General features: G+C 38.2%; 16 protein-coding genes across 20 annotated transcripts in view; 8 read left to right on the top strand and 8 right to left on the bottom strand.

The window, feature by feature from the left end:
- The first annotated feature begins 5,224 nt into the window (after positions 1-5,224).
- On the top strand, positions 5,225-8,858 carry LOC122057437. Its single transcript, XM_042619546.1, has 5 exons — positions 5,225-5,377; positions 5,544-5,616; positions 6,138-7,974; positions 8,103-8,221; positions 8,368-8,858. Exon 3 carries the CDS (start codon positions 6,154-6,156, stop codon positions 6,751-6,753), a length of 600 nt encoding a protein of 199 aa, XP_042475480.1. The 5' UTR covers positions 5,225-5,377; positions 5,544-5,616; positions 6,138-6,153; the 3' UTR covers positions 6,754-7,974; positions 8,103-8,221; positions 8,368-8,858.
- On the top strand, positions 6,783-7,871 carry LOC122063474. The gene has a single exon (XM_042627179.1). It carries the CDS (start codon positions 6,783-6,785, stop codon positions 7,869-7,871), a length of 1,089 nt encoding a protein of 362 aa, XP_042483113.1.
- A 3,193-nt stretch (positions 8,859-12,051) lies between the features above and the next one.
- Positions 12,052-18,801, top strand: LOC122072060 (DEAD-box ATP-dependent RNA helicase 24). Its single transcript, XM_042636600.1, has 5 exons — positions 12,052-12,943; positions 15,380-16,608; positions 17,683-17,725; positions 18,033-18,438; positions 18,531-18,801. Exons 1-5 carry the CDS (start codon positions 12,319-12,321, stop codon positions 18,580-18,582), a joined length of 2,355 nt encoding a protein of 784 aa, XP_042492534.1. The 5' UTR covers positions 12,052-12,318; the 3' UTR covers positions 18,583-18,801.
- Positions 18,802-22,231: 3,430 nt separating this feature from the next.
- On the bottom strand, positions 22,232-25,705 carry LOC122070103 (beta-carotene isomerase D27, chloroplastic). Its single transcript, XM_042634214.1, has 8 exons — positions 25,521-25,705; positions 25,335-25,427; positions 25,153-25,257; positions 24,855-24,954; positions 24,634-24,725; positions 24,436-24,516; positions 23,082-23,150; positions 22,232-22,651 (listed from the first exon to the last, which is right to left on the bottom strand). Exons 1-8 carry the CDS (start codon positions 25,623-25,625, stop codon positions 22,511-22,513), a joined length of 786 nt encoding a protein of 261 aa, XP_042490148.1. The 5' UTR covers positions 25,626-25,705; the 3' UTR covers positions 22,232-22,510.
- A 110-nt stretch (positions 25,706-25,815) lies between these two features.
- On the top strand, positions 25,816-28,856 carry LOC122070088 (pentatricopeptide repeat-containing protein At4g01990, mitochondrial-like). Its single transcript, XM_042634191.1, has 2 exons — positions 25,816-26,227; positions 27,159-28,856. Exons 1-2 carry the CDS (start codon positions 25,952-25,954, stop codon positions 28,395-28,397), a joined length of 1,515 nt encoding a protein of 504 aa, XP_042490125.1. The 5' UTR covers positions 25,816-25,951; the 3' UTR covers positions 28,398-28,856.
- An 854-nt stretch (positions 28,857-29,710) lies between these two features.
- On the top strand, positions 29,711-32,068 carry LOC122070095 (pentatricopeptide repeat-containing protein At1g60770-like). Its single transcript, XM_042634203.1, has 2 exons — positions 29,711-30,063; positions 30,641-32,068. Exons 1-2 carry the CDS (start codon positions 29,755-29,757, stop codon positions 31,745-31,747), a joined length of 1,416 nt encoding a protein of 471 aa, XP_042490137.1. The 5' UTR covers positions 29,711-29,754; the 3' UTR covers positions 31,748-32,068.
- A 4,853-nt stretch (positions 32,069-36,921) lies between these two features.
- Positions 36,922-45,331, bottom strand: LOC122070112 (peptidyl-prolyl cis-trans isomerase CYP21-4-like). 2 transcript variants are annotated; one of them, XM_042634225.1, is made up of 9 exons: positions 45,141-45,331; positions 43,200-43,273; positions 42,888-43,095; positions 42,399-42,441; positions 41,962-42,000; positions 40,347-40,432; positions 37,926-38,063; positions 37,683-37,833; positions 36,922-37,152 (listed from the first exon to the last, which is right to left on the bottom strand). In XM_042634225.1, exons 3-9 carry the CDS (start codon positions 43,037-43,039, stop codon positions 37,066-37,068), a joined length of 696 nt encoding a protein of 231 aa, XP_042490159.1. In that variant the 5' UTR covers positions 43,040-43,095; positions 43,200-43,273; positions 45,141-45,331; the 3' UTR covers positions 36,922-37,065. The 2 variants fall into 2 exon arrangements, with proteins under 2 accessions (XP_042490159.1, XP_042490166.1); XM_042634232.1 differs by lacking the exon at positions 45,141-45,331 and adding an exon at positions 44,924-44,992.
- An 826-nt stretch (positions 45,332-46,157) lies between these two features.
- LOC122060124 lies at positions 46,158-47,266 on the top strand. Its single transcript, XM_042623310.1, has 3 exons — positions 46,158-46,345; positions 46,521-46,565; positions 46,674-47,266. The coding sequence occupies exons 1-3, from the start codon at positions 46,247-46,249 to the stop codon at positions 47,172-47,174; spliced, it is 645 nt and encodes a 214-aa protein (XP_042479244.1). The 5' UTR covers positions 46,158-46,246; the 3' UTR covers positions 47,175-47,266.
- Positions 47,267-50,310: 3,044 nt separating this feature from the next.
- LOC122088180 (probable N-acetyltransferase HLS1-like) lies at positions 50,311-52,716 on the top strand. Its single transcript, XM_042657360.1, has 3 exons — positions 50,311-50,608; positions 50,830-50,963; positions 51,727-52,716. The coding sequence occupies exons 1-3, from the start codon at positions 50,417-50,419 to the stop codon at positions 52,601-52,603; spliced, it is 1,203 nt and encodes a 400-aa protein (XP_042513294.1). The 5' UTR covers positions 50,311-50,416; the 3' UTR covers positions 52,604-52,716.
- Positions 52,717-54,936: 2,220 nt separating this feature from the next.
- LOC122068472 (protein high chlorophyll fluorescent 107) lies at positions 54,937-59,099 on the bottom strand. Its single transcript, XM_042632345.1, has 8 exons — positions 58,332-59,099; positions 58,043-58,186; positions 57,345-57,650; positions 57,193-57,252; positions 56,717-56,962; positions 56,154-56,264; positions 55,891-56,067; positions 54,937-55,778 (listed from the first exon to the last, which is right to left on the bottom strand). Exons 1-8 carry the CDS (start codon positions 58,899-58,901, stop codon positions 55,395-55,397), a joined length of 1,998 nt encoding a protein of 665 aa, XP_042488279.1. The 5' UTR covers positions 58,902-59,099; the 3' UTR covers positions 54,937-55,394.
- Positions 59,100-60,420: 1,321 nt separating this feature from the next.
- On the bottom strand, positions 60,421-72,844 carry LOC122068470 (FIP1[III]-like protein). Its single transcript, XM_042632329.1, has 9 exons — positions 71,920-72,844; positions 70,987-71,189; positions 70,636-70,762; positions 70,270-70,332; positions 70,029-70,163; positions 69,778-69,879; positions 69,459-69,694; positions 65,758-67,558; positions 60,421-61,487 (listed from the first exon to the last, which is right to left on the bottom strand). The coding sequence occupies exons 1-9, from the start codon at positions 72,463-72,465 to the stop codon at positions 60,864-60,866; spliced, it is 3,837 nt and encodes a 1,278-aa protein (XP_042488263.1). The 5' UTR covers positions 72,466-72,844; the 3' UTR covers positions 60,421-60,863.
- A 4,766-nt stretch (positions 72,845-77,610) lies between these two features.
- LOC122090142 lies at positions 77,611-83,922 on the bottom strand. Its single transcript, XM_042659993.1, has 8 exons — positions 83,452-83,922; positions 83,280-83,347; positions 82,067-82,133; positions 81,811-81,965; positions 81,642-81,712; positions 79,214-79,282; positions 78,557-78,657; positions 77,611-77,984 (listed from the first exon to the last, which is right to left on the bottom strand). The coding sequence occupies exons 1-8, from the start codon at positions 83,881-83,883 to the stop codon at positions 77,691-77,693; spliced, it is 1,257 nt and encodes a 418-aa protein (XP_042515927.1). The 5' UTR covers positions 83,884-83,922; the 3' UTR covers positions 77,611-77,690.
- Positions 83,923-88,109: 4,187 nt separating this feature from the next.
- On the bottom strand, positions 88,110-91,717 carry LOC122089742 (receptor-like protein kinase ANXUR1). Its single transcript, XM_042659437.1, has one exon. It carries the CDS (start codon positions 91,148-91,150, stop codon positions 88,538-88,540), a length of 2,613 nt encoding a protein of 870 aa, XP_042515371.1. The 5' UTR covers positions 91,151-91,717; the 3' UTR covers positions 88,110-88,537.
- Positions 91,718-93,808: 2,091 nt separating this feature from the next.
- Positions 93,809-99,140, bottom strand: LOC122057221 (acyl-CoA-binding domain-containing protein 4-like). 2 transcript variants are annotated; one of them, XM_042619248.1, is made up of 10 exons: positions 98,949-99,140; positions 98,552-98,689; positions 96,599-97,126; positions 96,408-96,473; positions 96,148-96,314; positions 95,536-95,692; positions 95,356-95,446; positions 94,820-95,250; positions 94,600-94,704; positions 93,809-94,511 (listed from the first exon to the last, which is right to left on the bottom strand). In XM_042619248.1, exons 1-10 carry the CDS (start codon positions 99,114-99,116, stop codon positions 94,221-94,223), a joined length of 2,142 nt encoding a protein of 713 aa, XP_042475182.1. In that variant the 5' UTR covers positions 99,117-99,140; the 3' UTR covers positions 93,809-94,220. The 2 variants fall into 2 exon arrangements, with proteins under 2 accessions (XP_042475182.1, XP_042475191.1); XM_042619257.1 differs by lacking the exon at positions 98,949-99,140 and having other exon boundaries at positions 98,552-98,939.
- Positions 99,141-114,558: 15,418 nt separating this feature from the next.
- On the bottom strand, positions 114,559-128,247 carry LOC122066876 (solute carrier family 40 member 3, chloroplastic). Its single transcript, XM_042630702.1, has 13 exons — positions 127,757-128,247; positions 127,091-127,304; positions 126,940-127,003; positions 125,908-126,032; positions 125,682-125,771; positions 125,396-125,572; positions 125,222-125,296; positions 117,228-117,329; positions 117,003-117,120; positions 116,767-116,913; positions 116,211-116,317; positions 115,991-116,104; positions 114,559-115,307 (listed from the first exon to the last, which is right to left on the bottom strand). Exons 1-13 carry the CDS (start codon positions 127,903-127,905, stop codon positions 115,014-115,016), a joined length of 1,776 nt encoding a protein of 591 aa, XP_042486636.1. The 5' UTR covers positions 127,906-128,247; the 3' UTR covers positions 114,559-115,013.
- Positions 128,248-130,166: 1,919 nt separating this feature from the next.
- LOC122066884 (deoxyhypusine hydroxylase-B) overlaps positions 130,167-137,605 on the top strand; it is a 12,960-nt gene continuing 5,521 nt past the window's right edge. Inside the window, exons 1-5 of one of the 3 annotated variants that reach the window (XM_042630724.1) lie at positions 130,167-130,185; positions 130,772-130,961; positions 132,056-132,189; positions 132,297-132,532; positions 132,619-132,757. In XM_042630724.1, coding sequence (XP_042486658.1) covers positions 130,805-130,961; positions 132,056-132,189; positions 132,297-132,532; positions 132,619-132,757 — 666 coding nt within the window. In that variant the 5' untranslated portion in view covers positions 130,167-130,185; positions 130,772-130,804. Of the gene's footprint in view, positions 130,186-130,243; positions 130,570-130,771; positions 130,962-132,055; positions 132,190-132,296; positions 132,533-132,618; positions 132,758-137,605 lie in introns of those variants that run through there. The other 2 variants (XM_042630718.1, XM_042630711.1) reach the window with 2 other exon arrangements.

Below are 137,605 nucleotides of genomic sequence, written 5' to 3'. Positions count from 1 at the left end.
GGGTTTTTTTTTTTTTTTTTTTATTTTGGGCTTAGTAAATGAGAAGTTCAAATGGCCTATGGGTTATGAATAACTTTATAAATAAAGTTCGTGTATATGGTTGGGCTCTAAGTTAATATACTTATTAAGTCTATAATATAATGTAGCACATAGATGTGTAAACATGGAGGGTCCGTTGCCTTTACCCTCCCCGTTTAGCTAGGTGGGTAAGACCCAATGTGGGATTATTACATCTCAATAAAGTCATAAATCATAGGATCTCGGCTGCGTTTGGTAATGTTTTTGTTTCATAAATGATGTTTCATGTCAAAAACAAAAATTTCAATTTATGTGTCAAAATATCATTTTTTTTTTTAAATGAAACTGGAACGACATAACTACCTTTTGTAAAACACTAGAATCGTTTTTTTGGAATATTACCAAACGTAGCCCTAGTCTATGTATATTTTGATTCACAAACAATAAAATTAAAATAGGGAAACGCATACCGTTCACCATGGAATGGTCTTCGTGAACTATCACTCAATCACTTAAAATGCAAGTAAGACGTAAAATCTCAAGGTTTCTCTCTTTTCCTCATTTCAAATGTATCTTAATAATGAGAGCCATCCAGTAATACTACCATGAGATAGAGAGATGACCAAGAGCTCTCTATTTATTTGACAATCGAAGTAATCTTCCAATCAAGGAATGCAATCAAATTTGAGACTCTAATTTCCTCAATTAACTTAATTGTTATAACATAATTATCAATTATATAAGAATCCAAATTAGTATATAAAACCAAATCAAAACAATGAGATGTTCGATGGGTCACAAGTTATTTAATTGATCATGTGGGCCACACTAATGAGATAAAGTCCTTACACCCAGTGGGCCAGTACACTTATCCTACCTATTTTCATATAGGATGAGAAATCCTTGCCCTTCACCGATGGAGTTGATAGCCTAGTGGTGAAAATGCCCTCAATTCATCACCGTTCAAGTCGGTTGGTTGTGGGTTTGAGTTTTGGCGTGCCCACTATCGCCCATTGGTCTTGCAGAAGCGCTGCTTGCCGTACGGGGTTTTGTTGTTTTATGGTTGTCCTTGTTGGCAATCCGACCACTTGGCGATGATGACATGACCAATTTGAATGATGTGGATGAAAATGATAACATGACAGTGTCTAGTGTCACCGATGAGATAACATAACTGCTTGATATGCATGTAATGGTTTGATACATTCTTAGTATATGGTGCGGGTTTCTGGGTCAAAACTGGCAAAATTACCTATTTACGCTCGGGACTATTTTCGACAGCGAAAATGACATATTTGGAAGATCATTTATTCATGAAAAATATACATTGTAATTTATCTAGTCCATTGCATCTGATTTTATCGCATTCCGATACCGTATGAAGAAGTTACGACATATGTGGCAGTCGAGGGCAGTTTAGGCATTGAAGATGAATTTTTTAAAGGAAGTGTTCTCCGTGTAACAATATAAAAAAAATCCAATATTTCCAACTGTTCTGATTTCATCCCGTTCCGATTCCGTATGAGAAATGTGCATCATTGGAAAGGACTAGGGGCATTTTGGTCTTTTTACATGGCTGAGTTAGATGATTAAGTCTTATGGAAAGTCGTAGAGCGTCCAGTTATGATTCCAACGCACTTCATTTCATCTTGATTGGATATGGTATGAACAAATTATAAGTGTTTCCGTAAAGCTGGTTCGAAAATCCAAATTGAAAATTCATCAATATGCTCTCGATGGGGTGGATTTTTTGGATTTTAATTTTGAAATATGAAGGGCTTTAATGTAATTTTTATATTTTGAAGGTATTAGTTGATAAAGGGGTGTTTAGCATTGGAAATATGAATGCAGGGGCTTATGTGTATATAAGAGAATCAGAGGAATCCTTTATACACGGTTCAGATTGAGCCACGTCGGTCAGATTCATATATGATGTTTCATACAAGAGCTTGCATTGAAGATGCTTATCCGAGGCTTTTCATTGGTAAGTGTATTAAATATGATGGTATGGCGCTACACCATATTGCATTGACTATTGTGTGTCGCATGTGCATCATCACCGAAGCTTAGATTCCAATCCCTTAGATCTTGATCAAGTAGATCATATAAATCCAGATCTAATGGTCTTTAAATGATTCTCCTTATGGGTTAAGCCGACATAGATTCGGAATATACGCTGATATAGCCTATCCGTGGTCGACAACACTTCTGACAATGCCAGCGCCTACATCATGATGATGTCATCGAAATTCAAATCTAATGGTTTGGATCTATTATCTATTGGTATAATCGGATGGCTTGGATTATAAAATATTTTATATGAGATCTACGGTCAGATTTCGCCCCTGTTGTGCTCACCGTCGGCGTAGCCTACACCACTCCTACGAAGATTCTATTTCAGACTATCTCATTGCTCCAATTTCAAATGGTCATATCTCCCTCATTTTAACTCAGATTTGGGTGAACCAAATTGCAACTTTTTTGTTTTTTCAAGTCCTACACTATGAAAGTAAAAGAAAATTAGTTTTGAGTGAAAAAAGGCTACGATTTTGGTATTATAAATTTTTCTCTTGATTGGTGATCATTGAATGAGGTTTATTGCCTGATGGAATGTGTCTTTACTTCATTAAAGTGGGCTTGAGAAGGTACTTGAGTGTTCTTGACGTTTCATTGATCAAAAGCCAAGAGAAAAGGGAAAAGATATATTTGTGCTTTAAAGTGCAAGAAGGCAAGGGAGAAGACTTGTGAGATGCCATGGCCAGGTTGAGTTTACTTGAATATTCAAGTCTCCTACTCTAGAGGGGAGTTGAGGATTCCAGTGTGTAGAAACTATGCTCTGAGACAACTCTGCTAACAACAGACAAGGCCTGTGAGATTTTATAACCCTAGAATTTACATTATATGCATATATGATAATATGTTTGTATGATTAGTTGTTGATGAATGTTTACATGTTAGGTTAGTTATGGATGTATTTGCTAGGCAAAGCTTAACTGTAGGGTATTGATATAATCTCAAATTTACTGTATTATTTATTGAGTGCTTAGTAGGTACTAAGCACCGGGAGTGGGTGCTCCCGTACCTACATAGGTGCTACATATTATACCAGCACTACAAGTGCCATATCAGATTCGGCTTGAGAAAATTGGGTGTAGGTGCTCCCGACTGTTGGTGCAGTAAAAAATAGTGTGTTGAGTAGGTACAAAGCCTTTACATGCACTATTCCGGAGATGTAAGCAAATTACCGAACCACATAAAAACCCTATGTTGTGGGTGCTTGCTGTTTACATTTTATATTGAAAGTGCGTGGAATGTGGAATGAGTGTGTACTTGGAAGTGCCTAAGAGAGGTTGGGTGTGCATACGACTGTGTGCAAATAGGGACAGGTATATCAGGTTTTTCTTGGCCAGACATCGAACAGATTTTTAGGGATCATAATTGGACTCACTGATTCACCCCTCTTTCAGTGACTGTCGGGTTACAACAATGTCCTTGGGGCTATGATCACTACTTTGCCTAGTGGAGGGTAAGGTGGGTAAATGAAACTCGTTGCCAACCCTACAACAAAATCACATATACCGTTCACCATGGAATGATCTTAGTGAGCCATCTCTCAAATCATATACAAATGTAACATATGGAATCCCAAAGGTTTTTTTTTTTCTCTTTTCCTCACTTAAGAGTATCTTGGCTAGCAATGGGAGATATTTCTTGTTTTTTCACATTTATAAACAGAAAAAATATCTACATATTCGTTTAAATTATAATTTACTTGCAAAATATCTTAGTTGTCTATAAGATTACCATTATAAGATGTTAAAATAGTTATTGAGAGTAATTAATGGAATTTGGTATTCTGGTCACCATCTTGAGTTTAAGATTTTCTCCTTCTAAACTGAGAATTTTGTGTAGGGCTCTCCATTGGCCGAAAAATATGACATGGGTGATATATGCGTGCAAGAGAATGTTGAAAGGCTTCATCAAAGCCTTGTGGATGATGCTTAGACAAAAAGAGCAGAAATTGCTAGTCAAGAAAGCTCTGGCAAATTGGGTGAAGATGCTATCGATGCAGGAAGAGGTAAGTAATGCTTAGAGAAATTGCTTATGAACTATCTTACATTTGATATATTATGTTTGAGTACCTTAGTTTCGTATTTTTTAATCTGATCCATGCCATCACCTTTAGAAATTTGTTACCACTAATAGGGAGATAGTTTCAGGCAGGGAAAATATATAATAAGGTTTGAATTAATTTATTCTCATTTCTCCCTCTCTCTTAGCAACTGATCTGCCAAAGAAGGAGGAAAAAATATCACCATACATAATATCGATATATAAAATTGAAAATATAGAAAAACGAGGTACTTAAAACATACCATTCTTAAAATGTGATATACCTCGAACATAATGTATTATGAAACACAAGATACCCCAAACTTAATATATCTAGCGTGACGTACCCACATGTAATTTGAACTTTATAGGTGTAATTAAAAAAAAAAAAAGAAAAAACTGGGGCTTGGGGGGTTGGGGGTTTGATGATTAAGTAGAAATGGTTCTTATAATTGATCATCTTTCTTTATTTTTGCCTTGATTGTTTATAGTTTTATGGGTTGGTTTTAGGTTACGGGTATCGAGTGGATTAGAATTGGGATCGGGATCGGGATTGGTATCGGTAGGAATTGGTATAAAATCGGTCATATAAGACAATTTTGCCCTTAAAGATACCAATATTTGACTCTGTTTTGACAATTATACCATTGTCCGTACCGTTCATGATCCGACACCAGCATGGTATCATGGTGGAAGGACCGTGAGCTTGCTTGCTGTCTTGCAAAATCGGTTGTGGGGGATGGATGGGTAGGCTTAGATCAAAACCAATATCCCAAAACAAATCCAGGTCTGCCTCAACTCTCAAGAAACTCATGTTGCAGAGAATGGCTTTGAGTTTCAGGAGTCCCCTCATCGATACACTCCATGGTGGGTTTGGCTTCGTGCATTGGTTTTGTCTTTGAGATCCTTCCCTTTTAGAGCAGAACACTCCAGCGAGAGCAATTCAAGAAGGAATCAATGACTCCTATGTTCATGGGTTGTCTATAGTTGTAAAGGCGTCCGCCTTGCATTTCTGAGCGTCGCCCCGTGGGTGGATGCTATTTTGTACGCCGGCTATAAATAGAACAAGTGAGAAGCATTGGTTCATAAGCTGTAAGGGTTTTGGGGGGAAGGTTTTGGCGGGAAGGAGAAACAAAATCGAGAAATGAAGAGAAAGTGAGGAGAGAAATAAGTGGTTGTACCCTACCTCTGAACCTGAACTCCTCTGGTGCTAGCTTCCTCTTTCTGCGGCGACATCCTCTTTCCGGTAAGTATTTTTTTTTTTCTTCCTCCTCCTCTTCCTCTTCCTCTTCTCTGGTTATCCCCCTGGTATGCTTTAGTTTAGGAAAATTTGGAATGTAAATGGAGCTCTGGTGGATAAGCAAGAAGCTAATATTTCTGTGACTTTTTTTTTTTTTGGGTTCTGATATCAGGTTTCTGTTTTCTTTGTCTGATAAACTGGGTTGCTTCAGTTCTGGTTGCTAGCAGAATAAGGTATTTATTCAGGTAACTATTCTAACTTATATTTCAGTTTTCTTTGTCTGATATCAGAGAAAGATAATTGTTTCTATTTTCTTTGTCTGATGAATGGCTGCCTACTTATTGGCTTCTTGCAATTATTTTTCCTTTTTTTGGGGATACATTATTACATGTTGAAATTAATTGTTGTTAAATTTGGTTTAGTGGTTATTTGAATATGAAGTCCTAGAGGTGTATTCGGAAATCCCCCCCCCCCCCCTCTTTCCACTGGAATATTGGATATTTGGATGCATTGAATCATGTAACTATATTTCAGTCAACCTTTTGTGACTGAAATGTAATGAGCCATAGATATATAAAGGATTGCATTGATGTCTAATATGTCTATTAAACTAGAACTGGGTGGATGTAGTGCTGAAGTGCTTTTGGTGTATTCTTTATCATGTGCAAAACTGTTTACCCATATAGGTGTGCTTAGTTTTATGCTCCTTTGGGTATTCTATTATTCTGTATTGTTTTTCTAATTAGAAGTGTATGTGTTTGTGTAGTTTATGTAAGTATACAATGGATGCTAGTGTCAGTGGTCGTGCTGGCACAGCAGCGAATGATCCAAGCAAAGATCCAAGTAGGAAAGCCAAATCACAAGATCCTGGATGGAAGTATGGATACTGGCCTGATGTTGCAGACAGAAACTTAGTTCGATGTATGCTTTGTGGAAAGGACGTGAAGGGAGGAATTAAAAGGCTTAAGCAACACTTAGTTGGCGGATATGGTGATGTTACAAAGTGCCTAAAAACAACTGCAAAGATTGCTAGAGAGATGCATGAAGCTATAATACGCAATCAGAAGAGGAAGCCCGAGGTTTTTGATAATGACTATGATGTCGGTCACCCCCAAGGAGATTTACCGGCAGAGCTTGAAACTAGAGGGCAGATGCAGTCTGATGCCTATAGGCCCCCAAATAGAGAGTCCCAAGCTTCTTCAAGTCTTACCCTTCTCCCAAGCTATGGGACATCTGCTAAAAGAAATAAAGCTGTCATGGATGTACAAGTAAGGGGTCCCATGGATGCTTATGTTAAGCGAAATCTTGAAGAAGTGCTTGCTGAAGACAGAGAGTTTGTTCCTACATTGCAAAGTGCTTTTATGAATGTGGGATCCCATTAAATGTTGCAAAGACAAAGAGCTTTGAGGAGATGGTTGCAGCCATTGGGCAGTTTGGGCCTGGACTTGAGCCCCCTTCTTATCATGAATTGAGGGGGCTTTTTTTAAATGATGAAAAGGGTGGAATTAAAGAAATCAGGAAGAAATATGAAGAATATTGGAAGACATATGGGTGCACTATTATGTGTGATGGGTGGACTAATGAAAATGGAAGACACTTGATTAATTTCCTCGTCAACTGTCCACATGGGACTTATTTTATAGGTTCCATAGATGCATCTAATCATGTGCAAGATGCAAATATGTTGTTTCAGTTGCTTGATAGCAAGATTGAAGAAATTGGAGCGGACAATGTTGTACAAATAGTTACAGACAATGTAGCCAATTATGTAGCAGCTGGTAAATTGTTGATGAAGAAGAGAAGTAGATTGTATTGGACTCCTTGTGCAGCTCGTTGTTTGGACCTTATGTTGGAGGACATAGGTAATTTGGAAGCATATAGGGCTGTGATAGGGAAGGCAACAAGAATAACAAGCTTTATCTACATGCATACTTTCCTTCTTGAAGATATAAGGATCAGAACAAATGGGAAGGACCTAGTGAGGACTGGAGTAACTAGATTTACCACTTCATTCCTGACACTCCAAAGCTTGTTAAAGCATAATGGTGCCTTGATGCAATTATTTGTGTCTGATGATTGGAATAATTCTAAGTTGTCTAAGACAGAAGCAGGGAAGAAGGTGGAAGAGATAGTGCTTGCTAGAACATTCTGGGATGATGTGCGAGATTGCCTTAGAGCATCACATCCAATTCTTGTTGTCTTCAGGTTAATTGTTGCTGATAAGAAGCCTGCCATGCCTGAAATTTATATGGCAATGGAAGTGGCAAAAAAGAGGATAAAACAGAATTTTGTGAACCGAGAAAGGTCATGGAAAGAGGTGATAACAATTCTTGATAGGCGTTGGGAGTGTCAGATGGAGCAATCATTACATGCTGCAGCATTTTACCTCAATGCTGGTAAGTATTTTGAGTACATTGCTGATGAGACAGTTTCTTGTGACGAAGTGTGCAAGATAAATAATGCCTTTGTTGAAGTGATTACAAGACTAGTGCCTGATTAAACTTTACAAGACAAGATATTGCGTGAGGCTATTACGTACAAAAAATGTGAAGGTAGTTTTTCAAGGCAAGTGGCATTTAGGCAACGGACAACGATGAATCCCAGTAAGTTTTTTTTTTTTTTTTTTTTCCAGTTATTTTAACAAATATTTATTGTTTAGTTGTTTGTATGAGCAAAATATGTATCTGATTTTTTCTTGTATTTTTATAAATTATAATTTTAAATTTTATAGTCTTTTGGTGGGACATGCATGGAACTTCAGCCCCTACGCTTCAAGCAGTTGCAATACGTATACTAGGCCTTTGTTGCTCCATTTATAGTTGCGAGAGTAACTGGAGCACATTTGAGTTTGTAAGTACTAAGTATTTTGTTGTTTGCACATCTGTTTTTAAAATATTGGTTTTTACTTCTATTGCTTTGATGTTTCTTGTTTGCATAATTTTATGAAATCATAAAAGACTGACTTAAATAGGATATCATATTGGTTATGGATTCAGATTCACACAAAGAAGATGAATAGACTAGAACCTGAACATTTGAATGATCTGGTCTATGTTCAATATAATCTCCGTCTGCAAGCAAAATTCCAAGAAAGGCGTGATGAGGCAACAATCATGATCCGCTATTGCTCGATGAGCTGGATTGGAGTAGTGAGTGGATGATTGGCCAATCAGATGAAGTTTTAGTCCATCCTGGAGATGATCCCACATGGGGAGATGTTGAGTCAGAGTCGTCAGATGAAGAAGAATTTGAAGAAGATGATGTGAACGATGATGAAGATGTTGATGATGACTTTGGTCTATGGTCAACTGATTCTATGGGACTGCAAGAACAGCTAGATGCACATTTGTTTGATGATTATGATTGAACAAGAATAATTTATGTTTGGATTTATGAGCTTTTTTGATAGTCGATACTTCACTCGACTCTTGATGATTTATTTTACTGTTTTGAAGATTACTGAAATTAAACATTTTGGTTTGATTTTTATGTTTTTTTAAAATGAATTTAATCTCGCTATGTATAGTTTGAATCCACAACTTACTGGTTAACAGCGGAGCTCTACCACTGATCTACCGAGGAACATCAGGACTATAGTGTTACTTACACTATGTATTGATTGACAGGGGGTTGAAAATTGAAATATCATGCAGGGCTTGGAGGAACTTGTTTTGTCATCATAGATGTAAGAATAGTGTACTACATACGTATTTACGTGCTTTATGATTCTGCTTCTTAGTTATATATTTTTATTCCTTTTAGTTTGTTGCTTTGTTTTTCGATGAATAATGCTTCTTTCTATCCTATACTTTGTTCATTATTTGTTGATTTTTTCATTTTAGGTCATTACTAGCAATTTAGCATATTTATATCACTTTGCATTGATATGGCTTTCATGTTGTTTATTGTCTCTTGATGTGGCTTAAAGGATTGAATCTTGGTGTAGCATATAAGCATTCTAGCATAATTATATTCATTGCTGTAATAGATGTATAAAAAGAGGGTAAGAGATTGCTGCCTGGTCACGATAAGAATGCATGCGGGGCATCAACATGATGGGATTTTTTATTTCATGGGGGGTAATTTCATGCACTCCTCTGTCTGGGTGCAAATTCCAGGCAGCCTTCTTTCCCCATTAAAAGAATACTAGTGTGCATAGGCAACACTTAGGCTGGCTTCTTGTCGCCTAAGGGATTTGGTGGCCCTCCAACACCTTGGGTCACCTAGGCGCTGTGACAACTGTGGGTTGGCTAATCAGTTGCAGCACAATATGTCTGGTTTTGGTGATTTCATTGCATTGACTTGTTAGCTTTGATCATCAGCTGTTCTCTTCCTGCCACTTTTGGTTGTCTCACTGGATTTGTTCTTACCACAGTTAATGAGGACTGCATCTGCTACTCAAAATGGACCATACTTTAGAGTGAAAGCCAAAGGCTTTATCCATGCCCATGTCTTCCGCCCTCTGTTTTTCTTTATTTTTTTGGGGGAGGGGTGGGTGGGGGTGGTTCACTGAGATTTTGTTCCTGAAAGTGGCCTTTCAACCAAAGACATTGTGTTTTAGTATGCACTGCCTTGGTGTTGAAACATTTGGATGGACTAAGCCAGGCCATGAGCCTAGTGAACAAGAGAAAAAAGAAGCTGCTCTGATTTCTTGCATAAGTTACCACCTCTGATTCTGTTGGAGCCAATAATCAAATCAAGAAATTTGAAGGGAAGTAGATACTTTAAATTTGGTGCATTACTGAAGACCAATGTCCTTTGCTGCCAATTGAGAACATATTAACCACCCCTTGAGCTTAAGCATCCAGGTACCATATGTATATTCATTGCAATATCCCTCATGAACAGAGATACTAACAAAGGTTCCTCCATTAATTCATAATTTCCACTGAAGTTACCAATCAGAGATTTCCAGGCAGTAATTACTGGTCTTCCCTTCTTTCATGAATCCAAGATGATTAGAGTTCATTACAAATCAAGATTATGTGTATTGACAGCAATGGCATCAAGTGATGATTTGATGCCAGATTGTTTTTTTTTTTTCTCCCCACTCCCCTGTAATCAGAACTCTGAAGGAAGACATTTGTTCAATCATCTGAACTTAATTTCTCTTGTAATGATTTGATGCCATTATTGTTATCTATTCATCCATTACACCATCCACATTTCAGTTTCATGAAATTTCTTCATAGGTTGTTTCCTCATTGTTCAACTCTCAACTTTACACATTATTGGTCGTATTACTGTCCTATAACAATTTCCTATGAGTTTTAAAGGAATACATTGATCATGCAATAGTCTAGACGCACTCATCCATCTTATTCTAATTCGGTTGACAATACCATCATCTAAAAATATGGTGTAATCACTTTAGAAAATAAATATTAGAACAACCTCAAAATGCCCCTTAAAAGAAGGTAAATCTAACAATATGATGGGAAAAAATATTTTGGGAAAAGTCTCTGAAGTCTGAGCATTAGGTGTTTATTACACCTACACACATAACATTTTTTATTATTAATTTTTCTTTTCAGAAAATAATAATCATAATAATAATAATAAATAAATAAATAAATAAATAAAAATCTATGTATGTATGTGTATAAAATGTCTTCCCAGAAAAATTAGAGGGAAAAATAATTTTGTCTAAGAACATGGCCTATGCCCCACTCCCTATGTCTATCTCTCTCTTTCACTGAAAAGGGGTAGGGATGTCTTTTAACAAAAGAGGAGAGATACACATATGGAAGCACTTGGTGTAGGCTGCGCTTCTGACCGGATAACGAATTCCTAAATTAAAATATTAGAACAACCGCAAAATGCACCTTACTTATCATTGAAAATGGCTCATGAAACCTTACGTGCACAATGTCATATACATAATGTTTATACAATGCATTAAAGATGATCCAGCCAGATATTAATAGATTGTATATGATATTTCTCATATCTAGCTCAATTATTATTCTATTACATTATGGTCAGGTCAGATAAAACTATATCCAATTATGACTAAAATGACTGAAACCAAATATAGAGCGGGATATCCAAGTTTATTATACCTCTAAGAGTGTCAATTTAGAATCAGAATTAAAACGGAGTAGAATCCAAGAAAAAAAATATCATTTGATTTTGGTTCTGAAAAATGAAATCTTAATTGATTTGGTTTGGTTTAGTTTTAGATTTATTGTAAAATTGGTTTTAATTAAATCAAACGAGTAAAGTGTAATCTATATAACCCGAGCTTCAACCGAATCTAAACGACCCACAATCATGTATGTATATTTGTTAAGTTGTGTGAAAAGTTCCATTTTTTTTTTGTGTGTATGTAATTTTCTATTATTAAAAAGTATAAAATTTGACATTTTAAGACTATATCTTTAGGAGGCCATAGTTCTCTCTTGTCACTTTATTTATTTCAATAGGTTCTTTTCATTTAAACTAAACAAATTATTAAGAACATGAATGAACCAAACAAATCGAATAAAATCATTGATTTGATTCGATTTCGATTTTAAAATTATGAAAATTATTCACTTTGGTTCAATTTCAATTTTATTGTATGATGAATCGAATCAAAAAACCAGAACCAAATTGATTAATTTTGGAATCTTTTTTTTTGGTAGGAATTTTGCAATCAAAAGAAAGAAAAGGTTAAGTAACAATTGTTCAGATCTCTGCGGTATTTCTCGGTGCGGCAAAGAACGCAGCAGCCAATATCGCTTTCCGTGTGAATATAAATATGGCGGAGAAATCTCTCTTTTTTATCAGAGAACACAATAGAGAACGGATTGACGAAGTATTTGAAACTGGCTTTAAGTTTCTCCGTTCTTCTTCATCTCCTTAAACCCTAGGAGAAGTAAAGTATGCTCGAGGGAGAGGGCTAGGGATTGTCGAAGTGATCTGGTTGATGAACTAGGGTTTTGTTTATCTTTGTGAACTCAAATATGTCGAAGAGGAAATTTGGCTTCGAAGGTTTCGGAATCAACAGGCAAGCGACCTACAATTTCGAGCAACCCCAGGCTCCGCAGAGAATCTATGTTCCTCCGTCGTCACGTCCCAGTGGTCATGACAACTACGAAGATCATGACCTCGACAATATTGAATATGACGAGAGAGACGGGAGTAGGGAAGCTCTTGAGGATCAAAGTGGCAGTGGCGGTGGCGGTGGTGGTGGTGGTGGTGATGATGATGGAGAGATTGACCCTCTCGATGCATTCATGGAAGGAATCCAAGAGGAAATGAGGTCAGCTCCTCCTCCTAAAGCAAAAGATAAGCCAGAGAAGTATAGGGATGATGAAGATGACGATCCCATGGAGAGCTTCTTGAGGGCAAAGAAGGATGTTGGGTTGACTCTCGCTTCTGAGGTTCTTCATGCAGGTTATGATTCTGATGAGGAGGTTTATGCTGCAGCTAAGGCGGTTGATGCCGGGATGATTGAGTATGATTCAGATGATAATCCATTGCTTATCGATAAGAAGAAGATTGAGCCTATTCCGGCCTTGGATCATAGTTCTATTGATTACGAGCCATTTAACAAGGACTTTTACGAAGAGGGAGCTTCCATTTCAGGTCAGTTTCAAAATTCCTTCGCTTTCTAAGTGCTTCATATACTTTGAAGTTTGAACTTTGATGTACTTTCAGTTAATTCGCCCACTTTTTAGAACGATAACGGCTTGACAAATTGCAAAATTTTATTTTTGTCTAGACTTCATCCTTAGCTGCTTCGATGAATACAAATATAATTTGGGATGGAGTCTTACATATGCGTTTGCCTGTGTACCCACAAACTCTATAGTTTTTTTTTTTTTTTTTGGTGGGGGGGGGGGGATAAGAAACTTCTCTACGGATCATTCACAGGATTTTACTAGAAATAGAATGGTTGATCAAGGGTGTAATAATATATTTGATTCTTATATCAGAAACTTGGATCTGTTAAAAGTCAGGGCTATGTCATAAAACGGTAGAACTTTATTGTATTATGTGAGGCTTATGGGGGAACCTAAAGTGATGCCGGGCACAATGTACTGTGCACAAAGACGATGTCAAATTATAATTGTTGAAGAAAACATGGAGCCCTGCCTTGTGATCCTTTCAAGGTTATGAACTCTTTTTCTCAGACTAACAAAATAGGGTATTATGAAGTATTATTTTCTTTAAAGTTGTCATCTGCTTCTTTAGCAACGTTAGGTTATCAGTTCAGTTAGTTATTTGTTTGGTACAATGGTAGTTATAATTCTTCTCCCACCCTACCTCCCATTTCTTTTTTCTTTTCCCTCTCCGCTTATCTGTTTTCCAGTTTCCTGTCCAGATTTAATGTGGGAATCATCTTCAGTTATATTCTTATATTCCTTTCACAAGCTTATTCAAAGTTCTCCTTCGAATGGTCCCTGGGCATCAACCAGTTCAAAATTTCAAATATTCCGTACGAAGGAATGGCTGATGCCATTTAAGCGATCACTGCTTTGAGGGTACCTAGAGTTGGTCATTTGGGGTTCTTGGGATTCTGTCAAATCTCTCATTTCTTTTGGTCGTAGTGGTGGAGGTGCAACTTAAATTTTGGATAGGGCTCAGCACGAAACCCAGTCCAATTTAGTTAAAATTTCGGCCTGATCCTATCCAAGATTTTGGGTTTAACTTCAATTATTGAATCTCTATCTACGTTGCCACCACCCCCCCGCGTTGTGAATCCAGGTTTAAAATTGGAATTAGATCACTTATGGGCCCACCCAATCAACAAATAGTTTAAATCTAAGAATCGGTGGCAAAATCATAATGTATCAGAATTTTCAAAGGTTGTTAGGAATGTAAAGAAGATGGGACAACAAGGGGATTACTATTTATTGTTCGAGGACAAACTAGGAAGCAAAGTTAAAGCGAAGGCTAAGGGGTAATAGTAGGGTAAAGGACGGGTATTTTGAAAACTAGGGGTGAAGGAAGATCAGGAATTAAGGAATCATGGAGAGAAGAATTGTCGTCTTCCTTTTATCATTAACCCATGGCGGAAAACCTAGATTTATTGAAAGAGAGAAATCTCTATCAGTATTGTACCATCGACCTGAAAATTTGGGAGTGGATAGCTATCTTGATGCCCTATCAAACCCGACCAATGAGAACCTGATTTTACAACCAAATGGTGATCGAACTTGATGGGAAATAGACCCAGGCAGAAGTTGCAGAACCAGGTCTGCAACCCAAATTGTTTCTCTCTATGGGGAAGTTCTTCAGCCCTCAAAATCTGCAAGTTAGGTCGTCCTTCACTGTAGAATAGATTCTTAGAACTTGAGATTGATTTGGGTTGGGATAATGGAGTTCTATCCATTATCAATCTTGTACTATTGCCAGTACAGAAAAGGAAACATAAGTAATAAAGAAGGAAGGGAAAGAAGAAAGAGGAATAAGGGGGGAGAGAGAGAGAGAGAGAGAGAGAGAGAGAGAGAATCGCACGGGGGGGGGGGGAGACTGGTCACACGACCTTGCAATTACCCATCCAGCACTAAACAATTCAACTCAATCCATTCTCAAAACTGTCTGACAAATTAGGTCACATGCCTTTATATAATAAACTGAAATTAAAACTTTTCTAATTAAAATCTAAAACTGAAATCAAATGAAAATCTCATTATATCTCCTAAAACCTAGACTAAAATAGAAACACGATAAAATTCAAATATTTACCAAAATAAAATAACTTAGTCTTTCCCAAATTAAATAAATCCTAAAAGATCCTACTAGTTTTGATCCCAAATTGGATCTGGTTCATCTTCTTCTGGAAACCCATATGGGTATTGGATCGGTCCAAGGCTGTGTGTGCACTTGCATCACCCCCCTAAAATAAAATAAAAATAAAAATAAACTGTTTCAATGCAAGGGATGAGTGATCTATTCTACATATAGCTTTGTGTCATGATCATCATATCCTGTAATTCTTCAAATGCAGATTCTTTTAATTATATAGATTTAAATTTTGATGGCTAGCGCCAATTTTTCTATTTTTTTCCCCTCCAGGGATGAGTGAGCAGGATGTTGCTGATTATCGGAAAAGTTTGGCTATACGAGTTTCCGGGTTTGATGTACCAAGACCTGTTAAGACATTTGAAGATTGTGGATTTTCATCCCAGCTGATGAGTGCTATAATGAAGCAAGGGTACGAGAAGCCAACGCCAATACAGTGTCAGGCTTTTCCAATTGTGCTTTCCGGGAGAGATATCATTGGCATTGCAAAAACCGGTTCTGGAAAAACTGCTGCTTTTGTGCTTCCTATGATTGTGCACATCATGGACCAGCCTGAACTTGAGAAGGAAGAGGGTCCAATAGGAGTGATATGTGCACCTACCAGAGAATTAGCACATCAAATATATTTAGAGTCCAAAAAATTTGCAAAATCTCATGGGATACGAGTATCTGCTGTTTATGGTGGAATGTCAAAACTTGATCAATTTAAGGAACTTAAGGCAGGTTGTGAGATTGTTGTTGCTACTCCTGGGAGATTGATTGACATGCTGAAGATGAAAGCACTAACAATGTCGAGAGCAACTTACCTAGTTCTTGATGAGGCTGATCGGATGTTTGACCTTGGTTTTGAGCCACAGATAAGATCGATTGTTGGTCAGATTAGACCAGACCGTCAGACCTTACTCTTTTCAGCGACAATGCCGCGCAGAGTTGAAAAGTTAGCTAGGGAAATTCTCAGTGATCCTGTAAGGGTTACAGTAGGTGAGGTAGGAATGGCCAATGAAGATATCACACAAGTTGTCCAAGTAATTCCTTCTGATGCTGAGAAGATGCCTTGGCTTGTGGAGAAACTTCCTGCGATGATTGATAACGGGGATGTTCTAGTCTTTTCTTCAAAAAAGGCTACAGTTGATGGGGTTGAATCTCAATTAGTTGAGAAGGGTTTTAAAGTAGCAGCTCTCCATGGTGATAAAGATCAGGCTTCTAGAATGGACATTTTACAAAAATTTAAATCTGGGATATATCATGTATTGGTAGCAACTGATGTTGCTGCTCGTGGACTTGACATCAAGTCAATTAAGTCGGTTGTAAATTTTGATATTGCAAAAGATATGGACATGCATGTCCATCGTATTGGAAGAACTGGTCGTGCAGGAGAGAAGGATGGGACTGCATACACTCTTATCACACAGAAAGAGGCTCGCTTTGCTGGTGAGTTGGTAAACAGTTTGATTGCTGCTGGTCAGAATGTCCCTATGGAGTTGATGGATCTTGCTATGAAGGTGAGTTTCTTTTTTTTTCCATTTTCTTTCTTAGGGGGGAGGCTGTCATGTGCTTGTGTGGAAGTGTCCTTATCTTTCCAACCAATCCCATTTTTTGGTAGAGATTTTGCAATGAATATAAATTAATTATGCTGATGGTGTTCTTTAATAGTGAAGACTGAAGTTAAAACATTTATCGTCAAAGGCTCTAACCTCCCTATCGGATCACTTCTTTCCTGTTTTACAATTTCTAAGTGAAAGTGGTTGAATGATGGCCCCTGCTGAAGACGTCACTACCTTTACGGTCTCCCCCACCGCCACACACCCCCCCACCCAAAAAAAGAAAGAAAAGAAAACAGTGCGTGTCTTCTTTTTTCACACAATGTGACAGTGTGGATATGCATTGATATATGTGTTGTAGTCTTATCCCTGCCCAATGGGTACATTAGATTCATTTTCTTCACTCTGAAGAACTTAATGAGTTGGGATATCCATTTTGGTGTGCAAGCCTCCTTATTGTGAAACTGATGATGTTTTCCATTGCTCTTATTTATCTTATGCTTCAGTCTATTTTCCTTTTTTTCTGTGGGGGTTGGGGGTTGGAAGAGTGGATTTCTGGCACATACAAAGCTGAGTGTCAGTCTGGCATGGTTGCTGTGTTGAAATTTAGGTAGGGCTCAATTCTGTGGATGTGTTCTCTCAGACTATTCTGATTTCTCCATGTTGCAATATATTGCTTTGGAGGTTCTGTGAAAAGGACACATCTGTTTGGAACTGTTAAAAAAAGAGTGACCTTTGAAAAACAAGGGAAAGATCACACTTAAAAAATCAAAAAGAAAAGAAAAAGGGGAAAAATCCCATATGCTGTGGACCATATACTTCCAAGCTTACATGTGCTGGGGAGCTTTCTTCTCTCACTGCATCTCATTTTTCTTTTTATATATATATATATATATATATATTTTTGGGGTGTGTGTGTTATGAGCAGTTTGAAAAGGGTTTTTTTTTTGGGGGGGGGGGGGGAGATCAGTCCTTGTAGATTTGGATGTATAGGGACATTGTGCTTATTCTTTGGCATTTTTCTGTAATATTTAGGATGGAAGATTCAGGTCGAAACGCGATGCGAGGAAAGGATCTGGTATGAGTTATTCTATCCTTGCAACAATCTGTCCCCTATTGATTGTATAATGGGTATTACTTCTGTTGGGTTGTAGAAACCACTACCTCATGATCTTGTTTTCTTAAATTCTCTTTGGTTTCCATGGTTCTTGCCATATTTTTTTCCCTCCCCTTTTATGGGAAGAAGAAAACCCATGAAATACAAAATGGGAATGATAAAATTCTATGCAATATTTTAAAGATTTCGTTTGATGAAATATTTCTTTTTGCTAAAAGGGAATGAAATACATGATCATCTTTTTCAAGATATATATTTTCTTGGACAGGTGGGAAAAAGGCAGGAGGGAGGGGAAAGGGAGGTGGTGGCAGTGGGCGAGGGGTGCGTGGTGTGGATTTTGGCTTGGGTATTGGATATAGTCCAAATCCATCAAATCCATCTCCTCCATCAGTTCAAAGTCGATCTGCTGCTGTTAATTCGCTGAAAACAGGGATGATGGCGCAGTTCAGGAACAGCTTTGTAGCTGCATCGTCTGATTCTCTGAGCCAGGGAGCAAATAGTAATCCCAACGCATATGCTAACAAGAGGCCAGTGCTAACTGGTTTTGTTTCTGGTGGTTCAATTGGTGGGGACATAAATAAAACACAACCAACAAGTTCATTGAATCCTGCTCCAACGTTTGCAACCAGTTCTGCAAATTCCAGAGAAAATAGAAGTCAGAAAAATTCTGAAAGGTTAGCTTTCTGAATTCACTTTGGTGTCGTAACTTTTCATTCCACTGAATTTATTATGCTGAAAATTATTTTATTATTTCCAAAATTTGCAGCTCTAGAGATAGGCCTAGGGAAAGGCGAAGGCCATCAGGTTGGGATCGATAAATCTACATGGGAGATGAGAACTGCTTTCTTTCCATGATTGACTTGTTCTCTCCTGCAAGATTTTCAGACCACCCTTGTATGTATTAGTATTCTTACCTTGGCTCTTTTTTCCTTCTTAATAGAGCTTGAATGTAGGCCTTAAATTGATTGCATAATTTTTAATGTTTTTAGACCCTATAATTTATTTTTTTGGAAATTCCTTTTGAAAATTTTAGCTTACTCTTTTTTTGTTCCCCTTTTTACCTCTAATAAATTTCTCTGCAACATCCAAGTTCCTTATGGTTGACAGGTGGAATAGGTTGTGGCTTATCTAAAATACACATGCTTCCGTCACCCCTTCCATTCCCCTCCAATTTTTTCCCCCTTCTATATGCGTTTTCCATCCAGAAAGGGTCATTTGATCTCTCCCCAAACTCTCAATTCAGTATTTGCTGGTTTGCTGAAATTTGTTTCCGTTTGTTTGGTATGTACAAATTTGCTATCAATCATGTCTTGGTCAGAGTGAACGGAACTTTGACATTAACAGAAGCATGAAGATTTTGGTCTTCCTACACAATTTACTTTTGGCAGAATTTGTTTGTTTCTGATTTTAAAAATCCATTCTTAAACTTGGGGGAAGTTGCGTGTTATCTGTAGCGGTAGACTGGTAATGCAAATTTTTTTCTTATTTTTTAATTAATTAATTAATTAATTTTTTTAATGATTATTAGTTCCTAGTCCAGGTGTTCATGGCACAACAGAAGCATGTCGAGAATTTGTTTTTCTGATTTAAAAGTCCATTCTTAAACTTGGGGGAAGCTGTGTGTTATCCATGGTGGAAGTGCAAACATTTTAAAATTATTTTTTTAGAGTAATTTGTGAATTTCACACCTAAACTTGGTTGCAGATTCGGTTATCAAGTAAGCTTGCTCCTTGCAGTCGGTTATCCTTGTTTAGAGTTTGGACTAAGAAACCATGCCAAAGTTGCTGTTATTTTGATGCACCTTGCTCTGCCCCTAATGTTTCGGGTTTGTTTTTACCCCTAATCGTTTATGGGACTGAAACTTGGCTCAGTGGGATGAGTGTGGTCCTCTACTCCATGGCTGCCCTGCCAACCATTTGGTAGAGGCTTTTTGGGTGATTACATATACGTAGCAAATCTGAAATCTGGACGTACATACTAGGACTGAGTTTGTCTTAAGCCATGGGGTAGAGAAAGGAATTCTTGCACCAATGGCCATTATTGCACTTGGATAATTGGATTGGTGTCTGGGAACAGTGAAGGGTATTCGGACCTCAAAATATTGGGGGACGGGGAAACTTACTGGAGTACAGGGACTCTTTAGCCTGTTGAAGAACATCTGTTGTTCATTTAGTTAGATTTACCCAGTGGTGACAAATAATTTACTCCCACAAAGATCCTATATCAATTAGGGATGCTCGCGTTGTGTGAAGATTGGATCAGCAGTGAAACTGTTTTAGTCTGGTTGATACCTGAACAATCCGAACAATTTCCAAAGAAAAAATTAATGGAAAATATACTATGTAATTTTCTCTACCAGGTGGTGTTCAATCCAAGTGTCGGAATCATGGTTTGTTATTTTCTATGACCATGATATGGATTAGGACCGAGTTTCCTTTAGCGATTTGTGATCGTGATGGAGGAACCACGACGGTAAGAGGAGTCGAACTCAGAACCACATGCTTCTTGAGGCAAAACCCCTACCATCTGGGCTACGCCCTTGGTGTTACTCTCTTGTAGGTGCTTAGATAATTGCCACCGAAGAAAAACAAAACTTCTTTTCTTGGGATCCTTCCTTGCATCATTATGCCTAGTGAAGTATAATGTTACACTATTTGCTATTTGGTAATATATGAGATATAGTCAATACGATTGAGGACTCCATTCATTTCAATGACGAAATTTAAATTTTATATCTAATGGAAGTGAGGAAAGTTGCTTGAACTCTAATTCAAAATTTTAGTAAAATTATCAAATTGTTATCATATTGAGATGAATATAAAATGCAATTGACATCCACTTCTCTCATTTTAATTTGAAATTGTATTAATGACACACTCTTGCCTGGTACTCTGTCACATGGATTAACCCATGTGCTATCATGTGGTAAATAGTGACAATACCTTATTAGACAGAAATGAAAACCCAATTTTTTTAATGTCATAAAACTCTCTTCTAGTGGATTTCATTTGGGATTTTTTTCTTCTTGACAACTCGTTGTGACCTTTTAAGTCTTTGGGACAAATAGGCAAGGGTGCATATTGTTATAATAAAGTGGTGGGAAAAGGTTAATCATGCTGCTAGGGTGTCTAGTCTGTGTCACTTTCTCTCCTCCCTTTTGAAATGATCCTAATGTTCCTCTCATCGTAACTCTCTCATTGGTTGAACTGTTGCCCGACGTTAGTTTTATTGGTTTTGTGGTTTCCTAATTTTTTCGTTGGATAAAAAAAATCTGAAGTAACATGTTATGCCATTCTAAACTCTAAAAGCTGCCTTTGTCTTACATGCTTTTTTTTTTTAAATTTTAAAATACACATGTGAAATAATATAATTTTACTCATTGAAAAAAAAAAATGCATACAAAAAAGAGGCGGAAAGTAAGATTAAAATAAAAAATTTTAACGGGGATTCTTAGCATAGCTTACCACCCAAATACCTTTATTGCAGAAAAGTGTGACTTTCTTGTAATATATATATATATATATATTTTACTGTCATATATGCCTGAAGTGGGGTTTTTTTTTTTTTGGTCTTTATTATTACTTGTTACTTTATCTGGATCCACAAAAATGAAACTCTCTTCTCTACACGGACACCAGGTCTTGTCACCATCATTAAGGATATTGAGTTTGGAATTGTGAATGGAATCACTTGCAAAATTTCGGAAGTCCAAGTGATATCTAACCCAAATCCATATTGCACGGCTCCGATGATCACACAAAGCTTAAACTCTCTTATCAAAACAAATGTCATGGATAAGCAAAAGAATATGTTTGCATGGGTTTTAGCTTTTATTTTTCAAAAAAGAGACATCTCATGTGAAGCAAACTATGTAGACACGAAAAAATGGTGAGGCTGAGGCGCTAGGTTTTCTAAAGGGGTAGCAAGGGCAAGGATCAACAAGTGGTCGATCAATGCAGTATAGAGTGACGTAGACATTCTCAAAAAGTTTTTTTGACAAAGAATTTGACAAACTGTTAACTTTATGGCGAAGAACCCTAATTATTCTAAACTATGAGATGGACAATTATCATATTTACCCTATGTTTGGTTTGCTAAAGACTAATAGTATCTTAAAAAACTTGAAATCTATGGCTTATGAAGCATTATTTAGTAGGAAGCGAATATTTAGGACAGACATGGCATGTATATAAATTATGCTATCTAATGCTTTTATCTTTTGTTTGGCTGAAAAAAAAAATATTACATGGAGTAAAAGAAACATGTAAAATCCCATTTGCAGAAAGATATCACAATGAAGCAAACAGGTCTGAAGTGGGTTCGCTGGATGCATGGATCAATTTTCCAAACAAGCCTTCTAAATTAGGGTTTTACTTTTCTTGTTTCTATTCCTAGAACTCAAGTTGTACACATCTCGTTTTCTTGGCATCTGCCTTTTCATGGATATTTTGTGGCTGACGCAAACAATAAAACTGCAATAACCTGGAGTAACTATTATGGGCCGAACCCCTCAGTCAATATATTCTTAAACTCATTCTCTACCCAACCTCAGTAAAATTATGATACATTGATTTGGAATCATCCAAAAGGGTGGAGAGAGAGAGAGAGAGAGAGAGAGAGAAAGAAGTAATGTGTTGGAGTGCATGCCCGGGTCCTCCAACTGCTGAATGCTGTGCTAGGCACGTTGGAGAAGATCTTTACACCATAACTAGGGCTATACAATGTCCATGGGAAAAGAGGACAGATTCAGTTTGCCTTTGGGCATTGTGCTTCATCTCTGAGAACTCCTCTGCCTTGATGCTGAAAAGCATTTGGGCACATTTCCAAGCAAGGCTCCTTGAGGGTCTTATCCTCTGCATGCTGAGGAGGAAGAACACCAAATTGGAACTGCCAAACACAATTTAAACCCACGTGTCCATAAGTGGCGAATTCTAGACTATAAATGAGGTTAAACAAATAACACAAGCTTCAACAAACAGGTTGTAAATTCAATTCTCAAATATTCATGAGCTGGACAAATGAAGTTCTCTTGTTCACTACTATCATCTGAAAACTGTTTATGAAACTGGACTTTATACTAATAGGTATGCAAGAAAGTTTATACATAAGATATGGTCAAGTCAGTTTTAGTACTTGCTGCAACATCAGAAAATAAAACACATTAGCCTATTGTCTTAACAGTAGACTGAATTACAAAATGATTGATATAGTACAGCTACCTACATAAATGTGTCAAATACTAGATGCTGCAAATTGAAACAGAACATCAAACACTACAAATCTAAACCTTAATAACTGACCCAGCGAACCATTTTACCTGACAGCTATAGTCACTGAAGTTAGGTTCCATCAGTAAAGGAACACCCATGTAGTCCTTGAAGAAAGTCTGGAGGGACAAACACGTGTAAACAATTCGAAGGAATCAAATATAAGAAGGGCACCCCTTACACATAAATATAAAAGGTAAAATTTGTCCGCTTTTTATGCATAAAAAGTAAACTTCCATCTCCTTTCTAAGCATATAGAAAGTAAAAAATTTGCATTTTGGCGGTTAAAAAAACACACTTTTTAGGGGATGTCTAGAATTTATTCCACCCTCTCCCCATGAGATATGATTTTTCATAGTTACAATATTTATAAAGGGGTGTACCTTCTTGTCACCAAGGTAGTGAAGCGAGAAGTTATAACCTTCTTTTGATTGTCCCTTGTATTATTATCAAAAGTCATTTAAATCGGGATAAAAAAGGATTTTCAAAATAAGTTGAAAGTGACTTATCCTTATGTCATTTTCAAGACTTGTAAAATGACAAGATTTACCCTTGTTGAAAGAAAAAAAGTGACTATAATAAAGGGAAAAAAAAAAAAAAAGGTCAGAAGTTAGAACCTTTTCACCAACCTTAATTACAATAAGATTTTCCCTTTATATAAAAATCCAGCTACAAGCCTTCTCTATCATAAGATACAATGGATTTTCGTAAAGGAACAAGACTTTCATTTCAATTGTTTTGTTTTTGATATTGTTGATCCTGGATCCATGTTGTCAAATATTAAACTTTCAGGTAGCCCGTACTTGGGATGCCTACCAATGTGATTGCCAGACCAGCTAAGGACTTAAGTGGCCTAAAATTGCATTGATACTACAGTATGACTTTGAAGAATGGGAACCATTTCTTAAGCCAATATAACAAATTTGCGTCTGCGAATAATTAATTACTGGGAACCGATTCTCCATGAATTCTTGAAAGAAACTTCTGCAATCCTTTTCATGTCCTCTTTTTTCATTCAGCATAAATGAACATCTAACATGCATTATGTGTTCAGACTCTTCCTAATAAAACTATGTGTTAATCCCAAAACTTCTGCATTTATATATTCATTTCCTAAATTTATATAAATAATACAATTCTTATGATATGTTTAAGAATAAAACTTCTTTGCGTGAATTCCCAATCTACATATTCAGCAATTGACCTTGCCAGGTTAGCTTCCCAACAAGATATGATTTGTACTTCCATATCCATATTGGTCTGAGAAGTGACTTTGCAAATGGGAATCCCCTTGTTCAGTAATAAATAAACTAAATGCGAAGATCATAAACAATAGTAGAATATTTAAACTGTGAACTAGAGTGCTATCTACATTCTCTACATAGTTACTTTATCAGCACTAACCTGTGTTGGCAGCTTACATGTATTTAAACAAATTGCCACACATTTGCTTTCTTCCAAATATTTGCATCTTTCTACCAACACCTACATCATTAATCCCATTGACAGCAAAGGTAAGTTTCACTGAAGGAAGAGCCAAATAATACAAAATAAATAGACCCCAATTCAATTAGATAAAATGCTGGAACTGCTAATTAGTACCCCGCTTCTACAAGATGATCCATTAGGAAGATCAATGGTGTTAATCTTGCAATTACCCATGAGCCACTGGCAAGAGAGTGCAGTTACCCTTGCTTCAAAACACAAATTTTGGTGATCACTACACTTAAGATGATAAAAGAACCAATTGAGCAATTACCTCATCTGAAATATACAGATAATCAAAAAAAAAAAAAAAAAAAAGGTAGGAAAAATTAACTCACCAACCATCATGGCAGCAACTTTTCCACTCCCTAAAGGTGCTATTAGCATTTTAAAAAGTTCTAGTAGAAAAGGAGGAAACAGTGATCTCAATATTCGTACCTGCAATCATTCACAGGCATAGTTGGAAACAAGAAATAGATATATGACCAAGAATGTTTTGAACCTCAGTAAACATATCTATGCTTAGTATTTCAGTCTTTCAAGATTATTATGTTATTCAACTCGGGCAAACTTTGGTTGCTCTGTTCATCACAGTACTACCTAAAGTTGGAAACAAGTAATTGGTAACTTAGATACCGCTGCTTCCTGAGTTTCAGAATTAGTTTGGCCTTTCATCATAAGACAGTTCACCACTTCAATGAGTCCATCATATCCAGGTTTCTCGGAATCCCATCCAATCTCCTGCATTTTAAATCACAGGTTATTCCAAACTACGATTCATAGGGTTAATAATAATATTCGAGATGATATCAACGCACCTCCACCATCTTTTTCCGGAACAAAGTTAGAAGCAAGTCATCGATAATGCCTGGCTTGTATTCAGCTTTCGAAGATGCGATTGTGACCTTACCCTAGAAAGCGAGGAAGAAACCAAATTTAATCGAGAAACGAGTAACCGATTGAAATAATGTAGAGACATAACAAAAGATATGGAGAATTCGTACCGATTCGGATCCAATTGAAGAGCATGACACGCGAAATTTGCGTTGAAGGGAAAACTGTGGAGGAGAACAGAAGCTGGGGGGATGAGAAAGAGCGAGAAGCTTCATTAGAGAAGAAGAAGAAGAAGAAGCTCTGCTTCACTTCTCTTCCTCAACTGTGGTGACTGGTGATTGAATCCAAATCTCCCAAGTCCACATTTTTATCGATATATGGATTCCAAAAAACGCAACTCACATGTGCGACTTTAGTTAATTTATAAATTAAAATCGAACTTATAGACAGTCTGGTAGACTCGTACCATATCTTGAGACACTGCGAATTCATTGCCTTCTTTCGAAAGTCCAAAACCCTAGCTAAACCCTAGAATAGCTGAGAAGTCAGAAGGGTTGAAAGCCGGAACCGGACCACATCCGAGAGAGAGAGAGAGAGAGATATGGAGAAGGGGAAGAAAGCTTGCAGCATCATTTTATGGAGAGGAACAGCGTCGTTGAGAAGGTTATCGACGGCGACAGTGGCGGCGACATCGTCGGCGGCGAAAGACAAAGAGACTTCTCTCTACCGTCGATTGTCTGCCTTAGGCGGTAGTGATCTGAAAGTGGCTGATACTCTTAACGAATGGGTGAGCGAGGGCAAACCTGTTCGGAGATTCGAGGCTATTGGCTACATCAATCAGCTCCGCAAGTACAAGAAATACGAGCACGCTATCCAGGTAATATATTGAGTTTAACATTCATCTTTCATTTGTTTTCTACGTTCATTGCATTCTACATACAAATGCTTGTGCACATCGAGTCATGATCACATTAATAATATTAAGCATTTCTTGATGATGAATATCCCTAGTGTTTGTTTGGTTAGTTTTAAATGGAGTCTCTTAATTCATATAACATAGTTTTGGCCATTTCTTTTATAATTTACTTGTGGGATCACTCAACATTTCAGGGTGTCTCATTGTTAGATTATCTATGAACATGGGTATGGTCTCTGTTAAGGATTTCACTGGGTACTAGGAATGCTTCAGAGTTTGTAGAACCAGAGAACGTGACTTATGAACTGGCTTTCGTGGCAAGATCTGAGCAGGGCATAGTATTTTTTCTTGGTAGGTAGTAGGGTATACTGGATATGGGTTTTTTATATCCTGAAGTTTAAAGAAATTAATTCGTCTCTCATAAGGAAAAAAAGGGAAATATTAATTGGAATTTCTCAATTTAAACTTTTTATTTATGAGTGAAGAATGAATAATATTCTTAATAAAAGAATAGAAGTAAAAATGTTAGTGTGTACATGATAGCATGAGTTCAAGAATGTCTATATATATATATATATATATATATATCTGTTAAAGTGTTCAATATATTGCTAATTTTAAGATCAGATAGAGCTAAACATTGAGTGTATTGTGAATATCAACGCACAGCATTTGGTTGAATCCAGGGTGTCACCTCTCAACAATAAAATTAATTTTGTGTCTAAAACTAACGGATTACGGTATATGTGGACTAATCAGCAAGCCTTGAGAAAGTTAATACTGATATGATCTGATGTTTTGCTAAAGATTCTTTTGAATTGCAGTTATAGTAATGACTATTGCAGCTTCAATCTTTGGAACTTCTCTAATATACCTTTTTTCCGATACACAGCTGTTGGAATGGATAGAGAACAGGGGTAGGAAGTTTACTCATGGGGATCATGCAATACGTATAGATCTTCTATCAAAAGTCAAGGGAGTAGCTGCAGCTGAACAATATTTCAACGGTCTTAGGGAATCTGCAAAAACCAAGGAAACCTATGGAGCACTCCTTAACTGTTTCTGCCAAGAGAAAATGACAGATAAGGCGATGGCCCTATTTAAGGAGATGGAAAGACTGAAGTTTGCTTCTACTTTAGCCTACAAAAATCTCATGTGCTTACGCATGAGTTTGGGTGAGCACAAGAAGGTCCAACAACTAGCACAAGAAATGAAGCAGAAGAATATACCACAAGATGTTTTTGTGTATAATATATTGATGAACAGCTATGCCTCTTTAAAAGACATTGAAGGAGTGGAGAGAGTTATGGAGGAGATGAAAGCAGCAGATGGGATCCAAATTGACTGGGCCACCTATGCTAACCTAGCAACAATATATGTCAAGGCAGGACAAATTGACAAGGCCAATACAGCTCTTACAGAGCTTGAGAAAATGGATAACCTTCGAGATCGTGATGCGTTCCTTACTCTCATTAGCTTATATGCACAGACTTCTAATTCATTGGGTGTCAATCGGGTTTGGAAGTCTCTGAAGTCAGCCTTCCCAAAGACCATCAACAGCAGTTATCTGGTCATGCTTCGAGCTCTCTCCAGATTGGGAGATATGGATGCCCTTAGCAAGTGCTGTGAGGAATGGGAATCTGCTTGCTCGATCTATGACGTCCGGTTAGCAAATGTCCTTATAGATGCTTACCTCAATCGCGGTATGATTAAAGATGCTGAGTTGGTTGGTGAAAGGATCAAGAAAAGGGGTGCCAAGCCTGACTTTAGGACATTAGAGATGTTCATGACTTACTATTTGAAAAACAAGCAGCTGGATTTGGCGCTAAAATATGTGGACATGGCTGCTTCTAAAGTGAAAGCTGAAAAGAGTGAGTGGAAGTTGAACCAAGAAACTTTAAATTTGTTTCTGAAGTATTTTGAAGAGAAGAAGGATGTCGATGGTGTAGAGAAGTTCTACGACAGCTTGAAGCAAGCTGACCGTGTTAGTACAAAAGTCTATGAATCTCTGCTTCGGACTTATATTGCTGCTGGTAGAATTGAATCCCAGATGCGTAAGAGGATAAAAGATGATGGGATTGAGATGAGTTCTGAGACAAAGAAGTTGCTTGAGAGGGTCTGCCCATCGTAAGGTTATAGTGCCAGTTAAAGAGTACCTTAAAGTAAAACCCAAATGATTGTGGCTTAATGGTTCTCTGCAAATTCCATGATCTCAGTGGTTGAGTTTTTTATGACTCTCTGATTGAAACTGTTTTGACACAGATTCTCGCTCAATTGCAGTCGTCTTTTTATCAAGCAGTCTAAAAGCTGTGGAGTAAAAAATTAAGCTACCCAGTTTTGGTTATGATCAAATAAATTTGTTCTCAAGATACCTAATTGTGCTTTTAAACAGACGATGTTTATGAAATATGCATTTGAGCTTTGGTTTTAACTTGTAATCTGTAAACTATTTTGGTGTATGCACAAGAATTTGTTACCAGGTTTTTCCAGGAAGCTTGGTAACACTTTTTCTCTTGAACTTTCACAAGCTTGTGTATTTTGTTGTCTTGATCAAGTTGAACTGTGGAACCTCCAATCTTTGATTCTTTCAGGTCATGTAATTTCCAAATGTAAATTGATGATTTTTGTTCAGTTGAACTGTCTCTGGTAAGAGTAAGAGACTGAATTTCATCTTCCCTCTTTCTCCACGAGTCAAGGAAAACTTGATTTTTTTTTTTGGCCCGCTGTGGATTGTATGGCCCTCCGTGTAGACTCTGCATAAGTGGTGAAGACCAACTCTAGCCCTTTGTGCAGGGAAGAAGAAGAGTCGAACTCTGAGAGGTTTTATAAACCAGGAATGGATATCAGGATCAGTCCCGGCTGAATCAATCTGGATTGGATTAGAATTGGTGAAATAGGCAAAAACTCCCGGCTGAATCAATCTGGATTGGATTAGAATTGGTGAAATAGGCAAAAAAAACCCCTAAGAGATTGGTATTGAGGTTTGAAAAAAAAAAAATACAAAACTAAGGTTTTTTGGTGTAAAGAAACAATGGTTAATAAATCATAATATAACTTCATTTCAAGTCACATGAAATCTCTTTTGTAAGCAACGTGGGGTTCAGCCCCATATGGTTTGTTGTTGATGCAAGGTGATCTCTCTTTTCTCTCTCTCTCTCTAAGGGGGTGGGTGAACCGGTGGAAGTTTTATTTTTCAAATGCAGAAGGCTTGAACCTTGGCAGGATTATGGTTCTAAATCTCGGGTTAAACGAAATTTAGATCAAAATTTTTCTAGATCTCGAGTTGAATGAAATTTAGATAAAAAATTTTAAAACTTGGTCGAAATCAGGTATTTTTTTTTTTCTAGGTTATTTCTAAAATTTTGACCAATTACCCAAAGCTTTGTTATCACACATCAGAGAACTGGCCCGATTCAAAATGAACCAAGACGCTTATAAAAGTTTCCCATTTCATGTAGAGTTCAGAGAGAGAGAGAGAGAGAGAGATAATGCAAAGGAACCCTAGGCCGGCGTTACTGTGGGTTAAGGAGGTGACGACGAGAAGACTGTGTACGGTAACAGTAAGGCCTCCGAGTCGGACTAAGCCGTCGTCGTCACTCGGGGCTAACATTCTGAGGGGATCGAAAGAGGCTTCTTCTCTTTATCACCGAATCACAGCTTTGGGCACCAACAGTGAAGGCGTTATCCGCACACTGGACCAGTGGGTGGACGTTGAACGCAAGACCTTGTGTACTTACGACATCACCTGTTTCATCAATCAGCTTCGCAGATACAAGCAATTCAACCACGCACTCCAGGTATCTCTCTCTCTCTCTCGATTTAGGATAGTTAGCTTTCATGAAAATTTCTGCAGCCAGTTCTCAATTTTGGATACAGTTACGTGATCAGTATTGATTGTTTCGATTTTTCTGCGTGATCCTATCTTATTGGGCTGTAGGTTTCGTTGATGCGTTTAGATTTCGTGGATTTTTTTTTAGCTAAAATGATCCTTCTTCATTTCCTGCCAAAACAGCAAAAAAAAATTTGATTTTGTTCCTCATTTTCATCTCCCCCTTTTTTCCCTTTGCAAAATACCTTGTTTACTTCAAAACAGATACCCAATTTGGGGGAAAATGTTTCTCTTTTTCACTTCTTTGCTAATGAAAATTTTAATGCATTTCACTTCCAACCAAATGGAGCTAATTTTGATATTCTTGTACTATTTTTTTTGATAGTTGAAGAACCAGTTCCCGGTCTATCAAAACTAAGAATTACTTACTACACCCCCTCCCAAAAAGAAAGAAGAACTCTTTGAGTTACTTCTAGATATAATTGTTATCAACAAGCCTTCCAAAGAGTCAACGAGTCATGATAGTCCATGTTTCTATTGTGCAGCTATTGGAATGGTTAGAAAAGAAAGGTGTTCCCTTATCACACAGTCACCATGCGAAGAAGATAGATCTCCTATACAGATCCAAGGGTGTTATGTCATCGGAGAAATATTTTATGGAGCTTCCTAGCCCTACAAAGAATGACTACCTATATGGGGTACTTCTGAATTGTTATTGTCGAGAGAAAATGGTTGATAAGGCAATGGAACTAGTCAAGAAAATGAAGGAACTGAACTTTGATGCAACTACTTTTGCATATAACAGTCTAATGACCCTATACGTGAAGTTGGGTGAGCCTGAGAAGGTTCCCCTTCTAGCACAAGAGATGAAGGAGAGACGAGTACTGCCAGATCTTTGTAGCTATCATTTGTTGATGAGCAGTTATGCTTCTTTAAAAGATATTGAAGGAATGGAGAGAATTGTGGAGGAAATGAATGCAGGGGGAAGGATTGAACCTAAGTGGTCTGTGTATGCCAATCTGGCTTCTCTTTACATTGCATCCAACCTCTTTGAGAAGGCTGAGTTGGCTCTTAAAGAGATTGAGAAAAGAAAAAAAAGTATGGATCGATTGGCCTTTCATTTCCTCCTTAGCATGTATGCTAGTATTGGCAAAGCAAGTGAGGTTAGTCGTGTGTGGCAAACTTTAAAATCTGCATTTCCAAGGACTACCAACTTGAGCTATCTCACTATGCTTCAAACCCTTGCGAGACTGAATGATATGGATGGACTCAGAAATTGCTTTGAGGAATGGGAGTCAAATTTCTTGACCTATGACATAAGGTTGGTCAATGTTGTCATACTTGCTTACCTTAAGCAGGACATGATTGAGGAAGCTAAGCTGATTTTTGAAGGTGCCATAAATAGAGGATCGAAGCCCAACTCTGCAACCTTCATGATGTTTGTGGATTTCTATATGAAAAACAAACGTACAAATTTGGCACTGAAGTTTTTGGAGAAAGCCATTCTAGATGTGAAGGAGCATGAACGGGAGCTGTACGAAGAAAGAGCACAACAGCTTAAGAAGCAATTTGAGAAAGAAAATGATGTTGGTAGCACTGAGGAGCTCCAGAAGATCTTGAAGCAGGCTAAGCTTTCTCAGGGAGAACTTTAATTTTTCTGATGGGAAGGCTCAGCCTAAGATTTGCCAGTAGAGGAAAGCAGATTGCAATGGTTGTCTCTGAGGCAAGCTGTTTGTGTTCCTTAATGGATCGATCATCTTTCGAGCCTTTACTCACTGTTGATGGGTGAAAACCAAGCATGAGAAGTTGAAAACCACTTTCATGAAGAAATGCATTTCAACTCAATTCCCAAATAAGAAAAATGCCAGTGATGCAAGTTCCATTGATACTGTGAAATTTTGAAGTTTGTCAGTGTAAGAAATATTTTACTCATGATTTGATGACCATGAATGGAAATTGCCATTTTTTAACTATGTTATTCTTACAGAATTTTCAAATTCACTGAAGCAGCGAGCAATGGTTTGTCTAATCTCTTTTTTAGATATTGAACTTGTATCTCTTGATGAACAAGAAGATGACCAGAAAGGGGGCATCCATTTGCCACTAACCCCTTTCCTGGTCAGGAGCAAGGGGGAGGGGAGGGGTCTTTCTGTTAATTAAGATTATATGTATTGCACAAGCTGTTTGTTTTTCCTAATGAAGTAGGAGAAAGAAGAAAGCAATCTTTTTGCCCTAAGGTGCTGACCCAGAACCATCCCATTTAGTTAGTGGGACAAACTTAGGTCTTGGTCCTGATTATTAATGGGGCCTGACGGTATCGGTTCCTAAACGGTTTTGGACAACTAGAACAGGGAGAAGAACTTTAATATCAGGCCCAAGTTTGAAGAGTTTGTTTAACGCCACAAGAGGAGCATTCGTCAAAATTTGAGCTCTAACAGAGACTCCCACGGCCAACCGTAGGCTTCCTCCTATTTCAGCGACATTCGAACTTTGGTTCTAAATCTGATTTCAGATTTGAATCTGTGTGATCCTCACTGGGGTTGGGTAGTTGCTACCTAGCCTTACATCAGACTGGTACACGTTGAGAGGGAAAGTGTGAGGGATATGGGTGCTGCAACTTGGATTCCAAAGATGTTTTCCGATAAGCAGTGACGAGTTTGGGGACTGGAGATTAATGTTCGCGGTGGTCCTTAAAGTCGCAGGACTTGGTTTGTTCTCAGTTTTCTTCTCCTTTTCGTCCTTTTTTCACCTCTTCCTTCTCCTCCTATTCCTTTTATAGTTAGCAAAACACGACTACATGCATACATAGTAAGCAATAAACAAGAACCATAAATATTTTTAAGTAATGAAATGAATTATGGACAATAAAACTGCAACTATGATCAGATTTCAGCAACAGAAAAGTTAAAAATTAAGAAGATGAAAAAAAACTGATCTATAAGGTGTTATAATCAGCGTAGAAATTTCCTCCCAATTTCAAAGCAGATGAACGCATCCCTTTAGGGGTGTCAATCGGTCGGTCCGGCTCGGTTTCGGTCTGGGTTGAGTCGGTTTTAGTGTGGGAAAGTTGAAACCGAAATCGAACCAATAAGGAAATTCTGGTTTCGGTTTGTCTTCGATTTCTTAAATCGATTTGTAACCGGGTTGGTTTTGGTTTTTGGTCTTGGTTTGGATTTAACTTTCCATACAAATGTATACAAAACTATGCAAATTTTGATTTTTTTAATGAATTTTGGAGTGTTTCGGTTTCTTACCAGTTTGGTTTCGGTTTCGGTCTGCCTTTTGAGCCGGTTTTGGTTTGGTTTTGGGTTCTTCCGGTTTCCGGTGTTGTTCGATTTGGTTTTGGGGTTGCAATACTTGAAACCGAACCGAACCGAACCAATAAGGCTTCGGTTTGATTCGATCCGTGTTGTTATTGGTTCGATCCGGCCGATTTTTCCGGTTCAGTTTAGGAATTGACACCCCTACATCCCTTACGACCTAAAATACCTAATTATTGTTGACTCTAACTCTACTCCACAGAGCGGGTTTGGTCGAGGATAGACTGTTATGATACTAAATAGGAAAGAAATAAAAAAACTAGTCTCCTACAATAACTTAACTACATAAAATAAAAAAAGTTACTCTCCCTGTCACGAACATGCCACACTAATGGTAGTATGTAAAATATGGTATCATAGTAAACAAGACAGAACTAACATAGCAAGCAACAAGGTAGAACCACACTATTTTTAAGTAATAATGATATAGATACCCATCATGGGATCCATTATCGAAGGAGGAAGAAGAAGACCAGCCTTGAAGCTACAGCCAGCCCATGAAGTGCAGCTACCGCCCAACCCTTATGCTATTATTTTAGTTCCCTTAAATTAGTAGTATAATTAGCTACTATTTTGTTTCCTAATTAGAAGATAGGAGAAGTTTCTATTTCTGCATTAGTTTCTATTTTGTGTCAAGCTTATATTTTGTAATTTCAGACTTTTATATAAGGAGGGTCTGTTGTAAACACAAATCACAATTGAATTAATGAAATTGCTACAATTTTTGTTTGTTCCAATTTTAAAGCAGGGGAATGCCTCTTTTGGAACCTGAGATACCTAATTTTTATCCATATATTGATTGATATGGGATCCCAACGTATCACACTTATGAACTTAACGTCCACGGGTTTGGTCGAGTATAGGTTGCTCTGATATCAAATGGGAAAGAAAAAAACTGGTTTCTATACAATAACTTAACTGCACAAAACAAAAGAAGAGATGTTTACCCTTTTTGCAACACGAACGCCACACTTATTGTAGTGTAGAGAATGATAGTATCATAGTAAGCAAGACACGACTACATGCATACATAATAAAAAACAAGCAACAACCACAATATTTTCAAGTAATAAAATGAATTCTGCATAATGAAACTGCGACAATGATCAGATTTCAACAATAGAAAAGTTAATATTTAAAAAAATAAAAACTATCTAATCTAGATGGTGCTTTAATTAGCATAGGTGTCTTCTCTCAATTCTAAAACAGAGAAACACCTCCCTTACAGCTTGAGATACCTGGTTCTTGTCCAGAAGTTGACTGATATGAGATAATAACATATCACACTTATGAATTCGGCATCCACAGCAGCTCATTCTGGACTAAGTGGCCCTTTCAAAGTGAGTCTCACTCTGCTTCAAAGAGAAGGTTTGGTCGAGGATCAACTACTCTGATATCAAATGAGAAAGAAAATAGAAGACATTTACTCCACTCAATCGATGTATAATTCTAAAATAGGGGTGATGTTTATTAAACTATTTCTTATAATCACTTAATTACATTAAAAAAAAAAAAAAAAAAAAAAAAAAAGAAGAAGAAAAGAAAAGAAAAGATGTTTGCCCTCTCTACCACGTGCACGCCATGCCAATGGTAGTATAGAGAATGATGGTATCATTCACATGAGGCCCCACTTGTGTTAAAATATGCGAGAGTATTAGTGTTGGTTTTTGCTTCCCATCCCATGGGAGCTTATTACTTCGCTGATGCTGGGGAAGGCTAACATTCAGAACCTTCTGATATAACTTTCTAAGGCTAGTCATTTTTAAATTCTTCGAACGATATTTGTCAAAAGCTAATCCAGGCATCTTTGAAACTTCAACTCAAACTCTTTATGGAATCTTGATGCATTGTTCTCGAATCCAACACCTACAAACGTGTATTCGGAGCTTTCAAAAAAATTCATAGATGAGACTAGGGGTGTCAATTCGTGGCCCGACCTGACTAAATCGACCAAGACCAACCGTTTATAGACCAGCCTGGCTCAGACCGTTATTAAACCTATCAGGCTTGAGCCTGGCCCATTTACAAACGGTCGGTCTCGGTTTTGCTACTTGGACCGTCGAGCGCCCTATCGAGACTGACCAAATAACACTCGATTGAGATCGGCCTATTATGCACCGACCTGGCCCGGCCCTTTAATGATTGTAGAATACCTATTTTACCGCCCAAATTAAAGAGTAAAAAACTAAAAAGTAAAGACATGTTCACATTTTAAATAATGGTTATACTTGGTATCATTTTATTGATTTATTGTCATTTTTTTGGGCTTGCATTAGTGGGCTGGAATATAAGAGCACATTTTAAAAAGGCCCGTTTAAAAACCGGTTAAAGCCCGTTTAACATTAAACATGTCCGTAGCCCTGTTAAGGCCCAACAAAAGTCCGATCAAGGTAGCCTGATTATAGCTCGAAGCCAACCGATCGAATATAAAGTGTACCATGCCCTCAATAACTAAGCCCAATTAGTTAAATGGGCTGACACGGTGCAGCCTTTGAAAGTCTTCAAGGCCAATTAAGCTCGACAGAAACCGGATCGGCCCGACCGGTTGACACCCCCAGACGAGACAACGATCACCAACACAAAGTTGAACTGTGAAAATTCCTGCATTGTTTATGTACTTCTTCAAATCCAATTCGATGATTAATCGATCGAGATGTTCTAATGTTCGTTCTCGACTTTCCTTATCCTTTTATTTATTATCGCATCAGTAGACGTCCTTGTTATACTACCCGACATCCACTACGGCTCACTACGGATTAGGTAACCCTTTCTAAACAACTCTTCACTCTATTCTAAAAAATGGGTTTGGTCAAGGAGCGGCTGCTCTGATACCGAATCGGAAAGAAAAAAAAAAAATTTACTCCACTAAATTGATGTATAATTCTAACAAACCATTTATGTAGTCAAGTGATTATAAGAAACAATTATAAGAGGTGGAGGATTAGTCGTGTGCTTATTTTCCCTCTCTCTCTCAGAAGTCATTTATAATCGGTATAACTATAAGCTTATGTCAGGGGGCACTTGAGAGATCGAGTCTTTATACTATCAACAGGAAAGGTGTGTACTCCAAGGGCAGCCTTCCTTGAAAGCTATTGTTAATAGTCCATCCACATTTATAACCTTGGTGAACACCTTTCAACGTCATTGTTGCTATCATAGTTCAAATTCATCAGCTTATTAAGCTCTTCATATAAGACCAACGAATCGGTAAAATGGCGTAAACTTGACCATGTGTCGATGTAATGTTTCAGTTGAATTTCTAATTCAACCAAAAATAGAAGAGGGAGCCTTCAGCAATTCATAGCAGCCATTCATGGCGCGAGGCATAACAAGTCATTAAATTGGAGAGAAGCTTGTCACTGTTCCAACGATTGAAAGTCACGAGAATAGACATAGTAGTTACAAAAGTGAACAATGGCCATTAACTACTAAAAATCTTACAAAAACCAACATATTTTGACCATGTTCATTCTACCTCATTTCAGCATCCCCCACCCCCACCCCTCCCCCCCAAAAAAAAAAAAAAAACCTCTCTACTAAAATCTTTGCTCAACTATCCCCAACAGGAGAGAGAAAAAATGGGCTTGGTGGAAAATGATTCCTCAAGGGCACCACGATGATAACAGAAATTTATACACATGACAAAGACTTCAAATCTCTCTCTTCAAAGTAACACTGATGATCCCTATTGGGGACTTTGGTTGGTAGTGTTCATCAGTATCCACCTCTTCAATTTCCTGAGTAATATAGCAGAAAGGAATTCCATTCACCATTAGTATGGTTTCAGAAAATTAAACTCCTCATGTAGAGAATTACAAAAGATAACAATAGATGAACAGAAAGAGCCAGACAACCCTAGCTAAAATAGAATTCAACAAATTCAATATTATTTGTATTGTTGATGAAATTTCTACGAGAAGATTAGAGCCTCACAAAATTTCCATATGAACTGTCATAAAATCTGGATCAGCAAATCCATAACAAGGACCAGCCACGACTAAGTAAAATTTCCACACCAAAAGCATATAGCTATTTTAAGAACTTGTTTGAGATTTCAATTTATCTAACTAAAAATTTTTGACAGGAGAGAAGACAAAATAACCTGTGAAAACAATTATCCTGAAGATCAAACCAAGTTAAAAGAAAGTAAACAAAGGTGGCACTAGGAAGAGGGACATGCATGCCACTTTAGAGAAGTGACAGGAAAATAGCAAGGAACACACAAACAGATACCAGTAATAAATAAGAAAGAAAAATTGTTTAGTACCTGAACAACATCCTCTCCTTTGATCACCCGCCCAAACACCATAAGCTTATCATTTAAATCCAGAATTGGTGCAGTCGTAATAAAAAGCTCAAATCCTTTGCTATCCTGTTTAGTCTTTGAAGTTCCAAGCATAAATGCCTCATGCCTGGGGCTGGGGGTTAAAAACACAAAATGCACTTGTCAGAATGAGAAGATGATACTACCACTAAGAAAATAATAGAAGATGAGATTGAACTAGAAAACCTTATTGTAAGTTGATTGCCAGGTTTTCCTTTCGATGTCCAATCTTCTGCAGCTCCTAGTCTTTGATAGTCTCCCCCTTGAATCACATAGTTCTTTATTACACGATGGAAAGGCATCCCCTTGAAGTGCCCCTTTTGACTGCACAAACATTTTGTTTGTTATGTTCCTTAAGAATATGAGGAAAAAAAAAAAGCAAAGCTAAATCGAGCACACAAAAAAAAACGAATGATACTGGCCATACAAGACTACAAAAAATACACATCCAGATTTTGCCACATTTCTTCAATGGTTCCAGCTCTTTCAAGGTTCAATGAATCCCCCAGTAATCAATCCTCATTCTAGATTTTGATTGAAGTTTTCCTTTAATCTAACATCAACCTTTAGGAGCTCTTCTCTAATAGCATGAGTCTCTGTTGAGTTCTTGTTTTGAATATAACTAAAACTAGAAATTAGCTCATATAGGATCTTGATCAAAATTTTCAGGCATCTGAGAATGAATTGGGTTGTAATTCTTAGGGTAGATCTATTAGCACTTAGTCCTTAGTCACTTACTAATGCTGATTAGTAAGAGGATGGTATGCTTCAGGTTTGCAACACCCTTTTACCCAGACAACATCACATTACCAGCTAACATTACATGGAATTATATTTCACAACACTTATTTTAACCATCAGCCGCCGGCGCTCTCCTTACTTCCCCCCTCCATTTCTACAATCCACCAATTTAATTGTGTTTGCTGTTTAAATATGAGCTCCTCGGTTTGCTGGAGGTCTTCTAGACAGTCAAAGACAAGGCTGAAAATAATACATCTCAAGAGATTAGAGAAGTGCCCACATATTGTGATCAGTTCCGGTGCTGCCAAAAGAATTCCAGGTTCAGATTGTATTTAATCCGGAAAGGTGTAGTAATTTGCAGATGATCATAGCCTCTGGTAAAGCTTTCCCAAAGCTTAAAACCTCACCTTTGGTCACAAAACTAACGGGGCTTGCCTTTCCAATGTCAGCTACTGTCTTCATTGTACCACTTCGAGATTTTCAGGCAGTGCTCAATACACAAATGTTCTCGTTCTTCTGGCAGACATTGCTTGTGGGTGCATTATTTAGGGTCTGAAGTGAATTGTTTCCCCTGATTATTTTGGTTTTTTCTTCTTTCTTGCGGTCCAAAGGGCTTTCTCTTTAGTTGCATCATGGACATTTGCTTGTCTTTAAGTTCGGATAAGGCTTTTTATGTTTTATTACTCCATAAGCAAAACTAGGTGGATAACGATGCTCTGCCCCCTGCATCATTTCACTAGGTAATACAGAGCCATCTTTTCCCCTCCGTCATTATAATGGGAGAGCATTGCCCCCAGTGAAAGATCTAAAGCCTTTGTGTTCAAAATGAATGGTCTGCCTGCTAAACGGGGGCAGCCAATACCGAAGGCTCGGTCAAGTACTCTTTGTTACTGATTCATTCAAGATATAGACTCCTCACTTCTTTGTCCTATTAGCGTAGGTGTTCGTCAGTGATGAAATCCGCTCTGATTCCCACTTTAAAATGCACAAAACATGCTTGACACTTGACAGGGTTAAAAAAGAGAGGCTACAACAAATGTTTGTAACAAAGTCGGTTACAAGCAAACAACATACCTAAAAAGGTTAAGTTGAACAAATTTTATTGGTGTTTGTAATCCTATACACAGTAGGACATATCTGCTTGTAAATATAGTATTAATTTATGCTGGAGTACAAAATTAAGACCAATGTACAGAAAGCTTAACAATAAGACAGTATCAGCAAGCTGAACTGATAAATGATCCAATAATTGATCAAGCCTGAGAAAAAAGGATCAAATAAATCATAATTAGAAATTTTCAGGTTTTGTGCCGAGGTTGGTTCTTACTTCTTAAAGAATCATCTTTAACTGTTTTCCACTGTTGAAAGTTGTTTAGAATTGAAGCAATTCCAAGATTGTCCGACATTGTAGTGCAATCAAGATACATAGGCTGAAAGGGGAAGAATCAATATCCAAAAACATGGATCCAATGAACTCCATAGCTGGAACGTGGTGGAAAACTAATCCTTCCTTTCCTCTTTGTATTAGTCAACAAAAAACTAAGATCAACAATAGTCTTTGACAATAAGAAACTCTATTTCCATTGATAAAGAGCAATAGCTGGATGTATTATTTGTGAAAATAAGACCGGCCTTGGTGAAATTTCAAAAAATCCAATTGGATGAAATGAACAATGTAATATAAGAATCCATGTAAACAAAAAAACTTAGGTTTTCCCCCCTTCTTGGATGCATAAAGTCAGTCAGTTGTTTGGTATCAGTTCAATTTGTGACTTTGTGTAACACCATCAACAAACATCAGCTATAAATAATTTTGCAAATAGCTTGCAAACTATGACTTAGTTACAATGTTAAATTAAAACTCACCACAAATCAAGAAATTTATCCACAATCTCAGGAGATCCATTCTTGAAAAGCTCCACCGTAATCGAACCTTTTGAGGTATTTATAATCTAATATGAAAATTAAGGCAAAATAAGCATAATGATCTTGACAGGTCTAAGAGCAAAGAAAACCAAAGATGAACTGAAACAGCTAAGGAACAAAGCATAGGATCAAGCATAGAAATAAAATTTCTAAATCACTAAAGAGCAAGCATGTCAAGAAAAAGGGTTGAGCACTTAAAGATGAGCATTTAGGAAAGTAGACACCAATTTGGGTGATTACTTGTACAACCTTACGTAGATATTTCCTTCATGGTAAGTGTATCAATCAATCAATTTATGAAGCCCTATGCCAACTATTCTGGGATTGGCTATATAACAGGTCCAGAACCCAAGATCAGGTATAGAAATGCATAGAAGGCCAAATTGATACTTAGTGTCTCATCATAAAACAACAAAGTTTCAAATTCTGGTTTTGAGCAGGATTTTGACCATGGACGAAACCAAAATATACCATTGAAATATGCAAAATGGGCTCGAAATTTGGTCCATTTCTCCAATTCACAGTTCAACTGAAATTGGCCATTTTGGTGGCCAACTGATGGAATTTTGTCCCAAAACTTCTCGTAGAGCCTATTCAAGCATATGTTTGAATCATCAAATAGGGGAAAAAAATGGAAAGCATTAAACAGTTACAACCATTTCAAGTGAAATGCGGAATTTTATTAAAGACATTGTACTGTTTCTCTCATTCATTTTGGTCATTTCACCAAAATTTGGACTGAAACCTTGTAAACCTGTTAATTCATTAGTGGTTTCATTTCAACCGAGATAGTCGAAATTTCAGTATTTCAACCGATATTTCGAACTGTGATTAAAAATACAATTGCTCGTACAGATATATGTCATAGTATGCTACTCAGTTTTTGCAGAAGCATTGAGAATACAACATCTGACTGTGCGGAGATGGTTTAATCTCATGAATTTTGTACCTACTTAAGAAAAAAGAATGAAAATTTGATCTGTAACAAGGTTTATGGGGATAATAAATAGATACTGAGTCTGGTTTACTTCCGAATTGATAAGAATAGTCATTAATAGTATCAATTGTTTGTCAGATACTTCACTAAATCAAGGAAAAAACATGTTTCCCAGGCTGTTGACTTCTTGTTCAGTTTCTATATATGAGGCAGTTTGGTATTGCCAGAGAAGTCCCTTGCAGCCCTCCCCATATTATGGAGGAGATACACGTGTAAGTGTCAGTATACTTCTCCTGCTTTTTGTTATAAACCTCTGTCCATTCCCCCCAAACACCCTCCCCCCCCCCAAAAAAAAAAAGAAGCTATGAATGCTCAAGAAAAATACAGGGTGGACATATGTACTTCATGTCTTTTTTCCAATCAATTACTTACCTATACATTTCCTTTTGGGAAACTTAATGACTTGGGGTTATGGTCACTCACTCCCACTTGATAAGAGCAGAGATATCTAGGTTAAGAAAATGAAGAAACAGTAATAACTACTAACTCACTCTGGAAAATATAGTCGCTGAACCATGAACAAAAGTTTGTTACAGCAAAGCAAGGGGAGAAACTTACAGCGTAACCAGGGAGATCAAATTTCTTTGCATCCACATCCTATAACACAGGAACAGATAATCAAAATAAAAACTAATCCTTGATATAAAAAATTTTAATAAAATAATCTAACCTAAAAAGTTAAATGAAAAAAGAAACTAATAACCTATGCATGAATTAGCAATTTAGCCATTAGTCTGAGTATCTAAAGTCACAGTCGATGTAACATGAGGCATTACAGGCAAATACGCAGGTATTCACAGGAAAATAAGCTGGCATAAAGACTACGCATCATCTTGCAAGATTTTCTGGGTCCACAGGCTGTTTTTCAATGTAGTCTTATAGTACTTTCACTGCAAGGGCAATATTAAAGACCCAATATAGATCCATCTCAGTTATTACATGGCAAAGCTGTTGATGAAATGACGTAGCAGAAAAACAGTCCAAAGCAAAGATACCAGAAGATTTGGCAAGCCATGCTCTTCTTGTTGGTTCCTGGACCTACAAACAAGTTGGCCAATTTAGGTACAACAGTACAAATTGTAAAGATATTAACCAAAGTATGATTAAGCACTTCCATATATAAGTTCAATCTGTACCATGTCATCAAAATAACAGGTATCAACATATAACGGGTGCATGGTGAAAAGAGAAGCTGTAACCTTCTTTTGGTTGTCCCTTGTCTTATTCCCAAAAGTAATCTAATGTAGGGGTAAAAAAAGCTTTCAAAATAATTTGAAAGTGACATATCATTATGTCATTATTTAAAACTGCATATTTTCCGAGTAGGCATGTGAAATGACAGGATTTACCGTCATTGAAAATAAAGTGTGCTATATATACTAAAGGGGGGGGGGGAGGGGGTGTAACATAAACGACTTCTTTTTTTCCACCAAACTGAGTGACAACAAGATTTTCCCATATATAAAAGAGGGAAAAAATCTGACCTCTGAGACCAATGCCTATAGGTAGCAAATAAGCACAGCACGATCAATACTACAATTAAGTTGCAAGTAATGATAGTAGTGAGACTGATGCGAGTAGGGCCCTTCTTCTTTTTGCTTTGAAGTAGCAATGTTTGAGGTTTGATCCTTGCCATCAGGTGAAAGGTTCAACTATAAACATATATATATTTTTTTGTCTTACTTGGAAAGCCTGCAGTTTTAAGAATACAACCAAGCATTCATGCCAAGCAACTATAATTCACAAAGTTTTAATTCTAAAAATCAAGACAAAGAAATGGAAAATGAAGATAATACCTCTACTTTTCTTCCAATCAAAGCAAAGCTTGAGAACTCGTCCACCCTATACAAACCTCACCCGTGGCCTCAAACTATGACAGAAGCACATGACACCAGAATTGCAAAATCAGCAGGTAGTCCAAAAACAGTTAAAGTTTAAATAAAAGTACAATATTCTCCAGATCAAAATTTTAATGGCCTAGCTCAAAAAGGAAATGAGGAAAAGAAATTTATAGCTGGAAATGTCCATGAACAATATACTGACAGAACAAAAATCATACTTCTGCAAATAGGATTAGAACTTTCTCCCACACTCAAACCACACTCAAAAGATTGCATTAAAATGCAAAAAGGAACATTCAATAATAATAAAAACGACTCCAACTCATTCCTATGAAATTAAGGAATTGCTACGGATCTGGCTCGTCTCCAACGACTGACGCTCAAACTAGTGTCCAACGATTTTCTTGATGATCGACACGTGGATTCCGATAAATCCGACGGTTCGTCTGACTTTTTCTCTCCTCTCCTCTTCTTCTCTGAAAGCTGCTATCCAAGGAAAGGTTTTCTTGTCTCCTTTTCCCCTGCTACCTTCCATGGCTTTCCGAGGAGACCCATTTGAGAAATTTCTTGTTCCGATTAGACGAGCAGCTTGTAGGGTGTTTCTCGGATGAACCCCACCTGAAAAATTTCTGGGATTTACTCTTCTACTGAAACGAGAGGTGCTCCGATGAAGAACAGTTGAGAAATTAATGGGTATACGCACCGGGAGAGTTTCTATGGTTCGGTCACAGCACAAACAAGATAGGCTCCTAAATAGTGACCTGGGATCCGTTTGAGAACATTTGAGAACAATTGGGTTTTCATGCTCTGAAAGTGGAAGAAACCCATTTGAGAACAATTGGGTTTTCATGCTCTGAAAGTGTTGAGAACATTTGGATTGGGATGAAAGCCTAAAACCCCCGTCGGATTAAACCAGAGTTTCTGTTTAACAGTGTGAAAACAGCCGCCGATCGTCCCTTTATGCCCACCTTCTTCAAGAAGCTTATATTCCCAAATCCTTCCCCACAATACCAATTCCCCTCCTTCACTACAGTTGAAGATGAGATTCTATAAAGATTAGAGAAACCCCTTAATCGAACTTAAATTTTCCTTTCCTTTCCTCACTCAACTTTTTTATTCCTCCCTCTCCTCCTCTTCTTCTACATCTGATTTCAGTGATGGAGTTGATTCCCTGTCCTCCCGATGAGATCGCTCGCGAGTGTTTAATTCGAGTTCCGCAGACGTATTCCTGGAAGGACCTCGAACCAACGACTGACGCTCCGACGGCTGAAGAACACAGAAGGAAGAAGTCGACGAACCGTCGGATTAATCAGAATCCACGTGTCGATCATCAAGAAAATCGTTGGACGCTCGTTGGAGACGAGCCGGATCCAATTGCTACAGGGTTTCAACCACAGTCATAACAGGGTACAAGGCTCAATAACCATGGCATCAAATATTCCTTCAGAAAACCTTAAGACAAAACTGTAAGAAGCAGATGAAGCATTGAAGATGCCGTCCTTAAATACATCAATCTCTATAAAATTCAAAAATCCATTCCCAATTTCATCTAAGCGATGCAAAAAACCACACCTTACATAGTTTAGCCGCAAACGATAACTCAATCAAACTATATGAACTAAATCAGATCGAAGACGAAAAAACGTATCACAAAATAATGATAAAGAAATTCGACTAACCGCTTCGTATTCGGATCAGAAATGTTCACAAACTGCAGGAAATCTAATTGCGGAAGCAGGAGTGCAGAGAAATAAACAGATAAATTAAAATGCACCGAAAGCTTTTCATCAAAAAGAGAAAATTCAAAATTCAAAATTCAAATTTCAAATTTCAAATTTCAAAATTATGAAACAAAGAGCAGAGGCTTTCATATTCGATTAAAAATGAACTCCGTACCGTCAAGAGAATTGACTGAGATTGATCGAATCGACACTTCTTCACCCTCACTATAGTGTTTGTGATGAACCTCTTCTCTGATTCTGCTACGATTGAGATGAAGGAAACACTTTCTAAGTTTTAAGACAGAATCACAGATTAGAGCCTACAGGTGTCCACTCAGCCCTCCTTCGTTTGTGATTTGTTCTTTGTATCTCTTCTCTTTTTACTCCTACTTTACGGGGAAAGGCGGTGTTTTAAAAATAATAAAATATTCTGAACAGGTCGGACCGGCCGAAACCAACAGACAGTCTAGACCGAACCAAATTTTATCCTTATCGTTCGGTTCTAAGTTGGGGTTTATGGAACCGGTAGAAAATGAAACCAGACTCAATAAAAATACTGAGATCTGACCAATAGTAACCCTAAAAGAAACCAAAAACCTAGGATTTTCACATTAGTTTCCTAATGTATACTTATAAACCTGGACTGAACCAAACCTAGCCTAATGGTTCAACACCAAAACTAAAAACTTCCTTAATGGCTTGGTTTTGGATTGGTCCACTAAAAGAATGAAACAAATTTAATCTAACCGAAGTTGAACCAAACTAACGGATTGACACCCATATCAAAAGGCCTCACTATTCTCCTATGTATGAAATCATTCTACTGCATTTTATTCCCAAGTTTTTCTATACTTGTTATTCAGAAAATCCATCAGTTTACACTTTTAGATGGTTATTTCATAGGTTTGCAACTAGTGATTGAATGGAAGTCATGGGCTATGCTGTGGCAATTTCCTGCCTGGCCAACCTAGACGCCCTAGACCACCCTGATTTAATGCAAATGTAGTGGGCTGATGTTGGTAAGGGTGTGAATTTTGAACCAAAATCGAGTTGAACCATTTAAATTGGAACTTATGAACTGACTCATAATCCGTTGGTTCTGGTTTTTTGAAACTGAATAACGATCGTTCTCGGTTCAATTTTGGTTTAGACCCATTACATCTCGAGTCAAACTGACTAACACAGAGATGTTGGGTTCCGTTAGTCTCATTTAGGAAAAGAGAAACAGCAACCACAGCGGGGAAGAGAGAGAGAGAGAGAGAGATAGAGAGAGAGAGAGAGATGACGAGAGCTAAGCAGCGGACGATTGATCTCGAAACCTACGAGGGTTTCCTTCAGAACCCCCATTACCAATACCCCACCATCAACCAGCTCAACCAGGTCTCTCTCTCTCTCTCTTTCGTAGCAGTTGTGTCTCTGTTTGGTTTCCCGTGTTCTACTAGATTACATTTTCGTTATCTTTCTGTTCTACATATTCTTTAGATTATTCATTATCTTCTCCCTTTTAGATTGAACTCCCATTTCTGATTTTCTTTATTTGCTGCTGCTCTTTTAGATAATCCATATGCACGGATTCACCAAACTGCACAGGCGTCCCAAGGTATGGTTGATTCATGCTCGCTTTGTTCTGTTTTTTCCTTCTTAGATTTCGTCTCTTTCATTGGAACAAACCCTAAATCCTTCATTCATTCTCTGATGAATGTTATAGAGGGTTCTGATTGACGCCCTAAGCATGATGGATCTACTGATCCCGCTACGGTCGACGTTGAAAGAAAGAGTGTCGTCGTCCTACGCTTCTTTACCTATCGAGCAAGTGAAGGAAGATCTGGACATTCTGGAATGGCAGGAATGCCCCGTTCGATCAGTTGAAACAGTGAAACAGCCACAGCAGGAAGTTCAACGCCGGTACCAGAAACTCGCCGGTGGGAATCTCTTACCCACCCGCCTTGGCCATACCAAGCGGGTGTCGGAGATGGCAATGGGGTTCGGCAACACAACGAAAAAGCCTAGATCGAAGAGAAAGAGAGGAAGCCTATTGAAAGCAGGTTGTGTTACCAGCAAAACTGATGCCAATCTATCCGCCATTGCTGCTGCTTCTATGCCTTCTCCTCCAGTTTTTGCCAATCTTGGCTTCTCAATCCCATCCATGGATGGCGCATGGTATCGACTAGAAACTATTAGAACGCAGAGAACTTTGGGGTTCCACTGAATAAATTAGCCTATTTCGTTCAGATTGATCTGTGTGCTTCCAGGGATTGTTTTTGCTCTGTTCATACAAATCCGTCTTTCTATCCTCTTTCTTCTGAGTTTTCTTGTGGGAGTGTGGACTTCTGAACTAGGGTTTCCTCCTCCTTCGCTTCAAGGGGAGCTTCTCCATTGATAATGACAAATGGATCTAGAGAGAGAAAATGAAAAGTTCAATAGGTTCCCTAGGCAGGGGAGGAGATTACAGGATTGGGATCCTCTCCAACACGGACGGTCCATCCAAAGGCTGAGAAGGCTTGGACATACATTCTCAGGTGTTGGGATGTGTGACCAAACCCTCCAAAGACCCCCAAGTCTTTGGATAGTGCAGTTGTTGGAAAGGAGCCTGATCCAGTGAGTCTACTAACCATGGTTTGAAGAATGGATTTGAATCGGTCGCGATTCAGAAACACTTCTTGTGGCCAGATATCAAACGCACTATTATTCAACTAAAGTGCTTCAAAAATACTTTCGATCTGGAAACACTTCTTGTGCAGTTATGAAACATTCGACTCCCTAGGCTTGGCTGAACCCAACAGACTCTCAGGCTAAGAAATATATCAGCCTGACCTAGGGTTGGATTGAGCTTGGGCAAAGTTAAGGTAAAAAAGGTGTACCTGGATTACGCAGTTTTACCTATGTACTCTGTGTGGCTGATGACCCTATTCATGTGGAATATCTGGAAAAAGAACTCCAAACACAATAGTTTCCACAAAACACAAGAGTGACATTAAATCAATAATTTTATCAAAAAATAATCGAAAATGAATCATTTCTGCAAAGAAGAAAAGAAAAAGATTTATTGATGGATATAAAACAACAACATTCAAAACCTTATCTCAACTTAATAAGATCGACTAAATAGAGATTCCAAACAAATATGAGCTCGAGAATCCATATAAAAGATTGACGGATTATGACTAATTATAATAAGTGTTGATTGTCAACATGATATGCCATTGATGGGCATCCAATCAATTATTTTTCTTTTTATCTTCCTTCCTTCATGAGTTATTTCCACTGTTTATCCAAAAAAAAATTGACTATTTATTATCCCACTCCTCTTTACTACAATTTGTAAAATGCACACTAAGACGGGATAGTGGTTAGAGGTACTACTTATTAATGGGCATCTAGGGAATCTCCACGTACATGAAGTGATTGAAGTCCATTATTTATGTGACATGGTCGGAGGTACTACTTATTAATGGGAGTCTAAGGAATCTCCACGTACATGAAGTGATTGAAGTCCATTATTTATGTGACATGGTCAGAGGTATTACTTATTAATGGGAGTCTAAGGAATCTCCACGTACATGAAGTGATTGAAGTCCATTATTTATGTGACATGATCAGAGGTATTACTTATTAATGGGAGTCTAAGGAATCTCCACGTACATGAAGTGATTTAAGTTCATTATTTATGTGACATGTTAAGAGGATGTGGGTTCCACTATTAGTATTTTTTATTTTTATTCATCACCCTACACATGTCATGTGAACAACGTAAGTGAAGTGAATACACTTCCCGCACATAAAGATTCTCCTCATTTGGTGACGTGGGCTCCTCGTATAGTTGATACTAAGATAAGTGAGTTGGTGACAAGATGAGGATGATGAGAAATTAAATCATTCACAAAAACATGGAGATCATATGAGCATGCAAATTAAACCAGTACATAGAGATGGGTGTTTAGGCATTCCTTGATCCATGGTAGGAAAATACTGTACACATTAATGCTCTACTGTCGGTGACGGATTTTTGTCTTGTCTACCCTTTTCTCTTTCCGAACTCTAGGGTTGTTTTGTCATGCATTTAATATGTCAATGCTGACAATATATAGAAATGAGAACAAGGACCAACCCTATAAGAAAACAAAGATGTCCTTCCCATTAAAGGGAGTTAGAATCATGTCCATACATATACATGGATATTCATATTAATTTAGGCGTGTCAAGTTAAGCATGATAACCCAATATGTGATCACTTCCCAGTATTGGACTTAACAGACTTATCCCAACAATAATCAACACTTCACTAACCTAGTTTTGCAAACCAAAACAAGAGCTATGCTAGCCTGCCAAAAAGGAAACCTTAGAGAGTTCCAAACAAACCAATAGTGCATGCTTCTGATGATCTATAGTGAATAGTGGGGCTACTCGTCCAGTATCTAGACCCTGGGGAGGAAAGGGAGGGTGCGTATGTTAATGTCTGTAGTGAGAATGAATGAGGAGAGAGAAGAGAGAACTGAGACGAAGACTTATTATCATGAGGAAGACTTAGGCAAATAAACTGTACTGGACTAAGTATATATGAATGATTGATATTGCAGGCTGGGCCAACCTCTTCACATGGTCTTTCTAACTTTTAGATGATATCTGAGAAAGAACACAAACCATGTGAAATAATTTAGTTTTTGATCTCTTGAGAGATCTGGACCTGCTCTTATACCATGTTAGATTTCTATCTCAAAAGACCAGTCTATTAAGTGGAGGTACTGTCAGGTATATGAACGGAATGAGGATTTCACTCACATCCAATGTGGGATCCAACACGATCACATTCTAAACATTTTGTATATTTGCATTACTGAACTATTCTCTCAAATTAAGAATGGAGTAACTTAGTGAAGTTGTTCTAATTAAGCCTTAGCTACATTGTTGCTTTTGGGGTATGTCAGTACTTGTATAACTTGCTGAAAGTTGAACTTTGGGTAATATTTTGGACCGAGTTCAAGTCAATCCGTATACAATAACAATAACAATAACAACATCCAAAACATTATCTCAACTTAATGGGGTCGGCTACATGGAGATTCCAAGTAAGGACAAGCGCGAGGATCCATGCTAAAAGATTGACAAGGAATGCAAATGATATTAAAGATTCTTTGTTTTTCCTGGTAACTTTCAATATAAACTTCATTCCCAACTACATAAGAATTGCCAAAACTATCCCAGTTGGTGGGGATAAATTTGATAATCCTACAGTAAATATATTGTACTATTTACATTTCTTGTCACCCACTACAAGGATTTATGCCTCTGCAGATGGTAATGCAGGAAGAAAGCAAACAAGGAACCATGAAGAATAAGATCAGTAATTGGAGCCATGTCTTGAAAGCTCTCTCTTTCAAGGGAACCCATATTCATTTTATATCCCTGCATGTTTCACTTTAAAGTTGAGCTCTCCTTGTTCTTTTTTAAACTATGAAAGAAATTTGCATCCACATAGAGAACAAAGTTCTGATTAGGGAATTCAACAAAAATAGAGACATCGAAGAGGTAGAGAAACTTGAGAGGAGTTGTGAAGTTGGATATAGAAAGGGGATCTCCATTTCTACTAACTTCATGGGAGACCCATTATGTAGAATTAGGCTCTATCCAACTCATGTTATGCTGGTAAGGACTAGGCGATACCCTTTCTTCATTTCTTTTAGCCCTTGACATCTATGAACATGCTTGTTAAATTTCTCCTATCACAGTTACAATATTGTTATGCTTTGTACTTTAAGTTACATTTCTACTTTTGCATAAACTTGTTCCCTACCCTGTCTTCAAATAGAGAAGATGAAGATATTTTATTATTGAAACAGTATAAGATGTTTATAAATGGCCTACAGATTGCTGAGCTGGTTGGAAATGGGGAACTTGTCGGAGTAATTCGCGGATGCTTGAAGCATGTGGGGACTAGCCACGGTAAAACACATATGAACATAGGTTGCATCCTAGGCCTTAGAGTCTCTCCCAAGCACAGGTAGCTTCTAATCTCTTTATTGTTCCATTTCATAAATTAATGTTCCAGTAAAAGTTCCACTGGATGAAACTTCCATTCTCTGGCAGTGTTAATTACTCAAGATTGGTATCCTTTCCAAGGTTTTCCTTTTTTTCCTTTTAAGAACTGAAAGCATGAGAAGCAAGCTGCAGCAATACCAAGTTTGGTGATTTGGTAACAAAGGTTAACCTTATCTGACTTGTCTTAAACAAATTAAGTTGGGGTAAGTTAACATCAACAAAGTATATAAAGAAAGTAAGAACTTTGATTTACCAAGAACTGCGGAATGAGTTTTCATCATAAGTTTGTTTATAGTAACAAAGTCTTTGACTACATTGTGCACTTGCTTGTTGTTATTGGTGAAGCCTGATCTCAGTTTAATCTAGGAAGTTCTGTTCTGTTTTGTTATTGTCGTCTTTGGAGACATTTATACTGGGGCATTTTTGTACTTCTGGGGAATTAGGTATTCTCTATTGCAATTAAAATGCTCTACATAGGGTGTGATCTAGCAAGGAGAGGGTGCGAGGGTTTGTAATTTTCTTCATCAGAACAGTGGAAACTCAGGGTTATCGCTCTGCTATGGATGTAGCCCATCTTTGGTGAACCACATAAAATCGTTGTGTTCTGTGTGTGTGTGTGTGTGTGTGCATGTGTGATTTCTTTTTGTTTTTTTGTTTTTTTTGTTTTTTTTTATCACTGTTTTGCTGTGTTGTTAATTCCTAACACTTGACTGATTTTGATGTAGGCGTCTGGGAATTGGGTTGAAACTTGTGGAATCAATGGAAGGTTGGGCAATAAAAAATGGAGCTGAATACATTTGCTTGGCAATAGAAGCAAACAATGTGGCCTCTACCAACCTCTTTGTCCTGAAGTGCAATTATATAAAGCTAAGCTCTCTGGTGATACTGGTTCAACCCATTAGCTCCCGAGTCAGGCATCCTCCTCAAGAGGTCAGGATTGAGAAGTTGAGCTCAGACCAGGCAATCTCATTGTATAAGAGTATCCTTGAAGGTAAAGGCTTATGTCCAGTAGACATTGATATGATATTGAAAGAAAACCTGAGCCTTGGCACTTGGGTTTCATTCTTTGGTAAAGAGGAATGGATAGGTTTACATGGCAAAGAGAAGAATAGTGAGGACTTCATACTTAGAACTCCAAGCTCTTGGGCCATGATGAGTGTATGGAACACTTGTGCAACTTACAAGCTTCAGATTATAAGGAGGTCTTATCCATGCATGTGTTTTTATGCTACACTAAGCCATGCCAGAGCTAAAGTCTTCCCTTGCCTTAAAATAGCAACTTGTGACCTACTTGACAAGCCCTTTGGGTTTTTGTTCTTATATGGTCTTCATGGAGAGGGTCAGAGGATTGGAGAACTCATGAAATCTCTGTGGTGCTTTGCCTGTAACTTGGCTGGAAATGTTAAAGACTGCAAGGCCATCATCACTGAGCTAGAGGTATCTGATCCTCTTAGAGGGTTTCTTCCACAAGGGACATCCATGTCTTGTATAGAGGATATTTGGTACTTGAAGAGGGTGAGAGGCTCCAGCAGCAATGAGGATGATCGATGGACAACAATGCCAGAGGGAGAACATCTGTTTGTTGATCCTAGAGATTTTTAGGGTTTCTTAATTAAGTGTCATCCGCTATTAACTAGCATGCCACATTCAAGATGAGGTAGAAAGCATGTATGGGTGTTTATGTTAATTATTTACTCTCTAGGATGACATTGATCACTTGTATACCCTTTGATTTTTTTTGGGGTTTTTTTTTTTTTTTTTTTTTTTCTAGCATCACTAGAATTTTTATAGAGAAGCAATATTATGACTCTAGTACCAACCATGATTTTAAAAATTTGGATTGAAATCAGCGAAATCAATCATCCTGATTCGATTTATACCCGATCCTTATAACCTTATTTTGGATTGGTCATGAATGCACACATATCTTTCTTTTTGTCCATTTTCTCCTACTTTTGTAGTCACTAAAAATGCAGAAGAACAATGCAATTTACCTCTTCTACCTAGATATAGGAAGATCTGACTACCTTACACACTGTTTGAACAGAGAACCTGGACCACTAGAGACTCATGAAGTAGGAAGTATCTTTATCCATAATTGAGTCATTGGTTCTTTAGTTTTTGCCTGAGATGAAATTCTCATCTGTGATTCTGACCTGAGTGACTGCACTTGCCACATGTAGCTCATCTAATGCTCAAATTTGGGACACAAATATCCCCACAAGTTTCTATTTCTCTATACTTGAGATAAAAATAATAAAAAAGTGGAGTGGGAATCTTAGTAGATAAATATTTTAAAAGATGATGTTGTTTATGCTAAAGAAATGGTGATAAGATAATATCATTAAACTTGTGTTGGAGACAGAATTAATTAACATAAGTAATGCTTATGCACCCATAACTCGGATTAGATAATAATATTAAGAATTTTGAGAACACATGGATAGATTATTCAAGGAATCAGTCAAGCAGAAAAGATCATTATAGGGGGAGTTATAAATGGATAGTAAAACTTATGAAAGAGTTTATGGAGGATATGATTTTGGAGATGGGGAATGAGGAGGGGACTTTAGCTTTAGAATTTATTGTAACTTATGATTTATTAATAGTAAACATATGCTTTGAAAAAAGAGAAGAAAATTTTATAACCTTCAAAAGTGCGCAAAGTATCCAAATAGATTTCTTTCTAATAGAAGAGTTGGTACGTTATTATGTAAAGATTGTAAGGTTACACCAAGGGAGAGTTTACTCACACAACATAAATTAATAGTCATAGAGATATGTTTGCACACTATTGAAGGTTATACCAAGGGAGAGTTTACTCACACAACATAGATATTGAATCGTAGGAAATGTGAGACTATTTATCCTAGGGTAATACGGTGAAACTTAAAAGGAAAAAAACTTGAAGAAAATTTCTTATAAATTAGTAGCATAGAGAAGGTGTGACTTCATTGAAGATACTAATATGATGTGGAACAAAATGGTACTTGTATTAAACTTCTCTATTCCTTCTTAATGTTTTTTCCTTGTTTTCTACGATAAAAAAAAAAAATGGTACCTATATTAACATTGTAGTTGCAGATACTCTAGGTGAATCTAAAGGAAAATGGCATTCATCTAGGGAAACTTGATGGTGGAATGATGAAGTTCAAGGAGCCACTAAGACCAAGTAATCTAGTTTTAAAACTTGATATGGGACAAGAATGAGAACGATTAATAAAGTATAAATATGTTGGAAATGTACTAAGAAGATAGTAATGGGGCTTTTTGAGTGCTCCAGTGCAAACTACAAAGGAATGATATGATTTATATATCTATGGAGCTAAAATTGTCAAGGGTAATCCTAAAATGACTCTAGGAGAAGTGCAGAGAGAATAAATGAATAGCTTAAGACTTATAAGTATGGATTTGAACAGAGTTGATTGGAGAAAAATGATCCATGTACCTCATTCAATTGGGAGAAGACTGAGTTGAGTATACAGTACAACCACCCCCCCCCCACCCCTCCCAATCCCATGATATACTCAGCCTTGTCCCAACTTAATGGGATTGGCTACATGGATTTGTGAAAAAACAAATAGTACATGTGAGAAGAAGAAAAAAAAAGCACACCACCGGCAAGTTGGGACAAATTCAGCTAAATGGGGTCAGTACATGAATCCTTGCCCTCCAAATGGCTCATATCTCAGGTCGGCTATATTGACAATGACATATAAACATCTCAAAATAAGCCATTTTACATATGTATGCGGTGGGAAGAGAAAAGGGTGAAAAGAAACAGAAGCTTAGTCATCTTTCAAAAGCTATACTCTCTTAAACAGAGTTACCAATTTGACCCGGCCCAGCTTATCCCATCCCATTCCAGCCAACAATTTTTTTGTTTCACTATTTGTATTATTGCATGATCAGAAAACATAGTTGAGGAGACACAGTTTGAGTCTGAAACGTAAATTAGAAACTATTTATCATGTTGATGCTTATACATAGGATTACAATCTGTTGCTGACACAGTCCATCATTACATCATCTTGTCAGCATCTGAGATGCATTCAAAACAAGCAGTTACAAGTCCAGAAGTGTACTCACCAAGTCTTTTCTCTCATCTCTATGCACTGGAAATTCCTCCATTTTTTTTCCAGTCAAGAATCACATATAAGGATTTGACCTCTGCAGTTGAGCTAACAATGCGTGTTGATTTCAGGCTCAGGCCTGACAATGCATGACAAGCAAATTAATGCAGCCTCGGAGAAGCATGAATTTGAAGCTCTGCTAGTTTAGCAATTATCAACACCAGTGATAATGCTTGGACAATGACATGACTTTTCTGCTCGCTTTTAGAGTTTCTCTTCATACCAATAGAAAGTTAGCAACTACTCAATAAACCGTCTAGTCAGGAAGATCTGTTTTCTGATCTAAATACCTTCCTGGAAGATCTAACATTCTTAGACTCAGATATTGCTGATGATTCCATCTGACTATCCAGTTTTGATGCATCAAGAAGCAATTTCTCCCTAATAAAAGTATCCAAATCAAAACTGCTTGAAGTAAGACCCTGCTCTTCTTCTCCAGTTTCCCCATTATTACGATTAGAGGAACGGTCTATTGACCCTTCGTCGACACTATCTCTGTTAGTTCGTGTAATGTCTTTCAAAGAATTTTTCCCCTTAAAATATGAGTTCTCCAAATTCAATAGTTTTTTAATGCTGTCGAGAGCTGGATCAATGATGTCTAGGAACCCCATAACCCATGAAGCATCATCAACAACTTCTATACGCTGTGCATGCAAGGAGTGTTAGTTACATAGAAGGCTTTCAATATGGAGAGATTGCATAGAAGCATAATCATCTTGTTATGATCCATTTCTGTGGATCAAGTATATCACTGACCTGTTGGAAATAAAGGTTCCGAATTTCCTCAGCACGCACAAAATTTCCTTGCTCCTCCTCCAGAGATGCACATGTCATCCATGTTACATAACTCTGAGAATTAATGTTGAGTGAGGACCTAAATAATCTCCGGGCTGCTGCTAGATTACCAATTCTCTGTTCTAGAACACCCCATGCCTGCAAAAAAGGACAATGGCTACCAGAAGGCTAACAAGAAACTAACTATTATCGATTATTCAGTTTAACGAGATGATGATCCATACGTGAAGGCAACGGGCGGCACTTTCACTTGTTGAGTTAATTGACAATGCTCTTTGGTATAGGTCCCTTGCTGTGCCTAGGTTTCCTTCCTTCCACTCCATCCACCCCCAAGCCTGAAGAAACTCAACTTTTATGGTGGATGCACAATAATAATAATGAAAATAGAAACCAAACAAGCTCCAGCCCCTACCAAAATTTGGTATAGAAATATAAGTTATATATAGACAGGGTTCCTAATGCTTTTATTTGGGATATGGTTCTCCCCATTCATGAGAACAAGGGAAATATTTAGTTGAGTCAATATATCCTGAGATCAATTAGGAAAGTCCACTGTTGCAGTAGTGTTACAACACATGCGCACCAATGATATATAACTATCAGGTGCCATGACACTGAAGCTGCACATAACGGCTCTCTACAAAGGCCAATCCCAGTTAAAACAGATGCATGGTACAGTTTTCGTTCACAACTAAGCCAAGAATCTACATGAAACTAATCCAAAATTTCTCAAATGATTTGTTAGGTAAGTGGACCAAAAATTGTAAAATGGGTGGAAATTTCTTACTATCCACACTGGTTGATGTGTTGGATCCAGTTCAGATGCTCTCCTGAACAATACTCGAGCAAGATTTGCAGATGAGTGCTTGTACTCCAATAAAGCAAGAGATTGAAGAAGAACAGGATCTCTTGGATTCAGTGCATGGCCTATCTGTAGAAGTTTCCTTCCTTTGTCAATGTTGCCCAGATTAGCCTCAAAAACTCCCCATACATGCCAGGCAAACCTGTTTTTGGGACTAGCCTGGACAGCTTCCTGCACAATGAAACCACTGACACAAAATATTAGTAATATGAAAGAAATGAAAAGCTGACCATTATTTTTTCTTTTTTTTTGGGTGGGGGGGGGGGGGGGGGGGAGGGGGAGAAGACGTCCTTTGGCATAATAGCTGAGGGAAGGTCAAGAATAAATTCTTCTCATGTCTCTGTTCCTGTATTAAAAACCAGTGCTTATGGAAATGCAGGATCCAGGAAGAAAATTATCACCTGAAATAGTTTTCTAGCAACAAGGTCATTCTCCTGCTGCATCTCTAATTGTGCCCATGCCTGAATCAAGAAGCAAAAAAATGGTTCAAACCAAATCATCCAGACAGAGAAGCAGACTTACAAAGCTCAGGAGAATGTTCCCTAACACTTACAAGCCAACTGGCACAGCTTTTGGGATTACACCTAGTGGCCTGCCTGAATAAGTACCGAGCCTGCTCGATCCGATTAGCTTTAGCTTCAAGTAACGCAAGAGTCTGGTATATGTACTCATTTCCACCACAGTATTTAAGACCTTTACCAAGAAGATGCCTAGCTTTCTTGATATTTCCTTCCTTTAGCTCCAGAACTGCCCATCCATGCCAGGCTGCAACATGTCTCTTATCGGCAACAGTAGCAGCATCAAATAACTCTCTCGCTTTCCTTATGTTTCCCATTTTATTTTCCAGAACAGCCCAACACTATTCAAAGAAAAATATTTGTTTGTGAAGTTCTGTTGCAATTAAACACACACACACTCTCTCTCTCTCTTCTCTCTGTGTGTTTGGTGTTAAGCACGGGATATCCTCAGTGGAAAATATCAGATAAAAGGTTCATATATCAAACAATGGCATCCAGATTTACAAAAATAGTAGTAACCTTCCTGTTTTGTGTGGTGGATTCTCACTAGAAAATGAAATATGGTTCATAATTTGGCACACACACTGCACTGTTGCCAAAAAATCCTCAGATGGATGCCATACAATCTCAAACTTGTGACAAAAAACAATCCTATTTGTGCAAAAATCGACTTCTTCAATACTCACAAGAAGCTAAATTCAGATGTAATCACGCTTCTGGACATTGTACTAACCTGCCAGATGTATGGATTTTCTCCTTGGGTAGCCTGACAACCTCTTTCATAAGTTTTTCTAGCTTCAGCATATCTCGATTGCTTAGTTAAAACCTTCCCTAGGGCTACATACGGCCGTCCATCTTCTGGCCAGAACGTTATACACTGGACAACGATAACTGTTAAATCAGTAACACAAATAAACTTGCAGAAGGTGATCAATGACAACCAGATTCTCGAGCATGAGACTAATCAGTAAATAATTCGACCTGCTTCCACACAGAATCATGATCTGCATAACCTAACGCACCTGCCTGAGGATTCTCTCTGCTTCTTCAAACTGAAATTTCCTAGCCAAAACCTTCGCTCTGTACAGTGCCAGCTCCAAATTCACACCAAGTGGCTTCACCTTAGTACTCAATTCAACACTCTTTGGCTCAAACATTGGAAGCTTCTTTGCTAATTCAGAAAGTGGAGCATCAATAGGTGAGGAAGATAATCTTTCCTCTTCCTCTCCCTCTGCCTCTGCCTCTGCCTCTGCCTCTGCGTCTGCCTCAGCTCCCTTAACAGCCCCACTCGAATAAGCATCGGTTTCTTCTCCAGAGGACTCCACAGTAGGCCTACGAATTACAAGTAACCCCTCCGGAGATTCTTTGGCGGATCTCGTACTCCGTCTTTCGCTATCTTTATTGGTTTCTTCGTCGTCTGGTGATTCAGCATTCAGGCGCTTTTCTTCGAGAGCTGGAGCCGACTCCCTTGAATAACGAATAGATCGGACGTTTTTTATTGGAATCCTGCAGTTGAATTTGGAGGATTCAGAGCTCGGAGATGGAGAAAAGAGAAGGAACTGAGATTTAGGGCAAGAGGAGAAGATCTGCATCTCTCTCTCTCTCTCTCTCTCTCTCTCTAAGCACACAGAGAGCTCACCACCCACCAGCTGCGTTTAACGGATAAAACTGTACGTTACTTCATGAAAGTGGAGCATACTTTTGAGTGAGAGTCTGAATGAATTGAAATTACCTACATACCCATGCTCATAAGTTTAATGACGCGAACCAGTGAAGGTAGTAAGAACACACTTGTGGACTGACTTGTCACTTGTGCGTGGTTACTGCCAGTTGTGAAGTCGGGAAGGACATAACATAGATATGGGGGCATTTCAGTAATTGAAAGAACTGCATATATTTGTGATTGAGGAGCGGCCACGTTGCCATCTCTTATGGGTGGTGGCTACTGGATACTTCCAAGACCTCTAATTTGGAATATGAAATCTAATGAAACCATCTGAGATCTGTTCATTGACTGAGCAAAATTTTTAAAGGACCAGTTTCTCTTCACCCATGGATCTGACCGTTGATTGACGGGGACAGTTTTTTTCCACTAGTAAAGGTTGGAGTGGGAGTAAATGGTAGACAGAGACTCCAATTATATTGTGGCATCACTAATAGTGAAGATGTTACAATGGGTGTAAGAAAAAACTTAAATCTATTCCTTAGATTGGAAAAACTTTGAATGGATTAAACAAAGAAAAAGAACCCAACCATGAGGATGACTAGCACGGGAAATGATATTTTTAACCTCCATATTAGAGATGAGAGTGAGAGTTAATGATGACATAAGAGTTCAATTGCAAGGTCACAACACCAATGTAGAGGAGATTGAATCTTCTCCATGGGAGAGCTTCAAACAGATTAGATGGAATGACATTGACTGTGTCTAGTTTCTGTTCGCCCATGGTGAAAAAATAATCTCCTCAACAAGATCTCAATCCTTTGATTAGCATGGGAAAGATAATATTTTACCCTGCACAACAGGAGTGATAATTAATGACAACACATGAGTCCAATCACAAGGATACAACACTGGTGGAGGGTGACGGAAAACATAATCACCACTTCAGGAAGTAGGTCTCATGGGCTCAAACCAGAAACATCCCATCAGAGTCCTTCCCCTGATAATAAGGATCGTATTGAGACCATTTGAGTATGTCCATCAGCCCCTTAGATAATTCTGTATGAAGCTCCCCATGTTTGAGCCATTTCCTGCCCACAGAGTATTGACTAAGATTTTCCAATTGCATTTTACATCTTAAGCCATCAAGCTTCCCTGCATCATAAGTCCAATCAATGCCTCACAACAGTCCATTAGTAAAAGAATTCAGAATCAAAGGCAGGGCTCATCGGTAGATCCTAGTGAGAAACGCAAGTTCATCAAATTTAATATCTGGAAATTAAAAAGGTTTCCAATGAATGAAGATAAGAAGCATAGAATAACTGCAACTCATGTCAAAGGCAAGCTCCTTCAATTAAAGATTCTCTCTCTCTACTGGTAAAGAAAGGTAACAAATATAAAGGAGGGACCAAAATAAGGGGAAATAGAAGAGGTAATGAAAACCACAATTATCCAATCTAAAAATACAATACAATCTCTGGATTTTTCAGTTTACATTTCAGTTTACAAATGTCCAGAAACAAAACTTTGAATTTTCACCCAGTTTGGTGGTTGTATAGCTTAGGACTAGTAAAAAGTATGTCTTTAAAAAGAGCTGATTGGAGAAGAGGACCCATTTAGTTGCAATAAGGATGCATGAGTTCAGAACTTCAGTAGTGGCAACTTATTGATTACACACAGAATTGAATGGATCTTGTAAGAGTAAAGGCTTGCCTGACAAATTGCTCTCAAAAGTAGTCTCATTGACCTGCACTACATCAATTTCTGATCCTGGTTGCTGCGCTGTATCGAGGCTGCAATGATAACAAGAAAGCTATTACACAATCAGGATGACCAAAAGCCCAGGCTCTTATGGTAAAAATCTGACAAGTAATTAGATCCTTGAGCATCCTTAACTTCCAGCCCAGCGTCTCTTCCGCAGTGGCCTTTGCTGCTTAATTTCAACTGTAACAACCGTTGAAGCAAGTTCAGGCACAGATTCAAGTTCAGGCTGAGGGTTCTTACTAGGCTCCTTCAGAGGGATTGGGTCCTTAAAACGCTCCCTCCGCTTTTCCATTTTCATGCGTGTCTCAAGAATTCGACGGTTGTCATACATCCCAAAACCCTTTTCCTCTTTTCCAAAATCTTCGATTTTCACCCTCCCTCCCTTCGCAACACCAGTTCCTGTTGTATGGCCAGAAACACATTTCTGTTCAATGGCACCAATCTCTTTCTTTTCAGGTTCTTCTGCTAGCTGACCCTCCTCAAGATCAGAAGATTCATGGTACTGTGTAATTGGATACTTGTCGAGCCATTTCTCATCATTAGTAGAAGGATTCAACTTGCATTGTCTTACTTCAATCTTTGACCTGCTTCTATGACTTGCGACTTTTGATCTGTAGGATAGGGTTGTGTCCCTTGTATGTGCTTCATCAGAATGCTTGAAGACCATCTGCTCATTATCAACCATCTGGTCCATGTGGTTGTCCCCACCATCGCCTCTAACATCCTCAGCTTTGGAGCCTCTCCCGGAGGACTGCAGTGAGATATTCTTGTAAGGCACAGTCATAAATTTCAGGAATCAAATACAGTTTTGCAAAACAAATGATTTTCAATGATAGAATCCTCAAGTTAAAGAAACAGACAGAATTTGTACATATGTCAGAGATTGAGCAACAAGCTACAGGGAATAAATATCCTAAATGCTACTTATACTGAGTATGGCTAAAAATGAAATAAATATAAAATAAAGTATGGAAACAGATGAAAAGACGAAAGAGAAATACAAAACTTCCCGCTAGTCCAACCTTTTTAACTTATTCCATCAAGACTAGATTACCAAGGAATTGTCAATGTACAATCAAAAGGAAAGAGTCAAGACAATGTGAACATGATAGTCCCAATTGCTCAATGAAAGTATATCTTCTTTCAAAAATTCTAGCTGTGGAGCAGAATATTAGTACCCTCAGTTTGTCAGGTAATGCCCACACAAGAGGTACCACACCAACCAAATGTTCGCAAAAGGTTTGCTCACTCCATTAACATCTAAAATATGGATGACTTTAAGTTCTTATTGACTGGTTCTTGGAACATCCCACCATAAAAAGTTCCTGGATGTGTCAGGAATGTACCAGGAACCATCCCAAACCAACCCTATATAACAAGTACAAGGTAAACAAGCATTTGGAACCAACTCCTGAAGACTCTATTATTTACAACAGTCCTGAACCGTTCATCATCTCCTCCCTATTTTTTGGACTGATTACCTTGTTAAGTCAAAATGCTGCATAACAACCAGTTATCATTCAACCACATAAATGACTATAGGTGTTTTAAGCCCTATTCCCTATTCCACATTCCCATCTTAAACCTGGTCCTTTCCACTCATCTAATTAAATTTCTCTTCCAAGTTGGGCTCAAAAAACTACCCCATCAATCTTTCATTTACAAGCATGTGATAGTCAAGCAAAATATTTTCTTTATTTTTTCCTTACTCATATCAAAGTAAAAGAATGCTTTAAAGTTGCCATGCCACATGCTCCCTTCAAAATCACTAAAACACTATACTGTGCCCAAAATTTCTTTGGTACAATGCACCGCACTTATATGCACACCTCCAAATTCTAACTCTAGGATTTAGGAAATTGTAGAACTGCTGGATAGCACATAAGAGAGAAATTGGAGTGCACTTTTGTGCAATAATGGGAGAAACAGAACTGAAGAGAATAGAAAGAAAAACAGTAGCAGAAAAAACAAAACAACCTGAGAACTGAAGCTAATGGTCTGAGGAGAAAAATCTGGAACATTCAAATCCAATCTGTAAGTCCAAAAAATCAGAAAGTGGTCCTGTGGGGCCCCTCTACTTCGCAGTTTAACAGGACTTGATTTCTCAGTTCTCCTGACAACCATGGCCAGACCAGATGGTGTTCTGGTCTGATTTTCTGGTTCCAGAAACACGGTATAATAATAGCAGTGAAGTAATTTTAAAGGAGAATGTCAAACAGATTTTGGTGGTGAAAGATTCAATGTATAAAACAGAAATAGAAATTTCTAGGTGAACAAAAGGTAACAGCAGAATCAAATAGCATAAAAAACAAAGTACCAAAAAAAATCAGCATATAAATTGGAAAAGAGTGGAAGAATTGAAGTGAAGTGAAGTGAAGAATTTATTGCCTGGATATTGATATTCTGAGATCAAATAGAGATGGAACCAAAACAGAACAAGAAATCAAGGAATCCACCTAAAATAATACCAAGTTGCAGAGAAACCAGAAACTTTGTTGCTGATATTCATGGCCAATAAAGGGCCTCAAAAACTTTTATTTCCAGGGGTGAATCAGCCACTCAAATCCCCTAATCACTATTGCTAGTTGGAATCTTAATTAAAATAGGAACAGAAAAAACAAATAAAAATCTAGGATTCCTAATTAGATTATTAGAATAGGACTTCTGAATAGAAACAAAAACAAATTAAGGTGAACTATCATGAGAACAGAATCTCCCAATTCTCCACTGCTTGGACTGGAAAGGGTTCTAGAAACCCATGGGTAATGTTTCTAGCCCATTTTCTTCCTTCTCTTGGCTGCTACATAACACTCCCACTCTGAAATCTTGATTCAACAGGATGGGAGATTCCCTACCCCTTTCTTTCAGTTTTCAATCATACTAATTATGAATCTTGTCAGGTTTAGGAAAGTTAATGTCTACTATGACTCTTCATTTTGGTTGCTTTTATATACATGTACTCCCCCCCCCCCCCCCCCCCGTCATGGAAAATATTACATTAAAAAAAAAAAAAAAAAACTGTGTGGCATGTGAGCCTCTCTCCTTTCCTTCTCCCCTTCTAATTGATCTTCCTATTCTCCTCTCTTCTTTATCCTAAGATTTCTCTACTTATCCCTAATCTCTTCCTCTGAAAAAAATGACTCCCACATGAGACAACACATCCATCATTAGAAAAAAAAAAAGGAGCAACCCAGTGCACGAGGCTCCCGCTACTGCAGGGTCTTGCAGGGCAAGTGTACATAAATCGAAATTGAACAGCTAAGCAATCACATGACATTTCACAGCATTTAGTTTTACCAATGCTCCAATGGCAACCTCTTAACACTTTATGACTTCATCAAAATCCTATGAAACACGAAAGGTATAACATTAACGAATAAAACCAGACAAAGTGGCATATATATGCAAAAAGGTGGCAATGTGTTCTCTAACAATGTCTAGAATACAAAAAGCATTTGAAGATGTATTAAAAATGCAAGCATGTTCGAAACACAGCGAGTAAGTGTTAATTAAGGGCTTAAATGACGCATAGAAGAAAAAACTATGGACTCACAAAATTTCTCGGTTGAAAAGAGATCATCAGTTACAAGAATCATCTGCAGCATCACAAAACAACCCTCCAAACAAGTTCAAACGCATATCTTTTAAGCAAGAGAAATTACGCCCTTAACCCACTAATTCTAAAAACCTTCCATGCACTTGATATTTCGGAAGATCTAAGGTGCGAGATAACAACTTGAATGACTTAACAGTTTCAATCATGTCAGGAATCCTCTCCATATATGCCGCAATAAAAAAAAAAAAAAAAAAAAAAAAGGTGTTTCATACATGGCCTGTCAAGGTAAGGCTCCCTACACAGCCCCAAAAAAACTGTGATGTGGGAGCTTAGATGGGAGCAAATTTTAAGGACATCTCGACACTCTTTGCATCTAGTAAATCTCTGCCACATGGCAGTATAAAGCTTTGGAAAATGGTAGAGAGTTCAATTTTGGAAACTTTAGTCCACAGATGAAAATAAAAGGGTCTGAGATGGGATCCCAAACTTCATATGTGGCTAATCCAAGCGGCTTACCACCCATGTAAGTTCCAATGGTCAGCTTGAGAAGATCAGCTTTCCACAAGGTTCAAAATGGTGGGCAGTGAAAGAATTCATCAGGGCACCAAGAGGAGATATCCATAAAACATAGAACTGAATAATAAATTATAAATCAATTAGCACACAGACCACCTTTTCAACAACCAATGTTCAAGTAGAAGTCACAAAAGATTAACTTCGTGGATACCAATGAATTTTGTTTTTCAGTTCCACGGTAATTGTCGACTCAGTAAGTTCCACCGCAACAAATGGCGAGAGCGATCTGGATCCAAAGTATATAAATTGGCAGGTCTGAACATCAGAGGGCCCAGTTTGGACAACTGTCACAAGGATCAGTAAAATGGCCCCCATAGGATATTAACATCTAGTTGACCTACTTGAATATAGAAAAGAAATTAACATATGTATGAATGTGAAGTATCCCCATCAAAAACTTCCACCAGACACATGGTGCATGCTTCAAAATTCAACCCCCAAAAAATTAACAGCTGTAACAATAAAAAGATCGTGCATAAAATGGTTGTAGATTTTGACGAGAAATAAACTATCACTTAACAAATGAATATATCCTTCATAAATTCCAAAAAGAAAATGCTTGAGACATTTCATTAGCAGCCAAGATTGGTCTATTTCCCCCCCATCCACATGCTTCAGGTATTATACCCGATACACCATCTTCCTTCGCCTCCATGGCCATCCTTGGCAATGCAACACATGAAGGAATGGTCGAAATGGAAAAATCTTTATCAAGCAGATTACATGAAAAAAATAAAAATATCATAGCAGGTATAAAGGGCTCTACCAAAGAAATGCACAAGGATAGCTTCAACAAAAATGAAAAAGAGCCACTGAACATGTCAAAGGCGCCACTCATATATACAAGTACAATGATACAAGGTGTCAACCTTGGTTTCCCCAACTTTACCTTTCCTTCCCAACCACACAGAGCTGAATCCCTGCTTCTAAGGGCTGCTTGCTCATGCTTAACCCTACAAATAATATTGATACCAGAGTTACGGTGGTTACTAATTTCCGATATTCTGATTTCTTCCCTTATAATTTTGCTTCCAATCTGCTCGTTCAGAATGAAACCATGATGTGTTGGTTCACGTTCAACACGAATACGCTCATGCTTCTTATTTCTTTTGAAGGAAGAAGGTGCCTCCTTGGCATACATTTCATCTTCATCTTGATGCCTAGAACATAATGTGCCCTCATCCCAATGGAATGCTTCAGATCGCCGACTAAAGCGTCTTCCCCTTTTACAAATTTCAGCCTCAGGATAAATGGTCCTATCTTCAGCATGATAATCATCATCACACATAGGATCAAGCCAATGACTATCCCTATGTTTTATTGGTTTCCAATGATCAAAACATCTTTCATCAAATCTCCTAGAATCATTTCTTGGTGAAGTGATATCTTGCCACCGTCTTTCTTTTACAATTTCAAATTCTCTGCAAGTATCAACTTCTATACACTGATGATCAGGATATCTCCAGAATTCATCATCATCATATCCACTGGGGCTCCATGAAGTGTCCAAATCGGCACGGGGACTGTGGCAATATCTGTTTCTTTTACCAGACCTTTCTATTTCTCTTCCAATATATGGTATATGTCTATCATACTTCTCTTTGAATGGTTCTCTGTCAATGAATGGTACATGTCTTCCATATGTTTCTTGAAGTTCCTCTATACATCTATATTCTGACTGTACATCATCAGGAGTTCTTCTAAATTGTGATTCATCATCCCTCTTCCTTCTTTGCCAAGGATTCCTTGCATCCTCTGTGAAAAGAGAGGAATGCCCTGAAAGCAACCGGGATTTCTTGTAAGAAAAAGAATTTATTCTACCTTTTGTATGTCCTCTTTCATGAAGATAATCTTCTCTTTTTCTGGACTCTGCGGTAATTCCCTCATCAAGAAAATAATCGTTTTCATGCCAATGCCTTGTGGGAAATGGATCCATATCATCAACAACATGACGAGGAATCCCATGAAATTTTTCAGTGCAACCATTCCTGGCCTTCCTGTCCACATGCCTATCACCATGATGACCAGTTGACACTTCAGTACCTCTATAATATGACAAATCTTCTCCATCATAAACACCATTATTACGCCTCCATCGTTTATGTGTATCAGGTTTAACTTTTGAGTGATCACCGCCATACCGGTGCTTCCTATCAGACATTAGAGCAGCCTCATCATCATCTCTGTGATCCTTCAGTTCAGCTACACTGTGCACTTGCATTCTACTGCAGCAGTTCTGCTTCACATGGTTGGGACATTGGTCTTCAGAACCACATTTGCATTCTCCTAATTCCATATCACTTTCATTGTTTGCAGAGTCTTTAGAGTTATCACTGTCAGATGCCATTGACTCCCATAATTCAGGAGCAGAAATCGATGATGGCCTTTCTGAAGGCTTTAAATCTCTATCTAGACCAATATCCATCTCATCATTGGGTGCTTTAGAACGACCATCAGGACAGGCTTCAGAATTTGATTCTCCTTCCAACATACGTGATTCTGCCTTGGAAGGTATCCTGTTAACAACCTTTTCCTTGGTTTTTTCTAGTGTCACCATCGTTTTCTCATCCTTAAAACCACGCCTTTTCGCCTTCTGATGATGATGCCTAGCTTCATCACACAGGTGTTCATTGACTTGACCATCAGGATCCAGAGTCATTTCATTTGATGTAGCTGTTGATTGAGAGCACCTAATCACATAAAGTAAATATATGAATGTAATCAGCAACTTGCAGGCAAGACAGAAGACTAACAATAAAGTTCTTAATAGCAACGTAACATCCATTACCATCTGAGAGCTGAGACAGTGGAACTAGATAATTAATGATAAGTCGCTGATTGATAACAAAGAATTTATTGAAGAAAACAAATGCATACGCAAGGCAACCAACTCACAAAAACAGTGCATAAAACAGAAAGACTGTACCAGAGGGTGAGAATACCACTGCATGAAGTATGTTCCAGAAACCCTAATCTACTAATTTTTCAAAAGCACCAACAGATTTGCACTTCCAAAGCAACATAGGATTAAATTCCAGGTGCCCATTGTATAAGTGGACAAAAGAGGAAAACCAACCCAGTGTTTCACATTTTTAGAGCTCCATGCCTCCCAGAAAAAAGGGAAAAAAGGTTCTTATCCACGTCATTGATTTGACAGTAACAATGATTTACACTCCTAATATGACTCAGAAAAGAAACAAGAAAATTAAACAGATTTAACAATTGCAATTCAAAGGTTATTTCCTGAAATTAACAAATCCAACTAACAAAAAGCATAAAATTGGATTAGTTTCAAATGTTATCATTAAGCTTTTCATACTAAAATAAAGATTTACCAAAATGAAAATTACAATTTACAAAATCCATAAAAATCGTAATTACCAAAATAGCAAGAAAAAATAATTTACTAATTATAGTAAATTGGACCATAGTTGGAAAACTAGGTTTTGACTCAGGGCAGTCGTCTGAGTCAACTTATAAAATAGCAAACCTGGTCAAGAGTCACATAGACTCAGCCAGTATAAAAAATGACAAGACTCGGTAATGAGTTTTGTCCAAGTCAGAAGTGACTCAGCTTTTATGCTCGAGTCAACCCCTTGCCCTCTTTCTTCTACTCTTGTAAACAGTGGGATTAGACAACCAGAGAAGAAGAGGGGCCCTTGAAACTGTCTTCAGTGGAGAGACCCCTCCTCAGAGTGATGGATGGCAAGGCTTTACTCTCCACCAACACCGAAACCTGCATTGGCACCACTAAAACCTATAAATTTTACGTAAGCTCACTAATTTCTCTAGGAATTCCTCAGAGTGACTAGCAAATGGGAACTAAAAGTGAGTAGAGTTACAGACTTGAGTCTAAGCGAAATATTAGTCCGTTGAGAAGAGAGATTGTAGAAGAAGGGAACATTAGAGAATACACTACCAAGAATTGAAGGTTTGACCTTGCCCAAGACATGCGCAATGTCCAAAAGAAAAGGAAGAAGTAGATGAAAGGGAGTAGAAAATGACAACATGGAAAAAGTAAAGTTGCAGAAGTGCCATGAACGAATGGGAGGGAAGAGAGAGAGAGAAAAGATGAATTCTTGAAATCATGCCATTTTATTGCATTTTAAGTGTTATCTATATGGATATTTAAAAAATTAAAAAAATACATGACCCCCCCCTTTGAGCTCAAGCAATCAGATTTTATCAAAGGCAAGTCCAGTCCAAACACCTGGTTTTCCAACTATGAATTGGACAACCCTAATAACCTCACAATGGACAACAATTACAAATTAATTTCAACAAGCAGAAATACAACCTTCCACCATGTTTAGACATGGAAAACACCCAAAAGTATGCCCACAACTATTCTTCGCTGGCCTTGTTCCATGTTGTTGTTCTCATATTCATTTATGCATCAATGGCATCAGCATTTATACCAGACAATTGTGCAGGTATACATCCTTTATACAAGATTAGCAATATGAACCATTTAATAATTAAATAAATGTGTTCCAAATATAGACCTTTTTTTGGGTGGGGGTCAAAATATGGCTCTTATTGCATATTATGTCAAAGAAACCAACAGGAAATAGTGGCTAAGAATTCAACCTTGTCAGACGGCGTGCTCCATAGTATTTAATGTCAGATATGCCAAATTTGTTGCTATACTTATTCACAGGCTTTATAGACTGTGTGTCCTTGTGCACACCGCCAGAGTCATGCATATCACTGTTATCATCTGTTCCAGACTCTTTACTCTTAGATATTTCCAGGACAGCATGATCTACATGGTCTACTTGCTCACTTGAACCAGTGGAATCCCCTGAGGAATCATGAACAGTAATCTGCACCCAACCATCCACAAGTGATGTTATTAGTTAAAGGAAAATGAAACAGATGCAAAAGAAATTTGAAAAAGCAACCACACCTGTATTACAACATCAGAATCCCGATTCCGTGGCCGTCTCACATCCATAGACGGTTGTCGTTCGCCAATGCCACCTTCAACCTGAATTGCTCTTCCTTTCAGCTGGAACCACAACAAGAATTAAGTAGGATGATGTCCAGTTAATAATATCATGATTCAGAAAGTGTTAGAAGATGTTTGGTTATGCAGAAGTATTTTAACAGGGGACTGGGGAAGACTGGAGACAAATAGAAAACGGGATTTATATGTACCACTTCCAGCCGCTTCCCTCCTCTATCAGCATTTTTCAAGGACAAAGAAACTTTTTTGGTATCATCAATTTGGCCACTTTCCCCAGCTACAGCTTCTGGATCAACTGTCTCATGCTCAAACTCAACCCCATAAGCCTATTAACCAAACTTAGAATGTCAAAAATTCGTTAAGAACAACAAGAATCCAAAAAGATGCTTCCTAAATAACCCAAAAACATGAGCCTTGATGGGAAAAACCAACCTGATTAAGCCTTAAAGACCTGGGGGTCTTGGCCAGCATGTTGGCTTGTTGACGAAATTGTTCCTGATAAACATCTTAGTATCAAATTCTATATTTATGCGACAAAATGGAAGAAAAATGTTCATGTGATAATGCAGGCACACAGTTGGCTTTAAATGTCATATAATCCAGTTTGGTGTGGGCACAGATCGAATAGGTGAGTTCCATCAAAATGTGGCTGAAATGCTGAAATTACCAGCAATGCACTATATCTACTGGATACCACTAGTATACCGTTGGCAGCTCTCAGTTTCTATTTAGTGGGGAGACCAGATTTAATCTATACTAAAGTGGTTTCAGAACTTATAAAAAAGTAACTTCTAGTACCAGGCGGTTGCAATACTCTTTCCAACTTTCCTCATCCAGGTCAAAGTTGAAAAAATCTGTTATATCTGCTCCAGGATGCCTCCAGGGCTTCCGCTCAAATGTATCAATATTTACGTCTAATATTTTCCTGTAACAAAAATTACAAAAAATAAATAAAAGAAAACTCTTACATTAAAATTCATCAGTACGACATAAATGATGTTGTTCCAGAAGCACAAATGAAAAAGTGCATGTTTAAGAACACAATCGAAACAAAAGCAAACTATCAGATAGTGGCCATCCATAGGTTTAAATTGTAAAAACCAACTTCAGATGAGACCAGAATAATGAGAACATTAAAACACTTCTCACCTATAGCGGGGAAGGGAGAATTCATATCCTCTTTGAGCAACAAAAGGAAAAACTGTACTAGAGGATGAAGCAACGTGGGGCATGCTTGACACCATCTGCCGATTGCTCCCATTTACATCCCAATCACCTTTACCTGACAATGGAGAAGACAGAGGAACTGCTGCTCCAGATCCGCTGCCTTTCGAATTGGCCGATCTTATGTACTGCACATCCATGTGAAATTTAGAGTCCAAACTCAAATACAACTATCAAAAACTCTTTGGAACAAGAATAATAGTGAGTTAGTGACATACAAAAATGAAACAAGGGATCATATAGAAAGGAATTTTATATGTGTAGTGTTAAAGGGACAAATGGACAATCAAATATATCTGCTACAAAAAAATAGGTAAAAATTCCATCTACAATCAACAGCTAAAACGAATTCTGGACCAATCAAACATACTACTAATTTTTAATGAGGAGAAGAGGATGCTACCAATCAAGGAAGAGACGAGCATTAAACATAGACAGTAGGCAGTTTTTCTTGCAGAATTTCAGATAAAGCAATGGAAGCAGAAGGGTTATCTCAAGATGCACCCAAAGGATAAGGATATGGAAAAACAGATTCTAAGATGAAAATTTCAACGTTTTCTTCACTTTCACTTTCATTCACAATAATTCAATTTAGAATTTCCAAGATAACATTTTCCTTATTTATACTTCCTCCCATAAAATATTAGATATTCATCTGGGACTTCTTCTGACAAGAAAAATATATGAAAATAGATAGCTAACTAGAACTATAAACTATACAAAGTCCAAGAAGCACTGGTTCATTGTCAGTGCATATTAACTGTGTTTAACCTAAACGGACAATAAAACTTCACAAAGTGTACTACGGCATGAACTTTCTAAAGCCAGATAGAAGAAAGGAAGAGCATAACGCCCGACCTTGTATTGGGAGTACTGCGAAAGATGACTACCCTTCATCCCATTTCCTTTTTCAGCACCAGAACACAAAGCAGACTGCTCCAATCCATCACTCGACGACTGTAACTGATCCAACAAGTTCCTATCTTTGCTTGGACGATTAGCATCGGTAACAATCACAAAGTCATCATCCTCGTCCTCACTTCCCTCAGTCAATCTACGATTACCCGTAATTGCATTGCGTGGAACCGGGTGCATACAACAGTCGTCTTCATTCAAAACAATATGCAAATCATCCTCGCTATCACTTCCACTATCCACAATTAGCTCACTATCCACAATTAGCTCTTCTTCCCCATTAGCTTCCAAATCCAGGGCTTCCGTGACATTCTCAATCAATTCCCCGTCCTCCTTGTTTGCCGCATCATCAACACCATTACTCTCGTTCTTATTATCATCTTCTATATACAACTGGTTGAACCCTGAGACTGAATTAATGGTAGAACTTACTTGGAGCTCTACGTCTGCGTAGAGATCGCCAAAATCATCATCCACCTCTCCCATCATCAAGAAACTCTAGCTGGTGTTACTGACTGAAGTGATTAGAGTTTTTTTCTTTCAACATCGAAGAACGTATCAGTAATAATGTCATGAATTCCAAGACCATCGAGGACGAACTGATGAACACTGAAAATATTGTTGAACTCGGAAGGAGATTGAAGCTTATGGTTTGGAACAAGAGAGTTCGGATTCAGGGTTTTTGAGGTTTTCGGAATGAAGCATTAGCTAAGGCAGCAGCCAACATGGCAAAAACCCTAACCCTAAACCCTCCGTATGTAATCCATCTATCGCATCGGCGGAGCCATTTCTGGCTTCGAAGATCTTTTGCTTCCCCTGGTCCCCTGGAGAAGCTTATTTAAAAGAGGGCTGTGAACCAAAAAGCACCTCTTCCTCCATCTATTTACACTTGAGCTCTGTCATGTCACAAATCATAATATCTAACACACAGTAGGTTTTTTTTTTTTTTTTTTTTTTTTTTTTTTTTTTATAGATATCTCACAACTTAGGGATTAAAAACCCGGAATCCGGATCCAAATCCATTCTTAGAATTAGTTTGGAAAATAATTAGGTAAAACAAGAATGACAAAAAAATTTGATCCACACAATGCGTTTAAAATGACCCGAAATTTAAATAAGATGGTAAAAGAAATATGGGAAAATGTTGGGTATGCCACCGATATCAAGTATGCTAGCACCCATTGTGTCTATCTCTCTCTTCCCTTTTTTTGAAATGACCCTCATATCCTTCCTGAATGATACTCCATCATGTGTTCCTATTGATGCTATCCGCTAGCATACTTGATATCGGCGGCATACCTATTCCTTTTCCCAAAAAATATACAGATGTCAAATAGTTGGATAGCAGTTAAAAAAAAAAAATGATACGGATTATAAACGTTTAAATTGTGGTCTAAAGCTGCATTTGGTAATGTTTTCGAAAAACGTTTATGAAGTTTTTTGTTTTATGTGAAAAAAAAAAACGGAATAAAGCGTTTGATGCATTTATGGTGTGTTTCTTTCTTTTGGAACAAAAAGTAAAAACAAAAAACAAAAAAAAAAGGATAAAAACGAAGATTGACTGAACGACAAAAGGTAGTTTCATTGTTCCAGTTTCGTTCAAAAAAGAAAAAAAGGCATTTTGACACAGCAACTAAAATTTTTCGTTTTTTACACGAAACGTCATTTTTTTAACAGAAATGTTACCAAACGTAGCCTAAGAAACATCTTATTTTTTAACAACATATTGGTATTTGATGCATAGGTCATAAGATTTTATAATATTATTTAAATGCAGTTTTTTCACTTAAAAAATCGACAAATGCAATTTAACTACTATGTGGTCTAAATCAGGAGGGAACATCCCCAAATTGCCCTTAACCCTAGCTTTTGGATAAGGACCAGCCAAGCTGGATTGGCCGGGTCCGATTTTGATCTAGATTGATTGATCCGGCCATCCGATCTCGATTTTTAAAATCATGTATATCAGGCTCAATTTCTTCGTATTTTAAGACTAACTACAAAAATTAATAAGCTTCTTATCCTTGTCAAAACTACATGTGATGTTTCCAAAGTCTTCGACCAAATAAATAAAAAAGTTGTTTCCAAAATCACAAGACAAATATGAACCTTACACTTTTGGTGCTAGTAAAACCATTGTCTCTTTCCATTCCAAGAGAATACACATTCTGGTTGATCGAGCTTATTTCTATTTGTTTCGTAATTGTTTCGTTCCGAAGATATTCATTGGACCTGTTCATCCTATTTAGATATTCATGATCAAGAGGTATTGGATTCTCTTTTGAGTGTTATCATATATTTTTGTATCAGCTAAGTTTATGAGCTAGAGAGAAGGGGACTCAAACCGTTGACATCTACCATAGGATAAACTACCGCCTCTTACGCCTCCCCAACTGATTCTACCATAGAGGCCAACAATAGACATACCACCCCCCTCCCGGTTTACAGAGAGATTTTGCTCAGCATGTTCTATTGATACGGATAAGAGAAGAACCCAACTAGGTATTGTTAAAAAAAGAGAGGAAGCATAACTAAGTCAAGATGTTATGGATCAACCCCTTCTATATGATTGTACCAGCTACAAGAAAAGACCTCATTATAATCAATATGGGTCCTCACCATCCATCAATGCATGGTGTTCTTCAACTCATCTTATCAGATGGTGATGTGTTATTGACTATGAACCCATATTGGGTTATTTACACTGAGGGATGGAAAAATTTGCAAAAAACCTAACAGTTATATAATATCTGCCCTATGTAACACATTGGGATCTTTACCAACTTTGCTAATTGGCACCTTCGATAAACAACATCTATACGTAAGTCATGAAGGATAGTCAAACCATTGATAGAGGATTTTTTCTTGATTTTCTTCCTTCTCCCCAAAACACTCCCCCCCCCTCTTTTCCTTTATCAAAACTAAGCCATGTTTGTTTGACGGATAAAAAGGGATGGGAAACTTGTAAGGATAGATCTACATATTGTGGGTTGGATAGACAAAGAAAGTGAAAGAAAGGAAATTCATGGAATATGTGAATTTTTATAGGATGGAATTTGGTGATAAACATTGGAAATGGAAGTGGGATTTTATAGAGAAAATAGGAGGAGAGAGTTAGATACAAAAGCAACTTTTTATGAATAGTATCAAAGTTTTACCAGTGGAAAGTGAGTGCGGTGGGATAAAATTGAGTACCACATCATCACACAACAATAATTGCATTCAGGCTTAGTTTGGTTGTTAAGAAATGAATAAAAAAGAAAAGAGAACTTTTAGAAAAATGGTTGGAAAATTATTTGGTACCAACCCTAAAATTGAAAATAACTTCAAGTAACATCCAAAAATGAAAATAATATCCAATAGACCCCTCACTTTCTTAAAACTATATCTAAAAAACCTATTCCATTAGGTTTAAGGCGTTAAGTGATGATGTCATTAGTTAATTTTTTGCTAAATGGCCAATCTACCCTTATGGGTATGTTAAGTTACGATATTGACCTTCGTCCCCAATTAGTAAAGGAAAGAGACTTGAAATACTTTCCCAAAATCGACAGCTATTGCTCCAACATCCCTAACCTCTGATCGCCGATGCGCTGCTCTGCTCTGCTCCGTTCACCTGCGAAGACTACACGAAGGAGGAAACACCTCCATACGATGAAGCTGAGCACCTGGTGACCTCCGTTAACCTCTGCTTTGACTTCTTCTACTCTGTTCACCTGTGAAGACTACAAGGAGGACGACGAAGGCGATGAAGCTTCTACATGAGGCCGACGAATTTCTGCTTCGTTTACCTATGAGGTGAAAGCCTTAAACTCTATGTGTTTGCAAAGTGGATGTTTTCTCTAAAATCCCTCTATCTCTCTGTATTTGTGTTTTGCTATTGTCTCTGAGATGGCGTTGAAACTTTCAAGCCTTGTGAAGATTTCCAATGGATGCCCATTTAGTGGTCAATCGTTTTCGTCATATTATTTGCAAAGTATTACTAGAGAGAGCATTATAATTTTCGTAATCATTATTTACATTTTTGGTCTCTCTGTTAATAGTTTATGTATAAAAGAAAGAATCTTTGATTTTCCTTTTAGTTTTCAACACTGCTTTGGTTCGCTTTAAGAAGAAGAAGAAGAACAATAAAGGGAATCATTATAGAGGAGGTGAAGTAATGGAACCACCCATTAAGATTCTATGCGTCGATGATGATTTGCAGAAGATTCTTCAAGCAAACATGGATGAAGTGCACGCTAGACATCATGCTCGTGGGGCTTTTAAGGAGATTCAACTTGGAATCGATCATTGCTTGTTTAAGGTGTTCTTATCAGTAACCAGTCTTTAATGTTTTGTTTTTCGATTGACTTCTAAATCGATGATTAATTAATTAAAGATGCTTTCTTCTTCTTTTTTTGCTTTTTGAATTTGATCATTCTCCTTGATTTTGAATGACCCTTTTGTTTTTTTTTTTATGTAATTAGAGAGAGCATGTAATGGTTTGAAAGAAAATGAGTTCTTTTTTTGAGTTTAAGTATAAGGGTAAAAGGAACATTTCTCACTTTCAGTTAACAGTATTACAAATTAAGGTTGCAGTAGACATTATTTTCATTTTTGGATGTTACTCCAAGTTAGTTTCAATTTTAGGGGTGGTACCAAATAATTTCCCAAAAACTTATTATGCAATGATGCAATGATTGGCTTATGTACATATCTCTATTGAAATTCAAATTTTTTTTGAATTTTTCCTTTTTCATTTCTATTCATTTCTTGACAACCAAACTAAGCTGAAGAATTTGCCTGGTAATTACTTCCAAAATAATTTTCCACTTTACTTATCCAAACACTCATGATTGTGATAGTTTGTGAGAAATAAATACAACTTTCATATGCCTTTTTACCTTTTCCACTTTGTCCGTCAAACAAATAGGCCCAAGGAAACTAGCAACGCCATCTTTTCGGGCGAAGCAATTGGTAGATCATAGATCCTGCTATTCTGATTCTATAGACATTTACTTTGACGCCCATCTTGTGAAGATTTGGGTTTGTCCTCTCGCTCATTGATGTCCCTGTCTCTGGCCCTATCTAAGATGTTGAATAGTATTGCAAAAGTATGGGAGAAAATAGTAAAAACAAGGAAGTGAAGGTTCAATCTAAATGTCTTAAGAGTTAAGAGATCTTTTTAAGGAAAAATTCTTAGATGGGTTGCCATGAGAGAGAGAGAGAGAGAGAGAGAGAGAGAGAGAGAGAGAGAGAGACAAGACTCATGCATTGAGTCCACTGATTAATGCATCCCCAAATCTAAGCCTTACCTGCCAAGTTCCAGCTCAGTAGGCAATCCTTCTCTAGTAACTCCCTCCCCCTCTTAGATACAATTTGACAAACTTAATGAAAACTGTCAATTGAGGCCAACTTTGAACATTAATCGGAACTACAGCCTATGTTGAGTTCATAAATTTGAGGCATAAAATCTTATTACTCAAAAACTTCAACCAATCTTCAATCAAATGCATGTGTAAACTTCAATGGGTTATCTTCAGCAATTCAATATAAGAGCTTTTAAATACACTGACATTCTACATTGGAATAACATGGAAATTAAAGTAAATCTGATCCAAACACAAAATCAATGATATCAATGAAGAAACAAAATGAAGAAAAAGAGAATCAATTTACCAGCCTAAGAAACAGAATCCCAAATAATGATACAAAACCATGCCCATATCAACATATCAAAGGTGTTCCATTGGCGTGAAGGGTATAGACGACTTTGATTTGGAAACCCAATACCCCACAAAAACAGACAGGCAGAAGGACACTACAGATAGAAGAAGGGAGAAGGCACCAGACACATCCCAAGACCTTGATTCCACCTTGGTACCAAGAGGACTACCTGAGTTGATATCCAATAGTAGCCAATCACAACTGATAGAGTAATGTCCAGACCCATGCCATGGATTCCCATCAACAGGATACCAGAAAGCCACTGACAACTTGCTTGACTGCCCAATAGTGAATTGAAAATCCTGCATGTACAGCCAATAAGGAAAAACACAGATCATTATGGTATCCATGTCATCTGAGTGGGATGGGGCTCAAAATTACAGCAATGAACTCTCCTAATTTTCCACTCTTAAAATGAAAGGGAATCATTTGGAAAATGTGCTTGAGTTGGACAACTGGGACAATTCCTTGGCCTGATCATAGGCTATGATACACCAAAAACACCCCCCCCAAAAAAAAAAAAAAATGTGACCTAACATTTTGTATAATCAGGTTCACAGAATATATGAGCCACACCCACATGATGGCAGCTGCATTACTCAGGCTCCTCCATTAAGTGACCTTCCAACCACTCTGTCCAACACCATGGCATAACCAACCAGAAGTGCAATATGTATGCTAGCAAGCTAACTGTGGAGTCATTACCCAAAGATGGATAGGAAGTTAATCATGGACCATGGATCCATTTTGTTTTTGACAAGAATATCCAAATATAAATATGGAAATATAAGAGATATTAAAGCAGGCCTCCAGATACTAGTTCTTTGACATTATTTCCCATACAAGCCTGAAACACAAGTTGTAGAGCATTAACCTGCTGTAGACGATCCATGGTTCTTAAAGGCCTTGAAAACTCAAAATAGTATGTGCCCTTTTGACTGCCAGATGCATATGGGCTGTCTTCCTCCACGAAACCTGTCAAAGATGACTCACAAATCTTAGCCTTTAAGAACTAAAAGTTACAAGTACATAACCAATAACTAAAAGATTAGTGGAGAATAGTGTTCTGGTGGGAACAGATACGATTAGTCAATGTGTAATCCGTCAAATTCAGTAGTAAACATCAGACACCATTGATTGACTACATTTAAAAATAAAATTATAAAAGAAAAAAGGAGAAGGAGAAGAAGAAAGAGGACACCATTGATAGCCAAAAGAAAGAAAATAGTAAAATCTAAAAAATTATAACAGGGCCATTCAGCTCATGTGTCACATGTAGGTTCAAGATCCTTCCACAAAATATTAAACATAGGTTTCTGGCCACAGATTCCTTTTTCTTCAACAGGATGATTAAAATTTCCAGTAAGTACGACTTCCCTACTACCAAGCAGATTTTCTTGCATTTGTTGTCATTTCTCTCCCATCAAAGGATTTTGTTACCAGCTGTTTAAGCAGGCAGATTCAAATATTACTTTTGGTCGAAAAATATCATGTGCAGTTTTGGTAGAGATAATAAGAGAGATAAGGCTACTTGAGTGAATGGTAAGGGTATCATGCCACCACGCTCCTTTCCAATCATTCTGTGCACTAGAATCATTTCCTGAAAAAGAAAAGTAAAACCATTTTCATCTGGATGTCAAGAATAATATTACATCTAAATGGTATACGAAAATCACAGAAATATGAAACAGCAGTGAAACATTCAGATGATATATTTCACCATGCAGAGTAGATAAACAGGACATCAAGTTGCTACACAGAAGGGAATCAAATAACAAACACAGTTTTCAAATATTTAGATAGAAAGACCATTTGCAAGGTGTTTGACTGATTTTCAGCTGTCAAAAGTATTAGCTCCTCGTCAATAGGTAAAATTATGGATCTGTATGTGAAAGAGGCTTAGTGGGCAAGCCTGTGGCACAACGGTTAAGTTGCACTACTACAACATGTTGGTCACAGGTTCAAAACTTGGAAACGGCCTCTTCTGCGAAGCAGGGGGTAAGGCTGCGTACACTTGCCCCCCCCCCCACAAGACCCTGCAGTAGCGGAAGCCCGTAAGAGGCTTCAGACAGTTCCCTTGGCAGTTGCCCTGCGGTTGGATATGTTTACATGGGAAGGAATAAGAGTGGTTTGGTTCTAGTATATTAAAATTTACGTTGAAGTACTCTAGATGTAGAAGGAATTCACAAACTCAGATTTACAAGCTGTTTAAGTAAATAGGAACATTAAGCTGCAGTAGAAGGAAATCATAAAACAAACTCAGACTCCAGGCATTCAGATGCAAAGACTATTTGCAAGCTGCATGACTGGTTCTCAGCTAGTCAGCTGTCAGAAGGTCTTGCTCCTCATCTAAAGGAAAGATTTATGGATCTATATGTGAAAAGAGGATTCAGACAGTGCCCTTGGCAGTTGTCCTGCAGTTGGATATGCATTAATGGGAAGGAATATGAACGGGTTAGTTCTACTATATAAAAACTCACATTCAACCATATTAGATATATGAATATGATATGGGTAATCCCATTAATGGTATGGACTACACTAGCCTAAGGATAGCTGCACATACAGATTGATTGAAATAAGATAATGAGAATAAAGGAAGATTCTGAAAGCAATGGAATACAAGAATTTCTTATGGCAAATCATCCTCAGATATAGCTATGATACAGAGAAAAATATTGGAATCTGTCATGTTTAGGGGTGGCAAAATTTTTGACTGATCCTGTGGACAATAATAATATCTTTCCGAATCTGGCAGTAATAATTTGCTCAAATTGAAAACCAGGTCGGGTCTGGATTGGGCACTTGAAAACAGAACATTGGCATAGTTGGTAAGAGTTTTATCGATAAGGTTTTGAGTTCAAATCTTGTAAATATCAATTTTTTTTACTGTAATATACTTTGCAAAAACAGTAGGTGGAGGTTAAAAAATGCCGTAAATATAATACGTTGGAAGTACCAGGATAAACACAGAGAAATCAGATTGCAGGCTTGCAACCAAATCGGACATGAACATGTTTCTTTATGAAAAATCTGGATTCAAATGGTTCCAGACTGGCAAATAGCTAGACAGACATGCCACGCTGTCTGTGACCCTGACCCTGACCCTGATTTGTCCGGATTTGTGCAACCCGACCAACCTTTCAAAGGGCAGCATTCAACCACCTTTCACAGCTGATTGGACAGAAAATGTTCCAGCTTCAAATTTCTTCTCCAAACCATTGCCCCACATGTCTTTTAACAAACCCAAGATTTTACCCTTCATTGTTCCAGGAATGGTTGTAAACAGAAATGTAGGGTTTCATATCTGTCGTTTTGGTCAGGCTGATCTAGGCCCTTAGCACATATTGGGCCATTGAGCCAGACCGAAACTGACCAACAAGCTAATTGCTCCTTAAAATCAAAACCAAGACCAATTAACTATAGATCAGTCGGTCAGTCGGTTTTGGGTCCCATACGGTTTTGGTTGTCAGTCGGTTCTCAGTTATCGATATATAGAAATCAACATAAATTAATATATAAACTTCATTTAGCACCTTAAATTGAGTTCCTATAGGACTAAATACAACATATATCTCGATGGTTTTTATCAGTTTCGGTCCATTCAGACAGTCTTATTAGTCCAATTATTCCAGACCGAAACTGCCTCATATTAGGATTTTTTGGAAAATCAAAACCGAAACCAGACCAATAAGGAATTTAGACGGTCCAATTTCAGTTTTTCACTCTGGCTTTCAGTTAAGCCTCCAAATTCGACATTCCTAGAGAAATCTGTGGAAATTTCAGTGTATTACAGCACCCAAGAAGCAGCCTACTTTTGGAATTCACTGAAGACATGAGAAAACTGTAAAGCAATTTTTTTTTTTTAATTGTCTACTAGTATATGCAATTGTATAGATATCATCTTTTTGAAAGTCAAAGGTGTAAAGAGCCGGGGGGTGCTTTGAACCATGGATTACCTGAAGGACTAAGCCCATCAAGGTACCGACAGTGTGGATTCCAAGCATACAGATCAACCAGATGGCCAAACCTATTCAACATAATTTTAAAGAAATTAAAAGAACAGTCAACTCACAGACCTCAAATGCTAGAGATTATAATTAAGATAAAGGAGTTCCACTATAATACCTGTCACCTCCATTTCCTTCCCCGTTATCTATTGGATTGCCACCATAGAGTCGTCCTGGAATAGCATTGCCAATTGAGAAGTGCATCATATCCACTTCATGGCCTCGACAAGTCTTACTAGTGCATGAATCTGGTGATTCTGCACACCCACCCATCTAGTACAATAAATATCTCCCTCAGTTATTATACCAATTGAGAAAAAGAAATAACATGGAAACTAAGCAACTTAAATAACCAAGGCCCTAGAAAGACTTACTCTATGATAAGAGGCATTCTTGCCAACTTGAAACATTAGAGCAACAGATGGGCATTTGTTATTGTCTCTGTATCACATAAAACATAACAAATTCAATAAGTCATGTTAGAATTTTGCATGCACATCAAATCCATCCATCCCATTCCCAACTTACAGAGGACCAAAAAGAATGTAAGTATTTAGTGACTTTACCCAGTCAGTTGGCCTCAATAATCTCAATTTTCAACCGTTGAAAAGGAAATTTCTCTGTGTATTAAAATGTTCATGTTATAGTTGATTAGTTTCATCATGAATGCTACAAGCCTACAATATGATGCATCAATGAACCTAAGGAAACCACATAGCACTGGCCAAATGAGGAGAAAGACTATAAGGGACCACCACATGAGGAGAAAAACAATAAGGGACAATTGGCAGCATCATTATTAAGTGTGTAATAAACTGAATAAAATAGCATCCACATCAAATTAATTCAAATTCCAGTTCCAACTTACTTTCAGTTACATCACTTTTAGAACCACATTAGTGATTTTTTTAATTTTATACTTCGAGATAAATATTCTAAATAAAATTATGGCAGAAGGTTTTCTGGTTTGGCAGTTGACATATCCAAGACATAGTCGGGTGCCTATTCCTGCCATGTGGCACATCAGAATGGGCTGAAATTTTGTAGACATGTAAACCCCAAGGTCCCTTGCTCATATGTTAAGTATCAGCAGCCCAATGGAGTTGGCCAAGTGGTGAAAAGATCATTGAAAAATCAAGGAATTTGACATGGGTGCATGGGCATAAAGGGGAGGGTATGGCATTACATGGGGTTATATGATTGAATTAGGATATGAAATTTGACATGTAGTCTATCCAGAACATCTCTTACGCATCCATCCGTTAGATTTACCATTTGATCATTCTACTCCTCGGTGGAATTAGGTGTCCTGACCAGGGATCACTTTACCTGGTCAGTCAAACTTTTTGACTTTTTGTATGCATCCCCCCCCCCCCCACCCCTTTTTAGGGAGAGTTTCTTCCACTTAAACTGCAAAAGAAATTAGACAGAGACTAAGGAAATGTTCAAAATTCCTAACTAATCTTGCAAGTTTCCCACCCCTCTCCAAGAGGGTTGGGAAGTACAAAAGTAGTAATCAATCAATTAAAACTGGACACTTAGAAGACACAATCAAATGAACCAAATCAAAACGAAAGGTTTCCTCACCCTTTAGAGTAAGCATAGTCCCCATCAACTTGCAGCATGAAGAAGACATCATTTCCATCGTGCAAAGCCTAAAACACCATTAGAAATAAATAAAAAACAATTAAAAATGAATTGCCTTTACGATTAAGAAAACGACTGAGAACTCAGATAATCTCCAAAATAAAAAACATACCTTAACAGTCATCTTCCCGCCTGTATACTCTTTGTCTTGATCTGGGTCCAAAGCAGGGAGGAGAGAAAATTCAAAACCATCGACGCCCGCCCAATCATCTGAGTGACCATCAAGGGTAATGATTCCAGGCCTGTAATCAGCCTGGATTCGAGTCTCAAGGTTCGAATCACAGCTCCAAGGACCTGTTTCTTTGTGCGAGCTCACGAATGTAGTGGAAAAGGAGATAATGATTGCGAGCACCAACAGGTATCGCCTCATGGTTGAAGACGCTACAGTGATCCCAAGTCGCGAGAGATTGAAGATTGGGTTTGTTCGGTCATTGGGTTCCTTATACGAATCGAGCCGCCATGGGGACGACGACCCAGAGCAAAGCTTGGAACCTTCAGATTTGATTTTATTAATATTCAGTCTATAGTTTGAATATAATGACATATTTACCCTTGAATCTCTTTTTTAAATTCTAAAGTTGAGGTTCTCAGTCTTTTAGGACTTGGGAGAGAGAAGAAAGTTCACAAGGGGTTTATAAGTCATAATATGACTATTGCGGTGAGGTCACGAGAGTTGAAATTTCACCAGCGGAGTCAGTCTCAGACCAGACGGTCGTAACCACTGTTTCATAAATTGGAATCGGATTTTGACCGATTCGAGATAGTCGATTCCAGGGTTTTGGTCATTGGATTGCTGATTTTTTAGATCCGATTGTTGATTCTAGGATTTTTGAGATCGATTCCGATTGATTCAGATCTGGATAAGAACCGATTCAACTCTGATTCTGATTTTAATAAAATATTTTTTTTCCTTTTGCTTTTTGGGTAAGATTTTGTAGAATAATCCAAAATATCTATTACATGGCAAATTGGATGATAGAGAAGGTCCTTATCCACATATCAACTATCAGCATAGATGAGATTTTCCTAAGTGGTAAAATAAAAACTTCGAAGATTAAAAAATTTTACATAGACGTATGGATATACATGGAAGGATATTTAATTGAATTTGACAAGTGGCTAATTCATACGATTTAGAGCTAATCCAATGGTCAATTGGTCAAATCGAATTGTCACATCTCATAGTTGTAGACCATTTCCATAAACTTATTAGAGTAGGATTGTGAAAATGAAAATCTTCCGTTTACTTAAAGTGATAGAATTAAAAGAAGGTCAAATTTCACACTCAAATAGAAACAAAATATCTCCATATATGTTCATGCATTACTCCAATAGCTGGTATGTAATCTCCCATGATCTTTGAGTTTTTTTAATCTTTGCTTTACCACTTGGCAATCACTATTTAGGTTGAAACTTGTCATATGAGAAAAAATCTTGAGGTTTATATGCAAAATTTGGGTCACATTTAATCCGCTACATGGCAGTTTTTTCTAAGCAATTTAGGGATGATTTTCAAAATGAGCTATATAGAAAACTGCCTTCTTACAAGCGTTGGAGAGTCCGACCCAAAAACCTTAAGTGAACATATTTCATTAAGTATACAGGGACATTAAGGGCTTGAAAAAAGCGACGTGGGACTAAAAATACCATTAGGGTCTATTTAGGGGAAATCTTCATAGAAACAATCTATTAGAATCACGAAAGCAAAAGCTTCAATAATGAATCATGGGCCTCATATTAACACTCTCTCTCTCCTAATACACCAAGTGGGCTCTCTAACCAAATGAAACTGCATATGGTGCCATGGTGGTGTATTGTGAAAGATTCCGCCCAGGCAATTCGCTGCTTGTGTGCCTTCACATAGGATTCCAATGGATGGACATTGTGTCTCTCTCACATACTAATTAAGTAATAACATTGATGCTCACAAAAATGGAGTGTGGATCAGGTTTTTGTACTAGAACCATTTTCATACGATGTGATCCACACAAATGGAATCCACCATAGGTTTTTCCTTGGGTGGATTCCATCTATGTAGATCAGTTCCATATGAGAATGATTCTCATGCAAGAATCTGATTCGCTCTCCGGAATATGCTAAGCTATCTCAAATATTAGAAACTCTCTCTCTCGCTCTCTTTCTCTCTCTAACAGAAATAAACTCCCAACTCTTTTAAGGTCTGAGATGTTGAGGAATAAGTTCTAAATGAGGGAAACCGTTTAATATTTGTCCTTGTCATGAAACAGAGACTTCTAACTGTTTTTCTTGACACCCCCATCTATACAGAATTGGTTTATCTCCTCCCTTCTTAATTAAGGCTCTTTGTCTCATAGCCCATACTCTCATTCCTACTTTCACAGTTCTGTTTTAACTTCAAAACCACATTCTCTCACCAGTTGTCACTCGCTATCTCAATTTCTGAAGCTCCAGTTTTTTACACATGACCTCAACAGTTAAGGAAAGGCCAGAGAAATGCATGCATGGGCATTCTAAAGCATATAAATAGTAAAGTTCCTACATCCTCACTCACTCCCTACAATTTCCTTGACGTGTCACCATTGCCACTCTGACATACTATTTTGAATTTTGACAACTAGGCTTCAAGGCCTTTCTCTGTTTTTCAGGACTCATTTGGTCCCAATAGTGAAGCTAAGTGAAAGAGAATCTGTCATTTGGAGGATCTAATTCAAAAACCTTAAGAAATTAAGTAGAGACAATTCTTCAAGTATATAAAAGTGTCAATGACCTGAACAAATCGACGTGGGATATATAATTGACACTTATAACTCCAAAGAATTTAAAGACAATAAAAAAATCTGGATTTGATATACCACATTGGATCCCACTCCTATGTCGTAATAGGGTGGCAGCACATCCAACGGCCTGAGTACCCAGGCACTGACCCCATCGCATGGCCGCACACCTCAAGACATTCTAGACCTTCAGATGTGTTGCCACCTCTGTTGCACCACAGAGAAGCATTAAGTGGAGATAATTCCTCAAAATATATAAAGCACCAAGGACCGTAATAAGCCTATAACCCCAACATCTAAACACTATCTGCTCACATGACCCTTATACTTCATTTTTGCTTCCAAATCATACATGCATCCCCTTGGATCTAGGACTCTTAAGGTGTAGACTTTTAGATGGGAGAGGTGTGGGAGAAATTAGAGTAGATAGAGAGAACTAGAATGAATTAATTAAGTTGTGCAAAATCACAAGAGTCCCAACCCAAATGCACCAGAGAAGTAAGAGAAGAAGTCTTATTTGATCAGATCAAGATGCCAAGATTCTCAAGTGAGCAGATTGCTTTGGTTGCAGTAGCTGCATTTTATTCTGTCTCTTCTACTACCACTCACCTTTTATCTGCAACAAAACCATCCTTTTTCAATACCTTCATTAATGGAGCCAAGAGCAGCAATAACAAATGATCAAAACAATACTCCCTGGAGCTCTTCGCCTTCTCGGCGTCTCCGCAACCTTCTCCATAGGGAAGCAACAGCAAAAACAGTGGAACAAAAGCGTATATGGGGAGATGAGAAGTGCACAAAATACTTAGATGATTAAGCCATTTCTATCCCAGTTTGTTTTTGTTTAGTTAATATCCTTAATCTGATGAAATGATCAAGAATGTTTGGTCAATTTTTAAAAAGCTGATGGATATATATGTCTTTTTACTTTTTTTGGTAAAAGAATGACTATTCCTTATGACAATCAAACCTGGTAGATGTAGGTTTACAAGATTCCGTCAAACCTGGTAGATGTAGGTTTACAAGATTCCGTCAATCATAGAGTGAAATTTAACCAAACTATCCTACTAGAGACACACAGGGCTTCATTTTCTTTTTGGTTTGGATCCGCAAGGAGAGGGAGAGATGATCTGAGAATCAGAGACTGTTTACCAAAGAAAGACTGATAAGGGATCAAATAATAAGACAAACAGTTATGAATTTAATAAAATTTTATGGGAAAAGATATTTTGCAAACTAACATGTTTTGATATGAAGCTTTTTTGGAAACTATTTTAGATAGAACGCAAGAAAATAGAAGAAAAAGTTTTCCTTCTCCATGGAATAGGGAAACATGTATTGACAAATTAATGGTCCTACTTTATTTGTTCGAGGTCCAAAATTCTATCTAGTATTCCCTGACACTCATATCCGAGGACAATGATGGCCATCAGTGAAGGTAAATAAAAACTAAGTCTAAGAAAAAATAAGTTGAAAAAATAAGAAAATTTTACGACGAAACAAACAAGGCCTAAATATAATTTAAGTTTACTTACTGAGAAACCCAAACATGGAATAATATAATGGTACGAAAAATAGAATTATAAACGGCAAATGATTATTATCACAAAGGTCTTATTTTTTCAAGTGTCACAAAGCATTTAATCTGCCATGGAGACAGATAATATGCCTAGTACGATCGTTGGATAGAAAGAATATGGTCTAAATTAGCCATTTGTCAAATTTCATAATCTAATTTAATCAAATATCCTATTTTATGGTGGTATTGATCTTGTATATGTTCATGCTTGTGTACTGATACTCTAGAATTATTGTGCATTCTCCTAACTCTTAGATTTGTCGATCTTGTGATTTCTGAAAAAAAAATCAACTTCCATTTGTTACATGGATGACTACCCTAAATAAAAACATTAAAAAATAGGAAAAAAAAAAAAAAAAAAAGAACTCACTTGAGGTACACAACATGATTATATGAAAATAGGAATCTTACATGGAAAACTTTTAGTTCTCAAAAAGATTGAGAAAAATTAAGAATCTATAAAACACAAAAAATGATTGGGTACTAGAAGTTCCAAAACCTTTCTTCTAGAGAAACAATGGGTATTTTTTTTTGTTAAATTATGCAAATAAACAAATTAAATGTTCTACAGACAATACATTTTGTAATATGAGATTACAGACATTAGAAATTGCAGACAAGGGTAGGTTATATAAGCCATAGTACTAATTTTGATTAAGTTGCCATATCTAGAGTGATTAACTCGGTAAGGACTGTCAACTTAAAGCACAGAAGAACAAGAGAAAACAAATACATGGTACTATCATACTCCGGGGTGACCCAAAATTTTTTTTTTGCAGGAATCATGGATACCCATATTAGCTTCATCATCGTCGTCCCTATCTCATTCTAGTAGCACAGAAAACATCAATGGAGGATAGTCCTTCTTACCGTCCCTGTGGATGTATGAGCTGTGAGAACACCACACTTGAGTTTTCCTCTGTACCATCATTCAAGTTGGTTTCCTGGATACCCATATCAGTCTGGCTTGGTTTATGTGTCTCCTTCTCATCACTGTAAGCCACTCCATCAGGGTTCTCCTGCAATTGAAGTGCGAACTCAAGATTCCACAGAACATCTCCCATGGAAGGACGATCAATCCCTTGGTCAGACAAGCATTTCTCTGCTGCATCTGCAAATTTCTTTAAGCATTCTGGGTTGATCTTTCCCTTGAGATGAGGATCGATTATGTCTTCCAGAATTCCCTTTTTCTGGCAGTGTAAAGCCCAATCTGCAAGACTTACTTGTTCCTTAGCAAGGGTAGGATTGAGGGCTGGCCTTGCACATAAGACCTCAAACAGAACAACCCCAAATGAGTAGACATCAGATTTCTCTGTCAATTGCTGTCGCCGGAAGTACTCAGGATCCAAGTATCCAAAGCTACCTTTCACCACTGTACTAACATGTGTTTGATTCAGGTTTGGACCAGTTTTGGAAAGCCCAAAATCTGAAACCTTTGCTACCCAATGTTCATCCAAGAGAATGTTTGTGGTTTTCACATCTCTGTGGATGATTGTGTATTTAGCACCAGTGTGAAGGTAGTGAAGCCCTCTGGCTGCACCAATACAGATCTCCAACCTCTGCTTCCATGAAAGAATAGTTTTGTTACCCTTATACAGATGCTCCCTGAGAGTTCCATGAGCCATGTGATCATACACCAAGATCATCTCATCGTCCTCTTCGCAATACCCAATCAAGGAAACCAAATGTCTGTGTCTTAGCTTAGAAAGCATCTCGATTTCAGTCTGGAACTCATGAATTCCTTGTTCTGAAGATGGGTTTGCTCTTTTAATGGCTACCTTGGTTGTTCCTCCATCAATAACCCCTTTATAGACCTTCCCGAAACCTCCAACACCTATAATTTGAGACTCATCAAAGTTCTTGGTAGCTTTTTTTATCTCTGCGAAGGAGAAATGCCGGCAAAGGGAAACGGCCAAGGAAGAAATATGGCTACTCGTGCAGCTTTTCCCAGAGATTGTGGATTTAGTAGTACTACTGGTGTGGGAGTTTCCATACAGAGGCAACCAACCAGAAGTACTAGTAGAACGTTCAACTCCAATATCTCTTTTTTTCCTTTGGTAGATGGCAATGCAAACAGCAGCGACGACAACAGCAGCGGCGCCGCCCGCAGCGCCACCGATCACATTAGCTTTCTGGTTAGATGAGCTCGATGGAGCAAAACTCCTTTCGGGTTCAGCCTCAGCCTTGACCATCATATCCGAAAGCTCAGGATTTGGCCCAGCCAAGTCCCCTTTAGTTCCATTCATCTTGAAGATCTCCATTCCATTAAGGATAGCATCGTAGAACTCAGGCTTCAATTGCACGGCGGGACGCAACGCCACCCAGAGCTCCTCGTCTTCCACCTTCGTGTCTTGTACGTACACAGCGAAATCTTTATACACCGGCACTCCTTTGGAACCTGCCCACACTATCACATCAGCTGCATCATCAGCCGTCTGATTATTGATGAAAATCTCAAAGGATCTCTGATTGATCTTTGTCATGGAGAGCTCACAGAAGTGTAATCTAACGACGTAAGTGAAATTTGCATCCACTTGGAAAACCCAAGTTAGATTGTAATTCTGATTGACCTTTCCATCGGGGCCCATCGTCCTTGATGTACTGTATACATCCAATGGCGCTACGTATTCTCGTGTCTCTTTGGAGTAGTGGATCGAAACGTTCTTATCAGCTTCTCCTGTAATTCCGACGCCGGCGCCGAACACGTAAGGAGAATCGTCAAACCATGTCCGGCTAAGACCACCAGAATCGTTGGTAGGGGGAATGAAACTCCCACCAACGTTAAGCCTAAACATCGTCTGCAAAGGTGCGATTCCAAGGTCAATGGATTGGTCGGAGTACCCAACCATGTCGGAGAAACCAACCATTATCGCCGATGAGAACAAATCCGGAGAAGGAATTACTTCGATTCCATTGATGAAAGCATAAGAACCTTTGTACAGGGGAGAGGGTGAGAAAGTGATTTTAATTTTACCGTCTGTGGACACCGGGAGGGAGAATTCTCTGAGAATGTAAGCCTGAGACAGAGCTTTTGCAGTAATGGAGGCACTGAAATTTTTTAGGACCGTAATCCCGTTAGCGATTACTGCAAAATATGCATCAGAGGAGTTCAGACTGCTGTAATCCGATGGGTAGAAGTGGAGCCTGATATAGTGACGATGCTTTGGTGAAACCTTGAAGACGTAAGAGGATTCGTTTGTGAAAATTCTTGCAGACATGTAAGGGACTGTGGAAGGCAGAGATGGGTCTTGGATTTCGGCCTTGGCAGAGATGGAATCGTCTGCGGCGGATGAAAGGTACTTGGTATCTGAATCCCATTTACGGCCATCCGCATCTTTTTGTCCATTATTTTCAGCACCACAGTTCAGGATAAACGATATTGAATTGGACTTGGCGTCATTGGAAGCACAGATGGAATTACAGATCAAAGAGAAGAGAACAAGAGAAAATAAGAGATGGGTTGTCTTGATTCTTCTCATGGTTTTGGGGTCCGTGAGAGATCTGAGAATTGGGAGAAAGGTGATTTTGTGGCGTACAGGAAAAATTATTCCCTTTTCCTGTACCGCCAGAAAACAGGGGAAACGAATTCTGGGCTTTCTTCTTATCTTATTCAATCAATCTATACCATCTTTCCCCATCTCGAGATCGAACCAGGGAGAAGGGAGAAGACAACGAAGAACAACAACAATGATCTAATATTCCAGATTATTTTTTTTTTCCTTCTTCTTTTTTTCCATTGTTTCCGTTCCATTGAACATTGATTGAGGAGAAGCGTCAGTTGGAAATGAACGAAGGAGAATGTAAACCGAAATCCGGTAGCATTGATTGGTCATAAAACCAGAGATGAACGGATTCTCCATTAAAAGCGGTAGGCAGAACTGAAAATGGCGAAGAGCGTCTTCAATCTTCCTATACTTTTCCTTTCTATAGGTTCCATCCTTAATAGTATAGTTCAGCCCAGCCTTGGCCATTCGAGCCCAGTTCTGACAAAGGTTCTAGCAGGCTTGGCCGGAACAGGAGACCTTGGCCAGGCTGGGCTGGAGGCCCAGTAAGCATCCGTTCGTTGGGACGATCAGGGTATGTATCTTATCACATAGGGATGCCATCCCCAATGTCCCCTTAATCATCGGATGCGCACTTGGGACCATAGAGTGATCTCACAACTGGGGTAGACCTTGAGATACATGCTCGAGTCCTCCCAGCTGTGAGATCACTCTCTCATTCTTGGGCTCTATGGAGAGGAGTCGGATCCTTTAGAAATATAAAAATTATTGTTTATTTCATTACGAACAAATTTAATGTCTTTTGCTAAACATTAAATAACTTCACTTTGTGATTCTTATTTTTTCATGTGATCAACCTTGTTCTGCATGAAAGTTGAAATGTTTTCAATACACTTTATTAGTCTCCATCAAAATCGATACTCATATGGATAGGCCATATCAGGTCGTATTCAATACATTTGCCCCTAAAGATATTGATATGAGATTTTTCTTTTACTATCTTTCCCTGTCCCAGTTTTGACATCACCGATACAATTTTTTTTTTCTTGCCCTTCTCTATTTCGATAACACTAATATAATATGAACAAGTATCATTATCAGTATTGGTATTGGCCAATGCCAATACCAATGGATAGGATTTCTCTTCATAAAGCCCAAGAAACAGAGAATGATCCCACAGTTGGGGTGATCTCAGGACACGTACCCAGGTCTTCCCAATAGTAAGATCACTCTCTAATCCTGAGCTCCATGGAGAAAAACCGGGCCCAATACTAATACAAGCAATTCGATCTCGATACCTAAAAGGCTTTAACCTTTAGTGAGTGATAGACACTATCTAGCTTCTCTCTCTCTCTCTCCCCCTTCCTCGTATATATCCAAACATGGACCTAGTGTTCTTTTCTTCTCTTCCCTTCCCATACTGTGGCAAACAAACACACCCTTAATTGTGGTTTCCTCCAAATAAAAAGCAACGTGGCATAACAGAAAGAGTGAACCAGCACAGAATCAGAGAATGGATGGACAAACGTGGGGGACTCTATCCCATATCATATCAAATCCTCTTTAAAATCAAATCTGGGCCAGTACGAAATTCACACGCACCTCATCCAAAGCTCGGCCAACTTTTGGTCTGCCAGAGAGTAAGATTGGACAACAACGAGCCCACAAACACACACAACGTACGACCTGTGGGGACCACCACGGAAAAAGAAAATTAGGTATCCATCCATCCATCCACCTGAAGAGAAAAAATAAACAAAAGACAGGTGGTCAGGTCCGACTTGTACACGTGGATGACTTGATTGACGTATGAAGAGACGTCTTATCAGATACGACGGGACATGAGTTATAGAGAGAGAGTGATACAGATCAGAGTGGGGCCGAAAGCGACCCCTCTCCCCACCCTCTCTGTTCTTACACAGCAACGCGCGGGAAGCGCGGGAGCTTTTCCCCCTTTCACCCCCTGCGTCCAATGTCAGTCGACTCACACCCACCAAATCTTTTTCAGTCCTTTATGTGGGACCCACACAATTCACAAAACTAAAACCTCAGACCAACCGACACAACCTTCCGAAAGCAAGGATACAGGAATCTGTGGTTTCGGATCCCATTGGATTCCTTATACCCGATGTCCGATATTGGATTTGATGATTCGATATGAATATATCAATTGAAGGATAAAAACGTTTGCTCTGCATTTGCTACGTTTTATAAGGAGTTTTTTCGTTCTATGATTACGGAAGGAGTTTTTTCGTTCTATGGTAACGGAAGAATGCGTTTGATACATTTAGGATGTGTCTTGTTTTTTCTTTCTAACAAAATGTGAAAAAAAAAAAAACCAAAAAATATATATTTTACATAAAAATTAAAATTTCTGTTTTTGACACGAAACATTTCCACAAATCTTACCTAACGCAACCTTAATACAATCAATTAGCCCTAAGAAGGAGGTATCAATCAAGAGACTAAAACTCGAGACCTCCCAGTAAGTGTACCCACATCTTCACCAAATCGACCAATTCAAATCAGAGTTGGTCAAGACCGATCCTAATTCATACAAGCTTATTATGGTTGCAAAATGTTCTTGCACACTTCCACTATAAAGAAACTGACGAAAAACAAGGAGATCTCATATCAAGCATAATGCTAATTGACTAATCATAAGCAACCGATTAGTAAACTTATTGAAGGAAATGCTCAAAGCAACAGTCCAACCTCAGTGGGATTACATATACAGTAGAACCATTACATGTGTGTCAGAGATTTTGGCTTATACAACCTTCACCTTCTCACTTTCAAGAACAGACATTTGAGATCATAACTCTCAATGATCAAGCATGTAATAGAAGAAAGTGTTGGAGATCCAGAAAAATCTCAAGTGCAGCTGATCTGAAAACTAACTTTGCTATACCCTGGATCCTCAATCCTCAAACCTCAAACCTCAAATCTGAAATTCTATCTTCTTGTCAAACTACTCCAGTTACAAAACATGAAATTTTGGTCATACATTGATATTCACTAACTTGGGGTGATTCCAAATAACTAGCTAAGTTCCACCATGACCACTTCCAGGTCCTCCAAGTGTTAAAACTACCCCTTGAAGATCACTACTATGTTTCAAAGCTTTGCTCATAGATGGGGTAACCCTAACTGGAGATGGTTGGGTTTGTCTGATTTGATGACCAGATTCTGGCTTAGCAAATGTCAGTGGCTGCTTTCGGACACAAGCTGGACCTGTGAAATTTGAATTCAGATGTGGTTGTGAGAGAGTGAGTGGACTAGTTAGAGATGATGGATTCTGGGGATGGATTGATCCTCTTGAGACTATCCCAGGTCCCTGCAATGATGGTGCAGAGCAAGTTAGCCAAACACAGAAGTTCAGTTTTCTCCAAGAAACTAAGACAAGATTTGGTGTAAAAGCCTACAGGTGCAAATAAGACCCCTCTAAGGATCATCCCATTGACATTCACAGTCATTAGGTATCCTGAATCAAAAGCTCCATCTACTTTCCCTCGGATCTCAGCACCAATCTGCGAAGGAAAATTGAGCAATAAGCGTGATTGATAAAACAAAATCAGAATTCAACAACTGAAGGTGGTGGACTTGGCAATGTTTAATTGCAAAAGAAACCAGGGGGTGGCCTACCAAGGTATGCATCGTCTCCAAGGGCTTCTGTTCTGCTGCCTGACAATGCACTCCTTCCCTGCCACTGTGGACCAAGTGAAGAAACTGTCCAGGAGCTTCTGGTTTTGGTTGTCTTTGATGTTCTCCTCCCATGAAATGAAGACCTTGGGGACCTCTTTTGATATAATTTGTCTGATCCACTTGGTTATTTGCAATATTACTACACTGACAATTGCTTGTGTTTTGATTACGCTGCTTAAACAATCCAAAGGAATGTGGGACCAGGACAGCGTCAGGAGCAGAGATCGAGAGTTTTTGAACTGGGTTTTGCTCTTGATCAGATTGGGATGGTGATGAGTTCTGGGAGAGTGAAAGAGAATGCTCTTCTTGTTCTGATTCACTCTCCCTGGTCTTTGAGTCCCCCGTCCTCCTCCTCTTTGGATGCACATTGTCTGAAGAGAGATATTTATGGCAGTAACTCTTTTAAGTATTATTTTTCTAAGTCTGCATGTGGATATAACAAAACCAAACAACCAATAAACCATTCTACAACCAACCTAAATTAGATAGAAGAGAGTTCTTTGGTTCAGATTCTGCTTCTGGAGGACTCCGGTTTAGTTCCGCCTTATCCATAACAATCATGTTTTTCTGCAACAAAGTAAATGATGATAAGTTTTAATTTATTTTCATTAATTGAACTAATCATCAACAGAAGTCCATGTTTCCGAATTTCTTACCCACTTATTCTCAGTTCCCCTTGTAAACCTCTTCTTTTCCTGGTTCCACTGATTACCGAATATCTTGCACAAGGAAATGTTGTAACGGCCATAAGGATGCTCACCTCCAAGCTGCAATATGATTAACTCATTGAGAGGACGCTCATCCTCTCCACACCTGCAAAATTACAACCAGAAATAAACAGAACATTTATGAATCAAGCCCTTCAAGAGAAGAATACACTCGGGAAGCTGGAGGATGCAACCTACGTTCTCTATCTCGGTAAATGAAATGCAGTTCATGGTCCTACTAAGGAAACCTCATTTTCCAAAACCACCAAAATCAGATGACATGGACAAATACTGTATTTTTACTTTGAACAGCAAAGTAAACAAAAAGCGCTATAAAAACATAGTGGTGGTGATTATATTTGTCCGAGGGGATGAAACTTCTGAACTAAAAGGTATATTTCGAGAACCCATCAGATAGCCACATGTGAGAAATGGGGAGGATAGTTTACTTCTCCACAATCCACATACATGGTACACTCAGTAAGAAGAGATGCTGTACCTCTAATAGAAAAATGCAAAATTGCCTATGAGAACTCCGATAGAAATGCTAACCCAACTTACCCTCCATAGATGGCAATGTCTGAGTTCGTAACCACTGCAGTATGGGAGAACCTCCCCTGGGGTTTCTGGCCCCCTACGTCAAGCTGACTCCATGAACAAGTACTAACATCAAGGACCCAAACATCGTTATAGTAATGCTTATCTCCAACACCACCGATGACATAAACCTGCAAATCATGGAAGAGATTGTGAGGCATTATCCCTATGCCAGAGTTTCAGTTCATAACTCTTTGTTAATATTTGTTTGAGATGTAACTTGCCTTAGTCCCGAAATTTACAGATGCATGACCCGCTCTAACTCCGGGTGAAGATCCCTGAACTACCAACTATAACAAATTGAATATCAGTAAGATACAAGAGAGGGGGCCACACATTGGGAAGAGAGGTTTTCTCTGTAAAGAAAGTTGATGATTTAACTTGAAACAAAGTGAGCAAAGGTGTAGGGGCTTACCTTTGACCAAGTCAGTGTATCCATATTGAGAACATCAACATCTCCATGATACCGATCACCACAGTCCCCGCCATAAACAAGAAGTTTGTTGTTAATTCCAACAGCCGTATGACTGTCCCTTGGGGCTGGAAGATCACCATTCACCTTGGGATAAGCCCATCTCATGACATTGAGATCTAGAATATGCAAGTCATTCAGGTAATTCCCTTCCCCTTCCCCGCTGCCCCCAAATATCACTAGTTTATCATCATCAATGATTGTCGCAGTATGACTTTCACGGGGGGAAGGTGGGACCCCTTCACATTTGGGTCTAGTCCACTCTTTTGTCCTAAGATCCAATATATGAAGGTCATTCACCTTCCTAGAACCATTTGTACCCCCAAACACTATCATCCTGTGTCCCACAAGAACTGCACTGTGGCTATCTCTTGTTCCAGGCTGTTGGCCTGTGGTGACAAGGGTGTTCCAAGCCATGGTTCCAAGGTCAAGCATTAGTACATCACTGAAATGCAACCCGCCGCAACATCCCTGAAATAGGAAGTGGAAAATGCTAATTTAAACTTACTATGGGAATAGAGACTGCTTACTTCTAGAGAGGGAGATCCAAGGTTTATCCTAAGGTGGCACCTAAAAAAGATCTCACACATAAAATTTGGCCAAATTAAGAATCAGTGGCCATCCTGTCCATAGACATCATTTGAAGCTATTTACTTTGAAACAAATCTCACCTTATACCACTATCCCCAACATCAAAAGAACACAAATATATTAAATGGTTAAAGCCATAGGTCAGGGAGAATGGTTCAGATTTTCTTGACTGTAAGCCACATTGTTAAGATGTTACCAAATAAATTCTCTGCTATTACAAAAGCAGCTTAGATATACTATTTTCAAAGTGAGTTCAAAGAAGTAAGAATCTCTCTCTCTCTCTCTCTGGCTCTGTGTATGGGCTGTGTGTGTGTGTGTGTGTGTTTTTTTTTTTTTTTTTTTGGGGGGGGGTGGGTGGAACTAAAGTGAAAGGAATTAAACTACTCATTTCACCCTCCAAAAAAAAAAATATATATATATATATATAAATAAATAAAAGAGAACAATGATAATAATAATCGGCACCAGACAACTAAGATCAAAGGAAGCTGCACAAAACGATGAAGAGTTTGGGTTTAATAAAACAAACCAAAATCTTAGGTTAAAAACAAAACAGAAAATAAAAAAATGCATACAACTAAAAATCTCCATCAAGTGCAATTATCTTCTGAAAATCATTCAATTTTGCTAGAAAAGAAAAGCTTTAGAACAGGTCCTAATAGATAAAAACCCTGAAGACAGAGATAAATTAGCTGCTATAAATAATAAAAATAAAAAATAAAAGCAACTCTCTGCTTCTTACCCAAGAAGCCTCTATCACACTTGAACGGGGGTAAAGATAGGAAAGGGGAGGTTGTCTTGTTCCTATTTAACATCAAGGACAAAACAATATATCAAAGAAATTAAAATCTACGTAAATTGAAGAAGATGGCAAAGGAAAAAAGGAAAGGAAGAAGAGAAAACATAGAGATTTAATTGGAGATGAACAGAAACAGAAGAATTAACACAAGTGGAAACTTGTATCGCCATCACAAACTACCAATCGACTATTTTTGTTATATAAAGAGTAAAGACATACTCCAAGGGTCTTATTCAAGAACACTGGTGAACAAAGAAAAAAGAAAAAAAACAGAAAGGGACTAAGCCTGGTAAAAATTATAATCCATTACTCAGATATAACCCATCTTCCAGACAATAATAGCATAAGAAATTATCAAAGCAAAGAGAAACACAGAGAGACCCAGAAACAAAAATAAATAAATTTACCATGTTCCAAATGAAATCAAAGTACCCTAATAAGCAAATCGAAAAGAAAGGGAAGGAAAGAAAATTCAAGTTCATGGGTTTCTCAATAACTATACATACCCCAAAAACATAAACAACCCCATTAGAATAACAAGCTGAATGCCCCCATCTCTCTGAAGGATTGAAGCCCAAAACCTTTGGATACAACCACATTGCCTTCTTCACGGCTTCACCTCCTAAGGAACCCATCATCCTTTTCTGCAACCACAGCTTTTTAATTCAATTCCTACACCCTATTTGATGAGGAAAAGCAAGTAATAAGGGGTGAATGAAGGAAGAAATGGTCAAAAGAACATGAACAAGCCAAGTGAGATATCAGAAATCAGTGTCTACAGACAAGAAAAGATGGGCGCTTTCAAGTCGAAACTACTGTGTCAACCAACCAAAAACAGAAGGTGGTAGTGATAGAAATATTTATTTCTTAGTAAAAACTTGGGTTATTTGAAAATTAGCATACATTTGTACATGGATACTGGATAGATAGAATTGAAGAGTATAAGAAGTGATGTAAAATCATGGGAGTTTGACTGTTGAGACTCTGACTCAGAGAGCAAATTAGAGGAGAGAGAGAGAGGGGGAGAGGGTGGGTGCGTGTGTGCATGGGAATATGTGTAGGCTCTAACATCTCACGTTTCTCTGTAACAAATTTATTGTGTTTTGTTTCTTTGCCTTTTCTTTTTTCACTTGTCCAACTGAAAATGATGGAAGGGTGGGTGCATCCTATTGTGGGAAATGATGGGGAACTGGGGAAGGCAATGCCCTTAGGGGTTTGAGGTTTGGTGGCTAGGGTTTTCAAGAAAGAAAAATTTATGCTTTTTCACAATAAAAAACTAATAAAGCATCATTAATTTACATATATTTGGGATTGATGGATGGGAAATTGTTTCTCTCCCTCTCTCTCTCTTTCTCTCTCATAACTTTCAATGAAGGTTATTGATGTGGATCTAGAAATGTCCCTTCTCAAGGGTCCTGGGAAAGCGTGGGACACTGGGGACCTGTGGGGTTTTGTGTTTGGGAAAATTTTTAAGTTTTTGGGAAATGGGTTAGGGTTGTTTCTCTCAAAATGTTGGGATTTTCCCTGCAATGGGAAAAGGGCCTGTTCTCATTTCTCGATTTCTCTTCTCCCCTTCCCCCTTTGTGGGTTTTGCATCTACAGTACTATTCCTTCTAATTAGTCTTATTGTTCCATGAGTGAGATCATGAGTTCATGACTATGAGAGAAACGTACTTCATTATCAGTTTGCTGTAGCCGAGTTGCTTACTTTTGCAAGGAGGGGAAGTTTCTCTACGAATCCAAATGATACCAACTATGGTGGTCTGGAAAAAAAAAAAAAACTGTTATTTGTGAGAGAGTGCAGTTTCAACTATGGTGGTATTTTTTTTTTCAGGAGGGCGTACTGAGCATTTTACCCCATGTGTTAAGCATAGGGCTACGCTCTTTCACAAAAAAATATTTCCTTTTTTGTTTTGGTGCAAATGTCTCCATTTTAGGGTTTTGGCAATGGGTATTAATGGCTGACATTAATATTGATATCTTGATCTATACTAGAATGATGATCATGATATGATATAAGCATAGGATAAATGGTAAAAGTATGGTACCATATCAAAATCTTTGTTGGCAAAAACATTCATATAATTGATATATGAGAAAATTGCATTGCCACCCCCTGAACTTTGGTCCTTATTCAACGTCACCCCTTGGACTTTTCGAAACGTCAAAGCCACCCCCTAAAAATTCAAAAAATTCCAAATCAGTCCCTGCTGTTAGCCGACCGTGTTAAATGAATGAAAACCGGTTAGTTTTTTTATAATATACCCAAAATACCCCCACCTATTGTGAGAGGACAATATTGCCCTCTCTTTTATTTGCATCTTCTAAACCCATCTCCCATCTCTCATCTCACTCCTCTCACTCACTCGGTCGGACAAGAAGAAGAAGACAACGACGATACGGTAACCTGCAACTCAATCCATCCCTCCGGCGTGCGATTCTCCCCCCTCTGGCGTGCAAAGCTCTCCCCCCTCCAGCGTCCGAACCTCTCTCCCAAGGTATGTAGGGTTCGGCTTCATCTTCTTCTTGGGCATTTAGGGTTCTTCTTCCTTAGTTAATCTAGGGTTTATATCCTATGGAATACTGGAGATGGGGATTTTTAATTTTCATTTAGGATTGATTAAGTAGTGTAATAGCATCTAGAAGATGCAATTTTCTCTTATATAAATGTATACATTTTATTTTTTTTAAACATTCATCTGGCCAGATTGTTCATTTCATTCTGAATGGATTCATCCGATTTTTATTGTTTAATATTTGGTATAGTTCCTCTCGCTATTTCTAGTTAAATTTGATTTACACAATGGAATCTTCACCCTTTTTCCCCTCTTACATTACTTTCGTCTATTAAGGTTTTGACTGAAGCAGGGTTTCCTCTATTGAAACTACATTGTTCATGTTGTTCTGCACTGAAAAAAAAAAAAATTCACTTGTTCCAATTTTTGTTTAATCATAAATCTTCATTAGGTTTGATTTTGTCATTATTTAATTTTATTTTGAATTTAATTTTCACTTTTTCTTTCGTAATTTTGCATCTTGTGACTTTAATTGGTGTTTCCCCCTCAATTTTTTTTTCCTGAATAGAAGTTTGTTATCATGTTGATGTAGCTGTTAGAATTGTGATGTTTTAAGATGCAATATTTATCTAAACGGTGTGAAACTCTCTTCTCCCTCTTGCACCTGTGGGGATCCACTTTGTTTGCTGCTCTCTTAAGATGCAATCCTCTTGCACGATTGGGGTGATGTTCTTACGATATGTGCCCATATGTTGAGATTTTGACCTCATTTTCTTGTATATTTAGATTTGATTTGGCGATTGTTGTTGTTAAATGATTCAAAAAATGAAGGAGCTTATTGAATGTATGAATTGAATTCTCTGGATTTGCCTAATCTGTATTTCTGATTCACATTGACAGATTTAAATCTAATATTGGTAGGTAGTTCTGAAAATCTTTTGGAAGTGAAAGGCTCTGTAAGAGGAATCCATATCATATCTATCTATCCCAAATACTGTTTTTATTCACATATGAGGGTAGATTATGAAACTATTGATCATTTTTGGAAAAATAAAATAAAAGAGAGTTAGAAAAAATCAGTTATTTATGTTAAGTGTGGATTGATGAGTTAACCATATTATTTTGTTATGATAAAATATATATAGGAAAATAGTTGATATTTGAAAAATCCTATGATTAGGTTCTCTGTATTATGCATTCCTATGATTGGTCCTTGATTTTGATTTGGAAATTCCTTTTTTGAATGTATAAATGCTTTGACTTATGTATTGTCTGAAATGTTTGATGAAAAGTTTACCATTCTAATGAGTATTAAGTAATGTTATTGATTTTCTCTGTTTTCACATCTGAATTTTTTTTTACCGATGAATGTTAAGTGTGTTATTGAATACCATTGGAGTGGGAAGACTGTAGTTAAAATTGTTGATCCAGACTTATATGGCTACTTGGATATGGTGTATGACATCTATAATGAACTCATCACACATGTGCCTGTGGGTCATAATGTAGTTTTCAAAGTGAAGTGTATACTACCAAACAATGAGATAAGGGAGGTAACAGATGATCCATCAGTGTATGAGTTGTTTGGCTTGCATAATTGTGATATGATAAATATATATATAGATGACATTGTTCACAACAAGTCTGCAATCGATGAATTTTCAGTTAACCGATTCTCTAGTAGTCTGGTTAATGATAGAGATGGTGAACTTGATGATGAACTAGTAGTCTGGTTAATGATAGAGATGGTGAACTTGATGATGAACCTAGTGGACAATGTCAATAAGCTCTACAACCATATGGTGCTGGTCCTGGTCTGAGTAAGGGAAAAATTATTGTATGTAGGGCTACTACTGGTGCTACTAGTAGTGGAAGTGGAAGTGCTACTGCTTGTGCTATAGCTACTGCTAGGGGAGGTAAAGATACCAAGACCATTGCAAGGTGTGTGAGCATTGCTACTTCTAGTGGAAAAGCTAGTAGCAGAAGTGAAGCTACTGGTAAGAGACTGAGAGTGTCTGATGAGGTTGTCAGGGCTATTAGTAACAACAATGCATGTTCGGATGACTCTATGGTTGGATCTGATGAAGAGTGAAAAATTGACAGCGAAGATGAGTGGGATGATGAAAGTGAAAGAGAAGATGGTCAGAATGACAGTGAATCTACAGAGGATGATGGGTATGGGAAAAATGATGAGGATTCAATTTATGATGACCTATCTGAATATGAATCTGAAGAGTATTATGGCAAATTTGGTGAACAGAACTATGTGGGTGAAGGTGGTAAGGTGAAGATTGCTGAAGGTAATGTATATGAAAATGTTCACCATTTCAGAGAAGCTTTGAGAGAGTATATACTACAAGAGGGGTTTGATATTATCAGGCTGAAAAATGAACAAACTAGAGTTACAATTATATGCAGAGCACCAAATTGTTCATGGAGATTACATGGTTCACCAATATCAGATGGTGTCACCTACATGGTAAAGACATATAACCCAGTTCATACATGTATTAAGGCAACCAAGAACAAGTCTGCTACATCTAGATGGATAGCAATGAAACTTCTTCAACAGCTGAAGGTTCAACCATAAATGAAAATAGAGACCATGACTGATCACATGCAGAAAACATATGGTCTTCAGCTCCACTACACCAAGCTGTATAGGGCACGCAGGATTGCCCTAGAGATTAATGAAGGAAGTCATTCCACGACATATGCAAAATTACCTGCTTATGCTAGGTTGGTACTTCAGAAGGATGTTGGGAGTATTTTTAAGCTCCAGTTTGAGAACATGATCCGTATGTCAGATAATATGATTTTTAAAAGATTATTTGTCTGTTTTGATGCTTGCAAGAAGGGTTTCTTAAGAGGATGTAGACCGTTCATTGGTCTTGATGGCTACCACCTCAAGGGCCAGTATGGAGGGATTCTGTTGAGTGCAATATATGTTGATGGGAACAATGGTACTTTTCTTATTGCATATGGTGTAGTTAAAGTTGAGTGTAAGGATAGCTGGATGTGGTTTCTGGATAATTTACGAGATGCTCTACTCGATGACAGTGATGATATGTCACTCACATTCATGTCAGACAGGCAGAAGGTATACTTTTCTTTCTCTTTTTTTCTTTTTTTCTTTTTTTCTTTTTTTCTTTTTTATATATAATTTGAATTACTCATTTACATGTCCTAACATTTTTCATATGTGTTGTATAGGGGCTATCAGTTGTAATTTTCACAATCTTCCCTTATGCTCACCAAAGAATCTGCAGTAGGCATCTATATCAAAACTTGAAGGCAAAGCACCAAGGAGACTACATTTTTGGGCTGCCTCACAAGCTTCAACTGAACTTCAGTTTCAAAAGGAAATGAATAGCATCAAGGAGATTAAGGAAAAGACATACTTGTATTTGAATAAAACCCCCTCGAAGATGTGGTCAAGGCATGCCTTTGATGTAGGAGCAAGGAGTGATCATGTCACGAACAATATGACTGAGTCATTTAATCATTGGATTGGAGACTTAAGGAGCAAACCCATTCTCACATTGGTTGATCACTTAAGGGTGAAAATAATAGGTAGGCTACATAGAAGGTACAAGAAGGCAACCATGTGAGAGGGTAAGGTAACACCAAGGGTTATGGTGAAGTTGAACAAGGTTCAGCAAGAAGCAAGGCATTGCAGGTGTCAACCGACAGGTGAAGGTTAATTTGAGGTCTTAGATAGATTTGGAAACAGATTTGTGGTTAATTTGAACCATTACAGATGTAATTGTAGAGTTTGGGAAAGCACCGGTATACCTTGTCTCCATGCTGCAGCTTCTATATCATACATAAGGGGAGAGTTGGTCAACTATTGTGATCCATTTTTCAGTATTGGAAAATCCTTGGATACATACAAAGAAAATGATCCATCCACTTCCAGATTTGGCAGTGTTGAAGGATGATGCTCCTAATGAGAGAGTACTACCACCAAATCTAAAGAGGTTACCAGGTAGATCTCACAAAATCAGGAAAAGAGAAGCAGGAGAAGCACTTTCTTCAGATTTCAAGAAGAGATCATCATCAATTAGGTGTGACATCTGCAAAAAGGAAGGACACAATAGGAGGACATGCCCGAGGGCTGGAGATGCTAAGCAGGATGGATGTACTAGTAAAAAGAAGAATATAAAAGTAAATGCAACTCACTTTATTTATTTAGTTGAAACTTGTTTAATAAATATCTCATACTTATTTGTTGTTGTATAGAAGAAACATAAATGAGAGAGTGAAGATGAGATCAGCACATCTCAACGACTGACTAGATCACAGTTATCTATATTTAGCACAGTTCGGTGTTTACAAGACAAGGTATTGACCAAGCAAAAGACCAATCGAGCAAAGAGGACAGCAAGGGAGAGGGAGAAGAAATAAAGTATAAGCAATCTGGATGTTTTAATTTAGAACAAGAAAACAATGTTGTATTAAGTTACTTTTTCTGACTTTAAGACAGTTGGGTGTTTCCTTATGGTTTTGGATGTTTTTGATGGATTTGGTTTTTTTTAAGAGCTATTTCTATTTCACAGTAAATATGGTTGTATGGAATATGTTATGAACAGGAATTTGAACAGGTATTCATGGATATGTTTTGGATGTTTCTTTATGGTATAGGTTGTGATGAAATATGTTATTTCAAGTGTGTAATGTTACATGTATTTAATTAAGATATTGTCCATTTAATATTAGACATGGGATGTCAATTTGGCATGAGAAAATTTAATTGTCAATTTGGAATTAATTATTTACAGGTATTAAATGTCATTTTATAGCCAAAATGCTGCCCGTTTACAGCCAAAATGCTGCCCATTTACAGTCAAAATGCTGCTCGTTTGTTTTCGAAACTCATCACAATGTTGGCCCTCTCTCCATCAAAATGTTACCCATTCAATTTGAGGGTCATGATTAATCAATAACTTAGTAATAAGAACAGTGAGAATGAACGATTTCATTTAGTTCAGATTCTTACATACTTGACACAACTTCACTATTAAACATTGTAAAGTCATTTTTTAGCACGTAGCACTAAACACACCACCACAAGCACACCAATTATAATTTTCATCGTTCCATACGCTTTCTCTAAATGCTTAATTCTTTTCTTCAAGGCACGAATATCTTCTTTCATCTGTTGACTCTGGATTCTTTCACCAACAACTACTTCTGAATTAGTTGCAGGGGATGGCAAAAGTCTTGGTGCAGCTATAGGTTCACACCATGAGAAGAATCGACATCCTCTTGGTGCTTCAGGGCAGCAGTAGTACAACATGTTTGGGTGCGAACTAAACTCTGAAATTCGCACCAATGCCCTTTTGGGTTCAGGACATTTGCATCTAACATTCACAAACCTTAACCCACTTTGACTGCTGTCATTGACACTCGTGGTAGACATCGGTTATCTACAAATTAAACATGGTAAAAGTGGATTACTATTACTTAACATCCAGAGTATGAGAAATGATCAAAATATAGACCCAGAACTCAAACACAGGGAACACAAGTCATAAATATAGAACAGAGAAAACACTGAAACTTACAATGTAACTTCACCAGCCCTTTCAAAGCTCTACAAAGCAACAGAAACCACCATATTCATCAGTAAGCAAGCTATTGGAAACTAAACAAATTAAGTGACAAAGCACCCATGAACCCTCGAGAAAATCAGGATTTCAAACAAAATAAGAAGCGAAATCAGATAAATTCAAGGATACTGACATAGTGAAGAGTCCAAATTAATTACTGAATTACAAAACAATCACCATTCTCATACCCAAAACGAAATTTAAGAACACAGAATGAAATACAAGAATGGAGTAGCAAAAGAATTTAAATTTGCCTCTGTTGCGACAAATATTAATCAATCCGAACTGAAAAACACCCCAATCATGGGAAGATTTTCACGGACAGTGAAATCTTAATTGCATCTTCTAGATGCTATTACACTACTTAATCAATCCTAGATGAAAAATTAAAAATCCCCATCTCCAGTATTCCATAGGATATAAACCCTAGATTAACCAAGAAAGAAGAACTCTAAATGCCCAAGAAGAAGAAGAAGCCGAACCCTACATACCTTGGGAGAGAGGTTCGGACGCCGGAGGGGGGAGAATCGCGCGCCGGAGGGAAGAGAATCGCACGCCGGAGGGATGGATTGAGTTGCAGGTTACCGTACCGTCGTCGTCTTCTTCTTCTTGTCCAACCGAGTGAGTGAGAGGAGTAAGATGAGAGAAGGGAGATGGGTTTAGAAGATGCAAATAAAAGAGAGGGCAATATTGTCCTCTCACAATAGGTGGGGGTATTTTGGGTATATTATAAAAAAACTAATCTGTTTTCATTCATTTAACATGGTCGGCTAACGGCAGGGACCGATTTGAAATTTTTTGAATTTTTAGGGGGTGGCTTTGATGTTTTGAAAAGTCCAAGGGGTGGCGTTGAATAAGGACCACAGTTCAAGGGGTGACAATGCAATTTTCTCTTGATATATTGTTTGATATAACCACCGATACATAATATTTACCAGAAACTTGGTTGTATACTCTAAGATTAACGTATGGATGGATGGATGGTGATCCATTGCACCATCACATGAAAGGTGGAAGTTGGCCATTAAGAAAAGGGTGGCCAAGTTCTTTATAAGTTTTCATATCACGCTACACACATCCAAGGTTCAAGTTATCGATATCATATCGGTTGATATATATGAAAATTGCTAGTATCTAATACCGATAAAGTAACAATGTATCAATCTATACTAATGGATAAATGGTCAGATCATAAGTAAGTTTCAAAAAATATAGGGACAAAACCATCCAATACAGCTTATTTCAATTGACCTATATCGATGATTTAAATCCTTGCTCACATCCGATATAGAATCGTTACTTTTCCGTTGAACCCAACAATCTTTATCTTCTCATCCACGAGAAACACGAAGGATATGAGCACATTGGAGTTGCCACGTCGTAACTCCAATATCATTTGTTAGGACTTGGTAAATCTCACTTTGAAAGCTAGCCATTAAAAAATTAAAAATTAAAAAAGCTACCCCTAAGTACCCAAATTCCCAAAAGTCTTTATAAGCCTTCCTTGGATGTTTACAGTTTTTGTCACAGTTGTGTGGGAGTGTGGGAGTGGGGTATCACTTTGCCAGAGAATTCCACTTCTACCCATTCAACTTTGTTGTGGGTTATTTTCCAGTTCTACTCTTGTCATATATAAGAATATACAACAACAACATTTACATCTGTTTGTTAACCTTCAGTCAGTAACTGAAAGTTACTCTCTACTTGGTACCCTACTACTGTTGCGTTTACCGTTGCTCACAACTGATATTTACTGTTGTTATTAGTCCTTTTTCTACCTTTCCGGTACAAATCTTTGCAGGCTTTTATTTACTCTCCTGGGCTACTGTACTGTAAGTCAAGTCATGGCTTTACCCTAATTAATGGTTTTACCAATACTCTCTCTCTCTCTCTCTCCATGTCTGATGAAAGAAAGGGGTCATGGATTCCGTAATATGTACTCAGACTAATCAATGAGACAATGATCACATTAGGAAATTTAGTGTACCATTACCATTACTACGGTGCTTGGCTGTTGGTAGTTTATCATTTAGACAGCTCATTGGTTAAAAGATGTAAGGAGAATTACCAACATTAGCTTAGTATAGTATTAGTGGCAGCATCCACTTGAAGAGGCCTTCAAAGGAGGAGGTTGGGGGATCAAACTATCTCGTATGCATGTGTGAGTGGGTGTGTATATAAGAGTTGGTTGCAATTTATTAGTGTATCATGTCTTGTATTGTTGGAGTATTGTATTATAATTTCTTACAAAACAAAAATTACAATACAAAGCTTTTGCAGTAGAAACTACGTTGTTGCTGTGTTGATCCTTAATTGAGATGGGATGAGGAAAAACTTGAAATAGATGTTGAATCACTACAACAACTGAAGAAATTTCGAACATAATAGAGGTTGAGTCACACTTGTAGTGTTGTCTTTAAAGTAATTGATGCCCTTTACTACCAAGAGTTGTTATGCACCTCTACTTTCAAGATAAAACAACCTCCCACTAGAAGAAGAGGCAGTTCTTCTAGTCCATTATAGAAGCAAAAAGCTACAGCACAGTAGCCCCCTCTAACCTTACACAAGTTTAAGGTAATTAATCGTCAAGCAGGATGATGGTCCCGCTAGCAGATTAGCGAGCCATGGGGGTTGCGATATAGGGGGCACAACCCAGTCCGAATTTTTTATTTGAGGGCAATTTTGTATTTTTTGGATTACGATTTTTCGCTATATATTTGTAGCAAGGTTTTCTTTCTCTGTAATGCAAGCAATAATGAGACGTGTGAGGATGAATGCTGTAACCTTATTTCCATTGATATTAAAGCAGGATTTCATCTCGCTGAGGACGTAGGCAATCTTGCCAAACCTCATATACATATTTGCATTGTTTGTTCTTGTTTTTCCATTATCTTTTGCATCGTTTTAGGGTTGTGTATCTACACCATTGGCCCTACTAATGGCCAATAGGTTGGCCATTGATCAGTGGGAATCGGATCAATGAATCAGCTTAATTGGATCAAATTGACTATGATTGATTCCTATTCTGATCCTTTCCCCCTTAAAAAAGATTCTAATTCTAATCAATCCGATATGGTTGATTCATGCTTAGAAACCTTAGAATCGCTTCGGTCTCATATCGCAAGACAATTTTAGGGTTGTTAGAACCAATCGCCAAGGATGTTTAGCATGTGTATTTAAAAAGACGGTTTGCCCTTTTGTGTCTATCCCCGTGATTGATATTCTCTCTATATATATATCATAGACAACCTTTGGAGAACTTAATCCCATAAATTGGCTTATTAGGTGAGGTAACTGGAGACCATATCAACCCATAACAAATATATTTGTATCCAATGTGGGTCCACCTTCATATATATGACTGATTTGGGATTTAATACTCTATAAAATAATCAGATTGCTTGAACTCCAATTGGGTATTGACAATTCTCTCTCTCTCTCTCTCTCTCTCTCTCTCTCTCTCTCTCTGTGTTTCACTTGCAATATCAGCAGAAGACTCATTTGCTACATCTCCTTGATCAACGACGTGGATATCGAACCTACACTTTTATGGTGGATCTGTAAATTGAAATCCTTTGCTTCTAAGTCTAGAGATGAGTTGGACCAAGAAACAATGGAGTCAACGGACCCGTGGTTTCATACCAAAAATAAATAGACCCGTTGTCCACAGACAATGGCAATGGCTTTGACCTTGACCCATGTCCAAAACTTTGGAATTACTCCTTAGGACACCACTAGCAATTGTAAATTTGTGATCACTTTGTACCAAATTGTGGTCACTGTTTGATATTTTTATTTTGAAGAGAGTTCTCTGAGTAAGTCACAGGGGATCGTACAAATGAGATGTAATAAAATGGTATTACATACACGGATCAAAGAAACACAAAGGTTGTAATATATCTTAATTCGGTGACTCAAAGAATCTTTTCTCTATAATTTTTCTTTGTTTAATTTTTAAATTACAATTAAAATTCCCAATTAGTGGTTTGTTATTGGGGCCACAGCCTTCGCTCTAGACTTTGGTTTTACTACATCTCAAGTAAAAGAATCAATTTAGGACCAAAATCAGGAATCATCCCAAAATCATCAATTGGATAAAACTCAAAATGACCCATTTTATTACTAAATAGAATGATTCTAGGTGTTGGTTTTAAGACCAATTATGGAATACTTCGGAGATGATTTTTTCAATGGCTATAAAGTTAAAAGACCAATAAAGAATGGGCATGGGAATCTTGTCTTGCTATTGTTCCATTCGCCCAGACAAAACTAGGGGTAAAAATACCCAGCATGCATGGGATAGATGGGCCTTTCACAACCAACGGTATCTGTGTGTGGGGAACACTAGTCTGACAATGTTCGTTTTTCCACAAAGAATCAATTGAAAATGGAACCATTAAAATCCACTTAAGATGCATGCTTAATCATAGTTAATATTTAATTAAAAAATCTTATTGTAATCAAAATGACGAATTAAGAAGTTGTAATCATACTTTTTCTCTTTCTTCATCGAAAGAAAAAACAAGAAGAAAATTTGCACTTTTAATGTAAATATTATTTCAACCAAGGTAAATCTTTTCATTTCACATCAAGATTGCAGTAAATGACTATATTAAACAACTTTCAACTTTTTAAAATCCCTAAACTTTTGTAGATAAAAACAAATGGCAATTATTATTATTATTATTATTATTATTATTATTAACGAAATAAAGGGCAATTAAAGGAATGTCACCTAATTATTTTGGGTTCAATTATGATTTGATAATCAAATAAAAACATATCCATGTCTTAGTCTACGGAACCTAATTACTTAAATGAACAGAAATAATATCGATCATTGAATTGATGAGACCATTTAGGTCTGATGGACTTATATCCTTTGTAACGTAATAATGTGTCTCACACATATCCAATGCTTAAAAATTCCTTAAATTACAGAAAATCATCTTTTTGTATCTAAATATTTCTAACCATTTGATGCATGCCAGACGCCCCTATTACACCATTGAGATATTCAATTCAGCTAATCATGTATATTTGTGAACATGTGAGTCCCACCCTATTCAGTATCTGACTTTTTTTTTTTTTTTTTTTTTTTCTTCGCCAAACAAACGGGCCTCTGAAAAGAGAGAAGCAGAGTGAAGCGAGTGGTGGGTTGGCGAGATATTGGAGAATGAGTTAAAGTGAGTTGAGAAGATACATAGAATACGGCGGGAGTGCATCGATTCACGTGATTGACATTATAACTTTGAAAGACATCTATCTATCTATCTATCTATCTATCATCCTCCACCCCCAACCCCCACCATGACCGGTGGGGGGTGACCCCCTTCTGCTCTGTTCCTCTGCCTCCGTGTCCCGTTCTCTCTCCCTCCATTGAAGAGACCCTAAGATTTGACACTTGACGTCCACCACGCCACCACACTACTACTACCTCTTACTAGTTACTACATCCCCACTCCCCTCCCCCTCCCCCTCCTTGGCCTTCACATCTCCTCTGCCCTCTGGAATCTTATTTTCAACATCTAACCTTGATGATGAGCAGTGATTACATCACCTAACTTATCCAATCAAATCAATCAAATTTTTGGGTTGTCTCGGAAAAAACAAAACGTACCCTCAATTAAGGTTACTTTATTGTTAAATCTTAAATTTACTTACTTTTAATTACTAAAATACCCTTCCTTTTGTCGTTTCCTTTTTCATTTTCATGGATGATGGATAGTATCAGTCACCCACGGGGTGATGTAATGATAATCCAATCCTTATATTCAACTACTGTTTATCCACATCATCATATCAAGGGTAAAATCGTAATTGAATGTAATTTGGCTTTTTTTTTTAGGTATGCTTCTAAATGCCAAGGGTCACCTAGTTGGTATAGTATAGGGTCTGTCATAGATTTTGAGAGCAGAGGTTTCCTAATTAAAGGTCCACTTCAGGAATACCTACCCAGCTAAACAGTACTCACCACTTTGTATGGTAGGGTCTCATTTAGGAATCCCTACCTAAACAGTACTTACCACTTGGTATATATATATATATATATATATTAGGGCCTCTCACAGCTATTAGGGGATGAGGTTTCCTAAAAAGATCCACTTATAGGAATCCCTACCGAAATAGTACTTAAAATGTGTCATGGGCCAAATTTATGAATATTTGGAGCTCTAACCCTATTCCCCTCTTTTCACAAATTAAGTTTTAACCTAATCTATGTTTACCAATTGACAAAATATAACTTCAAAAATTAGGGAAATGTTTCTTATTGTAATTGGCCAATGTGAGCACATAAGAAGTCATTTTTTCTTTTATGGGAGGGGTGAGTTGGTCATTTCGCTTCCTATGTATTTGACACAGAAGTTCCACTCCCATCGTAAAAAAAATTTCCCTTAAAAATTATAAAATTGATAGGCATGCATGGATATGCACCAAGATGTATAGACCAAACATGACAGGTTATTTAATCAATTAAAATTTGAAATTCAATGCATGAGTAATCTCCTTATAATGTCCTCTCTATTCAATGGATGGAGTTGCACGTCATTTTTTCATCTAATGTAAAATGATGGACCACTTAAGAAGCTCTTCCAAGACAATGTGTAGATATAGTTTCCTAAATTATTTTAAAAGTAAGCTTTTATGTTTGGTACTTAAACATGGTATCAAAGCACCAACCAATTATGTCAATTAAACATCCGTGTACGATTATCCAATAAAAAGACTGCATCTGGCACACGTACCATGAATCAAAATAGGGGCAACACGTGAGAGAGAATGTTAAGAATAATTCCACATCGGTTGGCTAAATATGGGACTTTGACGCCTTCTCTTGTGAGTTTGATACTTCAACAAAAGTCATGTCATTTTCACATAATGGGAAAATAAAATATGGAATAAGGTTCTATGGGCCAACTTCGAAGGAGTGTATATTATCACCCTCTCTCAATCGCTTTCATTTTCATATGAAATAACTTCTTTGCCTCCTATGTACGAGACCGTTTCATCACTCTTCATTGGTTGGTTTCCTATGCTGCTTATTTAGATAACCCTCTTATGAAAACTATATAAGCAAAACGAACACAAGCATGATATAATTATTCACCTTTGAAAATGGGAAAAGGATCCTAATGAGTTTTGCATATAATGCAGGTAATTTTAAACTTTCAAATTTCCACCCAAAAAAAAAAAAAATTTTTTAACTTTCAAATGCAATAATGTTCACTAGGTTTTATTAAAGTTTAATTATGGGTACTGATTAATGCTTCTTCCTTAACATAATTTTCATCAACCCTTATAACAAATTACAAAAACATTTAAAAACAGAAGAAAAAAATTTTGTCTTCCTTCCCAGTAGGAAGCTTGCCTTCATGTTCTATTTTTGCATTAAAAGCTAGAACCAATACATAACATGGGCTCCCTCTCATTTGGAGAGAGACGGAGACAACAGGGTGAGAGAGATTGAGAGAGTTTGTAAAACGGAGACAACGAGGAGGAGGAGGAGGAGGAGGAGGGGGGAGGTGCATGGGGGAGAGTGGCAGACTACGATGACATTATGATGCAGACTGCTTGTGAAGTTTGGGTTGGCTGTAGTCGGGCCTAATCGATCTCCACCAATTTTGTACCATTTCCACATCATTTAGTTAATCGGTCCTCATAGGCTTAGGTATGGATACGTTTATATTCAGACAGTCAGTTTTCCATTCATAATCGATGTCAAGTGTTTATCAGATTAATTGGGCCATACTAGATCTTTAAACAAGCTACTTGGATTATTAACAGGCCAAAACAAGCTGGTGAAGCTATAAATGGCAAAATCGGACTATAAACAAGTTATAAATTGGGATTTGGCTCCTCTGTGACGCAACACAGTGTCCGACACAAATCCAATGCTCAGAAATACCTTGGGCTGTGTGCGACTCCCTTAGATTCCGTGCCAAGATGTTTCTGACCATTGGATATAAACAGTTGATCCTGATCAGTTAACTGTGTCAGTTGGTCTCAATCGGGGCACCCATTGGGCTACAACCAAGAACCATGAATGTTTGAATAATGATCTGTCTAAGCCTGGCACCAGACCATTTACTAACCAGTAGGTCCTACTCCTACCTGTTCAGGCCAGCTTTTGACACCCCTATGTGTCGTTGTGTTTATTAAACTCGCATCAGTCGCCCAATTCTTGCCCCTGATGCAGCAGGTGGTGAGGGAAGAGGTTTTTTTGATGATGATGCAGAGGTTGGTGTCTGCAATGAAAGCGGAGATGGAACCAGATGGACCAGCAGCAGCAGACTATTACTGATCGGACCGAGATAAACAATGAACCAACTCTTGTCCATGAGGTGTTCGATGCAATGCCTGAACATTCTAAAATCAAGAATTCAATTAGTAAAACACGTATCCAAAGAATGTTCTCATTATCAATTAAAGAATACATTCTATTCTGAAAATGGTAATGCATTACCAAACATAACCTAACATTTTCTGCTTGGGGAATGACAATATAATGGGCAGCAGGATTTGTGCTTACAGCCAATGGGTTATGAATACTTGGGTAAATATGTGTCATGGCCTTCTGGGTATGTGGGATGAAAATCTTTGCTGAGAACCCCCTTACCCTTAACCTCCCCAATCTCTTATAGGGTAAGCAGTCCTTGAGTTACACTCCAAACTTGGGTAGGATAAGGTGGGTAAATGGGTAACATGGATAAAGGATTCCAATCATTTTCAATCCTTCGGATGAGGCATTTACAAGAAATCTGATCCATGGGACTATATAGGAACTTCCTAGTGCTAACTACAGTGAAGAGGCAAATATGTTGTGTAGTTACATTTAAGAATCAAAATTGGGGATCAAAAGAGAAAAGCCTTCTCTGTTCATCTGTTGGATCCAATAGCCATCGGCAAAACAGCCATGCTGCCCCCACCACCGATGACAGGGAGAGCATCGCTAGAAAACCAAAATGTGAAACATCGTTTGCAATTATTGCCACTCCCAACATTACAAACTCTGCCAGGCTTGCAACTGAAACCTCTGTTGTCCCAATCAGATTTGCCTTGGAAGTTGGGATCCCAGTTTGAAGAATTTGGGCCCCAACAACATCATATGACATGTGGCCCAATCTTGATAATACCTGCAGAAAGGCAAAAGATTAACTGGTTATGATTGAAAATTAAACTGACTCATGCTCTAAAAAAGAATGGTGAGAGACTCGTGCAATGGTAATTATTTGACAATTCATTTTCTTAAGCATGAAGTGAACTGCATTGAGAAGATACCCAGACTTGAGTGACAGATCTAGTTTTCATTCAAACTAGACATTAGAACTGGATACAAGTACAAGCATACATGAAAAAACTGAGGTAAAGAAAAATTAATAGCAGATTCTGTTTTTACAGCTATATCAGGCTTGTACCCAATGTAGAAGAATCCTAGTTATTGGAAACTCGTAAAGATTATCGGATTTCCCTCCCCTTGGTTTTTAAGCTCCACCAAGACTCTAATCATTCAGTCAGTGGATCAGCATCTTTCAAAAAGGAAAATCAACATGAATGGGGTTGACCCACCTTTTTTGCCCCTATCTTTAACAACTCAACAGGATTCTGACCACACCCCCCCCCCCCCCCCCCCAGGGGGTGCTGGTCTAGCCTCAACAAACTTTCAGTTCGACTCCCCAAGTCCATAAACGGTGTCTTTCTATAATGTTCAGTTAAAGACAACATGTTTCCAAGTTAATCTTTTGATAAACTTCTGCATCATGCAACTCCCGAAGATCAAATTCCCAATTAAATATAAAAGGTTAGATGAAAGGCTTACAATCAAACATAGGAAGAAAAGTAGGGGCATTTTTTGGGAAAGAGAACCACTCCAATACACAGCAACAGCCAGACTGAGCAGTGAAGCCTGGAATATCAACCCGGCTGCTCCCGCCTGACACAGTGGAGCCATATCAGGAAAATAATTGATGGGAAAAAAAAAAAAAAAAAGCAAACAAACAAAAAATGAAAACAGTAACATTTTATAGAAAGGAAGGAACCTTGAGAACGCCTAGCCGCTTGACCAGATTAGCTGAAATAAATGTTGCAGCAACACCCATGAAAGCACATAATCCACTAAACCCACCAATGATTGATGGATTTAAACCTGTTAACACACCACCATGGATTCAAAAATCGGAACATGAATCTCTCAGATAAAGCAGAAGAAGCAAGAAAGGATTCACGAAAATATGAGAAAGGATTTTCAAAGTAGATCACAAGGTGAGAGAAAAAACCATGTATATCCTGGACTTGATATACACAAGAGCAACAAACAGCATAATGATAAACCATCAGTGAAGTCAACTCTGGACTCTGGAGAAGTCCATAGACCAAAGTCACATTTAACAATGACCAAGAAACTGTTCATGAAACCCATTTATGGGTGATCCCAAGACCGTATGATGAATGGTATGGGCAAAACTTAGGATGGACAAAGTCTTCCAGTCTCTCTGCCTTTACACAAGTATTCCAAATAACCAAGGCCTCAGTCTTGGAGGTACAATGAATTGAAGGTAGCCAACAAAGGTGCAAGGATCAGAAGTCAAAAAGTACCATGCTGTGTTAAGAACGCTGTCATTAATCCTCCAGGAGTAAGGACAACATTGAAATAGAGGAGCACATAAGCCAGACTTGCAGGAAGAACAGGCTGCTGCTTGTACTCTGTCCACCCCTTCTTGATTGCATCCATGCCTATCTCCACTGATTACAGAAAAGATCGATATCAGAAATGGTACAACCAAATTAACTGCCTCCAATTTAAATCAAGTAAGCAAACTAACAAATTTCACCTATATTCCCTGCATCAGACAGGAGTTCCCCATTGAAAGATTTCCCACAACCTTGAGGGCATTTATAGCGATCAAGAACACCAGCAGAGAGCTTGTTGGTTAACCACATGAGAAGAAGCTGCAAGTAGAATATGAATAAAGCAAGATTGGAAAAGATGTTACCACAAAAGGCAATATAAATTTCAAACAAATGATGCAGAATGGATAAATTTGAAAAGTATTTACCACAACAGGCAGTGCACATATCATTAGGCCAGCAGCAAGCTTCAAGCAGGTAACTGGGTCATACTTAGAAAGAAGCAAACCAAATAGTGATGCACCAACTATCTGTGGCAATTAAGGGAGCAAAAACAAAAAAAAAAACTGTATCATTCTGGGAAGATTACACAAGGAGATCCAGTCATTGATATTCTAAACCTATTTCATATGCATAGCTGAATAACACAAATAAAATATAATCTTGGATACTAAAAAAATAATTTCATCAAATAATAGAGGAAATCTGATGGGGACATCAAGACGTACAACCGAAGGAAGAAGAAGACCCAACCTTCTTTGTGGTTGGAGGATTAGAAGGAGGAAGAAGAAGGAAAAAAAAAAAAAAAAGGAAGGCTTGATCCAGTCTTTCCAGCTCTGGATCGAGTCCACTCCTTCCTTTCTTTGCCAAGATTGTGTGGCCCCCACCAAATCTGATATGTTAGTAGTTTTATTTCCTAGGATTTTGTTTATTTGAGTCTTTAAGTCAATTAGGAAACTAAGTAAATATCCTATTGATTTCTTTTTAGAAAGTTTCTTTGTTTATGAAATAGCAATCCTAGAATATTCTTTTCTTTTTAGTAATTAGTCTCGCCACGGTTCCAAATTAATGAATGAATGAAGATTATTGAAGGAAAAACAGCCCCCGAATCCCCCCCTATGAATTCTCTCTCGCTGCCCTCTCCCTCTTCTCATCTCTCACTCTCTGTCTCCCTCTGTTTCTCGCCTCTTCTCTCTCTCACGGCTCTCTCTCTTATTCTCCTTCTCCCTTTCTCATCCTTCATCCCTCTCTTTTCTGTTTTCTGTCTTTCCTGTTGCTGCTGCCCTATTGCAGAAATTGTTCACCATCATTAGAGATTATCTCCATCGAGAAAACCCCCAATTGGGTTGCTGCTGGAACTTCTCCAACAATCGGGATTGCTGTTCTTCATCAAGTAGGTTGGACTGCATCGACTTCTTCTTTTCTCCTCAGACCAGGACAGCAACAAGGTAAATAATTAAACTAAACCCCTCCCACCTCCATTTATCCCTGTTATATGTTGCGGCCCATTAACATTGAAACCAGCCTTTGCCCTTTTGTTTATGCCTATTTTTACCCATTGTTTTAAGACGTTTCGTCACTGTTATATCTCCAAAACCCTCGCTGATTTTCTATTTTAGTTCGCTGTTAGAGGACATTGATTGTTTGCATATCTTATTTGGTGTCTGAATCCATTTGTGCTTAACCTAACATTCGTATGACGTTTGTTTCCTTCCCCATGTCCCCACTTGAAGCTTAAGTAAAACTTTATGTGTTTTTCCGCCTAGATTATTATTGTTTTTTGCTACTTTGTTTATTAGTCTCATTCTATTTTGCATGCTTAATCTTGTTTGTTGAGTTTCTTTTTGTCCTATCTACCCAAGTCCCTTGAGTTAACCCTACCTAGTTAGTTAATCTTGTAGGAAACCTAGTCACCTAGGAACTCCCTACATCATCTTGGTATCAGAGCGATGGTTTTGTCTAGGTTTAGGGTAATTAGGTACTGCTGTCCCTTGTTTACATGTCATACCTTTTGAGGTCTAGTCTCCGTCACCATCTGTCCGTGGTCGAGTCTGAGCTAAGAGAGCGATACCATAGATTAGAGGACACCCTTTTCTTTCTCAAGTTGGCAGGACCAAATAGCATTGGACGCTATTCCCTCCAAAATCATATACTTGAGAGGGAGATTTCTGACCTCAAGATTGAGAGGGCTAACTACCTGTCTCAATTGGAGACTCTGAGTAGACCTTGAGTCTTTGGTGGCAACCGTACCATTGGCTGCCCATCTCCTTATGTCCACTCGTAGTGGTAGAGTATATCAGGATATGTCTGACCCTCCTAGCACCTCCACCCAATTTGAGCAACTGGCTGAATTCATGAAAGCCGTCCAAGCCATACAAGAAACACAAGCTGCCCATCTCCAAGCCCTTACCGATAAGTTGGCTGCCCTCGAGACAAGTGCCCAAAACCCTGATAGACGGCAAGGCCGTAACACAACTGGCACTGAACCTAGTGGCAGGGCCCCTAACCCTGAGGAAGTAGACGAAAATAACCAGACCGATGGTTATGACCAGATAGGGGATAACTTCCAAGGCCTAAGGCATGGTAGGGATCAAGGTAGGGGTCGAGGCCCACCGCCAAGACGCCAAACCCAATATGGAGATGATGAGCATCATGATAAAGGCTTTGATGTCAAACGGATGATTAAGGTAGATGCCCCTACCTACGATGGTCAGACTGATGCTAGGATCCTTCTGGATTGGATCAAGCAGATGGATAGGTACTTCGATTTCTACGATATGCCAAAGGAAGTCCGCTACCGATTTGCTAAGTTCAAGCTTATTGGAGCTGCCCGGGACTTCTGGACAGACCTAGAGTACCAGGAGGACCACCTAGGACTTTAGCCAATCACCACCTGGGTAGAAATGCAAGAGTGGCTCAAGAGGGAATTTTTGTCCATCACTTATAGGCTCCAGTTGTTGAATGAAATGAATACCCTGAAGCAAGGGAAGTTGACTGTGACCGAATACATGAGCAAGTCCAATGAATTGAAAATTAGAAGCCGTATTCAGGAGGATGTTGAGCAGACACTATCTAGATTCCAATACGGGGCTCAACTCCAAAATTCAGTCTCGTATGGCACCCCACCTGGTGCGAGACGTTCCACAGGCCTTCAGGATAGCCTTTGAGGTGGAATCCTCCATGAGAACTTATTCTCAGAGGAAGAGCTTCCAAACTGGGGAGTCCCAATTGAGAAAACTACCCCAAGGCTCCACTGGATTCCCAAAACCCCCTGCTGCACCACAGCGTCAATTTGACAACAAGGATAAAGGAATTTTAGGAGAAGTACCCAAGAGTAGTGGGCAACAATAGTGCTTCAAGTGTCGTGGGTTTGGTCACTTCTCAAGAGAGTGACCCAATAGGAATCTTTATGTAGGAGAGCAGACCCCTGAAGAAAGTGACCAAGAGAGTTTTCAGGACCATGAGTATATGGACCATAGACCAGATGAGACCATATCTGATGAGGACATCGAGGAGGCCAGTGACCTCAAGCTCGACATTGTGCATTGCATGGTCTCACAACCTAAGAGTAGCGATGATTGGCGACGAACTAATATTTTCATCACTTACACATGTCATCAGGGCAAGAACTGCCGCGTCGCCATAGACAGCGGGAGTTGCGTGAATGTGGTCACCAAGAGCGTTGTTGCTCGAATGGGCCTCAAACCTGAACCCCATCCCAAGCCTTACAAGGTTGACTGGGTTGATCAGTCCACCATTCCCGTTAATCTGAGGTGTTTAGTTCCCTTACACTTTGCAGGATATGAGGATCGAGTGTGGTGTGATGTCCTAGAAATGGATGTTGCCCACATCATTCTAGGTAGACCCTGGTTATATAACCGGGATGTCACCAATTACGGGAAGTCTAACACCTATGTCTTTGAGTTAAAAGGGAAGAAGATCAGACTGACCCCCAGTGCCCCTAGGGAAGTTAGGGTTCCAGAACACAAGGGAAGTACATCCAAACACACCCCCACCAAAACACTCAACATTTTAAATCAACAACAATTTGAAGAAGAATGTCACGAGTCAGGGGTGATTTATGCTCTAGTTGCAGTACAGAGTAATACCAATAGGTCACGCTTATTCACTGAGGCTCCTAGAGAAGTGCAACCCTTATTGAGGATATTCGAGAGGTTATTCCCTGAGGAACTACCTGATGAGTTACCGCCTATGCGTGACATGCAGCATGCTATTGACTTAGTTTCAGGATCCTCTCTCCCGAACTTACCCCATTACCAAATGAATCCCAAAGAACACGCCGAACTCAAACGGCAAGTGGATGAACTGTTGCAGAAGGGATTCATTAGGGAAAGCCTTAACCCGTGTGTTGTACCTGCCTTGCTCACGCCAAAGAAAGATGGCACCTGGGGTATGTGTGTTAATAGTAGGGCCATCAATAAGATCACCATCAAGTATAGGTTCCCTATCCCTAGGCTTGATGACATGTTGGATATGATGGCCAACTCTTCGATCTTTTCGAAGATTGATCTCAAGAATGGGTACCACCAGATTAGGGTTAGGCCTGGAGATGAGTGGAAGACAGCCTTCAAGACAAAGGATGGCCTCTTTGAGTGGTTAGTCATGCCTTTTAGCTTATCAAATGCACCTAGCACCTTCATGAGGATAATGAATCAAGTGCTTCAACCATTCATTAGCAAGTTCCTTGTGGTTTATTTTGATGACATCCTCATCTATAGTAAGACCCTGTCTTCCCACTTGGATCACTTACAGAAGCTTTTTCATGTGCTTTTACAAGAGAAACTCTATGTCAACCTCAAGAAGTGCACCTTTATGAGTGATCAAGTCATCTTCCTAGGATTTGTTGTGTCAACTCAGGGAGTATCTACTGACCCTGAGAAAGTGAGAGCGATTGTAGAGTGGCCTGAGCCAACTAACATTCATGAGGTACGAAGCTTTCATGGCTTAGGCACTTTCTACAGAAGATTCATCTATCGGTTTAGTTCCATTATGTCTCTTATCACCGATTGTATGAAAAAGGAGTTTCGATGGAGTAAGAGTGCTACGAAGGCCTTTAATGAGATTAAAAAGCTTATGACTGAAGCTCCAGTCTTGCGCCTCCCAGATTTCTCTAAGGTCTTCGAAGTGAATTGTGATGCATCTAGTATTGGGATAGGTGGTGTCCTAGGACAAGAGGGCCACCCTATTGCCTATTTTAGTGAGAAGCTTAATGAAGCTAGACAACGATATTCCACATACCATAAGAAATTCTATGCGGTTGTCCAATCACTACATTATTGGCGACATTACCTTTTACCGCAAGAATTCGTGCTATTCTCTGACCACCAAGCTCTGAGATACCTAAGTGCCCAAAAGAAACTTAACCAGAGGCATGCCAAGTGGGTTAAGTTTCTCTAAGAGTACACTTTTGTACTCAAGCACAGACCTGGTGTCGAGAATACTGCTGCAGATGCACTAAGCCGGGTGAACATGTTCCTCATGCGCACCAATGCTAGGAGTCGGGCTAGTGTGCTACTCCAGGCAATGAGTGTAGAGGTTGTAGGGTTCGAGCGAGTCAAGGACCAATACCCCACCTGTCCTGATTTTAGTGAGCCGTTCACTTCCTTGAATGAAGGCAACCCAATCAACCGCTCGGACTACCTACTTAGGGAGGGCTTTCTTTTTAAAGGAAGCAAGTTGTGCATTCTCAAGACTTCACTCCGAGATTTCCTGATCTAGGAATTGCATGCTGGGGGAGTCGCTGGCCACTTCAGTCGCGATAAGACCATCACCCTTGTTGAGGACCGATTCTTTTGGCCAGGACTGAAGAGGGATGTTGCTAGAGTTGTGAGTCAGTGTAGGACATGCCAGACCGCCAAACAACAAAAGCAAAACACGGGTTTGTACACTCCCCTACCCGTTCCCCATTCCCCTTAGCAGGACCTTAGCATGGGCTTCGTGATTGGTTTACCAAGAACTTCGAGAGGCCATGATTCTGTTTATGTGATTGTAGACCGCTTCTCGAAGATGGCCCATTTCATCCCATGTTCTAAGACCTCCGATGCATCCATAGTAGCCAAACTTTTCTTTAATGAGGTCAAGTACCATGGGTTACCCCTCACCATAGTGTCCGATAGGGATGTTAAATTCACTAGTCATTTTTGGAGGACCCTCTGGCGGATGATGGGCACAAAACTCCGTTTCTCCTCTGCTTTCCACCCTCAGACCGATGGCCAGACCGAGGTTGTCAATAGGAGCTTGGGGAATTTATTGCGTTGCCTCATAGGAGAACACCTTACCAGTTGGGATCGAGTCCTTAGCCAGGCTGAGTTTGCATATAATAGTTCTAAGAACCGTACCACTAGTCTATCCCCCTTTGAGATCTGTTCAAGATACCAGCCCCAGGCACCCATAGATCTTATCCCAGTCGTGTCTAGTTCCAGGACCTCCCAGTCAGCCGAATCTTTTGCTCAGCATATACATGATTTGCATGCAGGTATAAGAAGACAGATAGCACTGAGCAACGAGCAATACAAATCGAAGGCAGATATGCACAGAAAGCACAAGAGTTTTAAGAGGGCGATATGGTGATGGTAAGAATCAAGCCGCAACGTTTTGTTAGGGGAAAAGCAAGCAAACTACATGCTCGTAGCACAGGTCCGTTCAAGATACTCAAGAGGATAAGTGACAATGCGTATGTTCTTGATCTGCCAGCTAGCATGGAGATCAGTAATATTTTCAATGTTGAAGACCTAGTCTCATACCATGGTACCTCTACCTTTACCCCTTTCTATCCTGATGACCTTGAAGACTTCCCCTTCAACATTGATGAGACTTCTGAGCCAAGCCAACCACTTTCCCCCACCTCATTACCACCTGTGCCTAAGGTCACGAGAAGAACTAAAGAAGTTGAGGAAATCCTTGATGAGAGGATTGTGTCTACACACACTGGAGGTTCTAGAGAGTTCTTGGTCAAGTGGTGTGGACATCCGGAAATTGACAATACCTGGATCACAATGCAAGAAGTCCAATAACTCAACCCAGACCTACTTGAGTATTACATGAGCTTTAATTCACCGGAGGTGAATTCTTCCAAGCCAGAGAGAGTTGATGGAGACATCAAGGCGTACAGCCGAAGGAAGAAGAAGACCCAACCTTCTTTGTGGTTGGAGGATTAGAAGGAGGAAGAAGAAAAAAAAAAAAAAAAAAAAAAGGAAGGCTCGATCTAGCCTTCCCAACGCTGCATCGAGTCCTCTCCTTCCTTTCTTTGCCAAGATTGTGTGGCCCCCACCAAATCTGATATGTTAGTAGTTTTATTTTCTAGGATTTTGTTTATTTGAGTCTTTAAGTCAATTAGGAAACTAAGTAAATATCCTATTGATTTCTTTTTAGAAAGTTTCTTTGTTTATGAAATAGCATTCCTAGAATATTCTTTTCTTTTTAATAATTAGTCTCTTATTTATGTAAGGCCATTGGCCACGGTTCCAAATTAATGAATGAATGAAGATTATTGAAGGAAAAACAGCCCCCCCCAATCCCCCCTACGAATTCTCTCTTGCTGCCCTCTCCCTCTTCTCATCTCTCACTCTCGGTCTCCCTCTGTTTCTCGCCTCCTCTCTCTCTCACGGCTCTCTCTCTTATTCTCCTTCTCCCTTTCTCATCCTTCATCCCTCTCTTTTCTGTTTTTTGTCTTTCCTATTGCTGCTGCCCTATTGCAAAAATTGTTCACCATCATTAGAGATTATCTCCATCGAGAAAACCCTCAACTAGGTTGCTGCCGGAACTTCTCCAACAATCGGGACTGCTGTTCTTCATCAAGTAGGTTGGACTGCAACTCTTTATTTTGGAGAACTTCGACTTCTTCTTTTCTCCTCAGACCAGGACAACAACAAGGCAAATAATTAAACTAAACCCCTCCCACCTCCATTTATCCCTGTTAAATGTTGTAGCCCATTAACATTGAAACCAGCCTTTGCCCTTTTGTTTATGCCTATTTTTACCCATTGTTTTAAGACGTTTCGTCACTGTTATATATCTAAAACCCTTGCTGATTTTCTATTTTAGTTGGCTGCTAGAGGACATTGATTGTTTGCATATCTTATTTGGTGTCTGGATTGATTTGTGTTGAACCTAACACTCGTATGACGTTTGTTCCTTTCCCCATGTCCCCACTTGAAGCTTAAGTAAGAGTTTATGTGTTTTTCCGCCTAGATTATTATTGTTTTTTGCTACTTTGTTTATTAGTCTCATTCTATTTTGCATGCTTAATCTTGTTTGCTGAGTTTCTTTTTGTCCTATCTACCCAAGTCCCTTGAGTTAACCCTACCTAGTTAATTAATCTTGTAGGAAACCTAGTCACCTAGGAACTCCCTACATCAAAATGCTTCTGAAAATTTAAGTAATCATGGAAAGCACTGAATACCTCACAGAGAAGATCAATTCGACTGATAATAGCATTTGCTCGAGCAAGTGCAATGGGGCGATTTGTACCTGCTAACTGTATTCCACACATAGTTTATATTAGGAAGGAAATAAACAACGCGGAGAAAGGCCACTGCTACATTATGTAATGACAACATAGAAAAAAATTGCTTACCAGCACAACCCAATCACGCTCCATGGCAACACCCAGGGCTAAGCCAGAAAGCCTCTCAACAGCTCCAGCTAACACCAGCATGACAAACCAAGGTTGTAGAAGCACAGATGATGCCGAGGAGGGAGGAATACTATGAGCTTGTATTATCATTGCTACAGATAACAACTGAGCAGCTGCCTGACAGAAATGGAGATATCACAGATCAAATGTATGATAAACAATATCAAGTGCATTCAACTAGGATTCCCATGTTAACGATAATTTATATATAAAATGAAAGAGTTACCTGGATGGAACTCAAAAAGTTATATGCAGGTACTCTAGGAAATTGATCCATAAGATTGCCAACCAAAGGCCCCCAAATAAATATTGCAAGCTGTTTACCATGGAGCTAGTTAGAATTTTTCTTTTTACTGCTAATGATACATATTAATTCATACATACTTTTACTGCACGTGAGCTTAGCAGTGACATTATCTCATAACTTTTACCAAAAAGACATTATTTCATACCTTGGTGAAAAAACCCACAACAGCCACAGGTAGAAGATTTGGATGAAGCAATGCAACAGCAGAAGGCCAAGCAAAATTCCAGAGCTGCTCCACCAAATTACCAGCTAAGCAACTGGCATATAAAGCTGGGGAAAGAAAAACCATCCAAGTCAGAGAACAGTTTCTGTGACTCTAAATAAGTGCCATATAACCACTGTATAGTGTCAAGCAGGCAGAAACATCACCATCATCTTACTGAAGCAAAGAATAGCTAACCATGGCTGGACACAAAGAATGCCAAGAGCAATCCCAGAGCGAGGGGAGAAAAAAAAGGTCAGCAGCTATCTGTTACCCAATAATGGCTGCTCTGGATATGTGGGCTCCACAATGCGTAAGTCCTCTACATGTTTTGGCAATCTAGTAATACAAAACTGGTGGTAATGGGAAAACATGCAGCCGACCTCTTGCGAAAACCCTGGGACGTATAAATAATGGCAATATGATAATCAAATATGCAAGAGCACTTTTCTCCTAAATATCCAGCTAGCAAGAATGTATTGCTGAAATGCCCTAAGGCATGAGGAAGCATTAGAAGTGCTTAGTAATTATCTTAACTCAAAAGAGGGGTTATAAAATGATATTATGCTCCACTTCTCATCTAAATGGCTGTAGATTTAAAATCATTGAATCAAGTTGATATTTTGCCGAGGAAATGTCTCTTGTCGGACCCACTAAATGGGTCTCAACCTCTTTGACTGTGCATCCAAATGTAGAGGTTAGAGGCATTGCAGCCTAAAAAATTACATCTCTATAACACCCCATCTTTCCTTATCTAAGAAGCATTTTAAGTTGAAGGATCTTAAATCATCAGTTTTGCAATTTATTAAGTTAGATCACAGGTCTAAGTTTTACTGATTGCTTAGCCACACTTGTCAAAAAAATTCTCTTTCTTATGATCTTGGAAACAAATACAAATATGGGATCAGACCCCTGCTTAAAACATGGATACTTGGATTCTGAAATTGATCATGCTGAATCAGGAACAGATTGTACCAAATAATCCTGCTGGGTGAGCTGGAGTGGCAGCTAAAGCGTTCTGCTCCTCCTCTGATAAAACCTGGAGACAGAAAGCAAATACAAGAGAAAATTTGAGCTTCTAGACAAATGATAAAAACAGTAATTAGTTTCTCATGAAGGACCATACTGGCAATGTGGTCAACAGTTCATTCATATAGGTGTCCTCAGCCGGTAGATTCAAGGCTTCACTCTCAATAATCCCTGTTTTGAGATGAACAACAGGAACCGAGCACCCAGACGAGACAGATGATAATTCATCCTGCACCTCTTCCTCTGTAGCAACGTTGTTGAAATGCAAATCAGCATTTGTGATGGAACACCTTGAAGTAAAACAGTCCAGCCTGGCATACAAGAGTATGGCTGTCAACTATACTGATTTACAAAAACGGATCTAGAATATATAGAAAACCACATAAATACGCAGGGATTATGATCCCAAGACTCCTAGATTTCAGCCCCCACACATTCAAGCACATCATCTGCATAGCTGAATTTGTTTGCCAGTATGGAACTCCCTGCCAACACTTCTGTATAAGAATTTGGAGTCCCCGGTGGAGTCCTCTCATGTCAATTCCAGTATGATGATCTTTGAATAATGGGTCCATATAAACCGGGATTTTCACACCGAGTACGTGTTGGCTAACAAATTTCAGTTACAGTGAACTAAAAATTCTGGCTTTCTCCGTGCAATTGCTTCTCAAAAAAAGACCGTTCCACATAAATCATCACTACAATAGTTATGAACGAGATAAATTGCTATTCAATCCAATAAAACGAATGGCAAAGTCCATACCTAGTGAAAGAAGCAGCAGAACGATTCATCCATAGGCTAGGGGAGAGGCGATGGCGAATTCGAGGACGAGGTAAGGAAGGAGGTGTAGGGCGAAGAGAAATGGTGATGAGAGACGAAGATGGTGCGTGAGAAAAGATAACCAACCCCATGGATGCTTCAAGTACCGAGGCTTGAAGGTCCAATTGAGTTCTTCTTGCCAACTCATGCAGACTTGCAGGAGGTAATAGGCAAGAAGACAGATCAAAAGCTGAACCAAATTAGGGATTTGAGAATCAAAATTTAAGCTAGGGTTTATCAGTCATGGCGTCTGGGACTGACACTGCGTTGGCTCTGATTCGAATTCGGTGGGTCGTGTTCTTCCCTTATCTGATAGGATTCGTAGCATTTTGGAACACTCTCTCTCTCTCTCGACTTCAATTTCTCGCTCTGAGAGAGTCCGAGGCTCCGGGCCGGCTCAGCTGAAGACTACTGTGCGGTTTCGACTTTTATGTGAGTTTTGGCCGTTGGAAGTTGGAACTTAGAGGGCTTTGTGGGTCCCCAGTCTGCAACTCCCTTCACCAAGATCACGATGTACGGTCTGTTGTTGGGGATTTTGTCGTCGCCGTAAGATCGGAATCTAGTTTCTGAAACACTCTACCTGATCTGTATTGACTTTTAGTTGACACCGTTTGATCTATTTGCTGGTCCATCGTTTCTTCCTGAACCTTTTGCGGCTCCTCTTTCTGTTTTTTTGGTAAAGATTTGTGGAACTAGTTAACGCCACGTCTATCTGTATTGGCCACCGGTTTTGCTTTCCTTTTTCCTTTTGCAAACGATTAAAGGTATCGGTATAGATTACTATATCAGTACAAGGAAGGATGAAAATCATGAAGTAGTCCGATCCGCATTATTTTGACCGATACAGATACATATCTTGATACCAATAATTAAGTTGCATTTGGTAGTCATCTAAAAAAAATATTTCTAACGTTTTCCCGTTCTATGGGAATAGAAAAAAAATAATAAAGTATTTGATGTCAACTTCTTCTTCTTCTTCTTACGAAAAAAAGATAAAATCACTAAAAACGCAAATGATGGAACGATAAAACCCTGTTCTGTCATTTTGGTTTCATTCCACATACAAAATAAAGTGAATTACTTGGTTAATCGTTCTTGAAACAGGTTCACCAAACATCATTTTTCTGTTTTTAAACCGTAATTTAACACATAAACTGAAAATTATGTTATTGACACGAAAGGTCATTTATGGAACTGAATGGCAACCAAACACAATCTAAGACCTTATTTTTGGAAAACTCTTTCTCTCTCTTTCTCTCTCCTTATTAAAATTCATTTATTGAATGATTCGATTTTGCACTCATTCATTAGTAGAAACTCATTGTGATGTTGTAGTTATCCCTCTCTTAATATGCAAGAACAAGGCTTTAAATATCAAATTCTAAATACATCTTATAGAACAAAGATGTCATTTAAGCATCCCTTTTCTTCAAATACCGAAAAGTTCTCACCTCTGATCCAAGGCTCACCCTGATGGTTCACATTGCTCTTTCGAAGAGTGCTCAGGGATTTGGTCAATGGACAACTCTCATTGTGGTATCTAAATGACACCTCTATTAGCTCTCTATATGCTCACTCATTTCAGCTTTCCAAGAAGTTTGTGACTCTCTTAGATCCCATCATAGCGCCTTTGTGAGCCCTTCCTTGATTCCTCCATGGTTTATCTTGTATTATATGGCCCATTATAGACTCATTGCTCATAAAAAATAAAAGGATAAATTTCTCACAAAAAACAGATGTTTACAAAGACCCATGACATAACAAGGAGGCTTGTTGTGTCTGTGCAAATTCATAGCTAGTAAATGCGTAACCTATACAAGAAGCCAACCCATCAAATGGCCCAATCTAGTGCTTTGCCATATGAATTGAGATGATTGAACCCATCAGGCATGCCCAAATATTGCCTGCCAAGGACATGTTTTGATTGGTTTACATCTGTCTTCTTCGACCTAAGACTGGAAATAAGAGAGATAAAATAGCTAAAGAAAGTGGGGTAAAGTTATGTACTAAGGGACCTTTCGATGCCTAAATCAATGTGAAGCAACAGGGGTGAGTTCTTATGACCCGTAGAGTGAAAAAAGTTTAAAGACAATATATATTTACATTGGGCATGTTTCCTTATAAATTCTAGTAGATGGAAGTGGCAACAGACATTTCATGCTTCGAGTGATACCCCTTGGGTTGCTACTGAAGGAATAATATAGTAATCGCTTGATTACGATATTCTTCTCTCATACATTTCTCGTGAAAGTCTTTTTACAAATGGCATAGAATGATTGGGTAGATTCGTATAGAAGAGACTGATGGTAAAATGTGCAAGTATAATTTGATATCATGCAATGGGTGTCTCTAATAGTGGCATATTCTAAGAGGTAGCACTTTAAATTTCCCTTATTTTTTTCCTTCGATTTGAAATACAATATTTGTACCGAAAATCGAATAATTTTCATAATTTCAAAACCCTAGAACCGGCTTGTCAAATCTGAAAACCATCGAGGGTTCCAATTCCAGGATTGGATTCCGATTTTTGAAACAGTAATCATTCTAGCTTCCGCGTGTGGAACCCCAACATATCATAGTTTCCGCGCGTGAAACCCCTCCTTTGTATCTGTGTGCACCTTTCCCTCTCTTTAGTTCGATAGAACACACGGGCGACCATCTTCGATTTCAGGTAGATTTCGTGACTCTCGTTGACGGATCTGTCAAGGTTTTCGGTGTGAGATCTGGTCACTTCTCTTCATTGATCTGAATTTAAGGTCTCCATTGCACTGTTCTTGTCAGTATATGATTTTCTATAGACTTGATGATTAGCTGTGAAGGCAAAAAATGCAACTATGGCATTATCCAATGCATCGCAACTTTTTTTTTTAGTGTGAAACCTATCTCTGCCATATCCTATCTGAAGTGTGAGAATGTATGATTAAATCTTTGTTATTTTCTTTTGGGTTCATTTTCTAGAGCGGAGTTATAGGGTTTAATCTCTACAAAATAATGGCTTTGGGGGGTTGCTTCGACGTCTCCCCAGAAACGGAGAAGTTCCTCTGTGAGCGGTTGCTGGATCAAAACCAACCGATCTCCGAGCGGTTCAGAGCTCTTTTCTCACTTCGCAACCTTCGGGGTCCTGGTCCACGTGAGGCCCTTGTCCACGGTAAGTTTTGATTTTGTATGAAGTTCGGGAATTGATGTTTTATTTGAATTCAGTTAGTTTGTTGCACTTGGTTAATTTGTTTTCCCTCTGTTATAAACATTTATTTGATGAAGTTGAGTGACCATATCAAATTTCTTAATTTTTGTTGGATTTTTTTCTTGATAGATAATTTTTCTAGGTTTTGTTTGACACCTTAAGTTGAATCATCTATCTTTGTGGTTAACGTTTGTTTTCTCTAGGATGTTGGAGTAGCACACTAGGGATTTTCCTATTTCAAGAGATTTAATCAAGGAAAGCTAGTTAAAAGATAACATTAGTTCACTATGGATTCTGATTTCCTCTTATTCTCCATTTTGGCTACACTTCTGTCCATCTCTGATGGTATTCATCGGTTGAATTATTAATAGAACCTGGAATTATCTTCTTTTTTGTATTATTTTTTTTTTGAAAAGTATGTGTGGAATTGTCAGTTTTCCAGGTTGCTCTTTTTGAATTCTTGCAATGAAATTCAATTTCCTTAAAGAATAAAAGGAAGGGTTCTGTCATGGAATATCCATGTGAGGAAGTTTATGAAAGATCTCTTGGCTTCAAATATATGCCACATGGCTAAATTTTATGGACAGAATGACCCCAAGCCCCCTCGCCTACATGTCAAGTTTCATCCCAATCCAAGTTTGGCCTGGTGACAAAATAAACCATTAAAAAAATCAAGGATTACGAAGAATGTGCACATGACCGCCAGAGGTCATGGTCATACATGGGGGGGGGTGCTATTACATGAGAATGTAAATGATTAAATCTGATGCTGAAACTGACACATGCAATAGAATACCCAAATCACAAGGAAGTAGGGCATTTGCTGTCAAGTGCGATTTTGAAAGATCATCCACTTGGGTGATCCATGTTTTCTTCGCAAAAAAATAATTTTGAGTTTTACTAGCAACTTTTAACAAAGATTTAAGGAACAGGGTAATTTGAACTAACAGAAGTTGTAATGATTAAAGATAGTGGAGTATGTTTAACATTTTTTTAAAAGTGTTTCATGCAGTTTAGTACTTGATTTTAAAACTGATGCATTGTTGTTGGTCTTACAGCAACTCGGGATCCTTCAAATCTGCTTGCACATGAGGCAGCATTTGCAATAGGTCAAATGCAAGATGTTGATGCAGTACCTGCTTTAGTAGGGGTTCTTGAGGATCTCTCATTACATCCAATTGTTCGGCATGAGGCAAGTATTTAATCTTAAATGAGGATTTACTGTTATTTTTCTTTGTGGTAACTGTTTTTTTTTTTTTTTTTTTTTTTTGTTCTTATGAGTTTGATGTATTCTAATAGGCAGCAGAAGCTCTTGGTGCAATTGGGCTGGAGAGTAATATTCCTTTGTTAAAGAAGAGTTTGGTATCAGATCCTGCAAAGGAGGTGCAAGAAACATGTGAGCTAGCTCTCAAACGAATTGAAGAGCAGAAGACTATTGATAAAATCGATGAGACTCCTACAGTTTCTACATCACCTTTTCTGTCTGTTGATCCTGCCAAAGCTGCATCTCGTAGTTCTTCTGTTGGTCAACTTAGGTTTGTATGGATTACTAACTGCTCTTCCACTACTTATGCATTATTCTAGTTTTGTGGTTTGATTGGTTCAAGTTGGATTATTTTAGGGAAGTTCTTTTGAATGAAGAAAAAGACATGTATGAGCGATATGCCGCCCTTTTTGCCCTTCGAAATCGTGGAGGAGATGGAGCTGTGACTGCTATAATAGATTCTTTGGCCGCTAAAAGCGCTCTCTTGCGACATGAGGTATTTCAAACTTCTTTAAGTCCCAATAATAGATTTTTCTTTTGCTTTATTCCTTCATGTATTTATGGTCTTTATCCATACTATGTATATATAAGTCTTTCGCTATAACATAAAATGGTCCTTCTAAGCGTCACTATGCATAATGAAGCAGATCTGTTCACTATGACCTCTGTACTCCTCCCAAATGCAGACCTATATTAAATCGAGGCCCAATCCAGAACTATATTAAATTATGGCCCAAATTTAAATCAGGCCTGCATTACTTGGTTTGGGATTTATGTATTTCAAGTTTTGTTGGCTCCTCTTTTCTTATTGGATGGATGATGTAATAGGTTTGCTTAGAGTTTTCCTATTGGTTAGGTGATAGAAGCTCTTATTTTCTATTGGGTGAATGATGTAAGCTCTCTCCTTAGCCAACCACAGGCTAGGAGAGTAGCTATAAATATATTTAATGACCATAGGCCATATTGATGAAATAAGATATTAAGTTTTATAAAATATGTGCTGTGGATTCAATGGTGTTTACCTGGTGATTGGGGAAGATTGGATTCCTGCCCTACCCTATTATCCTATTTTTCTATCCATTTTTTCAATTTCTGGTTCTGTTAATCGATTTACAGAAGTTCTGTTCTTGTTTGAAGTTTTTCATACTTACAGAAGGATTCTTCTAGATCCTTCAATCCAGCCCATGATATTTAATAAACTTCTGCAAGTCTGATCAGCCATCAGAACAGACCCACCAACTAAAAATTGAGCTTGATCTGGTCTGTTTGACCTATCGTCTGTTAATTTTTTATTTTGGTTCTTTCCCTATTTCCTGCAATCTTGTTAAGGTAATCTCACACTATATTTTCCCTGGTTTGTTATTATTCTTCATTAACATAAGAGGCATGACAAAAAATTTGAGGTTGTGAGAAAATATAGTATAATAAGAATGGATTTCATTATTAATATTAATAATTATATGGTTCATGATTCATGATTAATGATACTACTACAGTCTCAAAAACAGTCCTATTGGAATATTGGTGGGTCAATGTGATAGAGAACATCACAGCTATCTCACTAGTCAAGCTTCAGCTAAATACTTATACAAGTGGTTAAAGAGCCTTAAAAGAGAGCTCAAAGTGACAAATTTTCAAAAATGCCACTGGATTCCATTCCATTACAGTCAAATCTTATTGTTTTAATTAGATCCACTTTTTAACCACTTTCAATTATTGTTTCTGATGGAGGGCCGGTAGGGATAGGAAAGAAATCCCTGAGAGGGATCTCAGAGTTGCAGGGGAGAGGGAGAAATCGCACTAAGAAAGGGGGTGGCGGGAAAGAATCACACACACGCCCACAGGCTCTCAAACACTTTACTCAATTCATATTTTCCATTCTCTATCTAATACTTAGGTTACATGCCTTTATATAATAAACTCAAATTAAAACTTGCCTAATAAAAATCTAAGATTGAAATAGCAACTTCTAATTTGCTTCATAAATTCTAACTAATGAAATTATAAGCAAAATAAAATTTAAATTGGTAACTCCCTAATTGACTAAGAACTATCCAAAAATAAAAGATTACATATCTTCCCAAATTAAATAACTCAATACTTCCTAAATAAAGTAACTCCTAAAATATCCTATTGATTTCAAAAATCTAATCGGACCCGATTCGTCTCAGTCGAGATTGCCCTGACGGGTCAACCCAGTTCAACCTCGATTTTGCATCAACTCCCTTGATGTTAAGAAAAACTCATCCACGACTTTTAAAGAATGATAACAATAAGAACTCACAAATAGGGGTGAATTGCTCGTCGTCTGCATCACGAACAAAATCCATGAGGTGAAGCTTTGGAGGTGCAGTCAAATCTGGAAAGTCATCGGGAAGAACAAATTCATGACAGTGAACCGCTGGCACTGCATTGATGGCCGTCATTACCTGATCCATTTTCTCACTTTCCGTTGTCATCTCCTATTACACAATAGAACGATCGTCCACTTGTGTTGATGCATCTGGTTCAACTTGTGGTTGTATTGGGGGTATCACTTTCTTTGACGCAACCAATCCATGAAGATTAAATTTTTTGTGCATGTGCTAAGGTTGGAGGGTGCACACATTGTTGTCACGATCAAGAATACCATCTCGTTGTTCCAACTAGCCTCGACCCAATTTAATGATGCGCTGAGGAGAGTCAAATTGATGGAGGACCGGTACGGTAGGGAAGAAATCCCTGAGATGGCTCTCAGAGTTGCAAGGGAGAGGGAGAAATCACACTAAGAAAGGGGGGTAAGAAGAATCACGCACACACGCACACACACACACACACGCACACACGCACACACACACACACACGCACACACGCCGCAGGCTTTACAAATACTCAAATTCAATTCATCTTTTCAATCTGTCTAATAACTTGGATTACATGCCTTTATATAATAACTGAAAATTAAAATTTTCCTAGTAAAATATAAAACTAAAATTAACAACTTCAAATTACTTCCTAAATTCTAACTAAGGAAATTAAAAACAAAATAAACTCAAACTGGTAATTCCTTGATTATTAATTACCCAAATTAAAAGATTACAAATAATCCCCATATAAAATAATATCCTAAAGATCCTAATGAATCCAAAAATCCAATCAGACCCGGTTCATCTCGATTGAGATTGCCTGAAGGGTCAACCCGGTTCAACAACATCGATTCTGCATCAACTCCCTCGATGTTGAGAAAAACTTGTCCACGAATTTTATAGAATAATAGCAATAAAAACTCACGAACGGGAGTGAATTGCTCGTCATTTGCATCGCTAACAAAATCCATGATGTGAAGCTTTGGAGGTGCATTCAAGTCCGGAAAATCATGGGGAAGAACAAATTCATGATAGTGAACAAGTGGCACTACATTGATGCCCTTCAATGCTTGATCCACAATTTTCTCAGTTTCTGTTGTCATCACTTGTTCCACAATAGGACAGTCTTCCACTTGTGTTGATGCCTCTGATTCATCTTGTGGTTGTACTGGGGGTATCACTTTCTTTGACGCAACCAATCCATGAAGATTAAATTTTTTATGCATGTGGTAAGGTTGGAGGGTGCATACATTGTTGTTACGATCAAGAATACCGTCCCGTTGTTCCAACCAGTTTCGACCCAATTTAATGATGTGCTGAGGAGAGTCAAACACTTCACAAAAAGCACCATCATAATAAGGAGGAACAGAAAATTCAACAAATGCAATTTTCTTCGACTAAAAAATTATCTGACTAGTCTCTGACAATATATCCACTACAGAGCTGGCGACAAAATTATCACTTAGTTGCTCATCAATTAACAATTTAGCAGGCTTTCCATTGGGCAACCGCACTCGAAATTTGAACACAAAAGAATCCATGAGCAATCTTGTGTCGGACTCAGATCTAGGTTCCAAAAAGTCAGAATTGAATCGCTTATGGGGCCACAATTGATAACTAAACCAGTCTTCAAAAGAGTAGGGGAATTCTTGTAATTTCAGGAGCAATTTTAGCACTTTAAAGAGAAGGGAGAACAAATATTTCAATCTAAACAAACCAGGGGCAATAATGTAATTTCTGGCACAATTTAGACCCCTATTTTGAGTGAAATAGATGAATAGGACAGATCTGAAATTAGTCCTAAAGAAAAGGCTCAGTTCTGGAAATAACAAGGTGAGGGGGTCAAACTGAAATAAAGTTTCAATGCAAGGGTTCTATTGTAAAACAAGTGACAGGGGCTTATCTGTAATAACAGCAAGTGTTATTTCAAACCCATAAGAGAACCCTTTTTCTTCTTCTCGATGGAGCACCATGGCAAGGCGGCAGACTAGCAAGACTCCCACAGAGAATTCCTTCAAATCTAATCGGCTGCTCTTGAAACTTCAGGTGTAGACTCCTAAGGAGAAGATGTACTGAACTCACCAGGGGATTGCTCAGATCAGCAGGCCGGAGTGATATGGGAAGCTTCTGAAACTGAGGCTGGCGATGGCTGTTGATGGAACCCAATTGCAGGTTTTACTCTTCACCACAGGAAAGGTCTTTGGGGCTGAAGTTCTAGGGTTCAAGTCACCTTGGGGAGAACTACCTTCGATCAAAAGCTCGACCCAATCGGATCTCTCACGAAAGAGATCGATCCACTTTTCCGTGGGCTACAACCTTCTGCGAGAACAGGGTATTGACAGCAATAGGGAAGAAAGAAAGGATGAGAAAGAGGAGAGTAGAAGAAGGCCAAAGGGATTGAAAGGAAACGTAAGAGAAGAGAAGGAGAGTAGGTCTATAGTGGGTTTCAAAGGGGATTTTTTTTTTTTTTCAATGCTGCTGGAACTCTAGAGGGGTTTCGATGCAAAGGGCCAGGCGGTGGGGGTAGAGCTGAGGTGAGAGGGGAGGGGTTTTGAGTTGCTGCGGAAGATGAATTTTTTTTTTTTGGCTTGATTTTCTCAATCTCTGTGGAAACGAGAACTGAGAAGGATAAGGTGGGAAAGAAAAGATAACAAAGGAGAGGATCCTTCGGCTCTAATACCACTTGATGGAGGACCGGTACGGTAGGGAAGAAATCCCTGAGATGGCTCTCAGAGTTGCAAGGGAGAGGGAGAAATCACACTAAGAAAGGGGGGTAAGAAGAATCACGCACACACGCACACACGCCCGCAGGCTTTATAAATACTCAAATTCAATTCATCTTTTCAATCTGTCTAATAACTTGGATTACATGCCTTTATATAATAACTGAAAATTAAAATTTTCCTAGTAAATCTAAAACTAAAATTAGCAACTTCAAATTACTTCCTAAATTCTAACTAAGGAAATTAAAAACAAAATAAACTCAAACTGGTAATTCC

This window comes from Macadamia integrifolia, chromosome 2 (assembly GCF_013358625.1).
Source record: "Macadamia integrifolia cultivar HAES 741 chromosome 2, SCU_Mint_v3, whole genome shotgun sequence".
In the NCBI taxonomy this organism is placed as follows: Eukaryota; Viridiplantae; Streptophyta; class Magnoliopsida; order Proteales; family Proteaceae; genus Macadamia; species Macadamia integrifolia.
The sequence above is the reverse complement of the archived record's forward strand: the minus strand, read 5'-3'. Positions and strand labels throughout refer to the sequence as shown.

Coding starts and splice junctions, on each gene's coding strand:
- LOC122070088 (XM_042634191.1), top strand. CDS start 25,952: ATGGAGAAGGGGAAGAAAGCTTGCAGCATCATTTTATGGAGAGGAACA. Junction 26,228..27,158: donor AATACGAGCACGCTATCCAG/GTAATATATTGA, acceptor TCCGATACACAG/CTGTTGGAATGGATAGAGAA.
- LOC122088180 (XM_042657360.1), top strand. CDS start 50,417: ATGAAAGAAATTTGCATCCACATAGAGAACAAAGTTCTGATTAGGGAA. Junction 50,609..50,829: donor ATCCAACTCATGTTATGCTG/GTAAGGACTAGG, acceptor AATGGCCTACAG/ATTGCTGAGCTGGTTGGAAA. Junction 50,964..51,726: donor AGAGTCTCTCCCAAGCACAG/GTAGCTTCTAAT, acceptor ATTTTGATGTAG/GCGTCTGGGAATTGGGTTGA.
- LOC122068472 (XM_042632345.1), bottom strand. CDS start 58,901: ATGCAGATCTTCTCCTCTTGCCCTAAATCTCAGTTCCTTCTCTTTTCT. Junction 57,651..58,042: donor AAAATCCATACATCTGGCAG/GTTAGTACAATG, acceptor TTCTTTGAATAG/TGTTGGGCTGTTCTGGAAAA. Junction 57,253..57,344: donor AAAGCTGTGCCAGTTGGCTT/GTAAGTGTTAGG, acceptor TTCTTGATTCAG/GCATGGGCACAATTAGAGAT.
- LOC122070112 (XM_042634225.1), bottom strand. CDS start 43,039: ATGGCAAGGATCAAACCTCAAACATTGCTACTTCAAAGCAAAAAGAAG. Junction 38,064..40,346: donor GATAAATTTCTTGATTTGTG/GTGAGTTTTAAT, acceptor ATGTTTGTGCAG/TCAAAAGGGGCACTTCAAGG. Junction 37,834..37,925: donor GGCAATCAACTTACAATAAG/GTTTTCTAGTTC, acceptor TTTAACCCCCAG/CCCCAGGCATGAGGCATTTA.
- LOC122063474 (XM_042627179.1), top strand. CDS start 6,783: ATGGTTGCAGCCATTGGGCAGTTTGGGCCTGGACTTGAGCCCCCTTCT.
- LOC122089742 (XM_042659437.1), bottom strand. CDS start 91,150: ATGAGAAGAATCAAGACAACCCATCTCTTATTTTCTCTTGTTCTCTTC.
- LOC122068470 (XM_042632329.1), bottom strand. CDS start 72,465: ATGATGGGAGAGGTGGATGATGATTTTGGCGATCTCTACGCAGACGTA. Junction 71,190..71,919: donor CGCAGTACTCCCAATACAAG/GTCGGGCGTTAT, acceptor ATGGATGTGCAG/TACATAAGATCGGCCAATTC. Junction 61,488..65,757: donor TGTGTGGTTGGGAAGGAAAG/GTAAAGTTGGGG, acceptor ATCTCACTGCAG/TCCTCCGGGAGAGGCTCCAA.
- LOC122060124 (XM_042623310.1), top strand. CDS start 46,247: ATGACGAGAGCTAAGCAGCGGACGATTGATCTCGAAACCTACGAGGGT. Junction 46,346..46,520: donor CCATCAACCAGCTCAACCAG/GTCTCTCTCTCT, acceptor CTGCTCTTTTAG/ATAATCCATATGCACGGATT. Junction 46,566..46,673: donor AACTGCACAGGCGTCCCAAG/GTATGGTTGATT, acceptor TGAATGTTATAG/AGGGTTCTGATTGACGCCCT.
- LOC122057221 (XM_042619248.1), bottom strand. CDS start 99,116: ATGTTAGAGCCTACACATATTCCCATGCACACACGCACCCACCCTCTC. Junction 97,127..98,551: donor GGGTTGTTTATGTTTTTGGG/GTATGTATAGTT, acceptor TTCCTATTTCAG/GGATGTTGCGGCGGGTTGCA. Junction 95,693..96,147: donor GACATTGCCATCTATGGAGG/GTAAGTTGGGTT, acceptor GTAATTTTGCAG/GTGTGGAGAGGATGAGCGTC.
- LOC122066876 (XM_042630702.1), bottom strand. CDS start 127,905: ATGGGGTTGGTTATCTTTTCTCACGCACCATCTTCGTCTCTCATCACC. Junction 127,004..127,090: donor AACTGTTGACCACATTGCCA/GTATGGTCCTTC, acceptor TTCTGTCTCCAG/GTTTTATCAGAGGAGGAGCA. Junction 117,121..117,227: donor TATGTGCACTGCCTGTTGTG/GTAAATACTTTT, acceptor TTCTACTTGCAG/CTTCTTCTCATGTGGTTAAC.
- LOC122070103 (XM_042634214.1), bottom strand. CDS start 25,625: ATGAAGCTTCTCGCTCTTTCTCATCCCCCCAGCTTCTGTTCTCCTCCA. Junction 24,726..24,854: donor AGTTGCTGCCATGATGGTTG/GTGAGTTAATTT, acceptor TGTGTTTTGAAG/CAAGGGTAACTGCACTCTCT. Junction 22,652..23,081: donor TCAGTGACTATAGCTGTCAG/GTAAAATGGTTC, acceptor TGTGTTTGGCAG/TTCCAATTTGGTGTTCTTCC.
- LOC122070095 (XM_042634203.1), top strand. CDS start 29,755: ATGCAAAGGAACCCTAGGCCGGCGTTACTGTGGGTTAAGGAGGTGACG. Junction 30,064..30,640: donor AATTCAACCACGCACTCCAG/GTATCTCTCTCT, acceptor TCTATTGTGCAG/CTATTGGAATGGTTAGAAAA.
- LOC122090142 (XM_042659993.1), bottom strand. CDS start 83,883: ATGTCATTATATTCAAACTATAGACTGAATATTAATAAAATCAAATCT. Junction 83,348..83,451: donor GCGGGAAGATGACTGTTAAG/GTATGTTTTTTA, acceptor ATGGTGTTTTAG/GCTTTGCACGATGGAAATGA. Junction 81,713..81,810: donor GAAGGAAATGGAGGTGACAG/GTATTATAGTGG, acceptor TATGTTGAATAG/GTTTGGCCATCTGGTTGATC.
- LOC122057437 (XM_042619546.1), top strand. CDS start 6,154: ATGGATGCTAGTGTCAGTGGTCGTGCTGGCACAGCAGCGAATGATCCA.
- LOC122072060 (XM_042636600.1), top strand. CDS start 12,319: ATGTCGAAGAGGAAATTTGGCTTCGAAGGTTTCGGAATCAACAGGCAA. Junction 12,944..15,379: donor AGAGGGAGCTTCCATTTCAG/GTCAGTTTCAAA, acceptor TTTCCCCTCCAG/GGATGAGTGAGCAGGATGTT. Junction 18,439..18,530: donor AGTCAGAAAAATTCTGAAAG/GTTAGCTTTCTG, acceptor CAAAATTTGCAG/CTCTAGAGATAGGCCTAGGG.